This window comes from Lampetra planeri, chromosome 8 (assembly GCF_965212315.1).
Source record: "Lampetra planeri chromosome 8, kcLamPlan1.2.h2, whole genome shotgun sequence".
Taxonomy (NCBI): Eukaryota; Metazoa; Chordata; class Hyperoartia; order Petromyzontiformes; family Petromyzontidae; genus Lampetra; species Lampetra planeri.
In genome coordinates, this window is record NC_136114.1 from 8,189,233 (window position 1) to 8,293,161 (window position 103,929).

Consider the following 103,929-nt stretch of genomic DNA (forward strand, 5'->3'; position numbering starts at 1 on the left):
AAATGGAGTTACATGCATCTGTAATAAGTGGATACATTGTTTAAGTTGCAATTGCTGTATATCAAAACGGAGTGTACTGCTGTTGTCAATAATGCTGCGAAGGACTCAACGTGGAGAAGGTCGTGTTTAGCTTCAAGTCATTTCTCAGAAGCGAAAAATTTCATCAATCGTCATGCGGTACTTTTTCTGTGTTCGCAATTGTGGTTATTCTGAAAATTGAGGTTTGAGTAGTGTGCTTGAAATGCACTTTTTCTGATCTTAGACGCTATGTGACGACTTGTTATATTTTTTAGGGTCACAAAACTAATGTAATAGCTCTGTTAGAAGATGTGCTCATGTAAAACCCTCTATTAGAATGTCACGTCATTGTGCTGTTATGATTATGACCTCACATGTGCCGAGCCAGCACTCCAACGTGTTTTCAGCTTCGAGTGCGCGTTGTTCGGCACGATGTCCGACGTTTCGCTCTGCATGCATGGGAGCTTCTTCAGGAGCTGAATTCATACATCCAGCACAACTGCGGAAGACCTCCACAGTAGCATGTGCTGAGCCCATTTAAGAAATGGCCTTTGTTCATTATTATCTGTAAACATTTTGGTTGCTCAGCAACCACTTTTGCTTCAAGTTCGTGGTTTACAATGCAGTATAGACCTATGGCAGACAGAGACAAGCAAACACAGATGCATCTGGTCAGTATGCAATCTTTCAGGTAAAACACAAGCGTCGTCCAAAGGCAATCGAAGTGTAATGTACACATTCCTAGGACGTTTCCGAGAAAATAAAAAAAATACGTGCAGAAATGCAAAGTGCCCGTGGAGTTTGCTGATGCCAGTAGGTCCGTGAGCACGAGCTATGACCACAACTCCCCTATCACGAACGCGGCAGCAGAAACCAAAACGTCCAGGACCACTCCACCCGCGGTGTCAGTGCGGTTAGAAGGAGGGGGGGGGGGCGAGAGGGGTGGGGGTGCTTTTTTTGTGCCCGTGTGAATTTTATTTCCTTCGTATGTGTGTGTTCTTGTTATTGCCTGTAGCAAGAACTTCCTGTTGCAACAGTGTGCTGAAGCAGCCAGTGTGAAATCAACAGTTAGAGGCACAAGAAAGGCTTAGAACACACGCATCGCTGAATGCGTCTCTCGTCGTCAATTTGTGTTTGTTTGTTGTCCTTTCAACGCACCTCCGATTAGCACGGTTTGCTGTGTACGGTGCGAAAGAAGTTCAGCATACATGAATACAAATGATCAACCATCTGGTGTTTCTCACACTCTCAAAAGTGTCTTCGCGTCTGCAGGTACCAGATATTTTGGTTGTTATTCCTGCAAAGTGTGACCGTAGTTGCGTTTGTGTGTATATATATTTTTTAAACATGAATTGTATTTCATTTACAACTACAGCATACAGATTTTTTTGCATGCGTTAACGTTCATATGTACAAATTGTATGCATTGTTGTGAGTAAACATATTACCATTTAAGAATATTTATTTTCTTGGTCAATATAGCTAATGTATGATGATGGTTTGAAAATAATTATGCTGTGTAAGTACAAAGCTTAGTGAGTAGTGGGGAAAATTGAGATTTGTAAAAAAAGTGTACGAGGACGAGCCTGTCTCGGGCGGCCTCATGTTTCTCCTACTTTCATTTTAAACCCAACCCAAGCATGGAATAATAGCTTTCAAGAGCTGATCCCTGTGCAAAAAGCAGAGCCATGACGACTCTTTAAAAGACATGGTAAATGCCCACACCTGATTGCAACACTCGAGCAGCAACCATTTGCGCGAATATCCTCGACTCGGCAATGCACAATGCCACATTGGGCACGGCTCCAATGTCGTTTTTAAAATTCCACGTGCACATTAACTTTTGCATTTTGTGTGTGGCGTCAATCCACAGGGTTGAGCCGTCCTCATGATGTGGCCTCAAGTAGGGAGATGAAACACTTTTATTGAACATAACCACGAGGTGCCTTGGTTATATCTCCCTCCAACCAGAATCGAACAAGGCACTGTGACACTGCGGCAAGTGATTGTGTTGAAGGGTTACCTGCGAGTGGATGAAGGGAATGCTCTTGACTCTGGCGCAGCTCCGCCCTTGTTCGCATCTCAAAACATGACGAGGCTCACACAATAACCTCATTTTCCATGTTTCCCCCCCACAGCCCAATTAAATCGTATGTTGCTAGGTGATGCTTTGCATTGAGCGGACAAGCGAGCGCCTAACGACAAGTTCTGGGAAACCAAGTGCACGAATTCACACGGCGCCGATTTCTGTTGCCTCCCGAGCGCACCGAAGAAGCCCCACCACCACCACACGTGCGCGCTTGAACCTCTCTCCGAGTGTTGCGTGGGCTGTGATTCCTGGTCGATGGCGAGCCTGGCCGCCGGAGACGAGGGGGTCGTGACAGGAGCTGCGGTTGTGGCGGCAGGCGGACTTGTTGGAGGCGGTAGTGGTGGCAGTGGCGGCGCTGTCAGTACATCGTGCAGAGCACTAACGAGAGCAACGGGGGGTTCCATGTGCGAGACCCCTCCGTGGAATCGGCGGCCGAGTCTGCTGTGGAACCTGGAGCCGGACGAAATGAGGGACAAGGTCCGAGAGCTCTTCCTTCTCTGCGACAAGGAGGACAAAGGCTTCATCACCAAAAGGGACATGCAGGTACGGACTGACACGGGGGCTTTGTGGGTGAGCAATGTAGGAAAGCGGTGGTGACGGTGATGATTCCTTCACCCTTGCTTTGGAAAAAAAACAATGCCACATGCAATGTAAGACAGCACGAAGGTATATAAGGACTGTTGACTACAACTTACAATTTCTATGTGTTGCCAGTGACATCTGAACCGTGCATAGTGACATCACATAATGTAATTCTGTGTTTAGCACTGTTGTTGCAGTTAACTGCAGTGTAAATAGTGAACCATGGTTTTGCACTTAATATGCATTACAGTTACGGCACACCTCAGCATAGAATATTATTGGTTCTTTCGGTAAAGTCAAGTATTATTTTATTATTTCCCTTCTACGTGACTTTACCGAAAGAACCAAGAATATGAATCCCTGCAGTCACGAAAGCTTAACACCTCAGCATATGTCAGTATATTTAACTAAAGTGTCACGATAACGAATTGTAATTATTAAACGATTGTTTAATGTGTGAATGATAATTGCACTTGACCGTGTGTTGCAAACGTTCACGTTTAAAGAGTTTTCCGAACAGCTGAAACTACTAGGATAAGGATCGTTAAATATCAGTGCCCTTAAAATCACTTACTGGCAAAGTAGAGTTTATTTTTTGTTAATGGAAATTATATAATGCAGTCAGAGACTTGTTTTTTTTATTTTGTCAAATCGTTCATTTAGATGTGCTATATTATGCTAACTACATATTCGGCGACTCCCTGTTCCTCGTAACACCTCTACTTATATATTGCAATCTAAAACTTTTAAATAAACACGTGTACTCTTTGGTTTTTTCGGTAAAGTCACCTAGGTAATTTAGTTTTCATTGATTTTATTTGATTTTTTACCTACGTGACTTAACCAAAAAAAGAGTATGAATCCTTGCAGTCACGAAAGCTTCAAATCTAGAAATAAACACGTGTTTTAATAGATTTCAACATGCATTTTGGTTGAGCAGAATGCGTTCTCAGAATGGACGTCATGAGCCTTGATCTATCCATTCCTGGATGAAGGCCTCCCCGTAACCATCTCTGATGGTCTCGCGGTGTAACAATCCATCTAAATGTGGCACAGGAGCTGATTCCATCACTCCATCTCTGGGCTGTACATCCTCTCGCATGACTTCACTCCTTCGCCTGCCAATTGATGGTTCGTCTGAATCAGCAGCCATCATCCCTTCTAGTCAAGTGTACTGCCCAAACCCACTTACTTTCCTTGACGGTCAATGCAATGTCGGTAACTTGCATGTGTTCTCTAATCCATGTGTTTCTCTTTCTGTCTGTCGGTGTGATTACAAGCATGCACGAATCAATGCCTCTTTCCGCACATTTCAGCTTTTGTTCCATTTTCTTTGTCAATGTTGATCCTTCCGATCGATACGTCGTCACAGCAGGTAATATTCAATTATTAAAAAACAATTGCTTTCAGCACGCTGGTATGTTGCTTTTTATTATTAAGTTCAGTTTCTCAAAAGCATTCTAACGTGATATCGTCCACATATAAATTTAATCAGTTTGATCCCAATGTGCCTTTAATAACGATCCTTGGTACGCATACTCTGATGAGTTTTCCAGTTGCGTCACTCCAATAATTGTCTTCACTTGTTTAGCCAGCTTGCTGTACATAACTTACATTTGTTTCATATTTATGACATATTGAGCCTAACTTTGCATCCTTATACTGGTAGGAACCTCCTGGTTACACCAGCCCACAGGGGATTATTGTGTCCGTCCGTCGTGCATCCAAAAATGGGAGGGGTGGGGCTGGGTGGAGAGGGGAGGGTGGGGAGGGGCTGGGTGGGGCTGGGTGGAGGGCGGAGGGTGGAGAGGGGCTGGGTGGGGAGGGAGGCGCTGGGTGGAGAGGGGAGGGTGGGGAGGGAGGGGCTGGGTGGGGAGGGGAGGGGCTGGGTGGGGAGGGTGGGGAGGGGCTGGGTGGGGCTGGGTGGGGGGTGGGAGGGGTGGGGCTGGGTGGGGAGGGGCTGGTCATCCCGTGGTGCCCTTATAATACTCAATGTTTAACCTACTCACGCCGGCTTGCGCCCGCCCTCACAGTCGGGCATATTTGCGGAATACACCACGCCGCCGTTGACCCTGGCCATTGACCGAGCAACCCAACGTTCCTACCAGCTCCCTCCGCAGGAATGTGTTTAAGTTCTCAAATGATTCCCTCTAGTTCTTTTCCTTGGGCTCTTATCATTATACATGTCATTAGAAAAAGTCACGATGATGTATTTAAAAAGTACTTACACAAAAATGAAGAATTACAAACCCATTGTCGTCTTATCGCATGTACATAAATTTGCACAAAGCTTACTGAAAACGGAATAACTAAAAATGTAGATACCAACCACATGAGAAAGCAGGGTTCAGCAAAGGTTTATCTTGCGTCAACCACATACACACTATGAAACATATTCCGACAAAGACTAATGAATACCAAATACCATTGTGCCTCGTCTTTGTAGACAATGAAAAGGTATTTGACAAATTGATGCGGCTGTCATAAGCCAAGGCTTACATATAAAATATTAATAAATAATATTATACAATTTGCTCAAACGGAACAACTACACCGAGTTGACATCTACAAACCAACACAAAAAAACATCATAAGGGGTGTCAGACAAGGCAAAGTGCTTTCACCAAAGTTCTTCGCAGAAACATTGGAAGATAAATTGTGAAAATCGGATTTGAGAAAAAATGCGTGAACATAAATCGGGAAAATATTAACCATCTCAGATTCGCTGATGACATGGTCATTTTAATTGAAAGAGAGGCAGAACATGTTATCAGCATTCCATGTGGTCGAAAAATGTGGGTATTAAATTGTTTCCGAATGTTCATTAAACCTTGATTAATTTAAGGAACTAAAGCACAGAAAGTGCTGTCAATGTGAGGAACATGTAGACTGCGCATTGGTAATCGGTGCCGCGCGTCTTTGTGTAGCTTCGATCAACAGTCATACCCAAACGTATTCTTTCGTACGGCTGCTCATGTAGATGCAGAGCAACAATGACAGTTCCACATTCACGTGGTCAAACCCAGACAACGGCGCCAGGAGCAGCAGAGTGTGTGTATCGCTGTGATGTCTCCTCCGTATTTGTGAATCGGGCATTCCGTCGTTATATGTTGTGTGGTTCAAGTTCAAGTTCATTTATTAGGTATAGCCCTGTGAGCCATTCGGCTCTTGAATCGGGTGCAACCGCAACAAACAAAAAACTAAAACAGGAACAAAAAACATCTTAAAGTGAATATGTGACTAAGTGCAAACAGAAAATCCAAGAAAAGACAGCAAAATATTGCAGAAAAAAAATCACCGTACACCAACGCTGTGTGCAAAAATCCCAGTGGGATGCAAGTCAAACAACCAACAACAACCACAAGACAACTTAGATTAAGGTCATCAGTCTAACTCTGTACTACAACAAATAAACATGGCTAAACTAATACACTTTTCGAAATCACCAAAATACATCCATGAAAGCAATGAAACAGTGATCATAGGAACTGTGACGGAATTTTCACAATAAATGGCATAAACAACATGTAGTCCGTTCTGGATGACCACAGTCGCACATGGGAGAGTTTTAAATTTTCCGTTTGTGTATCGAATATCCGCGTCTACCATGGTTTGTGCGGATGTGGTTAAGGGTGGGCTATGGAGGATGAACACCAGGGATCTTCTGCGTTGGGTCTTTCACTCAAAACATAACGGAGCACACTCTGCACTGAAACTCCACCACTCGTGCGACAGTTTGGCAGATTCATGGCATGCCGTTGGCCGTTCTGATCTTCATTCATCCACGTGCACACACGACGGACAAATGATGTGCTGTCACCCGTAACCCACGTGTCGTATGAACAGCGCCGCTATACAGTTGTCCTTTTATTCCGCTATTGTCTAAAATAGCGTGGGCAAATGTATTAAACAAATTTTGTGGTGGTCTACAACAAGGCTGTGTTCATTATACGGACGTGGCATGGTGATGTCAAGTGACATGCAAGGCGTGATAGGAGAACCAATCATAATTGTCACATTCGTGCCTCTTGCTGTATATATCACAAATAATTTACCTGTTGCGTGTACGGATACAGTTAACCATATTTAATTGAAGACTGTGAGCACGCTTGTTCTGTTCGACGAGTTTAAAATCATTCACAGGAAGTGCTGGAGTTGATCGGTAAATGACGTATTGCGGTGTACCGGTAACCGCACTCTGCACGCGCGGCTGCTTGCGTGCTGCGCTGCGTTTCGTAGAGACTTGAGGCCGAGCTGCCCCTGAACCCCGAGCAGCTGGAGGACGTCTTTGAGAAGCTGGACTGCCACATGCAGGGATACCTCACCCTGGCCGAGTTCACCCATGGCCTGGGTAAGCCATGCACACATGGGCCCACTTAACCGAATGTTCGGGGCTGGCACGCGACGTCGGTGCAATCTGTGGATTTGGGGGGGGCGGGAGGGCCCTGGGAAATTCAGGAAAGTCCCCAGAAGCAGCAAAGAGTCGCCTGTGTCGTACCGGCCTCCTCACTTTGCTCAGTGACGTAGCCAGGCAACATGACAGCGAGGTTGTGTTGCTGTTAGCGTTTTGCATTCAGTTGCCCAATGTCCCACGTGTATGTACAGCCCACCGGTCAATCCACTGCTAAATGATGGCCTCTCCACACGGTGTTGGTTCTGCGGGTTGTTTGACCATTTCTCACCGTGCTAGTAAGTGCAGGTTGGTCAAGGTTGGTGGAGCACAAAACATTAATGTATGTTGCTGTTGCACTGCCTTCTACTGCCTATCCAGGCTCAAATCTGCTTAGATTCCGAGGTCTGATAGAACGATGTGCAATTTCGAGTAATATGGTCAGAGGTGCATGATATACCACCAGTGGAAATATTCATAACTATAAAAAATAAAAAAAGGTCGTCTGGCTAGCATGGAAGAGTAGGACAAATACCTTTTAGGGGAGCTTTATAGAGCTCCCTCTTGTGGAAGACTTTCTGCCAGCAGTGACATGAGCAAGCAATTGCAGGGCTGCACCTTTACTTGTTAATCTTTTTTTTTTTTTTATACTGTGTTATTCTCAACGCAGGTCAGTATCTGGGCCTGCAAAGCCTCGTGACTAAGGGAGAGCAGGTCCCTAAATTTGCTGAAAAACATCTTCCCATCCTGACGTGGGGCGACAGTGAGAGCGACCTCTGCCAAGAAGATGAGCTCCATTTCTCTCGCCTCATGGACAGCTTGGGCGCTCGCAACGTCTTTGGCGAGTGAGTCAACTGCAGCCGCCTGCACAAGTACAACAACACCCCCTTTGTGTCGGCTCCATGGAAAACCTCCAGGCGAAGACAGAGATTCCCCGTATTGCCTCAGACAGACTATTGGGACAAATGCTGTTAGCGAGCACCTATTCCCCCACACACGTGCGCACACACATGCACGCACATGGCTTGGCTAACTATCGAGTGTGTAGTCGGTGCAACTGCACCCGTGTAAATGGGCCAGGAGAGCCCAAGCACCCACGAAAAGAGGGGATATTGGACAAGGGGTCCCAAGTTTATTCTTTGCACGAGGGCCTATGCCAATCATGCTACACTCATGTACATAGGAACATAAGCGTAGTATGTGCATATTCTTGGGTCTTTCGGTAAAGTCACGTAGATAGGTTCAAAGAAAATAACAAAAATATCCAAAACATTTCTTTGAACCTATCTACGTGGCTTGTACCGAAAGACCCAAGAATATGAATTCCTGCAGTCACGAAAGCTTTAAGTCAAGCATGTGCATGATTAAAACTAAATTAATCAGAGTTCACTTTGTACATATGCCCATCGCTTAACCGATGTTGACGCACACTGATGTGCATTATTGCAACCCAGTTTGCATTCTTTAACAAAAGTGAAGAAAAAACATTTCCAGTTGATTATTTTAATGACGATAGCTGTGGACGAATGCATCTGCACGGTTTCCCATGCATTGGTGGAAAGTGAAGGACGGATTGCATAAGCAGCTGCCTTCAAAGGCAGCCCTGTCCCGCAACCGTTCATTGAATTGAGAGTACAAGACTATGTGGAGTTTAAAATCTTGAACCTCAATATTAAAACGTCACAATTATTTCTAGAACTTGTAAATACGCTCACACTGAACGACATCGTTACACTTCAGAGACAACCGTGTAAATGTAATTGGTCATGACTCAGGTCAAGTAATCGCATAAAAAGACGACTGGGGAGTTGTCCAGAAATTAATTATTGTCTTTGACCTCTCGCCAACTAAAGCGTTATCTTCCCCTGACTGGGATTGCAACTCGCAACCTTTTGTTTGTGAGCCGTGTACCCTATCCATGGGCAATTTGCAGTGTAATACGTTAAGCATCTTAACTATAACACAATAAATAACAGGTTCAATTGGAGGGAAAAAAAGTCATCTATGAACTATAGCAAAACTCATTGAAATAAGCCGTCACAGATTTCCATAATATACGTGGATAAGTGTTTTTTTTAATGAAAACCATTCTAAATGTACATCATAATTAATCACATTTTGAAATATCTCCTTTAATTACCACATATTTTAAATGTTTCACATCTGATTATGGTTGATAATACACAGAAATTCGACAGTCACCGATTTGATTAATAAAATAGCAACGTGTGATTGCAGCATGTTATTTAATTGTGCGAATCCTAGTATTTTTGCATGTCTTAATATAACCAACCACAGGAGTGGCTGGGCAATAATTTAATCCGCGCTGGAACAATGTTTCAGTGGCAGTGCACGTTAGGGCCAGTGGCGACAATAAATGTATTAAATTATTTGGGATAAAGGTGCCTGTTAAAATAAACACGTTGGAGCAGGGTGCATTCATTGTGGTGACGTGCATGCGTGATGGAAAATTGGGAAGGCATGCATGATGTGTGACCCTGAATGGTATGACATCTACATATGAAAGCAAAGCAGAGAGACTGCGGCATTTTCAAGTGCAGATAGGAGACATAAAAGCACATAAAAGCATCAATTTAATTCACCAAGATGGCCAAAAGCTGAGGTTCAGAGTGTGTTCTCTCCCGCTCAATAGGAGCACATCTGCTGGCCTATCCGAGGTTATATTTGTATATAATGCCTCTTTCTTTCCCAGGTCCTCTGGTGAGTCATGACTTATGACACACATGCCCCTTTTTTCATATGTAGGGGCAAACGTGGAATGCTGCCTCCAATATTTCACAAGTAACTTGATCTATTTACTGGTGTCTCATTAAACACATTAATTAATTCGTATGAGACTCTACATTTGGGCACTTGGGCCAGACAAGGATCTTACTACCTTCAGTGCTGTCTATAGGTCAGGGGTGCAGCTATTGTGGCTGTCGAAGGTGTTTTGACACCCCTGGAATTTATATATGTGGCTAAGAGGCACATGGTAGTTTGGGTCTACGCTTCCCCGACCTCAACATAATTGCTGATTATGCCCATGACAGAGCCTTTATATACACATTAGCGCACAGATAGTAGGCAAATACAGTCAGCAGCCAGTAGTTCTGTGGATTTGATCGAACTAGAGTGCAGTAGAATTCACCTTATACTCAGTGACGTGGGGTCGAAATTCAGGTTTAATAACACGTTTGAGTTTTCACATACAATATTATGATTCGTGATTGATGTTTTGAGATCGGGCAATTTGAAGAACAATCTTCATGATGGCATGTAGCATTTAGATACAATGAGATAGTATCTCATTCCTACATTTGGTTGTGAGGATTGTTCTTCAATTTACCGGTGAGCTGAAACAATAATATATCCTTGTACACGTGACAATTCATTTCTTTGTGTCGGGTGGTGGAGGATCTTAATGACAAAGATTTGGTCAAAATTAAATCCATTATTTGGTGATGGTGCATTGACAGTGTCGCATGAGCACAACTATAACATAAACCCTCAACAATGACATTGCCTGAAATGTCACCAAATATATATTTTTCCTTTCAAGGCAGTGTTATTGATGAATATGTTGAGTGTTTTTTTACAGATTTGGTCCTGATCATTACATGGCCTAACCCAATATTCAAACATTAATTCTGGGATCCTATCTGTAATGTAACCAAAAACCCCCGAGAACGCTTCTTTGGTAAGGCACCCTCAACTCTTGATTGCTCCCCTGCCACAGCACGCATAGGTGCTGATGTTAACAGTGGTTTGGAGTCATCTACGAGGCGCCACGCGTTGTCAGGAATGGAGCAGCTGCCCAGGCTTGAAGCCACTTGTCTCGCAGGCTTCAGTTGTTAGCCCGGCATCCAACAGACGTTTACATTCGAGTGCATACCTCACAAACTGACCATATTTCTTTGGTTTTGTGGCAGCAATCTAACTCAGGCGAATGTATAAATATCGTATTAGTTATTATAATGTTTGGCTTTCTTTCCCCACAATATACCCTTTCAGAAATCTATGTTGAACTGCGGAACACCATAGGCTCATGGAATAATTAAATCTACTTGGTTCATTTGAACTTATTTGAGGGTTAATTAGACTTTGGTGGATTGGTTAATTAAATCTTGGTAGACTGGTTAATTGTGAGACATGTTGGCACAGTGGTATTGCGCCATGAACCTGGCAAACTTGAGTTCAATTCCTGGCCACGGAAAACATCAATGGCAAGTGATATTTGAACCAGCAGTGAGGTGCCCCTTTCACTAACTTGGACTGAACAGAATGGCGGCATATGGTCAAACGACCCCTACGACTGACACGGCATGCGGAGGCCTTCATCCAGCATTGGATTGAAAAAAGGCTGTAAATTATTCATTATTGTAATTAGATTGGTTAATTGGACTCTGATAGATGAGACTCTGTCTGGTCTTTGGTGCTGCTTTGGCCTCATGATAATGAGCGGAGTTGGGAGACCTGGATCCCCTGTGGCACTGGGCACTCTGTGCCAGCACATCTGTTGCGCATTATGATCCAATTCCACCTGAATAGGACAATATTGTAATCAGGATCCATTAGTGCTCCGTAAAAAAGGCAAGCCGGAAAGTATCTTCTTAATATAACACAGCCTCTCTCTATATTTGTAAGTGGTCGTCTCAAACATTGCTACATCATGATGACACTCTACACAGATGCATTTTAAATAGAAAAACATAATCAGGCATGAGCATTTAAGTTTATCACACTGATGTAATTTATAAAATAATACCTTTTTTATTTGAAGAATTCATGAATGGAAAAAAATCTGTTCATTTTTTTCATACATTTATTTTACGTGCTTTGACAAAGCATCCATGTTTTATAGATTAGATACATTTCCCATCGAATATGCACCCCACTTTGTTTTACGTGGGTTTCATTCAACTAAATAACACTTTCCTTCGTATTACGCTCATGAATAAAGCTAGTGCTAAACATTGTACATTCATTGTCTGAACAAGCTCACATGCCTACATTCATCCCAGTGTTATTTTGTGGGTTAGGCTGCAGTTGAATCGATGGGCGCAGTAGTCATGGCAATAGCTCGAGAGAAGAAATGCTCGGCGAGCAGCCTGACCCGGAAATCCACACTTGGATTACAAGCAGCTGCGAAAATGTACTGGTTTTAATGTGCCACGTCCTTCTCTTGAATGTGCCCGATGTTGCAGGCAGGATGAGGTGCGCGCCTTGTGGACCCGCTTACGAAGAGATGAGCCGGAGCTTCTGAACAATTTTGAAGGCTTCCTCTCCAGGGTGTCCCTGCAGATCCTGCAGGCCAAGCAGGAGAAAGCTACTGTGGAACGTGTACTCCAGAAGTACGTACTCCACGCTCAATCGCAGTGCTAATTCCGTGATGGAAATTATTTACAACTATAACCGTCAACTACGGTAAGTGGGGTGTTTTTGTTGTTGTTGTCCATCAACGGTGGTCACAAGTCGATGAAATTCATCACGCGTGACGATGTCTTCGATTGCCTACCAGAGAAAAATCATGACTTGTGAAATTAACTAGTCGATCGAAGATGCAGACCAAAGTAATTTAGGACCATCATTAGAGACAGCAGCAGTGCTTGGAGGAAGACCCTCACATCAACCTTTAATAACCAATAGTGCACTACATTTGTGACTGCTTACGTCAACAGACTATGATAATTACTACTGTAAATGAAAGCCACGGATGAAGATTCGGCTAAAATATCACAATGTCATCGACCAGACGAAGACGATGACTAAATTATTCATCACAGAGAACAGGGGCCTGGAAAGTCAAATGTTGCGATCCCATGATAAAGAGGCTTTATCAGCTACCTTGGTTACTTGACTTCTCCAAACTTCAAATGTATTTCCACCGCCTTTCCATTTCCAGGGCATATATTATTTCACTTGCAAAGTTAAGAGAACCAAAAAATCTTCGTATTTTCTTCATTAAAGCCATATTCATATATCCACTGCTGGCTGGAGGACTCCCAATGCCTTGTTGGTCATTGTCAGGCCATAACTCCACCACACTTTGGGTTGTTCAAGATTTGAAGCACCAGTACTGGATCAAATACCACTTGCCACTGATGTTAGTCATAGCAAGAATTATAAACTCGGTGCAGTGCACAAACTACTGTACCACACCTCACCCCAAATCAATGTAATAAAATAAAATTTTGTAACCGAATTAATAAAAAATGGAATTGTGTGCCTAATTGCTGTACTGTCAAACATTCTTTTTGAGTTTGGCAAGCTTCTGTGGGATTTGGACTTCATTGTGGCCCATTGTGTTTTGTAAGAAAATGGAAATAGAGGGAAAAGTAATTAACTTCATGAAACACCAGCATTACCCAGAAAATGTTACGAGAAATCATAGTTTGGTTGAATACAACTTCGTATTTTATGGATTTTGATCGCTTGTGTGGGGTCTGCCTTCCTCGTTCTCTCTCTCCACTCATCTCTCTCTGTCCTGGGCCATCTCTACGTCCACGCCGCCACAGTTCCATCAAATCATCGTTATCACCACTTAAAACGACCTCTTTCTAGGCCCTGCATCACAGTCTCCACCCTGGAACTTCCATGTTGTCACCTTTCTTACTTCTTCTTCCAACGCGGTTTCCTTCTCTTCGTCTAACATGTCCCAGCCATATAAGTCGACTTTATTATCGCTTGTCTGGGATCATTAAAATATCTAAAATAATAAAAACATATATATTCATGGTCTCAATGGAGGATACAAGTTTTCGTTAGAAAAGCAAAGGACATGAATGTATTAAACAGTATGTGGTAGAATCAATCATCAGATGAAGCATGTAATGCATCTTTGTTATTTTGTTCGACCACATTTATTTAGTATCCTGGAGATCGGTATGCCAACCACAGAGTTATTTTGAATTGAATATGTAAAATAATTAACACAACTGCAAAATACTATAATGGGAATTAGCAAACCACCTGCTTTGAAATACATTAGTCATTAGATATTCAGTTGCGTAAAAGCCATACATCTAGTGGTTCATATCTCAATTTTAACCATTTCCCATATTTGATTTTAAGTCAGGAATTAATGATTGCTCATAGGTACCAATGTTTCTTTTTAACTGCATTTTTCTTTCAATATATTGCAATGGTTTCTCAAATCGGCCAATAGCAAAACAATGAATTATGATAATGCCATGTTTATACTCAGCAAAACCTCACTGAGTGTCAATTCTTCCGTTCAAAAAGGTAATTGGCCAGTTCCATTCATGAATGATATAGGTAGCAATGACATGCATTATAAGCTATTAATAATACATAAAATTAAACAAGTCTTTTTTACGACCAAATACACATAATTTTGGTCCATCTGCCTATGGGCCTTCTGAACCAATATATTCCAGCAGCATTTGTTCAAGCAAGCAAAGTATGAATCCCAACATATGGACTAAAAGAGCATAGACAGTGATGAAACCCACTTGATTTCCAAGTTCACTACATGATGAAGCTTAAAGCAGCTTGAGCAAAGCAAATTCATGAGAATTTGATCGATACAAATCACATCTTTGTAAACGGGATAATCTTGTTGGATGGTGTACGATTAATTACAATAATTTTGGCACAATAATACTACGTGGCCTAACCCATAAACAAATATGGATCAATTTATCGACCCAAACCATGCATCTGTACATTTTTATGATTCGAAAACGGACATCTGTCTGTGTATTTCTTCATTACTTGCTTACTTATATAGCCTCACACTTTCTTCTGAAAACCATCGTCCCTGTACGTGTGCCTCTGAGCCTCGTTCCCGAGTTTTACTGCGTCTCACGCTGCTTAACGTGATGGCACTGGTACATCTCAATCGATAGTTACTGAGCGCCTACTCCCTGCTGATGCTGCTGCGATGCGGCCCACTCACTACTAATGCCCAACTCTCAATTTACAAATCACATTCTCACTCTATTGTGGACAGACCTATCGGTGTTCAAAAGTTTACGTCACTAAAAACAACATATTTCAATAAAGAAAAATTTAGAGACTTAAGGTCAGAACAATGTTAACATAATATTGGATGAAAGTTTAATTTCAAGATGTAATACATTGAAACGTTATAGCTATCCCCCCTTTTTTATATAAACGTCGTCTAGACAACCCAGACAGGGTAAAATGTTATCCCCCTGCTTGTATGAGTCCTGTATTCTGGATGACCTGTATGGAATGTGTTTCTAACCATCTTAATGAGTCTGCAGTAGTTGACATTTGAAAGAAAATTACTTGATTATATTTAAGTAACAAAAAGTGTAGAAGTATATAATAATGCATCAAACTTTTATGAAATTCATAATTTTGCTACGACAAATGAAACTACCTTATCTACTTTTATAAAAGCATCCATATTTTGTAGAATACCTTCCACTCAACAGAGCAACACTTATGACTAATGCACCGTTTGAAATATTAAGAGAACATTTTGTACTCTAGTTGCACAAAATGGCTTATAGAGAATAATGTGCGTCATGAACAGAACCAATTTAGTTTCTGCAATTCCAGTTGCACATTCACAATTGCAATTTTCTCGAGTTGCAGTTTAAAAGGCACAAATACAAGAATACAGTACGTCATTCTTTTATTTCCCCCTGTAGGAGTTTCTAAATTCTAATCTACTAAATTTAAATTATTAAAATGTGTTCAGATTACAAATGTAAACATAATTATAATTTAAAGCCCGTTGTCCATTTTTAAACTCCTTACCACATAGGATGAGTGATTCTAAAAGCAAAAATTGCATTTCATAATTAATGGAAATAAAATTTGTATTAAATGGTTACTGTGAACTCTGAAATTCGGTTTGCACTTTGAAGGTTAAAAAATTAGTAGTTCACTGCATACATTGGTTGGGCTGCCAAGTGCAGTATGCAATCCTCAGCTAGATGAAGGCCTCTTAATGCTATTGGTTATAGGGGTTGTGTGACCATACTTTCCTGTGCTGATCAGTACAGGTTCGTTAAGGGGGTGCACAGGACCAGTGCAGGCATTACTCACCACTCATGTGAGGTGAAAATTCGGTCACAGTTCCTATGATCACTGTTACATTGCTTGTATGGCTTTATTTTGGCGATTTCGAAAAGTTTTTTGGTTTGGCCATGTTTGTTTGTTGTAGTACGGAGTTAGAATGATGGTCTTAATCTAAGTTGTCTTGTGGTTGTTGTTGTTGTTGTTTGACTTGCATCCCACTGGGATTTTTGTACACAGCGGTGGTGTACGGTGCTTTTTCTACATTATTTTGCTGTTTTTTCCTGGATTTTCTGTTTGCATATAGTCACATAGTCACTTTAAGATGTTTTCTTCTTCATGTTTTTGTCTTTTATTTGTTGCGGTTGCACCCGATTCAAGAGCCGAATGGCTCACAGGGCTATACCAAATAAATGAAACTGAAACTGAAGGTGTGGTCAAGAATCGAACTCAGGTGGCTGGGTTGAGAGTGCAGTGCACTACCACTCCACCCCTTTTGCAATGTGTTGATTCAATACTTTCCAGAAGTTGCTTTAACCCTGCATTGCTTCTTGACACACTATGGTACTATTTTTGTTAAATATAAAAGTGCCCTGCACAAGTATGACATATAAGTCATCAATGTTTGATTAAGACAGAGTCAAACAGAGTCTGACTCTGTCTTATCGACAGACCTGTTCTTCACCTGAGGACGGCTGCTTGCGTTGTGGCCGAAACGTCGTGAGAATTATTTTATTATGTTTTATTTTTATTATTTTATTATTTCCATTCTACGTGACTTTACCAAAAGAACCAAGAAGATTGTCACCATTGGCACCATTGTCGCCGAGTGGCCACCCACCATGTGACATCCATTAGCGCCAAAACTCTTTGGAAACTATTATTATTATTGATCAGACGGGCTGCGCTAACAGCTTCACAAGAGACTTAACGCCCCCCGCCGCCCCGTCCACTTTGACCCGGCGCTCCGGCATGCTGGCGGACAGGAGGAATGGCGACCATGACCGCGAGGTGCAGCACCTGTACGAGGAGATGGAGCAGCAGATGAAGAGTGAGAAGGAGAAGCTCTCCAGCCAGGTATTCACCACAGCTGCATGCCGTTTCAGAAGCTTCGCAAGCTTTATATTTCCTCTTTATTTACGTATCACGAGCAGCATTATCATCAGCAGTAGCTTTGATTTTTCCGCTGCTCGATGAAGGCCTCCCTAATCAGCTGCCATCCATCACGGTCCAGGGATGTAATCATTCATCTGTCTCTGCAGTGGATGTCCTCTGCAGCACATTTCATCCCTTGGCTGCCACTCTATCGTTAGACGTTGGTCTCAACCAACGGCAACAATTCCTTCTAGCAACGTGTCCTGCCCAAGCCCACTTACTTTTTGATAAATATTTAATATAATACCATACCTTTCATTTGCTTTGTTCCCCAATGCATGCATGTCTTTCCCTGTCTGTCAGTGTAATTCAAAGCATGCACCTTTCCTCCATGTTTCTGATCCATGTGTCATACGCAGGTGATACATTCATAAAACACTTTCTTCTTGAGACAAATTGGTATTCTCCCTCTCAAAGTGATCCAACATGCTCTCATCCACCTGTTTATTTAATAATGTTGATCTTGGTCCGGCGTTCAGAAACTGCCCTAGTCCGATGTGTTTCCAGTTATGTCCCTCTGACAGATATCTGCAATCGTTGAGAAACTCGTTCATATTGACATATATGTGCGTACTCCCTGTATCGGTGTATCTGGCCCAGTGGTGCTGTTGGCTGTTGGCACCACTGGGCTGTTGGCACACACGGACTCAGCCTATGCTCTCTTTAGAGGGGATACAATGAGTACCACTTCGTCGAAAACAAATAGTGGCCATGCTGTGGAGAGACTTGCTTCCACCACGAGAACGTAGAGTTTCCACCACTGGCTCAGTACCAGCAATGGAGAAGAGCGCCGTAGCAATGCTCGTTGAGTTCTGAGCCACGTTGACTTGACTTGCCGGTGCGGATCAAAGCTACGCTCACGAGGAGGTCAATAAAGAACTTGCTCTGTTGGACTTTCGATGCGCTCGCTGAAGGATGCTCGGAGGCTTCTGTGCCGTAGCCAAGAACTCGAGGCTGAGTTGGACGCGAAGGAACAGGAGGTGAAGAATATCCGGACTCAGCAAGAACAGGTGGGGATGACGCAGCTCTTTCTCAACGTGTCACCACTTATTATTATTCTTCTTCTTCGGTAACGCCTAAGGTTCAGGGAGCCAATCGAATTAACTTTAAAACAATTTCTAAATAATTGAACAGACAATTATTAAACATGTTCCATCGTGTAAAAAAATAACCACCAGTCTGTTGGGCTGTCCTAATGAATGCCTTTCGGCAGAATATGTTTAATCCGGCAACTTATGAATCTCAGAAGCAGAGTGTGGTCTGTTAAGCAATCGCTGCTGAGTTGCCAAGGTTTTTAGCAACATGTATGACACTATACACGGGGCACTCATATATGAGTTTACCCCATATGGGCACAATATCTCTTACTCACAGTCCTCTGGCATGAATGCACCCAACGATTTAATTTTGGCCACTCCTGTCAGGCCAGCGACCAGGAAAATATAACCGCGCTCAGCACACCACATCCAGTATACATCTGGCTATGGCTGTGCTTACTACTTACGGGTCGACTGCAGTCTACCAGCGACCCGGAATATATTCAATGAGAAATCAAGCCGTCGCAGTGATCACCGCTGGGCGCTGCCGTTGACCAGAGGTCGCAAACGGGTTTTCATTCCTTACCCGTACCCGGCCGCACCAGGGTCGCAAATGGGTACCCGTTGGAAACAGGCAGGGTACGGGTACCCGTTCCCTACCCGTACCCTACCCGAAATGAGTGACAAATGGTTACTCACCAGTGACTCACGGCGTACCCGTACCCGGCCGCACCAGGGTCGCAAACGGGTACCCGTACCTGGCCGGGTAGGGGTAGCCAGGTTTCGGGTAGGGTACGGGTATCGGGTACCCGGTTGCGACCTCTGCTGTTGACCCGGCGCCGTGGCTCCCACACCGAGTGCTTGCAGCTGGAGCGGGCGCTGACCGAGCTGAACTCGGAGCAGTCGGAGACGCGGCAGCAGAACGATCGCTTGCGGCAGAGCAACGAGGAGCTGGAGGAGAGGCTGGCGCAGGTGCGGCGGGAACTGAGTGATGCCCTGACTCTAATGGAGCAGCTACCGGCAAAGCCATTGACGGTCGCATCGCCGCCTGTGGCTCCACGCGACACCCAGTGAGTGCGGGGGGCACGCGGGGAGCAAGCGCGCGTCTTTGTCCCCCCGTCCCGTCGTGTGCCTGTTTCTAACAATGTATGTATTTGTGTTGAACTTCTTTCACACCACACGCAGCCAACCGCACTAACCGGTGCGGGGAAAGCACAACAAACTTAACACGAAAAGCAGTTCTAAAGAAATTAGTTTTCAGTCTAGATTTTCAAGTGCATAGCTCCATTGGCTTCCTAATATCGGAAGGAAGAGCATTCCAGACGGCCGCAGAAGCGCATCTGAAAGTGCGCGATGCAGTGACCGTCTTTGTTCGATGGATAGAATTACATCACAGAGCTACATCTGAAAAACATTCAACAGCCTTTTTGTGTTTATGTAGTTGTCCTGCCCCCGCACCTCCAATTAGTGTGGGTGGCTATGTTCAACATACGTGCATACATGCACTGCTAGCTGCAGAGTTCCAAAGTAAAACAAAATCATTGCCAATCCCTTCGTCTTGTGACATGAGGGGAGGAATAATAAAAATTGAATGAGCCCAATTGAGACTGGTGAACAAAGGCAGCACCCAGCCAAGATTGCTCACAGGGCCCTGGAATCAGTTTTTTTTTTCAGTTTCATTTATTAGGTATAGCCCTGTGAGCTATGCGGCTCTTGACTCAGGTGCAACCCCAACAAACAAAAACATGAACAAAGAACATCTAAAAGTGACCAGGCACAACAGAAAAATCCAGGAAAAAACAGCAAAGTCTTCCAGAAAAAGCACCGTATTTCAACGCTGTGTGCAAAAATCCCAGTGGGATGCAAGTCAAACAATAACCATAATACACTAACTCTGTACTTCAACAAACTAACATGGCTAAACCAAACGTTTTCGAAATCACCAAAATAAAGCTATAAAAAAATGTAATAGTGATCATGGGAACTGTGATTCAAATTTTACAATAAACGATATACATAACATGTGCGACCAATCTTTGCAGCCATAGCTGGCTGCATGAGTCACTCCATAACAGCAAGAGTATCAGTAGGAGTATAAAACAAATCCAATGCACATTTTAAGATCAGCACACTATAATCAAAACTCATGAAGACCTTAGGTCACATTTGTTCTTCGAAACAATGAGGAGATCCAGCAGGTAGTCTGCTGATCTTTTTGTAAGTACATCGTGAATAAATAAGATCTGATGCACAAGCCGTCGATCATTAAAATATGTTAAGTTTGACCCAATGTAGAGATCGCAGTGGTGGGTCCTATATGGGCAGTTCAATGCAAATCTTAAGGCCGAGTGATAAATTGAGTCAAGCTTCTTCAGTATAGTACTGGGGGCTGATTTATAAACGATGTCACAGTAATCAAGTAGAGGCAGTATGGCAGCGTTTATCAATTCCAAACGGAACATAGGGGGGAAGAAGTGCTTGTGTCGATACAGAAAACTAAATTTTAATTTTGTATTTTTACCAATATAATCAATGTGATCTTGAAAATTCAGTTTTGAATCAAAGATGACCCCAAGATACTTATAGATCTTGACTTGCTCTATTTGATAATTATTTAAGAAATGTAATTGGGGGAAAATAACGTCCAGCTTTAGTCCTGGTGAGAAGCATAGCACCTTGGTTTTGGAGGTATTCAGGACTAGTTTAAGAGCAACTAGCTGATGGTGTAGTTTGTTTAAATCAGCCTGGAGCTTAACAATCACGTCATCCGGAGAGCGGCCAGCAGTAATCAGTATCGTGTCATCTGCAAACAGATTTACCCTGGAATGATCCAGGTCAGTGCCCAAATCATTGACATGAAGAGAGAACAAGAGGGGGCCGAGGATGGAACCCTGTGGAACCCCTTTTATTATCCAACCATCTATGAATACAGTTTGAGAGGTAATTTTTTTACCATTCCACTGCGTGTTTGGAGAAATGGAGGCAATTTAGTTTACTAAGCAGGGTGTTGTGGTCGACTGTATCAAAGGCTTTGGACAAGTCAAGAAAAAGACTGGCGCAGTACTGCTTATTATCAAGGCTACTTTTCGATTTAAAGCTTTCGTGACTGCAGGGATTCATCTTCTTGCGTTGTAGCCGAAACGTCGTGAGAATTATTTTATTTTATTATGTTTTATTTGTATTATTTTATTACTTCCCTTCTACGTGACTTTACCGAAAGAACCAAGAAGATCAAGGCTACTGTAAATGTGATTTATAGAGTCTAATGCAGCAGATGTGGTGCTGTATTTTTTTCGGAACCCAGATTGGTTTAGATGTAAGAGATTGTTATCGGACAGGAAACTGCTAATTTGGTAGTTCAATAATTATTAAAAAAAATTTCATCAACGGGGACAACATTAAGATAGGTCGGTAGTTATTTGGATCATCTTTAGGGCCCCCTTTGTAAAGTGGACGAACATAAGAATTTTTCCATTCTAGAGGTATTGATGCTTCTTTGATGGACAGGTTGAAAATATGGGCTATAGGTTTATATATTAGGTGACCAACAGTTAGCAGAGCAAATACGGGAATACTATCCGCTCCGGTAGAGGAGGACCCTTTGAGGTAGGACAGTTGTTTCAGAACATTACTTTCCTGGATAGGCTGGAATCTAAATTCGTTTAATGTTTGGACAGGGGTGTAGGAAATTGCATGAGCAGGGGTGACTCCCAATACATTTTCAAAAAGGTCACCAGCTTCATATACAGTATACAACTTAAAAAAACATATATACATGAATCCATATATATGTGTATACAGATAAGTAACTATCTGTCGGGGTTTAAATGGGACAGTATATGACGACATGCCACACTGGCACTTATCAGAACCTCCGATTTGGACCTTTGGTTGGCTACATATGGTGTGAAAGAAGTTCAACATACATACAAAACACCAAATATGTATACCGGAATTTTTTAATCGGTTCCTATTCCTATTCCACAGTGTTTCCGCAGGGGCGAAATGGCATAGCACTTGGGCTGGAGGATGAATAGGTTTCATCTTGGCACTTGAGCATTTTCATTTCAACTCCTGTATTGATGATGTCTACTCCTGTATTGATGATGTCTACTCCTGTATTGATGATTTATAATTCATGTAATAATTATGTATACTCGTGCATTAAATTCATATTTCGCTCTGAGAGGGTGAAAACAACATTAATCAAGGACCCGACTGGAGAATACATTTTACACGCTAATTTGGTTTAATAATGAAAATATTTCTACGGCGCATCATTTTTTTTCACAACCCTTTGTCAGTCGACTGACAGATGAAGGCCACCCCATGCCATGTTAATCATGTGTTTTTTGTTGTATACCATACTTCATCATGCTTGTCAGTGCAGGTTGTTGAAGGGTGGGAGAGGGCCAATTCCGTTATCACTCGGTTCAGATGTTAGATGTGGCTGGGAGTCAAACTTGTGGTGCCAGTTTTACATTGCAGTGTGCATCGGACAACAACAATATAGTATATATGTAAATACACATCCAGTTGAGATCTGGTCTTCGGATATGTAGAGCAGCAGGAATGAGAAATATTTCATTAACCAAATACATTAATGACAAAAAAGACGTTGAATGAACACTTGTGTGTATATGTGAGGCTTTGTGATTCATACCCCAGTGAATGCTGCTCTGCTGTAGAGATCCATTGTTACACATGCGGGCTTCCTTTGCGTATTTTAAAAAAGCTAGCGGCTGCCTTGACAATGTCTGTCCTTGATGGGATTCACTTTATGCAGGTCTCTTTGGAAATGAAGATGTTTATCTCGAAGAGCTGTTGCATCTCAATATGGTTTATTTTCACTTAGTTATATAAGGATTTTATATATATATATAAATACATCGTGGCGACATTTATCTCACTTAAACCTCACGCGCGACCGACATGATATAATCTCTGTATTTATGCTACAAATTGTGCACGTGAGAATGGTGTTAGAAATTGATTGTTTTTACACGTGAGTAGCGCATCCTGAACGTGCAAAGTCACACGTGCCTTGAAACGTAGACTTAAACGCTACGTCGATATAATTATTATTTTTTATAGCCATTAGTCAATTGACTGAGGGATGAGAGCCTTGCCATGCGGTGTTTTGCCATGGGAGTTGTTTGACCATACTTCACCACGCCAGTCGTTATGGGTTGGTGAAGGGGGGTGGGGGGGGGGGTGCCAGGACCACTCCAGATTATTACTTGCCACTGTGGACTGCATGTACGATGAACTTATTTCGCACCGTACGTTGGCCAACCGTGCTGATCGGAGTTGCGGGGGAAGGACAACAAACTAAACGCGACAACAAGAAGCTGTTTATGCGATGAGATGACGTTAGCCGTCGCTGGAAATTTAATTCTGGATGATCGATTTAGAGTGCAGTGCGCTAATCACTATCATACCCCTTCCCCCACCTGCTAAGTTGCATCAGGTTATGGTTATGCACCATTATTGCGTGAATATAGTGAAGTGCTATTTAATTGATTTAGCAATGTACTTAAGCACACTGTTTTTGATGTCATACAAATCTGGACGTGAGCCGGGGGGGGGGGGCGGGGTGGGGGGATTGCGACGTCGGAAGAGCACGACCGCTTTTGCGCAAAATCGACAGAATCGCGGGGAGCCAACACGACCGGCTACCCGTAAAAACAAACCCGTTCCGTGCGTGCCGGTGAAACACGCACATTTATTTTTTGCACATTTAATGAGACGTGCCCAGCAGCTTACAGCAATGCACTCGATCGTGCAGTTTCAGAGAAAAAAAATTGCATAGGGGTCTCTTTTCATTGTGCGTCTCCTTGACAACTCGTTTTTCATTGAGATGTCATCACTGCATTTGCAGCCATTAATGTAGGGGGGGGGGGTTATGCTGAATTTAATAATGGGGATTCTAGTGAGTCTTTCATGAGCAGCTATCCTTGCAAAGGGAATGAGCATTGGGTGTAGGCGTGCATGGACTACCTATTCCAAACACCTTAACCCTTTAACAATGTACTATTGTGTTCTGCTCCTAAAGGCTCATAGTCATTTATATTTCATGTTTTTGTATGTAAACAATTTAAAGGTGAAAGTGAGTATAGCAATTACGAAGAAAAAACTAAATTTAAATAGTTATTTATAAGAAACTTAATTACTGCGTCGGATTTTTTGTGGTTCGTACCGCACAGCGCTCCAGCGTGTTGTCGGGTTGACCCACATGTTGTCCGACGTTTCACTCCACATTCGACACCACGCTCCAGGAGCTTCTTTGGTTGCTGAATAATTCATAGTTCATAATAATCACGCCGAACATCATGCGGGTACAACCCAAGATTTTAACTACTGTCGAGATGTTAACTACCTCGCCTGATATGCAGAAGGTCGTGGGTCCGATTCCGACCCTGACGCCTGGATATTTGGAGTTTGCAAGTTTTCCCCGTGGTCGCGTGGATTTTTCTCCGGTTTCTCCGGTTTTTCCCTCCACATTTAGCGACACGCGTTTAGAATATTTGGCTGCGATAAATTCCCACATGTTAAGGCACTACGTTGAGCTATAATTTGTGGCCAGGTCACTTCTGAAAAAGAGCTAAATAGCTCAGTGGGCCTTACCGAGTAAAATGAAAAAAATAGTTTCGTTTCGTTTTAGTTGATATCAGAGAGCTATCGCAAACTTTAGTGATCTGTCAGTATATCAGCCAGTCACATCACTTTTCTTGTCGTACAGAGTTGAATCAGAAATCAGTTTTAGCGGAAAGAACCAGGGATATAAAGTATTGATGAAGAGCTCTTTATGACGCTATGACCGCCTTGGTTAAAAATGTGTCTCAAAGTGTTTGCTAGCTAGTCGCAATGAGTGACACTCAATGAACAATGTGACCGGGCAGTGAAGGGTAGAGCCTAACAAGGCAGCTGGTCACAGATGTTCGACAGTCTGATAAATGATTGTGGTTTATGAGACATCTCCCTGTCCATAATATACACCGTCGTGCTGAAATGAACATTAAATCGTGTTTATTACAATTGTTGGTCCTGTGACCATGATGGATATTCCATTTTCCTCTGATAGGACCAGCCTACCAATTCAATGTTTGTCTCCCACAAACTCAGTACACATTTATCCTTCCCTGAACGAGCATTTGATATTTGATATACATTTTAATTACTTAGAATATACAGTGTAACATTGAGGATTCTCTGTAAAATATTAACAGGCTGCCTAGACACAGACAACACGCTCAGTGGGGAAGCTGACCTGATTAAGCTTTGCTTGGACTGAACCCAAAGCTCATTAGAACAATGGGAGTAGTGTCATTAGCACCATCAAGTATATTCAAAGCAGCACTCTGATAAAGCCACCATCACTTGTAAAACGCAGTATTGCTACGTACTACTCTACGTACACATGCATGCATACAACCTTTTTGTCAATTCCCTGCTGGATGAGGGCCTCCCCACACTGTGCAGGTGACGGGGGTTATTTGACCATACTTCACCACGCTGGTCGGTGTGGGGTTGGTCAAGGCGGGGAAGCGTAGGCGTGAGAGCGTAGAAGCACAGCACAACAATGTTGTTTGCCCCGCTGCCCTCTGCTTCCCCACGATGTAGCACAGCCGCACAGCCACCGAATGACGACCTGGCGTGCATGGTGGTCACAGAACGCAAGGCTAAAACCCCGCTTAGCTTCCAAAACCGGACGAGTTTGGCCGCATGCCGGGTTCAACTTCTTGGTTCTTTCGGTAAAGTCACGTAGAAGGGAAATAATAAAATGATAAAAATAAAACATAATAAAATACAATTCTCACGACGTTTCGGCCACAACGCAAGCAGCCGTCCTCAGGTGAAAAACAGGTCTTCAGACGCTGTCTTTCTGACATACCTGTTCTTCACCTGAGGACGGCTGCTTGCGTTGTGGCCGAAACGTCGTGAGAATTATTTTATTTTTATTAATTTATTGTTTCCCTTCCACGTGACTTTTCCGAAAGAACCAAGAAGATGAATCCCTGCAGTCACGAAAGCTTTAAATCGAAACGCATGGCGGGTGTTTTGGTGACATGCGGACGTTACGATGGTGTCACAGTAAAGAAGGGCATGTGGCGCATGCTGTGCAGGGTCACAAGTGAGTTTTAAGGGTAGAACTAAAAATGGACGGTGAAAGCTGATTGTTTGACGTGTAGGGGGCCAGTGTGTTCCAGTGCAAGGGGGGCCAGAAGCGAGAAAGAGCTGAATCGTGATTGGGCACAAGGAGGCGGGTGGATAGAGACAGAGGGGCAGCTGGGATTGTGAACGGAGTGGGTGAGAAGGAGCGTAGGAAAGGAATATAAGACCTCGTCGTTCTTACATTGCTCGGTGTATGCTAGCATTTCCATATTGAAGAAACCGTATTGGAAACACATCCCGAGTGTGTACTATCTGATTGTGAACCATAAACAGCAACGTCCAAAGGTAATTTAACTACACACCTGGACACGTGGCTGGTGCCATGACATTTGTTTACATAAATGCTCCATCTTTCCATCTGGAAGTGAAACAACAAAGTAACCCCAAATATCACCTTTAATTTCATTTTCTCATTAAATCCGGACCCATTGTGGCAAAAACAAGCAATGCACAGCTGCTCCCTTGCGAGTGAGTAAATTAATAAATGACACAAAAACAGCACACGTACATGTGTTTGTGCAAAACAAAACATGTTCTGTCGGTCAGAAATCTTCAGACGGACATAGGTGCATTCTTGTTAATAAGCAGTCCCACTCTTTAACCTCCTTCCATCCCTCTCGTGAAGCTTCCCCTCTTCTCTATTGCCCATTCTCTTCCTCTTCCCTCCCCTCGCCCCATCCACCATTTCCCGTCCTTCCCCTGCCTTTTTGTGATCCCTCAGTACACCCTTATCCCTACTCTGTGGTTCTTTCGGTAAAGTCACGTAGATAGAAAATCAATAGATCACGACGTTTCAATCGCAACACCAAGCAACCGTCATCAGGTGAAACAAACACAGCAGGAGAAACGTCGTGATCTATTAATTTTGTATCCTCATCCCTGTCCCTCGTTTCTTAATCCTTGTACGCCCCTGCCATCTAAATCATTTTATTCCGTCGCCATTTTGGAGGCGATGGCAAGTGCCTCGAGCGAAGGTGAACCATCAATATAAATTAAGTTTAGATCAATAATAATAATAATACCATCACGCCCTTTGTCCAGTAAAGCCTCACCGAGTCTCTCAACTCTCTTCAAGAGGGTCCTACATTGAGATGTGCTGTCAATTCCATGACTGAATGTTTGGAATGTGGGCTGAAAACTAGAGCACCCAGAGAAAATCACACATATGAGGGAATAACACTCAGAACTCTGTACAGATGGATTCAAGAATCCATTACTTTTCTGATATCCACTGGTCACTTTGCCGTTCAAAACAGACACGTTATCTTTTCGCTTAGTTGTAATTATTTAAGTTAGTTGCAAACCTATTTACATTTGAATACCTATTTACGACACTGGATTGTGCAAATCCTACCATCCTCAAAGTCATGAGGGGCGCCATGGTAACTAGATGTTAACCATAATGGCTAGATATTAACTACCTTTGAGCACGTAGGTTTTCACGACCAATATTATTCATAATAAAGGTTTTTGGGTTAGATCACGCCACAATATTTTGGCAAATCGCCCGATGATGCTGGATGTAATTCCTCACGAAACGTCGTACTCAAATTGTACATGTTGTGGATTTACTCTCCAACACACCGGTGGGCTGAAGTAGTAACTAATTGGCGTTTGTTTACGTTACAAATCCCTAATTGTCTCTGTCGGGTGGTAGAGGGTTACGACACATTTATACTTACGCGATCTAACCCAAAAACCTTTTTTTATAAATTAACTACCTTGCCTGGTTTTCAGGAGGTCGTGGTTTCGATCCGAAACCTGATGCCTGTATATTTGGAGTTTGCATGTTCTCCCCGTGGTCGCGTGGATTTTTCTCCGGGTGCTTCGGGTTTTCCCTCCACATTAAGAATCAACATGCGTTGAGAGTATTTTGACTGCTATAAATGTCCACATGATAAGCCGCTTCCTTGAGTTCAGTGGGCCTTGTCTGAAAAAAATATTTATATAGCTCAGTGGGCCTTACCTGGTGAAATAAAAAGTGTAATGCTTGCGTTTTCGTGTCACTTCTCAACATTGACCAAATAATCGACACCAGAGTAAAGAGGAAACGTTCAACTGCAAAACACCATTCATATTCTCCTTTGGTCTCTCTGAAATGTCATATTTCAAGCCGCCGTCAAAGTGATTGTTGGTGTCTCCGCAGGGAGGCGAGCTCGTTCACTGCCGTGACAGTGCAGAGCGAGACGTCCATTCTACTCAAGCAGCTTGACATGCTCCGGTAAGACCTGTGGAGAGTCCTCTCAAGGATCTACCCTGTGGTGATGTTGGCCCATGTGGACAGGCCCAGATTTCATGCAGGGGCTTTAGGCGCTGTGAGCTCAAATTTTGAGGAATGCACCATAGACTTGTATACGTATCTATGTACATACTCATTGTAATGGCAAAAAATACGTGGTTAGTCCATAATATAGGATTTTTTGGGGTTAGATCGCGTAAATATATAAATGTGTCATTAAAACCCGCCACCACCCGACACAGCCAACTAGTAAGGGTTGTCACGTAAACAGAACATGCCAATTCGTCACTAGTACAGCACACCGGTGTGTTGGAGAGCCAAGCCAAAACATTTACAAACCGAGTACGACGTTTTGCCAGTAATTACAATTAGCTTCATCAGGCGACAGCCAGATTTGTGAAGTCCACCTGTTTCGTTCCTTATATAGAGGCGTAGATGTGGTGACCACACTTCTGCGCTCTTGCGCAAAGTGGGGGGGGGGGGGATTAATGAGTCAACGTACAAAATGCGCATGCGCATACATAATGTACTATTCTGGGTTTGCAAAGAGAATGTAAAATCAATGCTTGAGCTGACACTTCACAACCGCTTGCTGTTCTTTATAAATTATGAAAATGTCATTGTCGGGTGATACGGCTTTCATACGAAAAAAGCACTTCTATTATGAAGTTGCTATGGCACTCGGTGAATGCATTTATAATTTGTTGAACTACTGATTCAGCATCATTTCTAATTACGATGTTCAGACCGTATTTTTTTACAATTGTCTATGCGCTTTCCTAATGAATCCGCCATGGAGCCGATTAATCATTTATTTTGCTCCAGCTCTTACGTACTTGGAGCACCAGTATTCCTTGAGAAACGTTTATTTTTCATCAAAAACCTATAGGTTTTAGAGATCTCACATTTTTTAGTGTTGTTAGCATTAAAGAATGACGATCACAACTTCGAACTCGTTGTCAGTTGCCCGAAGCATGGAGGCCTCCCCATGCCCGGTCGGTTTGTGGTGTTGTGAATGTGGGGGGGGCGCCCAGAACCAGTTAAGATATTGCTCATCAGTTGAGGCCCACAGAGCTATCTAGCTCTTTTTCAGAAGCGACCTGGCTATCACAAATGGCAGCTCAAGGAAGTGGCTTATCATGTGGAAATTGATAGCAGCCAAATACTCTTCAACGCATGTTTCTAAATGTGGAGGGGAAAAAAACCTGAAGACCCCTAGAAAAATCCATGCAACCACGGGGGAGAACAAGCAAACTCCAAATATACAAGCGTCAGAGTCGGGATCGAACCCACGATCTCCTCCATACTAGGTGAGGTAGTTAACATCTTGCCAGTAGTTGTACCACGTGATGTTCGGCATGATTATTATGAATTCTTTATCAACCGAAAAAGCTCCTTGAACGTTAATTGCGCTGTGTGCTAACCACTGCACCACCGCTCCTCCTAATACAGAAATAACTGATGTTATTTGTAATTGGCAATGTAAAAAATTAACCCGTAAAAACAAAGTTTTTCACTCTAAATCCTTTATATGCGTGGCGGCTAGAGTCCTCTCGTCCTCTGGCTTGAGATGGCTGCCACCTATGGGTCAGATGACTGTCTGCCAGCATTAAGCAATTGGTAATTAAATATTTTTAAAAAATTCCCTAAACAGTGTAACATTTTGGAAAAAAATTTTCACAAAAATTAATTGTCACGCACAACGAGTCTGTGTGGAAAATGTCAGCTCGATTGGATCACGGGAAGTGGGTTAAAAAAACGACCGAAAGATTTGCACGGTCGTAAGCAAGCAAGCAAGCACGCAAGCACGCAAGCAAGCAAGCGAACTTAATATAAAGGATTTAAAAATAGGAGGGAACATCATGCAAACTCCCTTTCTCCTAACGCCCAGCCTTTTGCTCATAGCACACATTGGAAGGATTTATGTCGTTCCCATTACTGATATTAACAGAGGTCCAGTATTGTGCTGGACCTCTTCACCATCTAATACTGCACACCGGGACTTATTGGAAAACCACTCCAGTTGCACACAGAAGCCAGCAGAAAAGCTCAGCTCCAAAACCTTTACATTAATTCACACAGGCAAACGCAATTCACTGCTAATGTATTCCTGTGTTCTACATTATTTTTAACAACACTGCCGACTCTAGTCTGCCTGTTACATTTATCTTTTTCTTTGAAGTGCTAGCTAAATGGCATATTGATTAAAATGTAATTAAGTGCGTAATATTTTTTACTCTGCCCACCACGTTTCCATGACAGCACATCACTCGCTGGATAATTTATTACGCAAACAGCGCATGCGAATGAATGATTGCTGACGTGCGAGTGACACAGCCGATGTCAAACGTCGTCTATTATACAAGCTGATGCCAACTATGCCTGCAGAATCAAGCACACGTCGCTGTGTGAAATGGGATGTTGCCATGGTGTGACGGCTCGGACAGTGAACTTTGCAATCCAGAGGTTGCCGGTTCGATACCCTGACGAAGCAGTTAAAACAATGTCCACACTTCTTAAACCTTCCCGTCTCTCTCTATGCACCTAGGAGTATAAATGGATACACAACGGTTATCTAACTGAAATATATAAAATGTATCTAATTGGAAGTTGGTGTGGTAAGCTGCGGGTACTCTCACAACTTCCAAGACTTCTGGCCAGTCTGGAGTAGACTAACATAGCTTCTAGAGGGGCTGTGGAGAGCTCGCTCTCGTCAAGGCCCATCCACCAGCAGTGGTTTGAGCAAGCAATTGCAGGGCTGTACCTTTTACCTTTGCCGCTTGAAAATCTCTACATGCAACAAATAAAAGCATTACGTCAAAGAATATGCATTTCCGTTACAATTAAATAGGTATGGCTATTATTGTAGACTTTGAGATGAAGAAATACTGCATTACTCTTTGGTTCTTTCGGTAAAGTCACGTAGGTAGAAAAATAAAATAAAATCCAAAATAATTTTTCACGACGTTCAGATCGCAACACAAGCGGTAGTCATCAGGCGGAAAAATAATCCAGCAGTGGAACTGCTGAACCAGGAAGAACACAGCGAGAGAGCTGTTACAACAAGAGGTTATATACGTGTCAAATCAAGATTAAATACTGCATTGCTTTCATGTGCTATGTAGGTACTTTAGAGTATATGTTGCTGAAATGGTATGCCAGTCAAATAGCAAGCATTCAATATGACTGGCATCGTAGATAGCAGAAATCATATTTTTATTGTTATTTTGTTTTAGGCAAGGCACCAATCGCTAAAAACAAGCTCCTTTTATTGGCTTGCTTAAAAGACAAATGCAAACCTATGCTTCAAAATGCAACTTTTCAAATCGGCCTCACTGAACTGTACGACTTTACGTGCGTATAGTATTTTAGTTATTCATTTGTGCCAAGGAAGGGATGCGTTCGATCGTTGATTAACGCGTGAATAAAAAAAAACACATTCAATTGATCACTCCCCTCTCGTCACCTCAACAAAACGAAAACAACAAATCAATACTACCCTTCCATAGGCTCACATCCCATGCTATTTTTGGCACCGGCCGCTATCGTCCATGAGCATCACGTTTATTGTTCAAAATCAGCGGTTATTTGTGGTGCGTACAAATGTTCAATGTGAAGGACATCATTTGATTCAACGGCAGGTCAATACCTCGATGATGAGTGGCTTTTGCTTTTCAACATCGTTATCAATCTATTGTCAAGACTTTACTCTGTGACTATTTTTTATTTAACAGAGACATGAATAGATATCTGAGAGATGAAAAGGATTCTTTTGAAAATTGCAAGGTAAGAAAAAACAATTGTCTGCTATTGTATTGCACAATACACACATTTAAATCCCATTCACAAAAAAGTGCCCTATATAACTGTAAAGAAACAGCTTTCATTGAAGAAATATATTTTTCAAATTAACCTGTGGAAAGACACTGATCCCATGCTTTCGACGGGTCGGGTAATGCGTATGTTGGATCAATAGATGGAAGTAGAAAGGTTTGCTTGGGCCGATTTGGGTTGGCTAAGTGGCATGCAGTGAATGGGTTAGATTTATCTGAATAGAGTAAATTATGTGATCAGGAAGTGCTGGACCACGATGTTTTTAAATCCTTTATATTAAGTTCGCTTGCTTGCTTGCTTAGGACCGTGCAAATCTTTCGGTTGTTTTTTAACCCACTTCCCGTGATCCAATCGAGCTGACATCTTCCACACAGACTCGTTGTGCGTGACAATTAATGTTCGTGAAATTTTTTTCCCAAAATTTTACACTTTTTAGGACAAAAATATGATATTTAATTACCAATTGCTTAATGCTGCCATGCAATCATCTGACCAATAGGTGGCAGCCATCTCAAGCCAGAGGACGAGAGGACTCTAGCCGCCACGCATATAAAGGATTTATAGTGAAAAACTTTGTTTTTACGGGTTATACTTGTTTTATCCCAAAGCAGGGCCGCTGCACGTGCCAATCAGGGCACAAACCTGCCGCACCCATGGGAAACCATGCTCCTCTTGTGCGCGAGGGCTCCGTCATTGGAGACTACCTGCAAGACAGCAAGTCTCCACGAAGGTGATAACTTAACAACCACCAGTACCTGCGCAATAACAAACAACAAACGCCATTCTATACAAAATTACGCGATGTCGCCATGGCGCACGAATCCCAAACGTCAGTTTCAATAATGTACAATTCAAATATGTTTCAACAAATGTCAATCCATGTATTAATCTTGATTTGAAGCTTGCGTGACTGCAGGAATCCATACTCTTTGGTTCTTTCGGTAAAGCCACGTAGGTAGGTTCATCAGTTCCACTGCTGGATTATTTTTTTCCCCCTGAGGACGACCGCTTGCGTTGCGATCGAAACGTCGTGATATGTAATTTTTATTTTATTTTATTTTTCTACCTACGTGACTTTACCGAAAGAACCAAAGAGTATTTAGTCCATGTATTACTTCACCTTCGTCAAGCAATACAGTAGATAATGTACAGTGCAGTGAACATCTGGATATAAAGCCAGTGTGTAGGTGCTCTCTGATGCGACGTGAAGTGCCGTAGGCTTGCTGGCTGAAGGTCGTGGGACAGAGCCAGGTTTTATAGGCTAACTGGCTGAGAGTGTGTGTAACATGTGTGCTCGCCTGCACTCAGAGGTGAGCACACACACATGCAGATAACCACAGAGCTTTCTGGTGGAAAGTGCTGCACGCGCGACGCACGAAGGCATGGTGAAATTAGCACCATGCCTGGCCACTTATTGTATTCTCGTCGCTGATGTACTCAATTCTGAAGAAAAATACTTTTCACATAAGTAAATCCGAACATCAATTTTAATCATGCACAATTCAAATATGTGTTTAAATAATCCCAATCCATCTATTACTTAACTTTTCGAGCAATACAGTAAATAATGCACAGTGCCTTGGGCATCATGATATGAAGCCATTACCCAGCCACACAATGCAAAAGTGAACAACATGATTTTCTATCATGTCTTCATCACAACCCTTTTATGGAAATCGGCTGTTCGGTGCTGCTCTTTCAAGATAGCATTGTTTGAACATAAGAGGGGCTGTATCACATGTACTCTGAGCTTCATAAAGACATCATGTTCACGTTGACTCATGGAGCTAGCTCCTTTCACCTTTGGCAATTAAAGATTTCTAATCGATGGCCCATGAATCATGCCCTGTGTCTGTCTTGTCACGACTATTTATAACGCATTTGGACACACTGTCACATTATATCGTTTATTACTGTCACAGTGCTGGGATGTATTTTGGCCTACATGTGTACACTGCATCAGGTACCAATTTAAGGCTGAGTTTCCCTAGGAGAGGCTCGGTGTTCCCATCACCACCGATGATGGGAACCCTGAGCCAATGGTAGCCATGGCAAGGAATTAAACTTAAGTCACAGGCTAATGTTAACCACATTACACATACACACAAAACCAACCCAAAACACACCCCAATCACATACAATTATACATATATAAAGACGAAGATCCCCCCTATAGCCTGCACCAGACTGTTGGGGCAAGTGCTGTTAGCAAGCACCTTTTAAAGCCAGCACGACGCCTTTGTCTCTTTTCCCAAGCTGTTTTAACCTTGGTATATTCAAGAAACGTATTTAATTAATCTATTACACCCTCAATAGTGCTGTTTGCTGCTGGTCGTTTGGTATGTTGGGCCTTTGAATCTGTCCTTATAAATCCAGATTTTGAATAATCAGGGAAATAAGCTTTACATTAAGTAGTCCCCGTAGTCTCTTAAACACACTTCCCTCCTCTCTCTTTAACATGCTAATTCTCACCTGGCAGCCCTTTGATTGGTGGAAAAACAACTACCGTCGGGTTGGCTGTCCACCACTTACATTATCATTGGCTGCTGACATTTGGGTTTCCCCCATTTCAAACCCTTATAAACAGTTTGCCTAGGAAACTAACCCCCCTTTTCCTGAAGATGACCGCTTGTGTTGCGATCGAAACGTCATAGTTTTTAGTCACTTTTTGTTATTTTCTTTGAACCTATCTACGTGACTTTACCGAAAGAATATAGTGTAATTTTTATTCTTCAGAAATGTCAAGTTATAGACTTTGGGAAATGCCGTAAGCACAAACTAAGGGAGGCACAGCAGCCATTTATTACCTCATTTGTTTTTGGTGCAATATGCCTGTGCGTTTTGTTAGCATTGTAATTTTTTTGTTCTTTAAGCACTTTTGTTGCCAGCACCAATTTCCAATGGAAAACTTGCCAAGGCAAGACTCGGTTAAAACACTATAGTATTCAACACATTCTTTAATCATGTAAACACATTTCATTGCGATATCCCAAGTTTGGCCGGACTGTCAACCATAACAACCTTGCCTGCTCACGAATTGATGCAGCCAACTGACATTTCTCCTGTGCCATCACCGCACCTTGTCCATCTCCACAGAAGCATTCTTTGCCGACAAACAGCGGCGCAGAACGTTAACCAGTGCAGTGAAGATTCATCTACAGCTGCCATTGAGTCTCAGGTCCAGGTAGAGGACGATGAGGAGGAGGAGGAAGATGAAGTGGAGTACACTGGAGGCCTGCCAGGGACGCCACGCGGATGTCCAGCAGGCAAAGAACACCAGGTGCCACAAATGCTCACTTGTCCTGGTTGTTCTCGCATCAACACTCTTTCCGGTAGCTGACCTGGGAAAAATGAAATGCCTCCGTTTTTTTGGCAGTTAAACAGGACATTGCCACTCAAGACAACCCATGTTGGTGTAGTTATCGCCATGTTCTGGTATTATTGTGAGATCATCTTGATGTGATAATTGTTGTTTTTTTTGTACCTCAGAGGTGGCAAAACTAGGCTGTCTTTAGGCACCATATGTCCACAGGCCTTGAAATGTACACACACACTCACAAAAATAGCGAAACTGCAGGACTCAATAGATGTCGTAAATATAATAAAAAAATTTAGACAATGAAAGAAAGACCAACAAACACATGTTTATGTTTTAACAACATTACACTCCTCTTAGCATCTTTAAATAATATAAAGACAAGATCAAACATCTCATATACTGTGCAGTATATGTGTAGTGACTGGTTTGGAGATGTAAGTTCTTGGAGGCAGTTCTTTAATTAACACCGAGCACACTTTGTACAATACACACCCTACACTGTTACACACTCTCCTCTCTATCTCGCTTATACACAACTCTATGCTGGTTTCTAGCCTACACACAATGCTAGCCGTCTGACACTGACGGCGCTGAACTAAGGCAGCCAACTACTATCTAGCAGCGCAATATCAGATGACGACAGCGACGAAGGCGGCGAGACGACAGCGATGACGGTGATGATCTTCAGCAGCAACGACGGGGATCCCACTCCAAACGACAACCCTGAGGTCTCCTCCCGGGACCCCTCTTATACTCTCAGCGTGGCCTGGCTCTGCCCCGGCCACGCCCCCTTCTGGAACCTACTAGCGGGTTCCCGATGTGCCCCTTCCATAACTTTCCCTAGATCCCTCGCTGGTCTATCACGTGACCTGCTGTCAGTCAGGGCTGGTGTAGCTGCAGATCCCCTTCTTTGCCAGCAGCCAGCGCTATGCTGCTAAGTGACAAATTATATGTTACTACATACGTAAAAAAAGAATAATGAAAACACACGCACAAGGATTAATTGAAACGTCAAATAGTAAACAAAAGGTGCAATCCTTTGGTTTTACAGGAATTGGGGTGTGGACAGATGCCACCCGACCGGATTTTCAAGGTTGTTCTTGTTGGTGAGTCTGGCGTAGGGAAGAGTTGTTTCATCCAGCAGCTCTGCCAGAAGCGCTTTCTTCCCGGCATCTGTGCCACTATTGGTAAGGCTATCTGCATCAATAAACATTCTGATGTCACGCCACTTACTGAATGCTATCGATTGCCAACTGACGCAACTAAATAGTAGACCATATTCATTGGGTCTGTCGGTAAAGCCACGTAGATAGAAAAAATTACAAAAATCTAAATCACGACGTTTCGATCGCAACACAACCACCGTTTTTTTTTCACCTGAAGACGATTGCTTGTGTTGCAATCAAAACGTCGTGATTTAGATTTTTGTTATTTTTTCTACCTACATGGATTTACCGAAAGACCCAAAGAATATTAATTACTGCAGTCACGAAAGCTTTAAGTCAAGATTTAAATAGTAGACCTTCACTGTTAGAAAACAAAAGTGTTTATTCATGTATTTATGGTATCACCGTATATTTGCTGCTTACCAGCCTCCTATGGAAAGCTTTACTTCAAAAACTTCACAACGGGTCAAGAGTCCTTTTCATGTCAGCACAGATGCCTGTGTACGGATTTTGAGCTCACTGCTACTCTGCTGAACCCATTGCCCTACGCATTCCACATGCAGGGCAGACATGAAGGGGCTTTTAGAGCAATTGGAGTGTTACTTTAAATGGATTTCCAAATCACCCTCATGCATGGTAAAGAAATAGTAAAATAAATACGATAACTCCATGAAACACTTGCGAACGTTATCAGATGTAAATATTAAATTGCTCAAACGTAAAGTTCAGCAGCCTGATTCATTGAAATGTTTCACTTGAAGGTGAAGTTGTGACGCAGTGGTTAGTGCACCATGCAGTGAACCCAGCGACCCGGGTTTCATTGCCAGCCATGGCTGATATCAGTGGTGAGTGATATTTGGACTGGTAGTGGCCCAACTTTTCCTTACCAACCACACAGTCGCGACGTATCGTCAAACAACCCCTATGACGAAGAATGCTTGGGGAGGTCTGCATCCAGCAGTGGATTGACAAGGGCTTGTACATTTATCAAGCTGAGATATTTTGAAAAAGAGAAGGGCTTTCAGTTGGATATATTTCAGTAGTATTACAGTCATTTTCTCTGAAAAGAATGCTGACAGGACCATGTAAAATTCTGTGTGAACATCAATACATATTGATTTATGTTTTTGTTGCCATAGATGTGAAGTGTTTGAAACTGTCGTTTAAAAATAAATCAATTGAAATAAAAATGAACATGTGGGTACGTGTATGCATACGATGTGCTACGCATATTATGAGCAAACGAATGACTAATTACCCTTTTGATCTTCATTTAAACTGTAATAAACATGCTCTGTCAACCTAATTTCACAGCAAATTTCACTCAATTGTAAATATTTGGGAAAATGTATGTTCTCCTTGTTTTACATTGTCACAGGGACATTTTTTAGTGGATAGTGCTTGTTTAGACGATGCTACGTTGGCCACTAACCGACTTTGTTTGAATTTCTCATGACAAAAACATTCCTCGTGCTCGGCAGGAGTGGATTACCACATCAAGACCCTCACTGTGGGAGATTTTCGTATTGCTTTGCAGCTTTGGGACACAGCAGGGCAGGAGAGGTAAGTCAATGGCTCTGCCAGCTCAGTACAACGTTGCATATCCGACTGTCACATATCCACCGTGACCAATTTAACCGCCCGGTACGGTATTTTTGTATAGCGCAATTGTCAATTTCTACAGATCTTTACACATCGGGCCCCTTCACATGCAGTAATATAATCTTAATCTTGCGTGCATTAACTTACGTCTAACATATAGGAGAGCATTTGTCTCATGTTTAAAGCAGTTTATTTTAGTCCAGTAACCTATTTCCGCATGGTCTAACTGTAATTTTCTATGGATGTTCAATTATTGAACCTTTTGACACGCATCCGCCTATATCCCAGTCCCTCGCGAGTCGAACAATCATTACTTTAATAGCCTCACATTTTTTAATATTTATACAGGCTATGAAAAGGTGATGGAATCTGACAGAGTGTAATTGTTAGCACTCAAGATTTGCATTCCAGAAGTCGCTGATTCGATCTCCCAGCTCAGAAATTAAAACGAATCCTCGCACTTCTGTCCATGCAGTTGTTTAAATGAATACACCAGAGTCAATCGGCAGCACATGCGTGTGGTGAGGTAAAGTATGGATACTGCAACTTCTTCCAAGATGTCTAACCAGTGTGGAAGATTAGGCCACGATAACCTCCAGAGGGGTTCTCAATAGCTCTGTTTAATGGAGGACCTTCTGCCACTTGTGGCGAGAGCTCGCAAATTTGCAGGGCTGTACCTTTTAGCACTACAGTGGTACCTCGGAGATCGAACTTAATTCGTTCCAGAAGGCCATTCGAACACCGATTTGTTCGAACACCGAATTAATTTTCCTCATAAGAATGAATGTAAATGACATTAATTGGTTCCAGACTCAAGAAATCTCTCATTATAAAGCATTTTACACGAAGTTTACAGTGATTACATGCATAAAATCATACAAAAAAACAAGAAACACAAGAAATAAATGGAATATATGAATACATATATGGAATAAATGAAATAAATTACCATTGAACGTCACTTTACCTGTAGTAAGGAGAGTTGATGGCTTGAGTGGAAGGTGGTGAGGAGGAGGTGATTGTGTTATTGTTTGGAAGGGGAGTCCCCTTCCATAATAACGTCGGGTAAACTGCCCTTCTGGGGTTCTTTCTCTTTTGTGCCTCTTTTCTGCCACTAACTGTGAGTCACTTGAGCTCTTTTATCTTCATCTGCCCATTATTTGTTGTTGCTCCTTGCAGGTTCCGCAGTATCACCAAGCAGTACTTCCGCAAAGCAGATGGTGTGCTGGTGATGTACGACATCACCAACGAGTTTACCTTTAAATCCGTACGGAACTGGATCATCAGCCTTCAGGTACGTTTTAGTTGTACTTTTTATCATTTCCCCACAATTGTATTGCGATTTCAGCTATCGGTTTCACGTCACAAGACGAATTATCTACTCAGATTTCTCAAAGAGCAGTGCAGGCCATGTGTTAGAGAATGGTCTGCAGAAGTGGACATCACAGAGCTACCTCTGAGATCCCTTCAAGTGACATATAATTCACCTTCATTGCGTAAAAATCTAATATGAGTTAACATGTACAATTATTTTTAGCTCGTGTCGAATTTTACAAGTCAAAAATAGAAGATATTTTCCTTTTAATTGGCCATTTTCTATATTTCAACTGTTAAAATGTTGCATGAAAAATGCGTAGAACACATTTTAAATTCCAGCACTTACATAATACTGAATGAAGATACAGGCTAAGGAAGTGGTAATTGGCTACACGGTGCAGGTACATCAACAGATTTTCCGAATTCACTGATTGGTTTACTTGGTAAATCTGTGGGAGAGGTGGGGAACTGTGTGTCCCTCACACAAACATTTCATGAAGTGGACCCTTCTTTGCCCGTTTTCTTCGACGACATGAAGAGAAAGACTGAATGACTAAATTAAAGCCACAGATTTAAAATGTGACAAAAATTCCACAGGTTGTCGTTGAGTATACAAAGACTATAGTACTATATTACAACAAAAGTTTTGCTGGTTGGCTGGTTGCCTGGTTACCTGGCTGGCTGATGCATGGGTGACGTCACTGCTCACACCTGCATGATGATGTCACCAGCATCCCACAGGCTTGAGCGGGATTGTGCATCATGTTGACGTCACACACCACCTCCCCACCCACCCTCCATCCATGCTGGATGTGTATCTCATTAAAACACTTTTTTAATTATTTCCTGATGCAGAAATAACGTAAGTGTGCTTTTGTGAAGGTCCTTATGACTGTGCAGTACATCAATGCACGTGTGTTCACTAGCATGCGATACTGAGTAGGGCCTGTAGGTGGCTGGCATGGTTATTGAGTAACCCGACTTGTACACCAGTCACGTGGTTAATGGCGACTCGCTTGAGGATTGCTGTGTGACACACGTGCTGTTGCATTATATATATTACCATAATAACTGTGTTTGCCCCCGATTTGTAGCACCTGCCCACGTCCTTCATTTTGAGTGTGCAACAGTTGGAATAAATGGACCCTGCTTCATCGACTTTAGCACTCAAATCCATTGGGCCAACGTTGGTACAACGTTCCATGTTTACTGGTGAGCTCAGTCCGTGCTGCTGGTGCTCGATCGCCAGCTGAGTGACACCTTGCGTCTTGCAGGAGAAGGTGGAGGAGGACGTGGTCGTGTTTTTGCTCGGCAACAAAACGGACGCGGTGGAGGATGAGGGTCGTCTCGTAAGCACCGCGGAGGGCAAGAGGCTCGCTGAGGTAGGTAGATGCTCAATCTGCTAAAACAGCGAAAATTCGAACGCTTCTTACACAACCAGAGTGCAAATCACAAACACTATCTGAAACCCGAGTGCACATTCAGTCTCTCCTGACTTAGTTCAACGTCTGTATCTTTGTTTTAAAAAATGTTGTACACGATCAATTATCATTGTTATTTTTATAAGTATTAAATTGACAAAAAAGTATCCGATTTATTGTGTACGTATAATTGAGGGCATTATTTATAACCAGCCAATGACTTACAAGCAAGAGTTATATATATATCTTAGCCTACTCTCGATGTCAAGCACCAATGTCACCTTGCCCTCATGAAGATGTATGCTGTCACTTCATTTATTTATGTTCTTGATGGAAAAACAATGTTGAGGGCAAATGGTAATTATACGTTAAAAAACATCTTTTTTAAACAGAGCATGGTCACTTTTACCCCTCATTGAATTGCAAGAATATAAATGTCCACATTGAGAGAGACTGTTAACTAACATTAATTAAATTTGTCCATTTAACACGTAGAAATTTGTCCATGCTTACTTTTCAAACTGCATGATTTTACACTGAAATGATGATTACTGATGGTGGTGACTCGTGTTCAATATTGGCAGGGCTCAAATGCACTTCTCTGGTCTTGAGCTTCCTTATTAATTTCACTGTACGTACTCCATTCCTTCAAGTCATAGAACAGCATTTTGCCTTTTTTTTCATCTTGGCCTCTTTCACGTCATCCGTTCTCCCAGAAGCCCCTTCTTTAAACTTTCACCTCTAAAAATGTGCCCAATCCACATATATTTCTTTTTATGCAGTGTTCTAATTAGTCTTCCCTCCTCTTAGGCCTGTTCTAGAACACTGTGGTTCACCCTTCTGACACGGTAATTAAAACTTGGGAAGCGCTTTAGATGGTATTTAGTGAACGTGGACCGTTGGATTAACTGGACCAATGGTGGCCCAACAATTAAACCACATTACTAATGTTGGCCCAACGTTGCATGTTTTCTGGGATGCTGCAGTAGCTGAGTGTGCAATTTCCCTGTCCAATGCCAATAGTGGGTTCTTGTTGAATCCGTTTACCTTCCAGGAGTACGGAGCAGTGTTTTACGAGTGCAGCGCGAGACTGGCGCTGAACATAGAGGAACCCATCGCGCACATGGCCAGGTGAAACAAACTAACAGGCATGAACATGGCTTGTACTGTGGGGACGATAATGTGCTGAGGTGGTCCTACAATTGCATGCTACAAGGTGGCATGCATAGAGGGAAGTACAGTAAGTCGGTTGTCAGCCTTGAGAATTCAAGTGATGTCTCTTTGTGGCTAAGTTGGGTAAATTCCCAAGCAGCTCAGATACTTTTGAGGCTTTCCTGAGTAATTATACATGAACCAAACAAAATAATGATTCAATATTTCCTACGTTGTTAAAATATGTTAACCTGAAATTAGCCATATGCGCACACACACACACTGCAGTGGAATCTTCAAATAGCCCCATTAACGAGACAATGGTGATCACTGAATAACCAATAGCAATCATCATTGCCATTGCAAAGAGTAGGCTTTGTGAAGCCTATTACTATTACAATAATGACATAAATTGAACTGCTTGCCATTGGGAAATTGGCAGAATGTCACGTAAAATAATAAATATTAACCCCCGTTTCTATACCAGTTTTAAAAACCTACCTTCATTATTTAAAGGTTCCAATGTCATGACTACTTGGATTGCCTAAGCCACAAGCCAATTATGTGAAGACCAAATTGCGGTTCTGTCCCGATTAATTGAACAGTTATGGCCTTGGCTTGTTCTTGCAATAGAAAAGATTCAGCATTAGTCTGGCCCTTAGCAATTACCCTTTATAGTACATAACACTGGGCCAGAGGTTGTCCTTTGTGATAAACATAGTACATGTGCATTAGGGTGGAGTGGTGGCACAGTGGTTTGCACACTCTACCACAAACTCTGCGATCGAAACACATTGGTCATTTGGCGCTGCCTTAAAAATAAAATTATATAATAGGTGACATTTCGGGGAACGGCGGTCTTAGTTCAATTCATATCCATGGCTACAATCAATGATATTTGAACTGGCTCTGGCTCCCTCCCCTTGCTTCACCAACCCACACTGACCCAACTGGAAGTATGGGGGTCAAACAACCTCCATGAGCGACGCCGTGCGTGGAAGTATTCCTGCAAGTGTTTTGACAACGGACTGTAAATTAATATTTTATCAGTATTAATATTCTTATATAAATGGGATCATGACGCCAATGATTCAGAGCCTAATCAAATTTTGCTATGGGTAACAGGTGTGCGTTGGAGCTTCAAATCTGTGAATACAAAATCTCTATCGCAGAGCATTTTACATTTTCCCTTCATGTATATCGATATGTTACACAAAGATACACACGGTAGTTTTCAACACTTTATTTCATACATTTCTTCAGATGGTTCTCAGTCCATGCCTTTAAAATTATTTTTGTTTGATTGATTCTGTGCCTTGCTCTCCCTACAGGTTACTTACGGAACAGGAGGACAGACACAAGGAGAAGGTGCTGCACCTGCCAGAAAAGTTTTCCGGAGTGAGGAGGCAAAGTGAGAGGAAAAACCAGTGCTGTGCTTAGCAAGCAACTCTGGCAGTTGCATCCGGCGTGAAAATGTGGCTGAACAAACCCCCAGTGTGTGCAGCTGCTGTTTATTCATGGAGTTAACAGTAAATTAAACGCAAATGTTCTAGCTACGGGTGTTTAAGTGCAAGGTACGTATAATGTCATATGATAGCACACATATGCATGTGTCAATAATGGAACAAATACCGCTCAAGTATTGGTGGCGTGCGCCTGTGCAGTACGTGATAGGGTTGTAACGATGTATGAACAATATATGATAAATCTACGGTATGACTCCATCCATGAAAATGTTAATTGGAAGGCGTTCCAATTATAGGAGCTATCGGACACTATACAGAGGGTAACAGGTCCGCAGACAGCAGTTTTACTGTACAGTATTTTTATTTGTATATGCTTAAATTAGTTATTGCGAACCTCTGCAATCACTCGAGGCATTTACATTAATAGCACTCTTCAAAAACAAATTGATCCTTAAATTAAATTATGAGATTGCAATGAATTTTATTTCTGGGTAAAGGGAGAGAATCGTTACACCCTTTGATATTTGCCATAGGATCAAGAAAGAACATATTTCTGCTGCAAGCAATGTTTGAGCCATAGGTTTAACTTATTTTTTTGACTAAAATCAAGCTTGTTAAGTATCGCTTTACAGTTGGTTTCGCATTCATCTGAAGTCACAGCTAGTGCAGGACTGTACGTAGTTTGCTCACAGTATTAGTTCACATGCCTTGCTGGTTCAAGTCAATGTTGTTTTGTCCAATGCAGTGTAATACAAAAAAATGTTTCTCCTCTAACACAGCACGATAAATTCAAGATGTATTTTTTAAAAAATCGAGACTGAAAATTACTGCAAATTGCTATTTTGTTGAAATATTGTTGTCTCAATGTTACCGGTTTGCGTTGTAACCAGTGTTTGTGTATATTTGTTTAAAATCTACTTGAACAAATTTGTACATGTCCAGCCTGTTTTGTAAAATCCACTTTAAGACGAGGGCCTCCCCATTCCTTGCGGGCCAGCCGTGACGGGTGTTTGACCACCATACTTCATGCTGGTCAGTGTTGGTTGGCGACGGTGGGGATAGTGCAGAATAGTGGATTTTTATATAGTGACCCCTACTGCCCACAATGCCTATTACAGTCTTTGTTTCAGGAGCAGCGGAGTGTATCTCCATCGTATTTGCGGATCGGGCATTGCGTCGTTTAATGTTGTATGGTCTGTTCTGGATTATCACAGTCGCACAATGGAGAGTTTTTAAATGTCCATTTGTGCATCAAGTATTAGGTCTGTCAAGAGGTGTTTGTGAGTTATTTTGAATTCTAGATTTGAAGCTTTCGTGACTGCAAGGATTCATACTCTTAGGTTTTTTCGGTAAAGTCACGTAGGTAAAATAATAATAAAATGAAATAATAATACGCTACAGTAATTTTACTGGAGCAGTTACACCTGATGACGGAGGCTTGTGTTGCTTCCGAAATGTCGTGATTTAATTTAGTTATTTTCATTTATTATTTTTATTATTATTATTTTACCTACGTGACTTTACCGAAAAATCCTAAGAGTATAGTTATTTTGAACTCCATTCAGTTCTCCAGGCTAAATCAGGGTTGAATTCACATTGTTTAAGGTTCAGCGCATGGGTGCAAATGGGCTTGCGTGACTTCAAACAATAACGAGAGATGTTATTGAGGTAGTGACCACCATACACCTGCATGGTGGTCATACCCATCTAAGCACTCTCCCGGCGAACCCATCCAAGACTATCAAGACATTATGGGTTATATGTAGTCATCGTGAACAAAAGTTTCAACAATGAAATTATTAACAAGTTTAAAGTTCACAAAAATAACTCTTACCCATGTGAAACATGAATTATACAATTGCCGGCGAGAAAGTATGTCCATGTAACAATTTATTTTCCATATTTTGCTCACACTCCAAACCATTAGCCAATAAACATTGAGAAAGCTCGTTGTAATGCATCTTGTATAAGGCATATACTTCTATTGCTGGATACTAACCAAATCCCTCTAAAACCACCATATGTGCTTTCCACACGAACAATCGTGCAGAAAATTCCACGCTTGATATGTGCTTCTGTGGTAGCTCAGTTTGCTATAACCCCACTCCCAAGATATCTATAGGTTATCATGGATAGAACCCTGATCTTCAAGCCCCACATAAAACAGATCTGTAAAAAGAACAAATCAATAATGTCCTTGGTATAAAAAAAACGTGTAGGAACGACCTAGGGCATATTAGCTGATGTGCTGCAAACTGCTCTACTCAGAATATCGTTCCCCTGCCTGGTCTGAGAGCTCGTACACAAAACTGCGAGATGCACAATTCATTAACGCAATGCACATCATTACCGGAACACTGACATCAATCTCCTGACTCCCTGTTCTGGCGAACATTCGACCACCAAATATCCAGAGACATGCAAACTGTAAAGGGAGTTTACACGTGACAACTACCTACCCATCAACCAAGACCTCAACAAAATTCCCTCTCCCAACTCCAGTGCTGTCACCATCCAATAGTCTCACCCAGATCAGGAAGAACTCCGGCAAACAGAGTGGAATAACGCCCAGAATAAACCCCTCATTCCAAACCCGAACATCGCACCTTCTAAGGTTTGAGATTTCTCAAAGACACTGGTGTAACCATCAACCGCAACAGAACATCAACAGGCTGCTGTGCACATCTTCATAAATGGACAATCAAAGGCATGCCACAGTACGACTGTGGCCATGTAACTCAAACCATAGACAATATATTAAACCACTGCAGTCTGCACTCAAAGCAGGAGGAGGGATAGCAAAACTAGAGGAACTCTTTCCTGAATCCCTCCCGTAGCTATCACATCTCAACATTGGCATTTAGCTCCTGAACATGTTGCCATCATACGCAACAATAGAATAGTGTAAAAGCCGTATGGTTTGAAATCTGTACCTTCCTCTTGCGTTGCATTGAAGTTTCACGAGGATGAATGGCAATTGAATCAAATATATTAATTTGCCTAATTGTTGTGGTTCTATTAATACTTGTCTTTCCATAACTTGGTCACTGCAAATACGGATTAAACGCTGTACTGTTCAAATATATAACATACGTATATGCAGACGTTGCAATAGTCACAAGAGATTCAATAAAATAAATATAAAATATTGAGTCTAATACCATAGCGCCATCTGCTGCACATAATTTCGTGATGTAGCGTTTTGTACACGCATGCCATTACTTTTTCCTGTGAATCTGTTTACTTAGCGATGGCTTGTTTAAGGTAGCTTAGAGTAAGCACATCTACAACATGTATACATTCAAAACACACACATGAAACACTCAACGGCAGTTGAAACAATGGCCACGTTTTTTAAAATTAATGTCCCAGCCTCTGTCCACCCACCAGTATAAACTGGAGTCGAAGATGACAGCTTTCACGCAGCCCATTCTGTTAAGTGAGAAAACACGACGAATGCTGGCAACGCGGAGACCAAAAACATCGATCTCTCGGTCTCCAGAGCAACAACACAAGCCAAGCCACAACGGCCCTTTTCAGGACCAAACAACACGCCAGAAAGGCCCTGGGACAAGGATCCTCCAAAATGAACATTGAAGGACTCTTTCCGGGCGAAGTGGGAGTATCTCGCCATCGTAATGAAAACCCATAACATTGATGTCCTGACGCTCCAAGAAAACCATGTTTTGGATGCCCTACATGCTAGTCGCGACCACCACCACGGTGTACACCAGTTGTTCATTTGGAAAGTTGCATGTGGTGGGGTCAAATATTGGAACACGCACCTCTTCCAAGACGTCTGGCCAGGTTCACGAGATCAGGCCAAAATAGTCTCGAGGCACTCTTGAGAGGTCCATCTGGTGTAGGCCCGTCAGGGATGTGAGCATGCAATTGCAGGGCTGCACTTTTACCTCTGCCCTTCAAATATGTAGGCTCAAATGTGTGATAAGTTTAACATGACTTTTAACAAGAAATGGGTTTCAAGAGAGTGATATGCTGGCCAAAAGCAATTTGTCAGCATGCACGGTTAAGCAACGTTATAAGGCATTAAATCACAGCACTTTGCAGGTAACCTAAGCTGTTTCAAGAATTACATTCTCTCATAAGCAAGAAAGCAAGCTTGTTGATATACAGTATTAAATTACTTAATTGCATTTTTTTACATGTTGCAATTCGTTTTTAATTACAACGTACTATTCAAATAAATTAGCCAATATTTTGATAAGCAGGTAGGCTAACTCGTAGGACTTTTAAGCTTGCTACACTGCCTCTTTATCATCCCAGATCCTGTCAGGTCTGATTGCTAAAACATGATTTGTACAACTTCGCGGGGTACATTTTTTTAAATATTTCTCACCACGAGGTATAGATGTAAACAGCAGCAGGCAAAATGGCGAGGTGAAGGACAAATTGTAAGTCAATCTCCTAAAATAATCACAATTGGGAAAGTCAGGCTTTAAGTAACGAGCACACAGCAATAACACGTTTGTTATTCGGCAATTACACTTTCATTTATTGACATAAAGGTGCAGTACGATGATGGTTTTGTTGTGTGACGAATAGTTATCACACTGGGCAATGCAGAGGTTGCCAGCTCGATTCGATCTCTCGGATTTACAGTTGAAACAATTGACAATTCTCTTAACCCTTCCCAGCCCCCGTCTCTGTCCACCCAGTAGTGTTCACAGATGGACAACTTATTTGATTGGTAGGTCACGTGTAGTGGGGTAAAGTGTGAGTATTCCCACTTCTTTTAAGACATTTGCCCAGCGTGAATGAATAGGCAAAACATATCCTATAGATGAGTTCTCCAGAGTTTCGTCTAATTGATGGCCCTTCTGCCAGCAGCGTCATAAGTAATTGCAGGGCTGCACATTTACTGTCTTGAATCAATGTTGATTACAAAGGGACCTCACCTTCATCATGCACGAGTTGGGGTCGAAAACGTTCAGGAGAGACGTTTATGGTGTTATCACCAATACACACGACATGTCAAAACCATACCCACCCACGTGAATAACTTATGTGTCACCAACACAAGGGTGGCTGGCCTGTATGCCACCACTCATAAAACGAGGCCACATTTCAAAGGGGCAAGAGGACCTAACCACATGCCCACTTCTCGCATGTGATAATGTGGCTGATAACACACGAGGCAGTAAGCCATGTGAAAGTGCACGACTGACAAGTGTTCACATGTATTATACGTGAAATTTGAAAATAGACATTTACTGCACCATCGCCAGTGAGATTTGCTTGCAATTGGTATTTATGAATTTATATGTATCATCTTCTACTGCAGTGATCTACAGTGTTGCCCAATCTTACAAAATGAAGCTGCCAGGTGTTTATGGCATATCAGATAATAAATTAAATGTATCAATGTCACAACACAGGGTTAATAACAAAATTTAGTATACATTACAAAGTCAAGACGATTGATGTAAATACAGTACAAACACTACAACAGGGTAACATTAACTGCTTTAACATATTCACTTTTGTGATACTGTACAATATACTTATGAAAGAAAATAGGCGCAATCATTAATCAGCCAATTCATGTTCAAACATGAGAACACCATTATATGTTACTTTGGAGAAAACTGTTGGCCAACTTTGAATGAGTAAAGTATTAGTTTTCCTTTGCCAATCATCTATCATGTGCAAATACTACTACAGTATCCACATCATTCCAATGAACTGTTCACAGCACAATCAATGCACTATCTGCTATACCCATAGCATTAGTCAGTCTTTGTGCTCAATAACAGCATTTCGAATGTAGCCAATGGGTTGTATGTAAGCACCGTATGTTAAACTTATTTCGCACCGTACCTAACCAACCGTGCTAATCAGAGGTGCGTGCCAATGCTGTTATGCACAAAACTAACCGTGTGCGTTGTGTGGTCGCCCATCTCTAAACTACACAATGTAATTAATCCTGCCGTGTGTAGAACAGAGCTGTCTAAATCAAACACACGAATACCTTCAGGCCATCTGCCATGTCCGCACTGCGACTACAGGAACAAATCAACATTTCCATTTTGCTCCTGAACACATTGCCATACACATCGTTAGAATATATACCATAGGAGCAAACCACGGTGGTGTGATGTATTCTTCCTCGCCTGGGATGCAGGTGGTCATGGGTTTGATCCCGACCAGGGTGCCTGTATATTTGGAGTTTGCATGCCTCTCTCTAAACGTATGCTTAGATAATTTAGCTGCTATACATTTCCACACGATAAGCCACTGTGTTGAGCTATAATTTGTGGCCAGATATATTCTGAAAAATAAGCTTTACCTCGCAAAATAAAAACATTTATATGCTTTTTTGTGATTTTCTTACCTTTCCTATACTTCGCACTCCTATTGCGTTTTGTATTCCTTGTTGTTGTGACGTTCTGACCTGCATTAATGGACATCTGTGAAAGAGAGCTTTGCAGCTCATCGGATTTCTCTAGCACAAATACAGATTCTGTTCTGATTCTGAGTAAGCGACGCCATGTGGGGTTATGATATATCAGTGCAACAGTAAAGTTTACCATATTTATCATGGTGGAATAGGCTTCAGGTGAAAGCACGTGTGGTTAGAATCAGAAGTTTATTTCCCGAGTAAAGCCCTTTGAGCTAAGAAGTTATTTTTAAAGGGTGACTGGGGCCTGCATAAAACATCAAAGTATTCCACAATTATAGATGTATGTTGTAAAATGACATTCACACTTGAACTTGAGTGATTTTAATAGTTTAAATGAGGACAGAGAGGGCAGAATGGAGTAGCCAAGAAACGAAACTAGGTGGTTCCAAAACTTTTGGGGCAGCTACATAAAATACTTTTGCTCTAAATTGGGGACGAAATCAGGGAAATATTAACACGATGAATAGACAATCAGACGCGCATCGCTGACTTTTAGGATTGTTTAATGGTAATAGTAGGTCAGACAAATAAAGAGCACATCCACCAACAAGGGCCTTGTAAATGAGTGTAGCCCACTGCAGTGAACATTTATTCTCACGTCCAAGGGCACAAGTCCAGAAGCAACTTCGTAAAATCGAACCTCATTGTGCGCATGGACATTGAAGCCGCACAATACTTGCAGTGCACAAGTGAGTGGCGTTTTGCGTTTAAAATTCACATTCAGGGCTTCAGTTCATCCGGAGCTGCCCGGTGATGTGCTCCGGAAAATATTTCCCCGGATTTGTCGTGGACGAAGGACCTCGGTTTCGGTCAATCATTCCCGAGAGCTGATCCACAATGATCCACAATGGACAACTTAAAACGGTGTCGTTTCACTGACCTTTTGCAATACATACGGGGGCATTGACTTATTCACTTAATGCAGACAAAGAGGAAAACCATTGGCATGCAACAGTTTTTTTTTATTTACCCAGGCCACAAAAAGAAGTCTTTTAAAATATATATATTAATTGTAAGGCTAAAGGAAACACATGTTTAACTCATCACACGAGCGAGAGACGTTATAACACAATTTTTTTTGTTATTTAAAACCGTGACGTGCTCCGTGCTTCCTCCGGCACGGCTTTTTGGACTTCTGCATCCCAAGCGCAGCAGCAAGTAAGAACTTTAGTGGCATTTTACGTGTGATGGTATGTTTTCGTCTTGAGTTTTAGAATTAGTTAATATTCTCTCTTAACTGGTTAAAACAAATGTTGGTCAATTTAAACGGACTGTGACCTTTAAACTGGAGTAAGTGCAATTATGATGAAACGACGTCGTTCGCTAGGGCGGTCTCGACTAGTTGCTCCTACGGGCTCCCTGATGCTTTACCCCGGCAGGGTGCACTAGGCCGCAGCCTGTCTGGGTCAGCTCACGTTTGCGAAATACAACTTTGTAAAACGACTGATATATGTTTTACTGAAGTTTTTAACCTCGCAGCTCCATAATTTACTTAAAAAACACACAAACGGCTCTGTTGTGTAAACACATTGATGCATTGTTTACGGTGTCCATACAATACACACTCGCTTTGTCCACTGTGTGATGTGAATTCCGTTATATTGCTGCTTGCAGTACCGTTGTATTTCAAAGTTATTGTTTTAGTTTCCCCCGTGACATAAACTATAAAATGACGCTGTGCTTTATTTCCTTTCCTTCGGCAGCAATATGAGTGGAAGCTTCAGAATGTACGAAGATGAGCATCCCAACGCCTGTGGGACCATCTGTCTCAAATACGTGCTCCTCGTGTTCAACTTCATCTTTTGGGTGGGTTGGTTGTGGCCTTTCGATGTGGCATTTTGTTTATTGCCACCGTCTACAACCACTCCCTGTGAAGAAGTCAAGTGCAAGCATTCGGCGGCGGGGAGAATGGATTCTGGTCATGAGCGTGACATTTCTCAACCAAAGGCTGCCAAGATTCGCTTGGAGACATTCTGTATTTGAAAATCGTAATTATATAACTCAAAATGGTTATTGCAAACTTCACAATTAGCTGAAAGTCACGTCGCAAAAGTTTTTTTGGAGTGGGAAACTTATAGTTTCTAATACTTCTACTTAATGATAACGTAATAGGATTCACAGTAGGACTGGGCTAAGTACTGTGCTGTAATAAATTACTACACCGATAATTATCAGTTTGATTACGCGCAACTAATTCCATAACATTAACAATACATTCGCACCCCTCTTCCCACTTGTGCCGCTGGACGGGAGGTGATGGGTTGGGTTTGGTGACGTCGTTGATATTGGTCACGTCACACTGGGCATTGCGTGAAGGAGGTTTCCAGCCTTCGGTATACAGGATGTGCAAGCAAGCCACCAAGCTATCAACCACAAAATATCGTGAATTAAAGTGTTTAGTCGATTAATTGATTTACTTGACAAATCGGCCCAATCTTTAATTCACGGTACTATATACAATGTAGTTACATATGTTGCCATGGCGTTAATGCATCACGTTTCGTGTGACTGGTCAGTTGACTGGTGCTGGAGTGATGGCGGTGGGCGTGTGGACATTGGTGGAGAAGGGTGACTATCTCAGCCTGCTGGCCTCCAGCACGTTTGCCACGACTGCCTATATCCTCATTCTGGCTGGCAGCGTGGTCATGCTCACGGGGCTGCTGGGATGCTGCGCGGTGGTGCGCGAACGACGCGGATGCCTTGCCGCCGTCAGTCCTGCAGTTTGCATGATACACTCAAGCCACACACTCTGCCCCACTTCCTAATCGTTGGTTCTGTTGAGCCTGTTTACAACGTTGCGTGTGTTAATGTACATTTTTGTCAATCCACTGCTGGACGAGGGCTTTCCCATGTTGTGAAGGTTGTGGGAGTGTTGAGCATACTTCAACCACTCTGATCAGTGTGGGCTGGTGAAGGCATGATATACGAAATGTAGCATGACACAATACAACAATGGATTTTGCTGCCCTGCTTGACCACTGACAGCATAGCTCCTGAATGTCGATCAGCCCATTCGAGCATGATCCAGGTTCCAGCCTGCTTAGCTTTGGAGATTTGCTAAAATAGGGTAGATCCCGGGTGATTTGTTCATAGGTCGTGCCTATTAATAACATTCAGATTGTTCACAGCAGCCTAATTTGGCAAACCTCAGGTTCTTGTTTGGATAAGCATGTAGAAATGTAGAAAAGTATTGCTGTACATGGGAGAATTAATGTTACTTTTTTTCAGTACTGTGGCCTCCTGTTGCTCATCTTCCTTCTGGAAGTCATTGCCGGGATTCTTGCTTACCTCTACAGGCAACAGGTATGCTTACAATAGTGAAAGCAATCGCTGACAATGTAGCTCAGAGCAGCTTCTCAGTTGTTACGCAGTTGTGCATGAAGCGGTGATTTAAATCACATCTGGTTTCATTTTAGCATTACATATACATTTACGTAGCCCTGAAGCAAATTCTACTAATCGGACTGAATTCCCAGCATTCCAGTTAAGGGAAAGATTAACAAAACAAGGATTTGCATTGGCCAGAATAGTCAAAATGATGGCTTGTAACAGAATATCGTCCAGCATTTGCCTGAGGGACCACACATTGGTCATTCTCTGCTTTTCATTATAATTAAATTGTTATTTCCTTTGAATTTACTTTTACATTTTGTCATTCTTGTTAATGTGGGTACTTTATATTTTAGGCATCAGCATCTGTGTACTAATTGTATGCTGAATTTTCGCTATTATCTTATAAAATGAAGGCAGTCCTTGATAATTGAGGATTTCTGTATTAGAGCAAGATCTGAAATATTTTCGTGAATAGACATTAAATATTTTCCAGTATAACAAGTGACAGCACTGTCGGTTTAATACTGACACATTCTTAAATAACTATTATTTGAATTAAAATACTTTTGGGTTTTCTTTTTATCCCACGAATGTTCATATTTTTGGACCATTAAGTAGTTTAATAAGGTCACTTGCTTTAATGAGTGGAGGGTGATAATGCAGTATTGCCACTTTTTTGGTTTCAACTAGAAACTGAATAACAAAAATGTAACGTTCTAATATTGTTTTTATATCCTGCTGTTTTAGTTGAGTGAAGAGTTAAAGAGCCACATGAACAAAACAATTGTGGAGAGCTATGGGCAGCCTGACCAGCAGAGGGTAACTGATGCCATGGATAAACTTCAACAGGAGGTAGGACCCTTTAACCTCGACTGCATGCCAAGCTCTCTGGCTAAGTAACAAAATGTGGAAGTACTTTCAGTAATTATTTTTTGTTCTACAGACTATTCAAGCTGTAGTTTTATACACACCAGTGCAGAACGTTTGGGAACATTATTCTATTAAATATGTATCTACATATTACACACATAGTACTTAAATGTGTCAAATTGTGTCCCATATTCAATTAAGTATTGGGCCATGCTTAGCTGCATTGACTGTCCTGAGTTAGTGGTAGACATTCCACATTCCAAAGGCAGAGAATAATCTCTCCTTAAGACACAGTTGACGTCATACAAAGTTCTGCTACTTCAGTCTGAAGGGTGATAAATTCATATTCATAACACTGCTATAAATATAAAGTTGCAATGTTAGTGCATTGCAATATACAATGCAAAATACAAAGGAAACCAGTTTAAATAAAACAAATGTATTTGATCCTGTATATAGGTTACATTTCTGTTGGCTTTTGGCCGACTTCTATGATTTTTATTTTTTGTATATTTAATTACACTATGCTAACGGCTCCCATGAGTTATATAAATGGAAAACCCATCATGTGTTTGGCAGGACTATATGGTCTATTCTTGACTCAGCCCCCCCCTCTCCAAAGTCAAGCTGATGCACATGGCCACCTAATTTAAGAGAAGTAATCTCAACGTTTGCTTCAAAACATGTCATTGTAAAAATATACAACTGAATATCAATAAATTCCGCAAATCCCTGGCGGTTTCCTCAACCCGTGTAAGTTTCCATTTGCTCCTTTTTTCTAACATACTGTTTATTTCAAAGTTTATTGGAAGGAAAAAAATACTGTGTATACTTTGCAAAAATCAGGATCATTAGTTACAAAACAACCATGTGTAATCTGTATGGAATGAATCAGGAAATTCCTAAATTCTTGTAAATGCGTGGTCAGTTGGTGGCAGTATAATAAAGGGAATGTTTTCATTGGAGGAGGAAAATATTTTCTTAAATCCCACGAGGATGGACTGGGTATGTGAAAACAGCTGGACAATAATTCATGGCGTTCCAAGAGTCGGCTTGCTCACAGCGCCTGGATCATCGGGAGCGTTTAATTTTCTGGGAAAGTTTCATGACGATAATCAACACTAAGTCCCCCAACTCATGGGCAGATTATGCCTCCCTTTACAGAGCCTGAAAAACTGCCTTCATATATAAACTGAAAAGTGCATATGATATTCGTAAATGTAAGCTATGATGCATGAAAAGTGGCCAATGAGTTTCCCTACGTAAAATTCACAAAGAAGCTGATCTGGCTAGCAATAATATGCCATTGGAAGAACATTCCACATTACAAACTAAATCTATGACTACACATGCAAACAATCTGCCTTTAATTCAGGTTTCTAAATCTCATTCAGATTGCAATCAGATACAGAGAATTTGCATGCCAGCATTTAGTCCGCTTCTCACTATAAAATCTTTAGAAAAACTGTGTATACAGTACATAACAAAAATATACATTTTACAAAGAAATGTATGTATTCCGAGAATGATCATGTTTTGTTTTTTTGTTTATTAATGAACCCTCGTAGTTTAAGTGCTGCGGGAGCCACGACTGGAATGATTGGCAGCGGAGTGACTGGGTGAAGGTGGCTGCAGCAGAAGGCCGTCTGGTGCCAGATAGTTGCTGCAAATCCCCGACGACACACTGTGGCCGCCGTGACCATCCCTCCAATATCAACAGGGTGGAGGTGGCCCTTTTGCACACTTTATCTTTTTCTGACACTTGATTGTAATGCATAAATAATCAGCATTAATTTGAAAATGGTAGACGCTGGGCATCCACCTTGAAACGTGGGAAACGCCCAACATAGTGCATACCCCGTGTGGCACAGTAACAGTGATGACTAGTGATGACGACAGTTCCATTATCAAGGCTGTACTTCAAACACATGCTCTGAGCCTCGTGTTGAAATAATTTATTTCAACTATATGAAGATTTTTGGTTTAACATAGGCTTTCGCGACCAATATAATACAGGTTTTTTTTGGGTTAGATCGCGTACATATATGTGTCATTCAACCCGCGATTGTATACGCTCAGTCAAAACAACAATGGGTAGATCGATTATTTCAAAAGTAAATAATAGTTTTACTTGGTTAAAATTTCCAACAACAAATATCCTTTCGTACACGGTGGATCTGACAACAATGTGGCCAATACAGGATTGGGTTGCTATAGCCAGGTGAGCAACATGGCAATGATCACTCGTGTGTGCAGTGTTTGGTCTTAAAAGATACTCCATGTGTACCTCTGCTGCTTTTGGTTGATTTTTTTGGGTAATTTTAATTACACATTAATGACCTGTTTTGGAGTTTTAATCTACCATTTGATTTCAACAGCTATAATACACATATGCACACGTGTACATTATATGTAAATGTGATTCGCAACTTTTATCCTCAAAACCAATTGAAGTTAAATGAATTGCTTGTAGAAAATGTTCTAAGTATACTTTTGTCGATGACATTGCTTTTGCCCATTTATTTTATTAATACTGTATTTGTTTACTTCTTGGATAATGAAGGGAATGGTGGTGCAGTGGTGATAACTAATTCATTCGAGTTTGATTCCTGACCAACATTACCGTGAATGGAATTTGATATCTGAACCGGTTCTGTGCATCCTTTCACCAGCGAGGTGAAGTATCGGCAAATAACCCCCATGATTAATACCATATGCAGAGGCCTTCATTCAGCAATAAATGGACATTGGGCTGAAATAAAGTTTTTTTTTCCTTTTTGTTTTCCACTCTATGGGAATATACTTTTAATAATCAGCATCATATTGGAGCCTTGCTTCAGTTACAGAAGGAATATGTGAATGAGTGGCATATAATTTTAGAAGAAATACAGAAGTCTGGCCAAGGGTTGAACAATGCACATGTTTCAGTTTTGTGGTACACTTGAGTCCTTTGAGTTTGAATGAACATGATCTGAGTGCACCAGATCCTTTGTGTACCTTTATTAGATTTTAATATAAAAGTGTTGTGCCTCTGCTGCAGGGTGGGTGCATCACGAAGTTGGAAGTGATACTGCAGGAACATCTGCTGCTCATTGGTGCGGTGGGAATTGGTGTGGCCTGCCTGCAGGTATGACCAGCCTTTATTTGATCATTTGAGATGGATAGTGTCAGTTATTTGTGTAGTACAGGTTCATATTCAGTTGAGATAGCTTTACATATTTTGCTCATTTCATACGCATTTTCTACGTTTTACTGTGATGAAAATGCAAATAGCTACCATTACAAAAAGATATATAAATATTCAACTTGATCAGTCTGGTGTTGCATTGCATTGTAAGTTTATCTGTTTCAAATGACTTCGATGTTAACCAAAGCTATACAATATTTTGTTTGTTTTTTCAGTTTTGTATGTTTTTTATTGATGTTCAGAGTATATTGCTTTTTATAAGTGGTTTAAAAAATACGTAGTGTTACAGCAGTTGTTAGCTGGAAAGGGGTATGACTGGGTGGTTCATTGCACACTTGTACTGGTAGGAACCTCCTGGTTACACCAGCCCACAGGGGATGATTGTGTCCGTCCGTCGTGCAGGGAGGGGCTGGGTGGGGAGGGGCTGGGTGGGTAGGGTGGGGCTGGGTGGGGAGGGTGGGGCTGGGTGGGGGGTGGGAGGGGTGGGGCTGGGTGGGGAGGGGCTGGTCACCCCGTGGTGCCCTTATAAAACTCAACGTTTAACCTACTCACGCCGGCTTGTGCCCACCCTCACAGTCGGGCATATTTGTGGAATACACCACGCCGCCATTGACCCTGGCCATTGACAGAGCAACCCAACGTTCCTACCAGCTCCCTCCGCAGGAATGTGTAATGTAAAAACATTCTCAGACTTATAATGAATAACTTCGGATTGGAAAAACTCTTTCAATTTTATCAAACATCTACGGCCAAAAATTAAATGGTCAAAATGTGAGTGCCATTTTAATAAATCACTTTTATTAGAGAATATCCAAAATAGCAGTTGGAATATATTTTTCTTTACAAACCAACCTACCTTGTCAGATTGTACAAGTTATTTTAAATGCTATCTTTATGAAATATTAAACGTATTATCATTATTTTTCAAAAACCTGACATTCAAATGTTAAAAACAGGAAAAGTATGGTTTGTCTTACTGGCTCCAGAAGTGTTTTAACTAAAAAAGCTCATTAATTGCGATACAAAGTAGTATTGCAGTAATACCATATTTGATAAACACACTTATTGTTTCCAGCCTTAAGGTGTGCTTCTCGATTGGTGCCATACTGGTGTAAGGGTATATAAATAAAAAGACAGGCCTAACAGGATTTTTGAATATTGTTTTATATTCCTATCCATGCTGGTCAGTATGAAAAATCATTCAGAATTCTTCCTCAGATTAGAATTGAAAAAATATATTCACAGCAATGCAGTATTTTTTTTATAAAGCATATTTTGCCTGTTTATGGTTTTATCATTGCAGAATGACAGTGTTTATCATTGTATGACATATTTCAAGTAACAAGCATTATATAATTGTATTTTTGTTGCTGTTCGCAATATTTATGTAAAGTTAAGGGCAATAAGAGAAAACCAATTCCATGTGTTAACTTTCATTTAGAAAATTTAAAATCTATAAGTATTAAAGCAACATTTTTTTTCTTAATAAAACTGGGATAATTGAAAGTTAAAAACTATGACTGTTAACACGAGGTTCAAAAACGTGTTGGAGAATGCTGATGGTTCAATGCCTGACCGTAAATAGAAAATTTACAATAACTATCCACAATGACAGTAAAATTCTAGTAAATATGAACAATGCTGCCATATGTATTTGTCACTTCTGTAGCAGTGGAACTGAAAATGAATTGACAGCTAAAAAGCAGGTTACATTGTAACCTCTATTGTAGGTTGTGTTGTGCTTTAAACAGCCATTTCCTGACCCAGCCCCACATGCTGCTTCCTTCCCTAATTCGGGAATGTTCTTTCAGAAAGTCCCATGTGGGCTTTAGGAGGATGGGCAAGGCAGGTTGCCAGTTTATATGGCTGCACGCACTCAAGTTAAACCTTTTTGAGAGTTTTACCAAATTGCTTTATAGTAGTAAGTTTGCTATTTATACTTAACTTTTGCTCTCGTTATCCCATCACCCTGACTAGTTAGTTGGGGTGGGTATTACTTGTGTATTTATAATACTACAAAAATAAAATATATGTGAGCACATTAGAAGAGTATCTTCTCCCATAAAATATTTTTAACCATTAAACAATTTCCCTTTTACAGATTACTGTATGTCTTACCCGTTTGGTGTGATGTGCTATCAGTGTATTCAGATGTGTACTTTAATGTAACTTATACGACTTGCCGTTGTACATTGGTTTTAAGTAGGTTAAAACTGTGCATGTTATAATTAACATTGCATTATTGCATGTTAGAATGGTCAACATCAACTTTCCTTAAATAATAACATAACAATGCATATATGCTTTAAAGTAGAACGCCATTAAACTGATGAGTGTGCATAATTTCAAACTGCAACATTAACCAATCCAAGTATTAAATAGGTTGCGAGTCATATATTTATTTCCAGTGTTTTAAAGTAACTTGCCTAAATTTATTATTTGCCAAGTTTGCTGCGTCAAATTCGCATTTTTTTATATTTAGGGCAGACTCGGTAGGTTCAGCAGAGGTCTTCTAATGTAGCTGCAACCAATAAGGAGCCATTGGCGAGACAGCATTGATGTTGTCAGCTACAGTATATCAAATTGAGTTCATTATATTGTCGTGTATCAATGTGTGGCATAGCACCAGCAGTGGGGTGGTGCATTTGCCTATTAAGGCATTTTAGTTTCCCAATATCAGATACATTTACTTCTAACCTCATGAACGCTGATGCTTTAGATACGTTTCACATCACTAATCATATTTTGCTGCTGTTGCCGTTATTTATACCAATGTGTCCATTTTTCCTCTGCTTCGCTGTCTGCTCTCTGCCTATTACTCTGGCTATCTGCTCTCGTTGTTCTCTGATCCCTAGACCCCAGAGCTCTCTCTCATTGGTCTTAACTCTGCATATATCACGAAGCGACTTTGCAGCTAGACTCCTGGATCCACCAATTACAGGTGGCAGTGATGTGAAGCTGCATCGCTGCATCCGGGGAACATGCATTTTGCCAATGATGCTTTGAATCCATCGGTCTTTGTCTCTCAACTGCTTAACCTCTCCATGAGGTCACCGTCAACTCAATCCTGCAAATGAACGGATCTTAGTGCTCAATTTCTACGGCGGTGTTCCACATCGGGGTTTTTTTTCCTTCTTTGGCTTCCATGTCATCACTAGTCTTGTTTACCATCCCTTCTAGTAGTGTTCTGCCAAGCCCACCTCTTTCGCTTAAGTTTATACAGTATTTAGTCCGATTTCTTGATTCTCAATATTAATCTTCCTCTTCATTAGTGCAATAGATTTAACAACACAGAGATGTGCAAAATCACCCAGTCTTACTCGGACCACCAACTCAAAAGACCTGTAGCTTTTGCAGTTGTTAAACCGGTTTCCATCCTGCATTGTTGAAGGGTTTTCTGGTTATTTAGATTTTAATTCTTCGTGCAATTCCAAACATGCACTCTCCATGCTTATTATACTTTTAACATGTTTTAACTAAAATGTGTACTCGCCTTTATCGAAAATGGTATTTGGATATAGCAACAGCATAACTTTCACTCCCACAGCGGCAAGATTATAAAAAATCTCAGGCTGCTTATGCAGACAAATGTGTCCATTATGTGAATTTGCATTACAATCCCTACTGGCAGGTTCAAGACATTTACATTCTATAATTGTTTTGGTTATTCACTGAATTGCTCTTGGGGGTCTAAATAGCCCTCTAAAAAGATATGAATCACAACATTTATTCATACTCTTGGGTCTTTCGGTAAAGTCACGTAGATAGCTTCAAAGAAAATAACAAAAACGTCATCATGACGATTGCTTGTGTTGCGATCGAAACGTCAGTTTTGTTTTCTTTGAACCCATCTACGTGACTTTACCGAAAGACCCAAGAATATGAATTCCTGCAGTCACGAAAGCTTTAAGTCAAGATCCAACCCTGATTGTTTAGCAGCCTATACTACCTCTAGAACAAAGAATGTATATAGCCAAATGATGTTACCATGTCTTAAATTGTATAGATCATATATTGCTTGAACGGATTTAAGAAACCAGATTGCTTTGCTCAAGCAAAATAATAACCTGTTTGCTATTCTCACAATAACATACATTCTTTCTTTCAGGTGCTGGGGATGATACTGACTTGCTGCTTATACAGAAGTATCAAGTTAGACCCCTACTATTAAAAGAATGACAGGAACCTGCATTTTGATAACACATTTTTGTGAATCAAACATGTCATAATTCTTACCCACTGAACTGTACCTATAGTATTAATCTACTAAGCACACTGTATACTATAAAACTTGCATAGGAAATAGCTATTTGAAACATTAACATTGACTTAATGTATATTTACACGGTCAGTTTTGTGTTTATACTCGTAGTTTGTGTTTAATGTTAATATACCATGATTGTATTAAAACAGGACAATGCAAAGGTTAAAGCTACATCGTTTAAATGTGCCTTAATCATTGGTAGATGTCACCAAAAATATCCAGCAGCATAGAGATGGATACAATTAACTGTTAAACTGCATATTCATTTAATAAAGTTTTTTTTTAAGTATTTGCATATGACCATATACTTTTAAACAAAGCATGTTACAGCAAATATAGGAAATCAACAAAATGAGCAACAAACATTTTATTAAACTTAAAATGTACAATGCAAAACTTTAACTTAAATACTGGTGAATGAACATGTAATAATTCTCACGGAAATCAAAAAAAGAGATTTTGTATTCTGTAATGCAATATGATTGCGGTTGCCATTTTCGCTCATGTAATTTTTCAGCCGATTGAGGAAAGTAATGAAAATGTGGCCGAATATATGCCCAATCTTTTATCATTCTTTGCCATGGGGAAAAAACGTTCAGGCCTTGTGTAGGAATGTGTAGCAAAGTTATTTCTCCAAAGGTGCGTAGTTGAGTAGTTTTTCAATCAGGTCGACATGAGAGAGCAGCATGCGGCGACAGCAGTATCTCTTCAGTCCCAGGGCATCCAGCGCATCTCTGCACACACGAGTCAGGAAGGCACGGTCACGAGATGACTTGCACAAAGTGAAAACCAAATGATGTATGAATACATTTAACCATGGATTATATTTGAATGCACAACACTTAGTCAACGTACCCTTCTGTGTATTCGGCCTGCAACAGACCCAAGTAGGCTTCCCACTTATTGCCGACCACCTTCCCGCACGTGAAGCACCGCACCGGGATAATCATCTTGTTCTGCTGCCATTCCAAGGGAAATAAAATTGTGGCTTATGTTTAAAGATGCCCTGCAGTACTACAAGATAAACTATTTTTATCAGAGCTGCTCAACTTTTAATATCACTAAAGTGCAAGAGTTGGTATGACAGGGTAATAGCACTTCATGTTCATAAATAGATGGTAAATATAGTTTTACCTCTGATGGGGGCTGTTTTCTCTTAACTTACGACTCACCACCTGCACCTAAACAACCTTAAAAATCCACCTCCTTGCCTCAAAATGTGCATATCCCAATTTATATAGCAAATTTAAATGTACAGTCGTTGCATTTAAGTGCAGTACAAATTCCTGTTTTATTGAAAACATCAAAGGATATCTGTTAAGTATGTAGTGACATCGCACGATGTCACTGTGCGGTGCCGCCCCTAGAGACGCACAGCGTGCCGTGTATTGACATTGCGGACACCACTTGGATGTGGGTGCAGTACCGGCCCTAAAGGCGCTCGGTGAGCTCTGATCGATAGCGCTGGATGGTACCACGCTTGGCGTGCAGTTCCGGCCCCTACAGGATAGGGTGTGGGAGTCCCGGCCATGGAAATGGGGTTACTATAGGCCATGGCACTCTGGTTGACCCCAGAGGACACGTGACCAGTTAAGTCTACACAGGGGCTCCAAGTGGGGGCTAGGGGTGGTCACGTGTCAGGGTCGAGATCCTGCTCAAGGATTCTAGAAGGTGGTCGTGGCCAAGGGCGGAGCCAGCCACACCACAGAGGATAAGCCGGGTCCCCCAGAGAGCCCGGCGCTGTTGTTCAACCTGAAGAAACCTTCGCCTACGTTCTACGTCCTACAGAGTCTCCAACACATGGACCTGGACCCAAGCTGTGGTCTGTTTCGTTGTAGCTAGTTACGGTGTAATTAGTGTAGTTAGCCTGGTGGTCCCCCACCACAAGTTTTTATCCTGTTAAGGGGCATTTACCCCGTGTGTTGGTGCTAATAAATGTGTTGCCTCCAAAGAGTACGTCTGTGACTCAGTTGAACCCACTACAAGTGTACTGGGGTCGTTACCACAACACAAATATGCGGGTTTACATATCGGCCAAGGGTCACCAGCCCAATCACCGTCACCATCATCGCTGGGTATGTTAGATGGACACCACATGAGAATGCACTATCGTGCTTGGAATTAAATGGTATTGCAGTTATGCTAGGGGAGGCGGGAGTTAAATGGGCACACCATGACTTGGAAAATCAGTAATTAGTGTGATATAATTGAGTAATAAGCTCACGGACACTACAGGAGTTAAGTGTGGAACACCATAGCATCCAAACCTGCCATTCTATTCTAGATAATCGCGAAACGTTTGGCATGGTGGAGGTCAAGATCTTGCAATGCCCGTGGGAAGGCATGGTAGAGATGCACAACGCATTCTGGGTATTTCCAACATGGGGGCAAATAGTGTGTTATGTACAATGGCAGCTTTGCGCAATTAAGTTTCCAGTGCAAAAAAAATAAAACCAACCGAAATGTACAAGTTTGCAATAAAGTTTGACGCCATGTCTAGTGCAAAATATAAAAATAAAAGTTGAAAGTGATGACATGAATATAATAAGTCCTGCAACAGCGGTGTAAGTCATTGTTTAACGTGGTTAATGCTTTCCTGAAAAGTTATGCGTTAAGCGATTTTAGATTTCCTCAAAAAAATAATGTAACGATAAAGTCTGGCGAGATAAGATGTACTGTACTCACACAGTAAGATGGCAAGACAAATAACCGAGGATACGCCGCCGCGTACTGTATCATACCGCTTCGCCGCAGAGCCCAAGAAAGTTCGGAGTCGACTCAGAAGCCGCGTTATAACGGGCGCGCTCCGCGTTGTGTGAAAAGTGTTCCCTAATGGGTGAATCGCGTTATACAGAAAACGCGTTGTAACAGGGGTTATCGTAATCCTCAAACAAAAGTCCACGACATCAAGGTGTTAACAAGGCCGATGGAGAAAATGCATACGTGTTTCAGGAGAATAACTCGAAACATAGTTTCATTCATTTCACATGGAAAATTTAAAGGTGCAGTTGCACTATGAACCGTCTTACACAGCGCAGTTTTGTAATATTTAAACGTTTGCAGGGGTGCTCCCGAAGCAGGAATCCAGGGCCATATGAGACTACGTCTTTGTACTCAAGGTCCATGGGTGTCTGTCTACGTATCTACATTATAAGTCTTTGTAGCGCACTGTGTCTATATCTGGAATACATGTCTGTACAAGATCTGCTTTTTTCTCAGTCTGCGCATATTTCCACGTGTATCTCCTTTCTTGTCTCTGTATCTATCCCATAGATGCCTGCCTCTGTGATTGCATCTCCTTGTCTCTCTCTCTCTCTTTATCTGCTTGTACATGTACACGACCTCGTCTCGCCGTCTCGTTCCCTGTCGCATTGGGCCCTAGTCTTCTCGCCTGTTGTCTCACTCGTGGTCTCTGTCTCGCTGTTGTCTCAAGTCTCCGTGTATGTCTCAGTGTCCGTGCCCTACTGTCCATGTATCAGAGTGTAACCCCCTCGTCTGTCTCGCTCTCGTTCCAGTTGTACGTGTCGTTATCTCGTCTCTCTTACCGTTTCTCCCATGTCAGTCTATGTATTTGTCAGTCTGTCTCTCCTCGCTCTGCACGTGTCTAAGCAGTAACAAATCTCATCTCGCTCTGCACTTGTCTAAGCAGTAACAAATCTCATCTCGCTCTGCACTTGTCTAAGCAGTAACAATTCTCTCATCTCGCTCTGCACGTGTCTAAGCAGTAACAATTCTCTCATCTCGCTCTGTAAGAGTCTAAGCAGTAACAATTCTCTCATCTCGCTCTGTACGAGTCTAAGCAGTAACAATTCTCTCATCTCGCTCTGTAAGAGTCTAAGCAGTAACAATTCTCTCATCTCGCTCTGTAAGAGTCTAAGCAGTAACAATTCTCTCATCTCGCTCTGTACGAGTCTAAGCAGTAACAATTCTCTCATCTCGCTCTGCACGTGTCTAAGCAGTAACAATTCTCTCATCTCGCTCTGTAAGAGTCTAAGCAGTAACAATTCTCTCATCTCGCTCTGTACGAGTCTAAGCAGTAACAATTCTCTCATCTCGCTCTGTAAGAGTCTAAGCAGTAACAATTCTCTCATCTCGCTCTGCACGTGTCTAAGGAGTAACAATTCTCTCATCTCGCTCTGTAAGAGTCTAAGCAGTAACAATTCTCTCATCTCGCTCGGCACGAGTCTAAGGAGTAACAATTCTCTCATCTCGCTCTGTAAGAGTCTACGGAGTAACACTTCTCTCATCTCACTCTGCACGTGTCTAAGGAGTAACAATTCTCTCATCTCGCTCTGCACGTCTCTAAGGAGTAACAATTCTCTCATCTCGCTCTGTACGAGTCTAAGCAGTAACAATTCTCTCATCTCGCTCTGTAAGAGTCTAAGGAGTAACAATTCTCTCATCTCGCTCTGCACGTCTCTAAGGAGTAACAATTCTCTCATCTCGCTCTGTACGAGTCTAAGCAGTAACAATTCTCTCATCTCGCTCGGCACGAGTCTAAGGAGTAACAATTCTCTCATCTCGCTCGGCACGAGTCTAAGCAGTAACAATTATCTCATCTCGCTCTGCACGTCTCTAAGGAGTAACAATTCTCTCATCTCGCTCGGCACGAGTCTAAGGAGTAACAATTCTCTCATCTCGCTCTGTACGAGTCTAAGGAGTAACAATTCTCTCATCTCGCTCTGCACGTGTCTAAGCAGTAACAATTCTCTCATCTCGCTCTGTACGAGTCTAAGGAGTAACAATTCTCTCATCTCGCTCTGTAAGAGTCTAAGCAGTAACAATTCTCTCATCTCGCTCTGTACGAGTCTAAGGAGTAACAATTCTCTCATCTCGCTCTGTACGAGTCTAAGCAGTAACAATTCTCTCATCTCGCTCTGTACGAGTCTAAGGAGTAACAATTCTCTCATCTCGCTCTGCACGTGTCTAAGGAGTAACAATTCTCTCATCTCGCTCTGTACGAGTCTAAGCAGTAACAATTCTCTCATCTCGCTCTGTACGAGTCTAAGCAGTAACAATTCTCTCATCTCGCTCTGTACGAGTCTAAGGAGTAACAATTCTCTCATCTCGCTCTGTACGTGTCTAAGCAGTAACAATTCTCTCATCTCGCTCTGTACGAGTCTAAGGAGTAACAATTCTCTCATCTCGCTCTGTAAGAGTCTAAGCAGTAACAATTCTCTCATCTCGCTCTGTACGTGTCTAAGCAGTAACAATTCTCTCATCTCGCTCTGTACGAGTCTAAGGAGTAACAATTCTCTCATCTCGCTCTGTACGAGTCTAAGCAGTAACAATTCTCTCATCTCGCTCTGTACGAGTCTAAGGAGTAACAATTCTCTCATCTCGCTCTGTAAGAGTCTAAGCAGTAACAATTCTCTCATCTCGCTCTGTACGAGTCTAAGGAGTAACAATTCTCTCATCTCGCTCTGTACGAGTCTAAGCAGTAACAATTCTCTCATCTCGCTCTGTACGAGTCTAAGGAGTAACAATTCTCTCATCTCGCTGTGTACGAGTCTAAGGAGTAACAATGCTCTCATCTCGCTCTGTACGAGTCTAAGGAGTAACAATTCTCTCATCTCGCTCGGCACGAGTCTAAGGAGTAACAATGCTCTCATCTCGCTCTGTACGAGTCTAAGCAGTAACAATTCTCTCATCTCGCTCGGCACGAGTCTAAGGAGTAACAATTCTCTCATCTCGCTCTGTAAGAGTCTAAGGAGTAACAATTCTCTCATCTCGCTCTGTAAGAGTCTAAGCAGTAACAATTCTCTCATCTCGCTCTGTACGAGTCTAAGGAGTAACAATTCTCTCATCTCGCTCGGCACGAGTCTAAGGAGTAACAATTCTCTCATCTCGCTCTGTACGAGTCTAAGCAGTAACAATTCTCTCATCTCGCTCTGTAAGAGTCTAAGGAGTAACAATTCTCTCATCTCGCTCTGTACGAGTCTAAGGAGTAACAATTCTCTCATCTCGCTCTGTAAGAGTCTAAGCAGTAACAAGTCTCTCATCTCGCTCTGGAAGTGTCTCAGGGGTAACAATTCTCTCATCTGGCTCTGCACGTGTCTAAGGAGTAACAATTCTCTCATCTTGCTCTGGAAGTGTCTCAGGGGTAACAATTCTCTCATCTTGCTCTGTACGAGTCTAAGCAGTAACAAGTCTCTCATCTCGCTCTGGAAGTGTCTCAGGGGTAACAATTCTCTCATCTCGCTCTGCACGTGTCTAAGCAGTAACAATTCTCTCATCTTGCTCTGTAAGAGTCTAAGCAGTAACAGTTCTCCCATCTCGCTCTGTACGAGTCTAAGCAGTAACAAGTCTCTCATCTCGCTCTGTAAGAGTCTAAGCAGTAACAATTCTCTCATCTCACTCTGCACGTGTCTAAGGAGTAACAATTCTCTCATCTCGCTCTGTACGAGTCTAAGCAGTAACAATTCTCTCATCTCGCTCTGTACGAGTCTAAGGAGTAACAAGTCTCTCATCTCGCTCTGGAAGTGTCTCAGGGGTAACAATTCTCTCATCTGGCTCTGTACGTGTCTAAGCAGTAACACTTATCATCTCGCTCTGTAAGAGTCTAAGCAGTAACCGTTCTCTCATCTCGCTCTGTACGAGTCTAAGGAGTAACAATTCTCTCATCTTGCTCTGTACGAGTCTAAGCAGTAACAATTCTCTCATCTCGCTCTGCACGTGTCTAAGCAGTAACAATTCTCTCATCTTGCTCTGTACGAGTCTAAGGAGTAACAATTCTCTTATCTCGCTCTGTACGAGTCTAAGCAGTAACAATTCTCTCATCTCGCTCGGCACGAGTCTAAGGAGTAACAATTCTCTCATCTCGCTCTGGAAGTGTCTCAGGGGTAACAATTCTCTCATCTGGCTCTGTACGTGTCTAAGCAGTAACAATTATCATCTCGCTCTGTAAGAGTCTAAGCAGTAACCGTTCTCTCATCTCGCTCTGTACGAGTCTAAGGAGTAACAATGTAGCTCTGTACGAGTATAAGCAGTAACAATTTTCTCATCTCGCAGCGACACGAGGCCTAGGCCGCACCAACCCGGGCCTAGCTCCACAGGCTGCAATAGCAACAACAAACTTCACAGCAAAGTTAACGTTACTATTATCATATTACAAAAATAACGACCACGAAGAACAAGTAGCAAACCCCCATCAGACAATAACAAACTTCACAGGGTTAAATAAAAACAAATACAATTTAATACGTTTACCGGCGAAATGCTTCGCCACACGCTGAAGGCTGGCTGCTGGCTGGGGTTGCGTTCACGCGGGATCCGTCATCGGAAACTTAGCGACGCGCGAGCGCTCGCCCCGCCCACGTGCAGCGGGCAACCTCGCACGTGGCCAGATCGATGTCCATCGATCACCGCAGTCACATCCACGTGCCGATTGCACTGTTGATGAACACACAATCCCATCCGTATGCCGATCACAAAAATCCCATCTATGTGCATATTGCACTTATAATCATCACAATACAATTAGTATGCCTATTACACTGTTGACCACCACAATCCCATTCGTATGCATATTGCACTATTGATTACAATAATCCCATCCAGGTGCCGATTGCACTGTTGATGAACACACAGACCCATCCAGGTGTCTATTGCACTGTTGATGAACACACAATCCCATGCAGGTGCCTAGTGTACTGTTGATGAACACAGACCCATCCAGGTGTCTATTACACTGTTGATGAACACACAGACCCATCCAGGTGTCTATTACACTGTTGATGAACACACAATCCCATGCAGGTGCCTAGTGTACTGTTGATGAACACAATCCCATCCAGGTGCCTAGTGTACTGTTGATGAACACAGACCCATCCAGGTGTCTATTACACTGTTGATGAACACACAGACCCATCCAGGTGCCGATTGCACTGTTGATGAACACACAATCCCATCCAGGTGCCTAGTGTACTGTTGATGAACACAGACCCATCCAGGTGTCTATTGCACTGTTGATGAACACACAGACCCATCCAGGTGCCGATTGCACTGTTGATGAACACACAGACCCATCCAGGTGCCTAGTGTATTGTTGATGAACACACAGACCCATCCAGGTGCCGATTGCACTGTTGATGAACACACAGACCCATCCAGGTGCCGATTGCACTGTTGATGAACACACAATCCCATCCGTATGCCTAGTGTATTGTTGATCACAAAAATCCCGTCTATGTGCATATTGCACTAACAATCATCACAATCCAATTAGTATGCCTATTACACTGTTGACCACCACAATCCCATTCGTATGCCGCTTGCACTGATCAGTACAATGCCATCCATGTACACTTTTGACATTATTATTAGAATGCTGCATATTGTTAGAATGCAGCAATCCAGTGAAGTTGAAGTGACACGCGGGAACGACACGACTTTAAAGGGCGATGCCCAGTGGCAATAGGGAGGTCAAGCACAGACATTGAGATTCATAGAAGACAGAGACACACAGACAAGGAGCGACATGGAGAGATACACAGCGTGACACAGAGAAAGACTTCGACAAACCCTTAACCGCTCCTTTAAGAGTGCTGCTGTGTACGGCAATTGTCTCATCAATCAGGTGATCAATGAGGTGCAGTCATTAGAATGGTTCAGCTGGACTCTGCAGGGCATTAACAGACACTCGAAACTGAAACTGATAGTGCGTAATAAAAATCCGTGTTGCGTGGAAAGTCGAGGAAAGTTCCCTTCTTCATCCTGGCAGCACGGATGAGGAGGAGGAGGAGCAGCACCCTGCCTGGGTTACGTCCCCCACCAGCCCGGGGCGAGCGAGGGGGGCGGCTCGGGGCTCCGCCCGTCCGGCACAAGTTGCGTCCACCCAGAAGAGGCCCCCACAACCCCGAGTCCCGAAGCCAAGAAGAGTCCTCGTAGCGCAGAGCCAGAAAACTGCTGGAATTCACTCTACGCCTGTGTGGACAGCGAGCGAGAGAGAGAGAGCGAGCAGCACCATCTTCATCATCACCGTGATTGTGAGTGCCCATTGTTCATTGTTGTCACGTGATGTTGTCCCGTGTGGTCCGTGCGGTTCAGTTATTTGAACGAATTCCCGATAAATTGAATGTCGGGAATAGACATTAGCAGCCGAGTGCTATCGCGGCTTATTGAACATAACGAGTTAGCATCGTCGTCCTGAGCCATCGTCACTGCAGAGTGAATGCTGTCGCACGTAACGGGAGTTAGAGGGTGGTACAGATGTCTTGTGACCCCCCCCCCCCCCATTTAATTCTCCAAAACGTAATAATTAAAATGTAAGTATGGTTTATTCAAAACATAAGTGAACATGTAAAGGGGAAAAAAAGCTTAGGAGTAAATGAATTTGGGGTCACACGACATCTGGACCACCCTGTACAGTTCTGTAAAAAACTACAAAAATGTTTGGCTCAAGAATGTGTCAACGAAGGCTGTCGTATTTATACGGTTACTCCATCTACGAGATAGTTTACACTGGAAATTATTTATCCTGTGTAGTGAGATGGTATCTTGCGATGTCCCAACTTCGGAAAGTGAAAAGTAGTCAAACTAACTTTAAAAGTCACAAGATAGCCTTTTCTAAAGTAAAAAAATATCCCAATTTACACAGTAACATGATACAGGGCACTTAATGCATAACTGGAATCGATCTTAAATCTGTACAATGCCCTCGTTGCAAAGAGTACAGTACCGCAAGTTAGATTATCCGTAGGTATCTTTTGTACAGAAGAAAAAATCACTCGGGAAACCCAAAACTTCGCTCAGATCTCAGTTAGCAACACTGCTCCTCTGTCAGCCAGGTGAGATGCTTGTAGTGTGGAGTGATTTGTTTACCACGGAGTGCACCTACGGTGCAGCAGACATATGGTTTAAGTTGGCTGCCGAGACAAGCTGGAATATTTGTTCCGTTATGTTGGAATTATGTCAAAGTTGTTTTTTTATACTGTAGAGTCTGACTTTAGTTTAACTTTCTGTAACTTTACACAACCTTTGTATATGTTACTCATTCATCACAGCAAAACAATGCATATGCAGTAGATACAATACTGTTTCGACACTTATTTATATATAAGCAGTATATGGTTGACGTGTAAAGTACTATGCAGGACGTCCGGAACATGTAATTAAACTATTAGCAAAACGTAAAACCCCAACTTTGTATTTTTCTATATTCTTGGTTCTTTCGGTAAAGTCACGTAGATAGAAAACAAAAATCTAAATTAAAAGCAAAAACCCACGACATTTCGATCGCAACACTTTACAAGGGTATATGTGAAGGCGCAGCCCCTGCAAGTTCTTGCTCACGCCACAGCTTGCGGAAGGGCTCCCACTAGAGGGAGCTCTAGAGAGCCCTCTCTCGAGGGTGTGTTTGTCTGCTCAGCCACACTGGCCAGCAGACTTGGGGATGATGATGAGAATACCCACGCCTCACTCCACCACACTCGACCTGTCCATCAACTACACACAGAGGAGACGTGAAGAGGCAAGACATTTGCCCCATCGTTCCAACTGCAAATCCAGCGTGCTCACAATTGCACCGCGGCAGCATCCCAATTTGTAGGTATCTGTTGTAGCGTCAGCTAAATTGCCCTTGTATATAGCATCACGGAGCGCAATTGCCTTTAGAGCGCATCTGAAAGTAATTTTCTCTCGAAAGATCACGAGCCTCAGAGCCACGCCTGCAAAAGTTAACTGCCTGCGTTGTGAGGCCCACGTTGTGCCCAGATGCCTTGCCAAACTTCTCAGAATGTGCCTTGAGTTCCTTGGAACGTACATTTTCTGCTTTGTAGTTGGGTTTTGTGGAATGCATACAAAATCTGGATAAGAAAAATATCTTATAACACAGTACACTTGCAAACTGTCGGCTTTTTTGTGTGTAATATATTGCTCTCCCCCAACTACCCACTGCCTATCATCAAGTTGGTGAAGTGCTTGATAATAAAATACCGTGACTACAAACGGTGTTATCCCTTCATCAAGCCACTGTTGGATGTGGAGGTCTCCCCACGCCGTGTCGTCATAAGGGTTTTTTGACCATACTTCCCCACGATGGGTCGGTGCGGGTTGATGATATGGAGTGGGCACTAGATTAATATAAAACAATGACCAGTATGCCACTGCTCCCCATTATAATACAGTAATTTTAAATGGTGTACTGTAGTTTATTATATAGTCAAGCAAAATATTTCTTCCCTTTTCAAAGTTCCTCCGAGAAATAACAATAGTGTAGTGTATTACTTTATCTTGCATTTTTACAAATGTTTGAAATGTTGTGTACTGTAGTTTGGATTTAGTACTTTATTTGAGAACACAAGCGCAAACGCACCAAAACAAGGCGTTTCTTTAAACTTCCAGATCCAGGCGTACTCTGCGTAAGATCATATCTCAATTAGATGTGCCTCGATCCAGAATGTTGCTGTGCATAAGATGGCTGTGGAAAGTTTCATGGGGGGGAACTTCCTTCCCGTGTGAAAATGGAGTTAATGAGGTCTGTGGAATAATGATGTCACGACCAACACTGAGCACGACAAAACGTCGAGAAAACAGCAGCAATGCCTGAAGTTTGACGCTTGTGTTTGTCCCTCGCTTGGGGTTCGTACTGTGCATTTCCATGCACCCATGGTTGTATTGTTATTTGTACAAGGTTTAACTAAATTTAATACAGCCTATGCTGTGTCTAAATTACAGTGTTTTAGCACTATATATAATTGCTCGTTCAGCTGGTACCATGCCTTCATGAATTACATTGGTAAAGTTTCTCGGCCAACTTCCCAGGGTCGACAATTTAACGAGAATGCTGATATAATTGCTTGTTAACGTATTTAACAATTTAAATAAAAAATTGCCTTTATATTGTATAATGTTGAGCGGCTCAGAGGTCAGAGCGCTGATATTACACCACTGAGCTCCTAGGTTCTATCGTGAGTTGATGGTCTCATCCTGGTAACCAGTAACTGTACAAAGAAAAACAACGTTAGATTTGGTTCTGAAATTAATTTGGTTAAATTACAGCTCTGAGAATGTAAAATATCAGATTGAATGTCATGCAACAACATTACAACATTACACGTATATTCTTTGGAAAGATTTCCTGCAGTAACGAAAGCATCACAACAACATTACGCATATATGTATCGTATAGTATGTAGGGAAGTCCTGCTCTGTAACGTGTGGACCAGGGGTCACTGAAAGGGATCTTGGAGGTGACTCTGTCCACTTCCACAGACAGTTTCTAACAAAGGGTTGCACTGCTCTGCAAGATATTTGAATGGATACTTCATCTCGTGACGTCACAATGAAAGCCCACTCAGGATATTATTGAAGGAATTTCACGAAATGGTATGAACACATTTTTTAGACGGTTGGTGTACGCGTACAACTATACAAAAGTATCCGAAGAGGTGTATACGTGAGAGTAGGGTAAAAATAAAAGTGCTACTTTTTGCTCTTAAAATTAGATTGACAAAAATTAAAATTTTATTTAAAAGATTTAACTGCTATAGAAAGAAGCCGTTGCCCATCCTATGGGCAGAGTTGCCATCACGCGTTTAAATATAGCATATAGGCACACCTCTACAACTACGCAGCAAATAAAAAAAAACTACACATATTAGCTCAAGAAGCCTATGTAACAATGTTTTCAATTAAATGTACGGATAGAAAATGCATTTGACCGTTATGGAAGCACCAGAGGCAGTCAAAGCAAGATTGACTATTTTTAACCATTCACGCCCTATATTCAAAGCAACTTTTTAGAGAATGTTTTGCTGATGGTGTCATTCAGCCGAATTTCTTAAAGCGAGCAGTGTGCTGACCATATTTATTTTTAAAATATTTTTTTTAACGCAGAACGTTCTTAATAGTGGAGGTCTTGTGGTTTGACATGCAGATTTTGAAATCATGGGTGGAACAATAAATATACACAGATTTTTTGTTTTTTACAAATGAACAGTAAATAGCAACACGAGTGTTTATATATGAACATAAATCTCACGTCGAGTATAACATTTGCAGCTGTATTAATGCTTAGTAATTACCAGACTTGAGGAATATGTTGACATTTTTATGCCATTACATGCAAAGCTGTTCATTACATTATTTAGGTTTTCATGTCTACACAACATGGCAAGAAGAGTCAAAGTACATTTGTTATGCTTTTTAATGAGGAATTTAAAGCACGTTAAGCTATCTGGACACATTTGTGTAACATGACATTGACACACATGACCCCACTGTAGTCCATACAAAGCAGTTCTTTGTGCAAATATTTAGCCATTGTTTCGTATTTATTCAGCTATGCAGCACCCTCTGATCATGACCTTTGCAGCCCATTATAAATCCACTGCTGGATGAATGTCTTTCCATGCCATGTCGGTCATGGTATTTGGTTTAGATTACTTCGCGACGCTGGTCAGTACGGCTTGGTGAAGGCATCGGGGAGGTGGTGGAGGGTTGTTTGTAGTGGGGCGGAATGGGACCTGTTATCACTCGCCACTGATATTATCCATCGCATTGAATAGAACTCAAGCCGGCAGTGTCCTAAATGCCGCGCCACCACACCAAGGACGATAATTACTACTCTATACTCACAGTCAAGTGCGTGGTACTTAGGGTCTTAGCATTCTGGTTCGTGTACTTTGTGTTCTCCGGATGTCCTCAGATTCTAAAAAAATTGTCAATTGCACGGATTAACTTTTTCACCTCTGAATCCCTCACCTCCGATTAGCACGGTTGGCAACGTACGGTGCAAAAGAAGTTCAGCATACAGTGCCATCATGGATTCATTACGCTGAATCTGCATCAAACAGATTATTTGATGATGCTGTGCGGGTAGTGGTACACAACCAAAAATAACAAAACAAGATCAACACATTCTTCAATAACACTGCCTTAAAAGGAAAAACATTTCAGCGCATCATATTTCAGGCAATGACCTTCTTTCATAGCAGATGTGCTATGAAGAAGGGCCATTATATATGATGTATTCGAATTATACATTGTGCTATTATGAATGTTTTCATGTTGAGGCAGTTCAAGTGACGAATGTGTTGATATTTATTTAATCAGCATGGAATGAGTGAGTACCCAGTGTCACTGGTGTTTGTTTTTGTGCAAAGTCACAGCATTTACCTTCATCTTCTGCTGCATGCAAACAGTTGCGTGTCTGTGTTGGGAGAGATATGTTATCGTTGACGCTATCCAACGGAGACATCTCTCTTCCACCATCCACTTTCTTCCACCCATTCCATCCATTCTAGATTTGAAGTTTTCGTGACTGCAGGGATTCATACTCTTTGGTTCTTTCGGTAAAGTCACGTAGGTAGAAAATAATGCGGAACGTTCCATTCATGGCTATAAGGGGTCCTGTTTAAGATGTTTATGGCTGATTTTCCAAATCGGCAAACCGCACACGGGTTGAAGATACAAAAAACACATTTGTCTCAATGCTAAAACATGAAGGCAATGCCTTGTTTCTTAAATGCTTACAACACAAGGATAGTTTATGAAATTGGAAACAAAGGCACATTTGATTAAATTCATGGTTTTGGATAAAAAAGCCAAACGATATCCATCAGTTTAGGGCTTACAAACGCAAGTCTCGTAAATGTTAAAAGATGGGTAAGTTTTATTTTTTCGTGGACGTAGCTTGACTGGTGGTATTTCCATTGCTTCAGGGATATGAAGTTTGTAGGGTAACCGCGAATGGAACAAACAGCCATGAAAAGCAACCACCGCCCACAAGAGATACGTTTCAAAGCATTCATTATTTTCACTGTAAACATAACTCAATGAGTGTCTTTTTTCACATGATGGCTGTTTGGAAAATATCCGAGGGAGGGCAGGAAATGGCGTTTAAAGTTTAGCACTGAGCAGGGCACAATGTATGTGAGTCACAAATGTCTCCCACGTTTCATTATCCGGTACACTGGAGAAAATGGCATGAAGTCACAGTTAAAAATCTGTTCACAATGAGAAATAATCCAGACTCGTTTTTCCATTCCCATGTTTAGCCACTAATTTGTCAGCAGTTATATACGCTATGCTGATAATTATTCATGGCTGTTTATACATTTTAAATGTGTTATCTGCTGTTCAACAATCTTCAACTGACAATTGCAATTCACATGTGCAAGTATTTACACTGAAACGTTGAATGTACGGTATATATATCAAACAGAAACATGGTTCTATGCCTGGAATAGTACATGGGTAATGTATTATGAATTTGGCCAGTTTGGTGCTGGATGAAGACCTCCCCATGCCTTTCGGTCATATTTATGTTGAATTTCTTTTGCACAGTACGTAGCGAACTGTGCTAATCGGAGGTGTGGGGGAAGGACACAAAAAACTGTTCTGAATACATTTGTTTTCAATCTAGATTTAAAAGTGCATAGCTCCATTGGCTTCCTAATATCGGATGTAAGAGCATTCCAGACGCCCGCAGAAGTACATCTGAAAGCGTGCGATGCAGTCACCGTTTTTGTTCGAAGGCTTGCAAAAAACCGCTGCTGCTTACGAGGATGACCGGAGTTCACTTGATAGTTCATATTCCTTGATGAGATCGGTCAGGTATTGTGGTCAATTTGTGTGTGTAATGAGTGCGACCATGCTGGTCAGTGCGGGTTGGTGAAGGCAGACCAGTTGAGATGGCACTAGCCACACGAATGTTCGTCATGGCCGAGAATTGCACTCAGAGGTCACCAGGTTCAGAGTGAAGTGCGCTAACATCTACGCCCCCACTCCACCCCACCCCATGGGATGTATTGGGCGGTATTTGTTATTAATTTGTTTCATTTGGTATCCAAACAAAAGCTAATAATGTAGTTATGCTTTGCTAAGATATATTTTAGTAGGATCACGTCAGCAGAATACAAATATTTGCCCAATGTAGTATTGTTAATATTTGTGGTAAATTCATTATGATGGCAGGAACACCATTTTGTTTATACCGTAATCACATTTCTTGGATGGGACTTATAACATTGAAGATCGTAAATGGGAGGAATTACGGTACCATAGCATGATTTTAAGTAGTGGGTGCGTTCTGCCACCTGGTGATTAACAAGTAAACTGCATTATAATCGTAAAAATCACTGTTTTTAATTTATCCAAGCCTCCATAAAATAACTAACATGACTTGGTAATGCTGCATGGGAAGTGGTGCACACGCAAAACTAGCTAAAACCTCCACACATTTGTCAATAACACTGCATAATAGGTGACGTTTCAGGTGATGGACTTTCTTCATTATGTGCTATGAAGAAGGCTCGTTGCCTGAAACGTCACCTATCATATATGTACCCTTTGTTATATTACTGACTAATGTGTTGCGATGTATAGAATAACATAGGTTAGACGCATCTGGCAATAAAACTACCCTAAAAAAAATAATATTTTCCGAAATGTCTCCAATGTATGTTGAATTTCTTTTGCACTTAGCCAACTGTGCGAATTGGAGGTGCGGGACCTATGGTATCCTCCTTCAATCTTGATTTGAAGCTTTCGTGACTGCAGGAATCCATACCGTCATCAGGTGGGATGACGGACGCTTGTGTTGCGCCCGAAACGTCGTAATTTATTTTATTTTATACCTACGTGACTTTACCGAAAGAATCAAAGAGTATGGATTCCTCCTTGTTTCCCTTTTTAGGGCAGGGTTATCAATGAATGTGTTGAGTTTTTGCTTATTGCACGACTGCCAAAGCAGCATAATAAAAACGTGTAATTTTAAAGAAAATAACACGTGTTGGCACGTACAAAAAAAACTACGATTTACGTGTGCTTTAAGAAGTGTTCTTTGTACTTGTAATGTTGAATCATGCTCGATGCAGCTGTGCAATAAATAGTGAATGTGTGTCGTCAAAAAAGACCTGCAGGACTCTACTCCGGTGTCTCTCGACACCCTGGATAACTTTAAACAACATTCGCAAATGCCACAATGTAATCACACAACTTTAATACTACTTAGAGTAATACACGTATTATGATAATGATACTTATAATAACCTATAATAATAACAACAACAATGTTTTCCCATATGGCCACATGGTGGAGAGTGTGGCCTCCGACTCGATATTATCCATCTTGATTTGAAGCTTTCGTGACTGCAGGAATCCATACTCTTTGGTTCTTTCGGTAAAGTCACGTAGGTATAAAATAAAATAACTCATATTATCCACTCTCTCGAGCCTCTCGATGTGTGTACTATCAGGAAGGGCCATTGTGCAAATCATCAACCTATTATGTAACGTTGCTTTTAAAGCCTCAGTGTATTTTATCAATGCGTCCCAGTTACAATAATAATTCTTGCATTGTGAGGTGTTATTCTGTTTTGTGTGCTGACCAGCCCCCATTGTTTATAGGGAATGCTCTTATCAATAACATCTGATAAACCAGCAGTATTTAGCCAATCGGACTTCTCGTGAGACCCAGAAGGTTGCTACCAGTTTAGAGTCTGTGTAATATAGGTTTTTTTTGGGGTAATATTGGTTGCGAAAGCCTACATGTTAAACAGTCTGGAGTTTCCTTAACAAAACAATACATTCTGCTGGTTCAGATACTGTAAGTCTATAACAGCCAATAGGCTCTTTGGTTCTTTCGGTAAAGTCACGTACAAAGAAAATAAATTAAATAATAATAGAATACGATGATTCGATTGCAACACAAGCAACCATCATCAGGCAAGAATAAATTATAAAACACAGTAAACTTAGAAAAATAATGCAATACAACACAGAGAGTCGGCTAACACAACAGTCAACACCCTACCTGGATGATTACGTTCTTCCAAAGATTGCTAAATGTGAGAGAGAGACAAAACACAGACACGGAGACACACAGACAGACACACAAGCAGAGAGAGACACACACAGAGACACACAGAGAGAGACACACACGTAGCCAATAGGCTGTTAGACTACAACATATATTTAATGTAGCAACACAGAACTACATTTTTCATTGTATTGCCTTGAATAATATAGCCCAATAAATATGTAACTTGGGGGCAAACTTTGGCTCGTGATTTGAACCGTTAGACCAACGTGCCATGTTTACTCGGAGGATATCTTCATGAACAAAACACTATGAATATAACTATGCATATATCCGCATGTATTTTCGACGTTTTATAAAGTGCTCCGCCATACGGAGTGTGTAACTACAGTAATGTTCTTTCCAAGAGACACAAAGCCAGCAATGCCCATTTGTCAGTTGTCTCGCTTAACGTTGACTTATATCCACCACTAGAGGGCACAATCCACGTATTCTGCAGTACTTGTGAAACGGGCAATACATAAAAAAAATAAGCTGCTTATATTCACAACTGGTGGGTCAGTTGTTCATTTGTTGCGCAGGATATGTGAAATCAAATGGGGTTATATCAGCGTTATCATCTGGAACTAAAGAGGGGTCAGACAGAGCAATCTGCATGAACTCACAAAAGTAAACAACACCTGGTATGTGGACATTTTATGAACTTCCCCATTGCATCGTGTGATGGGATCCTGGAGAGCGTGACACCAAATCCTGGATTCAATACCACTCTGGCAGATTCTAAAGGGGTCTTGGAAGGGCAGTGATGAATCCCTGAAAACATTAGCAAGCTCTATAACCAATTCTCTTTCCAAGGCAGAGGGGTTCATGATGTCCAGACCCTTTGCTTCCCTGTGGTCCACATTATCATTTTTACTCTTCGTCAGATAAACGCGCTGTACGATCACACAATTTACAATGGAACGGGGAGCAATGGTAAACATAGATGGCTCACAGCGACGGATGAAGACTAGACTATATATATACACAGTACAATGTTAAATTTAAATATACAAAAGCTTCGATTTAAAGCTTTCGTGACTGCAGGGATTCATCTTCTTGGTTTTTTTCGGTAAAGTCACGTAGAATGGAAATAATAAAATAATAAAAATAAAACAATAAAATAATTCAGACTCTGTCTTCTCGACAGACCTGCTCTCCACCTGAGGACGGCTGCTTGCGTTGTGGCCGAAACGTCGTGAGAATTATTTTATTATGTTTTATTTTTATTATTTTATTATGTCCATTCTACGTGACTTTACCGAAAGAACCAAGAAGATATACAAAAGCTCTTTGTTCAATCAGGTAGGTAGTTTCATCTCCTGCAGTGCACGTTTTGTAAGAGGTTCATGTTGGATCGTATTGTTAACAACTGCTGATTTTGGCTGAGTCAGAGTTTAGTTCACAATTGAATGGGTGTTTTGAATATCTTAAAATTGAAAATTCGATATTGAACATTTTCTATTGCAAATTAATAAATATGTGCACAATAGATAAATGTGTTACACATTCAGAGCACGTACACTGTAGCTGTCTGTAGTTTACCTTCATAGGGTTTCCCCATGCACTACATCGCACTACCACACCGGTTTAAATATTTTATTTCTTTAAATATTTTATTTAAATAATATTTTACATTTTATAATTCTTGACTGTTGTTTATTTTAAGTCTATTACATTTTTGATTATTTATCTTGTGTTGATCGCCGATTGTTTATTGTTTATTTATGTCTGTTAATTGTGATTCATTTTTTAATTGCTTGGTTGCACCGTGGGACCAAGAGAGAGGACTGTAATTTCATCTGTGTTGTATGTCATGCATGTAACACACTTGACAATAAAGTGACTTTTGACTTTTTTTTGATCCATGCAGTGTGTTTACATCACAAGAGTCTGTTGCCTGAATGTATGAAAAGTGAGTGACCTTGTCAAAAAGCACCGTTTGATTGTATCGAATGTCTAAAACATATTTCATAAACTTGTAAATTAGATGACTGAAAAAAACATTCATATAGGCCTATTGCTCATAAATGTAAACTGCTCAATATCATGCAATGCACCTTAGGCCGATATTGATCACTGTTTTATTGTTTTGTAAGTTATTACAGGAAATGTTATTAACGTTTTACACACTCGTGAATGAAAACAAAATTATCTATAAACATGGATATGCTGTACGGAAAGAAAGAAATATCTCACTTGTGTTGCGATTTTACACAATGTAAGCATCGCAATTGTGCGTAACAAGCTTGGATTATCCCAATTAATATCTGTGTGTTACCGATTCAAATGGTCAATCTCCAAATATTTTTTAATTAACTCCTTTTATTAATAATTATCATTCTGTGCTAGGAATGATGAACTGCTATGTAAATTGGATAGAGGAGGCCATCTGTCATTGAAGTCTTATGTAATTTAATATTTATATTAATATTAGAATACATCAAAGATGGCAGTGAGCTTGGAGAGCCAACTAAAGGTAGCCTGGCAGTACAAAATTATAATTGTGACATGCTGTTCATGAAATATTGAGCTCCAGGGACATCAAGCTGGATCTCTCCTGCTCGCGGCGGTGATGGAACTGGCCTCTCGACGTGCCTGATTGCAATCGTGATGGACAGTGTTCCTGTGTCGTCAAAGAGGCAGAGTCGTCTTCCCACTGCACGAACTGGCAAGGCAGCCTCGTAGAGCAGTCACATAAACACAGTTGGTGAGATGTGACCCAATTTGTCAGCAGCTGGGAGGCATGTTGCAGGCAACCGACTTGCCCAGCCAATTTTTATGCTTAGAACAAACCAACCCAGTTGGAGTTGAAGGAAGTGACGTTATTTGCAAGACGAGGCCAAGTGAAACTCAGACTAAATTAATGACACGCTTAGGCAATATGTTTGATGGAAGAGTTTTCTAATTATGTATGTAACACACAACTTTTGCAGAGACAAAGACATGTACATCCACTCATTCAATCTTGACATAAGCCAGAGGACAGCTTTCGTAAGGATGCGTTTTAGAGTGATAGCTATTTTTGGGGATTTGGCTTCAAATGGCCAATCTCATATAACTGCTGCTCTGACAATACTTTGTTTAAGATGGACCTGCATCAGATAGCGGATATTTTAATTTCTCATGGGCTAAGTCATTCTATCTCTAATAATGTTTGTGTTTCATGCGAATCACAAACACCATATATTCAGAGGACATTTCGTTAATAGAGATCAGGAACAAAATTATCAAATAAAAAAGCAAATGGGAACAGGATGGGTGCTTCTGTCAACTAAATTTGGGAATGAAAACCAACAAACTGCCTTGTGTGAATAAGAAAGTTTTAAATCGGTGTATATTATCCACCACGACGCATGGATCGGAAGCATGGGCACTGACAAAAAATATTAAAAGGCAGAAAGTGCAAACATAAGCATGGAGAGAGATGTGTGTGTTTGGGATTGCACTGGGAGACAGAAAGAGGAGCACATAGATCAGTGATAAATGCAAATTACAGACATCATATCAACTGTTACGGAAAATAAGTTCACTTGGGCAGGGACATATATTGTTAAAAGGGATGATGGAATGTAACCCAAAGGAGAGAATGTGCTGAAAAGGACAACCACCGTGGAGATGGATCAATAGGATCATCTCATGGGCAGGAATGAAATTAATTAGGGCACCATAAGACAATGCCTTTCAAGTTTAAGTTTATTTTTGTTTAATCAGGTTAGAACTCAAGAGACCAGGATGTTTCATATGCAAGAGTGACCTGGGGCATTAGCCTGCCAATACAGGGTGATGCTTGTTACGTATTATCCCAATTGAGTAATTTGTGGGTAATTTTTAAATGGCAATTTCAGATTTAAAAGATGGTGCTTTTGGATGGAGGCCTTCATCCAGCAGTGGATAGACAATGGCTTTTAACAATATTCTCATGAAAAACAGTGGTTGGAATGTAATTTGTACCTGGGCATCACATGGATTAAAATATCTCCTCAGGCATTGGTATACAATAAGGGTGAGGTATCATAGCTTCATCAGCTGATATAAATAGGAATATGTGATCTGATGTTTCACGTGTGACAGATTTTGGTTGTCTGTATTTTGGGCTGAATGCATGTCTTTGGCGTGTCAAGATCAAACTGAGTATACATAATCGTCTCTGGCATTAAGAGAGTGAGAGACGTTGATGTACTAAATGTATCCATTTCCAGAAGTTGCTGGGTGGCTTAAAGGTCCTCACACTGAGTTGATACCGCTGAGATCCTGGTATGGAATCCTAGCAGCCCACCCACGATTAGACCAAGTTCTCAAATGCCACTTGTCATGATTGTGGTAGATGAGCATTACTCTGTGAAGTAGAGTGTATGAGAAATTGCTGTCCGCTCGTGTGGATAAGACGTATCTTGCAGAGAGTTCAGAATTTAATTCGATGCCTCATTTTTTCAAGCGATTCTCTAACATTGGATATGTACTTCTCTGCAAGATTTGGGAACGGATTATTTGTCTCGTGACATGACGCTGGAAGCATAATCAGGATAAAATTGGGGATAAAGACAAAACACATTGATGTTTTAATGAACTAATTTATCTTTCATACTTGATGACTGTGAAACACATCAGCACGTGATCACAAAGCGTTGCCACACATTGAGTAAAATTCTGTTCTAGCACTGTAATTGTCCAGTGTCATTTCAAATGATGTGACTCTAAATATTGCTCTTTGAAACACGATGAAGGTTCAAAGAAAAGTTGTCATCACTTTGCCAATTAGTGGCTGGATCTTTGTTTTTTCCGACAGGGATTATGCATGCTGCCAGCAGCAAGGGACGCCTTGATCGAGAGTGTGATTGTGAACCCAGTGTCACATCACAGGCCATACCGTGCGATATATGCTCGTACATTATTGCATGAGCATGCTTCAGCGGTGTGTGTGTGTGTTTTAATTCGTCTTTGGACATGCCTAGAATATTCGTTGCTTGGGGGTTGAGAGTGCCGATAAAACTTTGCCGTTTTGTCAATCTTCTTGGCGCCACAGTGGTTCAATTTGACGGAAAGAATTCTACACACGCTGAGTGTGCTGTGTTTTGTCACAGTTACCACGGCTTGCGTAGGATGCGTGACGATGTGCAATTCACACCTGCCTTTTTAGCTATCACCTGGACCATTCCAACAGAGTTGAATCGCAAAGCGATTATCTTATGCCTCTTGCAGCTGAACACGAATGCCACTGCTTGTCAGTGCCTTAAAACCGCGCCGCAAAAATGTTGCGATAATCCATTGTTCCATTTGAGCTCCCGTGCATTCGAGAACTCCTACTTCCACTTACCCAAGTCAAGTGAAAAGATGGGTCATGCTTATGTGTAAACTGTGAAGAGTGGCTTATATATGTGTAGTGGGTTCGAATTAGGTGCACACACACGCAGCTTGGAGGCAACACTATTTATTAAACGGTAGGTAACATAACGCTGTACATGAGGTGGTGACCACCTTCCTCAACTCACTAACACTCTGGAACGCGACACAGACTGGACCAGGCAGGCAACGGCCTGCCTGGCCCAGGACGACGACCCATGATGTCTTCACTTCGGAGTACAGTACAACAGCCTCGCTCTGCGTTCACACCACGCTTATATCTGGTTTGGCGTGGCTGGCTCCGCCCCGGCGTGGCTGGCTCTCTTCAGGCCACGCCTCCCTTCCCAGGACACGCCTCACTTCCCCCACCTCTGGGAAGGTCCGGATCCCTCCACCACGTGACCCCCCAGGCACCCCCTTGGGGCCCCCAGCCTTCGTACAGGCCGACACAGTAGTGACCATTCTATGTCACTACATCACCCCCCCCTGTATAAACACACAGCCGTCCCCGGCTGTAACACAACTGTGAAACATCGAAAAGGTGTGCCTCCGAACCAGCAACATCAATAAATGACCGGCGACCGATAAGAAATACAATCACGTAATATATACAGAATCGACGAGGGTAAAAGGGAACCGCACAGAAAACGGGGAATTAACAACAAATATACATGAAAACTGGCTAACCCACTTACGCTCCAGCACGCATGCACTGACATGTGAGTGTGGCCATTGGAACGACGGCGTAGGAAATGAGCAAGGAGTCTGAGAGGCATGTAGAGCAGCCAGTCTTCAACGAGTCCATGTGGCTGGGCCTGGGGAACCAGAAGCGGCCCAAAGGGCACGGCCCCGCCCCCCAGGAGGAGCAGGAGTAGCTGACGCATGCTCCACTCCCACCCCAGTCCATAGCTGGTCGGCATAACCAGCGACTCCAAGGTGCCAGGTAGATACTGCCTCCTGTGACGAGAACCAAACCCTCCTGAGGCATCACTCAACGAACACTCGCCTCCGCTCTTCGGACATGACAGTCACCCGTTAGCACCCCCCCGCCTTTCTGACGTGGCGTCACAACCAGTAGCACGCGTCGGCCATATCGGGGGGGGAATTTCCATGTTACCACCCCACCGCCTTTCCGACGCGGCGTCACAACCAGTAGCACGCGTCGGCCATATCGGGGGGATTTTAACCCAGTCTCTCTCCAAGACTCGCATCGCAGCATATAGCTGTACCGACCGAGCTGAGACGACCCAGTCTCTCTCCAAGACTCGCATCGCAGCATATAGCTGTACCGACCGAGCCGAGACGACCCAGTCTCTCTCCAAGACTCGCATCGCAGCATATAGCTGTACTGACCGAGCTGAGACGACCCATCGTTCACTCACTGCACAACATGCACCCTAACAACTGAGGGATACAGTCCCAACGTAACAGGACAACTCCACCTGAACCTTACGAATCCCCAGCCCACTGTTTCAACGCGCCTCGGAGGGTCTCAACCTCCGGGCCGTCAGGTCAAGCCATCAGACACAGCATGATGGGACCACACTCTCTGAGCCATGTGAGCGCACAGCCCACTAGGCTAGACAAGCCACGGAGTGTCTCAATCTCCGGGCTGTCAGGTCAAGCTGTCAGACACAGCATGACGGGACCACACTCTCTGAGCCATGTGAGCGCACAGCCCACTAGGCTAGACAAACCACGGAGTGTCTCGATCTCCGGGCTGTCAGGTCAAGCCGTCAGACACAGCACGACGGGACCACAATGTTCGTGTTAGACACGCAACTCTCACTGGGCCATCCTGGTCAGGATCTGCGCCCCAAGATAAGTGACAGCCAGCACCACAATTCCAAATCCCTGGCAGCATGTCACCATCGCAATTTAACACCATCACAACACATACAATTTGAATTATGATCCCCCACAGAACTGATCCAATGCCGAACAGGTACGCACAATTTGTGACGATCCCGAATATTCAATGGTCACAACAATACACCTCACATCCCGTATCCGTACACATCATCTCCGAGACTCGCATTGCAGCATGCAGCTGTACCAAGCGAGTGGAGAGAGCAACGCAATTTGACAGCAATTAACGGAAACGCACCCCCGATCGATGCAGAACACAAGGGGCATTCCCGCACAAAAGACATCATCTGTGCAACAACGGACAGGAGCCAACCAGTGAGGTAGAAACACACCGAACCTGTCATTTCAAAAACCCCTTCAACATTAACCATGGGACTCAGGGCATTCGAATTTTGAGAGCAAAAAAACTATACACAAACCCCAAGAATCGCCGAATTGATTAATACAGTATATGCAGTATATGAAATTCGTACAGTCAATCATTTGGCGCAATGCTCCATCCAGTCCCCACATGGCAACACACACAATCAATACTCCAGACAATCCGTACATAGTAAATAATCACAAGCAAGTACCCAACAGTCCATACACTGTTAACAATTCCAAGCAAAGCTCCATACGGTCTGTACCTTGGCAACAATGACGATCAAAGTTTCTTACAGTTACACGTGACAATCACGAGCGAAACTCCATACAGTATACACAATAACAATGGCGATTTCGCAACAAAACGATGTAACAACACGAGTCATTAACACGGCAACCTACAGGATATCAACAGAGCTCGGGACACCCGACAACGAATTAATCATTAACTACACCCAGAAGATACCGATCTCGACGCAGTAATTAACAACAACACTTGTTACAAGCAGACACCCGCATGGAAGCTGCGTCAATTTATCACGCACACAACCGGACGAACACGCTCCGCAAACCAGCGAGTAAAAAAAAAACCCGCGATCGCAACCCGACACACGCAAGATGGGTGAAGTTATTATTATTTTTCTTGGGGACGGGTGCTTGTCATGTCACGACTCGCCTGGCAAACTGTGAATAGCGGAGGGCGGCAAGGTGGAGCACTGGGACGGCCCGAAGAATCTTGCATGGTGAATATGGCCTGCTCTTGCGAACCCATCCACCCTCTCGCGCTCGAGCAGAAGACGGGGGCGCCACCCGAACGTGTGGAACTCCACCTCCGCAGGCGTTGATGTCGGCGGGAGCGGCATTTTGGCAGCAGGAGCGGCGTTTTGGCGGGAACAGCGCCCCGACCCGCCGCCGAAATGGCGGGAGCGGCGTTTTGGCGGGAACCGCGCCCCGACCAGCCGCCGAAATGGCGGGCCCACCGCGTGGCCCGCATGCCCGGGCCTCCCCCGCCAGCCCCCGCAGAGACGACGGTGTCCTCTCCCCGTGGCTCCATCGCTCCGTTCCCGATGGCGGCGAAGCAGCGGTGCGATGCCAGTCCCGCCGCTCCGCGTGCAGCGCCATCTCTCTCTCTCTGTCACCGGGGCTGCCATCCCCGGGGCTGCCCGAAGGATGGTCGTCACACCATCCCCGTCGTACGAAGGCATCCAGATGAGTTTTGTATTTGTTTTTCGTGTGCCCATTTTACTTCCCTAGGATAACACCTAGCAATATTTATATTTCCACAACTTCTGACGCCAAATGTAGTGGGTTCGAATTAGGTGCACACACACGCAGCTTGAAGGCAACACTATTTATTAAACGGTAGGTAACATAACGCTGTACATGAGGTGGTGACCACCTTCCTCAACTCACTAACACTCTGGAACGCGACTGGACCAGGCAGGCAACGGCCTGCCTGGCCCAGGACGACGACCCATGATGTCTTCGATTCGGAGTACAGTACAACAGCCTCGCTCTGCGTTCACACCACGCTTATATCTGGTTTGGCGTGGCTGGCTCCGCCCCGGCGTGGCTGGCTCTCTTCAGGCCACGCCTCCCTTCCCAGGACACGCCTCACTTCCCCCACCTCTGGGAAGGTCCGGATCCCTCCACCACGTGACCCCCCAGGTACCCCCTTGGGGCCCCCAGCCTTCGTACAGGCCGACACAGTAGTGACCATTCTATGTCACTACATATGTAAGCACAGAATTGTCATAGAATATACGCAGTGACCTGCTCATGTGAACAGTACCGTGTGATTTTGTTTCATGTTCTCATAAATTATCAGACAGTGCTTCTATTGTATAATGTCCATGTTGAAGGATTGACCCATAGTCAAGCTCCATTTATTCTGGGAGGATGGGTACCCCGGTTACAAATGTCCAAGGGAGTGGGATGATCACGGATAACCCTTGATAATTGGACTCCTTTTATCCACGGCCGAGATAATTGGAAGAGAACCCGCCCACCTGTGACGTCAACAAATACGTCACCAAATGGGGCGTGTCCAGCTTTCAAAGCTGCACGTGATCCTCGAGCGCATTCTGTGACGAAGTTTACGTCACAGAACGACGAAGTGTACGTCACAGAACGACGAAGTGTACGTCACAGAACGACGAAGTGTACGTCACAGAACGACGAAGCTTACGTCACAGAACGAGGTCACAATCGCCAGCTGCTTATACTCCTGGGGCACCAATCTCACGGGCTGTCTCTCCCGAACACGATGGCAAGCGAGCTCCCATCCCATACCCATCCATCGGAAGTCAATACCCAATTGCAGCAGTTCTCGCATTTCGCATTACATGTCGAGTGAATGCAGCACTGCATGCAATGCTATGCAAGTGCTGCTGCTGCTGCAAGTGGAAAATTGCTTCCCAGGGATGGGTATGACAAGGGAGCTCGATTGCCATCGTGTTAGGGAGAGACGCCGAAGAACGAGGACAGAAAGCGCTGCATCGGCATTTGCACCCATACTTGATTTGGTAGCAGGAGGCAATCCGAGGGTATGTTAACTCGGATATTTGGAAGAATTTGCCAAATTAACTCTGTTTAACCGTCATCTGGAAAATAAATTCACGGATAACCCGGTCACAGATAAACAGAGTTTGACGGTATATCTATTTCAGAAGTGAAAGGGGTTAGATTCTGTTGAAGAATATGACTTGTTCATTGTGTTAAAATAGGTATGGGTGTTGATACTTACTATGCATTTTCTAGCTACATTTGACATTTCGGATTTGAAAATTTAGAGTACAATTTGGGATATAACTGTATTTGAGTGGCACTGTGCATTAGACTGCACTTTGATTAATACATAATTGCATCCTAAGTGCTTTAAGAGCAGGATATTAATATCACACGCAAGCCAATAATCCATGTGCATGCAAGTACATTACATCTATACTTTTGAAACTGAGGGTGCAGCAAACAGCAATATTTATCTCGTGTGTATTTCAAATATGACTCTATGCCTCCTAAGATAAATACGCTGCATGAGGAAAAAAGTACAAATGTTCATATTTATTGTACAAATTAGTGTTTAATGCACTGTAATAAAACTACTTCACATTTTAAAACACTATAATTACAACAAGATTAAAACCAAACGATAAAGCATTTCCCGGCACATTGTAATTTTCATGTTAAGTCATCAAATTGCACATGGATGCATATAGCATTTCTTATTCTCTCGCGTCAGAAAGAGGTTTGGATGTGGCTGCCAACCACGCGTGTAATAAAGACGGGCATGCTGCTTAGAAAAGAAGGATTCCGGATGTATTCACATGTGGTGCTTCATTTAGCTGCCAACTGCGAAACAGGAGTGAGCGTACTTTAATCATTTGCATTTTGGCCATGTCTGATGTGGGGAATTAGCAGTTGCCAGGGAATGCAGGAGGTTGGATAGGCGGACAGATGGAGGCCTATTTATTAATTACCATAACTCCATGCTTGTTTATTTGGTTTTAATTTAAAAAAATTGACGCATAACCCATAACATTTGTCAGCATCGAGTCACGGGCGAGGATATGATGAGGCATTTTGCGAGTCACAATGCACGAAAACAGTTAACGTTGTTGGTGTCAAATGAAATGTCGCACATTACTTGGCTAGTTTTATACATTAAGTGCTGTACAAATTCTCTCCGCAGTCCAGCATTGGGGTCCAGGTTATGAAAGAGGGCTCAGGTTGACATGTTCCGTTTATGCAATTTTTTGTCTCTTGTCATTCGATGACACTTTGTTCATCGAGGGTCAAGCTTGTGTTCACGCCATGGGAAGGCAATGTTAAACTAATGGAGACATGGTGCAGTGGGGGGAGGGGGGCGGTGTATGCCGTTGAAGAAGTCGTTGCCCATGCAGTCGGATATTTAATTGCTGTTTTTTGGAGCGTCCAGATTTTATATGGCCAGTATTTTAACACTGTGTGTATGTATGTTGAACTTCTTTTACATTGTACGTAGCCAACCGTGGTAATTGGATGGGGAAGGACAACACACTGAACACAAAAGTAGTTTGAAAGAAATTAGTTTTAAATCTCAATGATTTAAAAGTGCATAGCTCCAGTGGCTTCCTAATATCGGAAGAGCATTCCAGACGGCCGCAGAAGGGTTTGTTGGTGGGGTAAGCCTGTAATTCGGAGCCGTGGAGGAGGTGGTTGGTGGAAAGGAGAATGGCTGGTGGTCGAAGCTAACAAAGGAGTGGTAGCTAAGGGAAGGAACGTGCCCATAAGGATGTCGGCTGTGAAGAAGGAGCGATGCATTCCGCTCATGTGGTGGTATGAGATGAATAGTTGAGAGAGATGGCGGAGGCTTGGGGAAGTCTTCATCGAGCAGTGTACTAGTTATGGCTGATGAGGATGATGATGATGGAGGAAATGTTCATGGATCACACAGATATCGTGCACGTGAGACATCCATATGCACAGCGCCAGGGTGGCTTGAGGGCAATGCAGCAGTTGTTTGAAGTTACCGGATAAAAAATATTGCGAATGGATACATTTTAATTATACGTTATTTTACTTCGTGTCATTTTCAAGCCTTGGGATAAGTTAGACTTGCTCTTTATCATAAAATGTGCCAACATTGCATTGGTATTGGTGAAAGTTATTGTTAGAGGAATGGTGATCATTTATAGAAACTGCTCCATACTCTCGTGACATTTATTACACTCAATTAGATTTCTCCATGTGCAGCAATCTTCCTATGTTTCCCTCAATGTTATTAATGACATGAAAGTGCTGCGTCAACTTTCCAATTGCGATGTAGAATGTTGCCACTGTGAATGGTGGTGGTCGTGGCATCACATGTGTTCGAACAGAGCTGCATTCTGTACTGGAGATCTCCTTATTTTGTGTTAATGTGGGACACCAACATCAAGGATCCTATTATTCCTAAATATACGCCACTTATCCGTGGCGAAAAAAATTATTACGGATAATTGCGGATAATACGATGATTTTGCTGATGATCACCTCTTTGTCCATGAAGGTGTCGTAGATAATAGGAAGCGGTTCTGAAAAATAGGATAGGAAAAAGCACAGATAATTGTGGATAATAGGAGGAATAGGGTCACCAATAATAAGAGTTTGCACGGACCCTACATTTCCAGAGGAGAATAGTAGTCGCGGGTAATAGGGGGGTGGATAAGAGATCTGTAATTATATTTTTTGTGTCATTGTGCCTCTTTGCAAGTTATCATTCACAGAGAAAGTTATTGCCCTTTATAGTTTAAATATAACTTCCATTGCACTCTGTAGAACTTGTGCGGTGAAATGCAAACAGCTTGTTCGTGCGTTAAATAGTTTTTCAGAACTGCAGATTATACCGTGTGTACATGGTATGTTTTCAGCTGCAGAAATAACATATTTGACGATATTTGTAAAATATTTGAAGATTCTGCATTATCAGCGGCACGCGGTAAAACTTATTGCAGTACATGATAATGTAAGCAGAATATTTTAATTTGTATAATACAATAATAATACTTCTGTGCAAGTGCGTTCGGTAAGGTCAAAGTGTCAGTGCCGTGCACATGTACGGACACACATGTTACATTTTGACGATTAGAAACGACGGTCCGTATATGCTGCTGCTGATAAATCAAAGTACTGTACAGCGTTTAAAATTCTTGTTTGTTGTGTACTCTGTGAAGAGGACTTTGGTAACCTCACTGGAGAATGAAAAGTTACATCTGGATTCTGACAACTTGGGCAGCGACACAAATGATGATTTCATGCCCATGATTATTGCTGCAAATAAACACTGAACACTGACAGTCCACCCTGCTTGTGCTCCATTTGGGCATTAAGGGCACCACGGCCGTTGAGTTTTAATCTGTTGTTTTTGGACATAAATTTAAACTATTGTACTGTATATACATTTTTTTAAACTTTCAATCTTACAGGAATTAAATGGGGGGGGGGGGGGGGGGGCTAAACATGTTTTTATCATTTAAATTAATTTAATGAATCTAACTCTAGAATTTTTTCAGTTTGATTATTATCACATGGGCAGGAAGTGAAAATATCAGTCCGTATGTAGGTACAAGCCTATGTACATACATTATGCTTGTATGTAAATATTTGTTTGTCTAAGCATACTTAAATTATTCATATCTTGGGTTTTCCACGATCATCATTTCTCCCTTCAGTCAGTTTCTGTCCACTGCTAAATTAAGGCCTCCCCCGTCATAGCCATCGCTTACCGTCTGGTGATGCCAGAATCCATTTCACTGCTGCACATGAGATACACTCATTGCTCAATCTCTTGTGGTGATTGTCCTCTGAGGAGCTTTCTATTCCTTGGCTGCCATTTCATCACCAGTCTCATCAAATGGCCATCATCATTGCTAGCAATATGTCCTGCCCAGGTCCACTTACTACGCTTAACAATTGATAATGTTTCTCTACTTTGTACTTGTTCCTTGATCCACATATTGCCGTTTCTGTTTGTCAATGCAATCCCAAACGTGCATCTCTCCATTCTTCTTTGTGTACTTGCAGGTTTATGTTCCATTTTTTTTGTCAGTCTCTATGGGTGCCGAGGTGGTGAGATGTCATCTGCCTCGATCCCCGACCCTGACACACCTATTATATGTTTGGAGTTTGCATGTTCTCCCTGTGGTTGTGTGGATTTTTTTCCGGGTCCTCCGGTTTTTCCCTCCACATTTAGAAACATTCGTTTTGGAGTATTTGACTGCTATATATTTCCACATGATAACCCACTCCACTGATCTATCATTTGTGGCCAGGTCGCTTCTGAAAAAGAGTTATTTCGCTTATTGTGCCGGCACCCTCCTACCCTATCCTGTAGGGGCTGGCACTGCACGCAACGCGTGGTGCCATCTATTGCTGATTTTTTCTGTTTGTGCATAATCACTTTAAGATGTTTTCTTGTTCATGTTTTTTGTTGCGGTTGCGGTTGCACCCGATTCAAGAGCCGAATGGCTCACAGGGCTATACCAAATAAACTGAAAACTGAAACTGAAAAACTGAAACTGCTGCCAGTCAGTGCTCCCTAAGCCCCGCTAGGGCTGGTACTGCATCCACCCTCAGTGGTGTTTGTGATGTCAGTACATCGCACACAGTGACACACACAGTGACATCCAACAATGTCACTACACATTTACTAAAAAAAGTAGGTTTGAATGTTCATCTTCAGCGGGATAGATATTTTAAAATTGCGTATAATTATGTATCACTCTAAATAAATTTTTCAAACATCTTTTGAATTGAACAATATAAATCTGAGCAATTTAGTAAATTATATATCTACTGAATTAGTTATCTAACAAAAATTCCAAAACTAAGATACCATCTGCCAATATACACCGCTAAATTTATATCTAATGCAGAGCAATTTCAAAAATTCGAATTCAAATGCTGTCCCAACCGCCTCTTGCAAAGTTTATGATGTACTTACAAAGTGCTTTATTGTTTTGTTTGTTCGTCATGAATGCAAATGGTTTAAGTTTTAAAATAATTGTTGTATGCCTGCACTGAGTGTGTATACAATGTGAGTGGAACAATAACTTTTTTACGTCCATGGTACGTATGTGGAGTCATGCATACAATAATCAATATTTTCGATTTATGTAAATGACATGCTAATCTAGACACAATAAAGAGTCAACACAAAGGAGAGAGAAAATGTTAAACAATAAAAGCAGGATGGAAACAATATGAGAAAAGGGAATCAATTCTTAAATCGAGTTGCGACCCCGAATTGTGTGCAAGTCTTCGAACTCGGAAGTGGGGAAGTGGGAAATTGCTAAATGCCTATAAAAAAAATAAATGCTTACATGGTCTAACACATGAAAAAAAAGACTAAATTATTAAATCCATAACAACACATCAAGTAGCATGCAGACAGGACCATCTCTGGGGTTTATTTAAAAGTTTATGCCATTTGTGATTTTTTTTTTACCCCAAAGCTTTGTGATGTACGTATGAATATTCATCATTTAATTATTGTTTGCATTGATCATCCTCATGCAACACAGAGTTGAGGATGAATTGGGGGGTGGGATAGAGTATTGCAGGCTTACTGTGCTAGCACTCAGTGAGACCTTCATGAGTGACTGCCCCGAGGAAATTGAATTGGTGCAGATGCATTGTCACTGGGATGCACTTCTGAGACCCGCCATGGAAAGGATTATTATAAAAACTTGCAGTGATAGGTGCAGGCAGCCCAAGGAGTAAGTGCTTTCCACAGGCTTATGTGGCCAACAAAATCTATACCACGCTAGCATTATATACAGCGAAGAAAGCTAGCTGTCCAGTTTTTTCCCCCCCGAATTGGGTCATGCTGCACTTTTAAAAACACGGCAAACTGAAAACGATCACATTTTAATAAAATACGTGTCACGACTTAAACATGGTTATATTCTCGTGTTTCATTTTACTCGTGTAATATATATTGCATTCAAAATGTGACTGCATGAAATGATGGCAAGTAAAACAGTTCATTATATAGATTTCAAACTTTGCTGTGTCGCTGAAAAGCAATGTGTGATAATGTAACAAGATACAACACAAAACATAAACTATTTGCAAACAAAAGTAAAATAAATATGGGTTTAAATTGTGTGCGGTTGTGCTATTTATTGGAGCAGTACCCAATAATAAAACACACAAGGAGGCATCTCTAGTTTAGGGAACTGTGGAAGCAGTGTTAGGAAGAGTGAGAATGTGTTTCTGTGTAGTTGATTATATTGGGAATCCGGAATTCATACTGCCATAGAAAATGGGTTCCTGACAGAATTCATGACCCTGTCACAAATTTAAATTACCTCTGTGACCACCACGATGGCATGATCAAAATTTACTGCGTAAAAAAAACACGCACAACATTCAAACCGTGCCGAACATCCGAATGGCGTTCACTGAACAAAAATTGTCAGTGACAAAAATTGTCAGCGGCAATTTTTTGGTGACACCAAGCAGTCGTCTTCATGTTAATTTGTGATATATGGGAGGATCATGATTGCATTGTCCATACATGCGTGCTCCAATATGTCTGGAAGTTTTTGGATATCGCAGCTAACCCAAAGCAGCTGCTTTAAATTCAGAGTTTAGCTCCTATGGGCACATTTCCGGATTATTTTCTCTATGCATAATTGAATCATGCTGCTGCTGCTGCTTGTTTAAGTGTAATGCAAGCAGTGATATACCTCGCCCTGCAAATTGAAATGGAATCGATATCACATACAAGTAAGTGTCTTCAATCGCATAGGTCCTTATAAGCAACAGAAAAAATTCCAATAAAAATAGAGTTACCCAACCATCGAATGATTTGCATATGCCCATGTTATAAATAAAAACAATCTAGCGGAATGATTTGTTTATTTCGAGTACCGTACTGTAACTGAATTGCTGTAACGCAATTGCATTTAAATTATTGCAATTTGCATTTGTTAATTGTTTAAAACAACCACAGTATTTAATTAAATAAGTGGCTCAGAAGAATAATACTGTACCATGTCAGATCACTTAGCCACTAACTCCTGAGAACATGGGTTTGCATCCGGGCAGCCAACTATGATTACACGAGGCTCTCAAATGTACCATCAGATTAGGCTGCTTCCAATTCTGAGAGTGATAACGAAGCAGTTGTGTTGCTATGCGATACTCATTTATAGGGTACTGCATACCGACTATAATCACCCAGGAATGTCTGTCCTTAACGCTCGTGACGTCACTCCACATCGACCAGCCCCCCTCATTAATATTCATGAGCAGGTGACGTCCTCCAAATTGCCACCTTCCCACCCATCCTCATTCATAATCATGAGCGGGATACGTCACTCAATATGGAGTTACCCCCCCCCCCCGCCCTAACTAATAATCATGAGCAAGTGACGTCACTCCACATCGAACAGCCCCCCTCATTAATAATCATTAACAGGTGACGTCCTCTAAATGGACATCCCCCCCTCACCATTCATAATAATTAGCGGCTGACGTCACTCCACATGGGGGGGGGAGGCGCCTCCTCCCCCCTCCTCGGCGTCAACTTACAACCCTCACGACAAAGGCAGATTCCTCACGTCACATGATCTCCGTAACGCTGTTGAGACATCAAAGTAAAAAGGACGTCATGGTGAACAAGGGATTATAACCGTTAAATGAAATAAGTCTGTGTCACCGCGGCCTTACAAATTGCACACGCATTGATTCAATCAATATCACGTCGCGGTCTGCTTTTGGCTTGCAAGTTTCAGATTTACTGCAATACACCCGTCATTGGACGGGCAAAAGGCTAGTATAAAAGGGTTTGCTCCCAGTGTAGCTTATTACCAGTCTTGAGGTAACTTCAAAGTACTTCTGATGTCATATTCGAGAACCATTTTGACCAGAGGTGCTGTCCTGTTTGCTACACGAGTTGTACAGAAGATGTGTTTTCACCTCTTGATACTATGCACTGGTATAATTGGTATATGATTGAAAGAGAAAAAGCACAAAGTAAACAACGAAACTGTTTAAAACTGTAGTATTGGTGCCACTGATTCTTTCAATGATGCTTTACACCATTTGTAAATATAACTTCTTCACATTTGAAAGTGCACATTGATCAACTTTCCATTGCCTACAGCATATTAAGCCAGCAGGCAACTTCATTAGTGCCTTCATTGTGTTCTCAGCAGGTGACCTGTATAAGCGAAATGAAATTCTTGCAGAATGGTTTGTATCCGCCAGTGCATACCGTGTGCTAATTGTACATTTGTTTTAATTGTCTTGAAACAAATTGTAATGTTGTTTTAGCGAATTGCAATTACGGGGAATATAAGCTACTGTATTTGTAATACAGTATTTGCAATTACATAATTGTATTTTAGGCCTTTAAAATAATATTTGATCTCTTAAACGAGTATAAATGTAAACTTAAATTGCATTTATATCACAACGAATCAAAGGTAGAGCTGATTTGCTGATGTTAATAAGAACAGTCTGTGCATTAATATTCACAAGCATTGTTCTTGAATGTAGGTAAAAAATGCCAGTCATTGAGCCAGCAATTAAACCAAATGAAGGCAGGGACCTTTGTGGTGTACTCAAGGGAAATATAAAATATGTGCTGTTGTGCCAAACGTAATCCAAAATGATTTCAATTCTGTAAGCTGCACTCTATGACCGTCCATTGGCCCAGTTTCATCCAGTACCTTAGCTGGACAGGCATGAGTTATCACGTCAAGGCTTAATTTCTCACCTAACAATTTCTCGGATGTTGCTAGGATGGTTTCGAGTAGGGATTATCTGCGTAAGGCACTACTACCACGAGAATAAAAGTTACGCCTATCCATAATAATCCCCATACTGTCCCTAAGAACATCTGGTAATGCTAAACAGTACCCATGTACATTTTGTTGTTGTTAAATCACCACACACACCACTGCAGTATCCAAAAGGACAAGAGACAGTCAGATGGATGTTGCGTGCCAAGATAATTCCGGAACGGTGTCAATGATGTTCGAGCTGAAATTATGCATGCCAATCATGAAAACACACAATTACAAATACAGTGATCCCTCGTTTATCGCGGTTAATGGGGACCGGAACCCCTCGCGATAGGTGAAAATCCGCGAAGTAGGATTGGCCCCCTAGGAATTTCCGTCTATGTGTGTGTGGGTACCAGAATGTTTAAAATATGTATATTTATACTTTATATATATATTTTACTTAAATCTATTTAATTATAAAACCTTAATATTATACATTCTCTCTCTCTCGCTCTCATACGATACGTATTATGGTGTTCTACACTCACCAATGACAGTAGTATCTTGAGACTTGACTCCAGTAATGACGACGACGACGATGACAATGACGATGACAATGACGACGATGACAGACCTGTGCAGTTCGATGAATGTGATGATGAATGATGATGATGGTGTTACTGCACAGGTATAATGAGGCCTTTAAATCAGTTCGAAAAATCCGCGATGCACTGAGGCCGCGAAACTTGAACCGCGAAGTGGCGAGGGATTACTGTATTTCATTCAGAGAATTGTGCTCAAATACAATGCATTGGAATATAGAGCCATGCAGTGGCCACCAACTGTGGGGGCCTTAAGTTCATTAATCATATCCATTTATACTTGTTTCTATGTACATTCTGTTGAGGCTCAGAAGACAATAACATTTACAATCGCTCATATGTTGCCCATGTTTTTAGCAGAGGTGTTTTGTTTCATACATTAATGCCCATACACTGCAAGTATGATTAATCATAAGCGTCTTGAGATGCGGTTGCATTTAGACATTTTATAAAGCAAAATTGTATTGCAAGGCAGTCTTCGACTTACGAACACTCGACTAACCGCACTTACGAACCTGCTTCCATGAAAGATTTTTTTTTACATTGACTTAAACCTCGAACTCTCACTTGCAAATTAAACCGCAGCACTATTTTGTTCCGATGATCAATCCTCCACGAGATGTAATTATTCAATCTCGTGCTGGGAGTGAGTGTTTTGTGTGTGTCTGCATTTAAATATACAGTGGATTACCGTGTTCCGGCTTACGAACGGGTCTCAGAAGACAATACAACTTCAAATCGCTCATATGTTGTCCATGTTTTTAGCAAAGGTGTTTTGTTTCATACATTAAATGCCCATACACTGCAAGTATGATTCATCATAAGTGTCTTGAGATGCGGTTGCATTTAGACATTTTATTTAGCAAAATTGTATTGTAAGGCAGTCTTCGACTTACGAACACTCGACAAACCAACACCCGCACTTACGAACCTGCTTCCATGAAAGATTTTTTTTTTTACATTGACTTAAAACGCGAACTCTCACTTGCAAATTAAACCACAGCACTATTTTGGTCCGATGATCAATCCTCCGCGAGATGTAATTATTCAATCTCGTGCTGGGAGTGAGTGTTTTGTGTGTGTCTGCATTTAAATATACAGTGGATTACCGTGTTCCGGCTTACGAACGGGTCTCAGAAGACAATACAACTTCCAATCGCTCATATGTTGCCCATGTTTTTAGCAGAGGTGTTTGTTTCATACATTAAATACCCATACACTGCAAGTATGATTAATCATAAGCGTCTTGAGATGCGGTTGCATTTAGACATTTTATAAAGCAAAATTGTATTGCAAGGCAGTCTTCGACTTATGAACACTCGACTAACCGCACTTACGAACCTGCTTCCATGAAAGATTTGTTTTTTTTTACATTGACTTAAAACGCGAACTCTCACTTGCAAATTAAACCACAGCACTATTTTGTTCCGATGATCAATCCTCCGCGAGATGTAATTATTCAATCTCGTGCTGGGAGTGAGTGTTTTGTGTGTGTCTGCATTTAAATATACAGTGGATTACCGTGTTCCGGCTTACGAACGGGTCTCAGGAACCATACTCTTTGGATCTTTTGGTAAAGTCACATAGGTAAAGAAAATTAAATAAAAAATAAAAATTATTTTCTTTACCTTCGTGACTTTACCGAAAGAACCAAAGAGTATTGATCCTTGCAGTCACGAAAACTTCAAATCTCAGGAACTAATTGTGATCGTAAGTCGCGAGCACTGATATATCATTGTTTTGTAGAGGTTGACAATATGGATATGATGTGATTCTTGATCACTTGAGAATGGGCACAAATGAACTGATGTTGACAAATGTATGTCATCCTCTCCTTCTGGACTATGTTCGGGAGGCTAATTGCCCTTTGCATAAACATATATCTTGAGGGAGCACTGCAGTACGAACCTGGAAACCTGAGTTATTTTCCTGGCCGTGGCTGACATAAGTGGCAATTAGAGTTCTGCCCCCCCACCCCAGCAACTCACACTGACCAGTGTGGTGAATTGTGGGTGAAACCCCCCATGCCTAAAATGTCAGAAGTGTATTTCCCGAGTGAAGCCCATTGAGCTACCCAGCTCTTATTCAAGGGCAACTTGGCTGGCATACAACAGCGGAACAGCGTTACAAGTTAATGTCATAGAGAGACCTTTACACAGCAGTGGGACTGACGAAAGGGCTACAATTTGTTATTATCTGCATTTCAGCAGCGTTCTTGTTTTGTCATGAACATTTTAAAATAAGACTTTATTGTACTCTATTGCACGTAACCATGATTTTATGATTCCATGCCATTCATGATCAATCTCTATGCAGTCAGAAAAGAGCACAATAAGGAATATTGCCATTTTTATTTAAAATAAACGTATCTCTTTTTTTTATGGGGAAATGGGAATTAAAAAGTACAATAATAGAAATTGCTGATTTTAAATGAAGGACTTAGGTGCAAAATGACAGATAACTGCCAACCCCCAGCCTTGGCATTGTCTCAATATGAATACAGTGCGACCACAGACAAAGGGGGGTATTTGCAGGAAATGTCACGGTGCGCATTCTTGCACCTGGGAGGACAAAGTCCTTGAGGATAATGACAGCGATGAGCATTCGTCATCGGATTCTGCAAGAGAAGCTGTACATGAATGGTTGCTGCATAATGGCAGCTGATGGCATTCTCTTTCTAATTTACTATTAATTATTCTTGTGTTAAAAAGGTTGATGCCTTCATACAAGCCATATTAAAACTGTACCCATTTTTTTTTAGTACTCTTTGGAACATTTTAGAGGAATGTTATGTTGGGGTAACACAATCTAGCCACATGGGGAAATAAAAAAAATGGCAAGAATTGGATTCCAAATGTACTCATTTGTTTTCAACAGAGGCACCCATGTCGATTAATTACCATATATTAACTATACATGGTAATACATCAATATTGACGCCTATGATAGATTATAACATTTGTCTTCATAACAAGCCTAGCATTAGATCATTGTAGCCTTCTTAGTATGTGTTATCATTATCATAGCCTGATGACAAACCGTTATGTGCAGTTTATACATTCTTATATGAATTGTGATGCAATGGCATTCAAGGACCAATTAAATTATATTACCCATTTTGCAATGAAGTTCATAACAATGTAGGGGCAATTACTGTCTCGTTTGCAATTCGTCTGTGAGGAACTATAACATGTTGGCTCCAACACATGTATATGGACACACAGAAACAGGGAGAATCCTCAATGCCTGCACCTCCTATTAGCACGGTTGGCTACGTACGGTGCGAAATAAGTTCAACATACATATTCATACGTACGTGCATGCATTGTTTTATTTTTCATGCAATTAAAACAAAGTAAAATTTCTACCAATGAAATACATCCTGGGGTTGGAGTGATGGCACAGTGGCCTGCATCTGGTGGCCTGAGTTGATTCCTGGCTACGACTAACATCAGCGGAGAGTCGTATCATTTTATCAACCTGCACTGACAACCATTGTGAACACTATGAGACCTCCTTTAAAGGTGTCAGTTTTTGTACCAGTTGAAAGGGTAAAACCCTACTACTACAACCATTGTGAAGTTTGTTAATGAATAAAAACCTCATAGCCAGAATATTGTGAGGAGGGAGACCTTTACCCAGCAGTGGATTGACAAGAGCAGACAAAACAGGGCTATATTCTTTTCTTATTAAATACTTTTTTCTAATACAAATCGAGGCTTACCTGGATATTTCATTCTGAACACAGTAGTTCTGGGACCCTCAGTGGGTGGATTGAACCATTGATCTGTGTGGCTTAAGTGTGCTTTACAGATAACCTTGTGTCTACAGACGTATAAAAGCAAAAACTCAACCTAGAAACATTGCATCGATTTAAAAATTAGTGATCAAATATTTAGACAGAAGAAAAGCCAATGTACCATCTTACGATCCGTTATATTGGAAAGTACTGAGCAAACACATTTCAAATGAGTTTAAATGGATTTATATAGCCGTGGTAAAAAAAAATACTTCACTGGAATCTGCTCGTACAGTACTGTTTTCCTAAAAGGTCATTCTGTTATAGATTTCTAGCAATTTCGTATTTCATTTCAGTGTTCAGGCATATGCTCTATGAAAAGCACACTTCAGCAACGAACCTCGTATCGTCTAATATATCAAATAAAGTTAAACATGAATTTAATCATGATATATTACCGTATAATAAACTTCACATGCCCTCTACTTGTAATAAATCGGCAAACATTAAACCACTGCGTGGGATGAACGAAAAATGGAAATGTAACTTTCGGGTAGGTTTATGCCACACTTAATAAACGTGGCCAAAATGTTTCTCAACCTCATCCTGTGATAAACGGCGGCCGCATTGAACGACTTTCCAACCGAAGGTGGTGGGCAACGAGCAGTTTCGGGACGATTGGGTCGGCCCATGAGTGGAAAAAACCCGATTTTTCCAGCGGCAGGCATCGGTTTTTTTTCTTTAATACAATTAAACCCGATTTCGGGGAATTAAAACTTGGTTTAATGAATACGAAACTCTGATAGGCTTAGGCTGCTTCCTCGTCGGTGCTGCTATCGTACTCGGGGCCGTCGGGCACGGGGTAGTCGTAGAATGCGACGGGCAGGTTGGTCTTGA

The 103,929-nt window shown here is 41.9% G+C and overlaps 3 protein-coding genes across 10 annotated transcripts; 2 read left to right on the forward strand and 1 right to left on the reverse strand.

Annotated features, from left to right (window-relative positions):
• The first annotated feature begins 1,031 nt into the window (after positions 1-1,031).
• On the forward strand, positions 1,032-45,937 carry LOC144720270 (EF-hand calcium-binding domain-containing protein 4B-like). 6 transcript variants are annotated; one of them, XM_078596882.1, is made up of 19 exons: positions 1,034-1,290; positions 1,658-1,729; positions 1,892-2,650; positions 6,929-7,040; positions 7,750-7,924; positions 12,287-12,433; positions 17,081-17,171; positions 18,164-18,259; positions 19,154-19,356; positions 28,608-28,682; positions 32,435-32,486; positions 33,143-33,264; positions 35,631-35,814; positions 36,905-37,040; positions 38,501-38,582; positions 39,801-39,915; positions 41,213-41,320; positions 42,414-42,490; positions 43,843-45,937. In XM_078596882.1, exons 3-19 carry the CDS (start codon positions 2,363-2,365, stop codon positions 43,949-43,951), a joined length of 2,172 nt encoding a protein of 723 aa, XP_078453008.1. In that variant the 5' UTR covers positions 1,034-1,290; positions 1,658-1,729; positions 1,892-2,362; the 3' UTR covers positions 43,952-45,937. The 6 variants fall into 6 exon arrangements, with proteins under 6 accessions (XP_078453012.1, XP_078453008.1, XP_078453010.1 ...); XM_078596884.1 differs by having other exon boundaries at positions 2,157-2,650; XM_078596883.1 differs by lacking the exon at positions 1,658-1,729.
• A 5,177-nt stretch (positions 45,938-51,114) lies between these two features.
• Positions 51,115-62,341, forward strand: LOC144720271 (CD151 antigen-like). 2 transcript variants are annotated; one of them, XM_078596888.1, is made up of 8 exons: positions 51,115-51,556; positions 52,102-52,204; positions 52,915-53,106; positions 53,627-53,701; positions 54,479-54,583; positions 56,170-56,328; positions 57,642-57,728; positions 61,897-62,341. In XM_078596888.1, the coding sequence occupies exons 2-8, from the start codon at positions 52,106-52,108 to the stop codon at positions 61,957-61,959; spliced, it is 780 nt and encodes a 259-aa protein (XP_078453014.1). In that variant the 5' UTR covers positions 51,115-51,556; positions 52,102-52,105; the 3' UTR covers positions 61,960-62,341. The 2 variants fall into 2 exon arrangements, with proteins under 2 accessions (XP_078453014.1, XP_078453013.1); XM_078596887.1 differs by having other exon boundaries at positions 51,479-51,588.
• Positions 62,342-62,404: 63 nt separating this feature from the next.
• POLR2L (RNA polymerase II, I and III subunit L) lies at positions 62,405-69,391 on the reverse strand. 2 transcript variants are annotated; one of them, XM_078596889.1, is made up of 3 exons: positions 69,262-69,391; positions 62,908-63,011; positions 62,405-62,786 (listed from the first exon to the last, which is right to left on the reverse strand). In XM_078596889.1, the coding sequence occupies exons 2-3, from the start codon at positions 63,000-63,002 to the stop codon at positions 62,678-62,680; spliced, it is 204 nt and encodes a 67-aa protein (XP_078453015.1). In that variant the 5' UTR covers positions 63,003-63,011; positions 69,262-69,391; the 3' UTR covers positions 62,405-62,677. The 2 variants fall into 2 exon arrangements, with proteins under 2 accessions (XP_078453015.1, XP_078453016.1); XM_078596890.1 differs by having other exon boundaries at positions 62,908-63,008; positions 69,262-69,357.
• Positions 69,392-103,929: the final 34,538 nt, after the last annotated feature.

Bases quoted from the DNA above. Each gene is read 5' to 3' on its own strand.
- LOC144720270 (XM_078596882.1), top strand. From the start codon at position 2,363: ATGGCGAGCCTGGCCGCCGGAGACGAGGGGGTCGTGACAGGAGCTGCG. The intron at 12,434-17,080 runs GTACGTACTCCA...GCTGGCGGACAG, and splicing joins GTGGAACGTGTACTCCAGAA to GAGGAATGGCGACCATGACC. The intron at 37,041-38,500 runs GTAAGGCTATCT...CGTGCTCGGCAG, and splicing joins CGGCATCTGTGCCACTATTG to GAGTGGATTACCACATCAAG.
- LOC144720271 (XM_078596888.1), top strand. From the start codon at position 52,106: ATGAGTGGAAGCTTCAGAATGTACGAAGATGAGCATCCCAACGCCTGT. The intron at 53,107-53,626 runs GTCAGTCCTGCA...ACTTTTTTTCAG, and splicing joins GACGCGGATGCCTTGCCGCC to TACTGTGGCCTCCTGTTGCT. The intron at 54,584-56,169 runs GTAGGACCCTTT...GAACCCTCGTAG, and splicing joins TGGATAAACTTCAACAGGAG to TTTAAGTGCTGCGGGAGCCA.
- POLR2L (XM_078596889.1), bottom strand. From the start codon at position 63,002: ATGATTATCCCGGTGCGGTGCTTCACGTGCGGGAAGGTGGTCGGCAAT. The intron at 62,787-62,907 runs GTACGTTGACTA...TCGTGTGTGCAG, and splicing joins CAGGCCGAATACACAGAAGG to AGATGCGCTGGATGCCCTGG.